This window comes from Culex pipiens, chromosome 3, assembly GCF_016801865.2.
Source record: "Culex pipiens pallens isolate TS chromosome 3, TS_CPP_V2, whole genome shotgun sequence".
Taxonomy (NCBI): Eukaryota; Metazoa; Arthropoda; class Insecta; order Diptera; family Culicidae; genus Culex; species Culex pipiens.
Genome location: NC_068939.1, coordinates 37576810 through 37717506, shown reverse-complemented (window position 1 = coordinate 37717506; position 140697 = coordinate 37576810). Strand labels below are relative to the sequence as shown.

General features: G+C 38.9%; 11 protein-coding genes, 1 long non-coding RNA gene, 1 other non-coding gene and 2 pseudogenes across 16 annotated transcripts; 7 read left to right on the top strand and 8 right to left on the bottom strand.

The window, feature by feature from the left end:
* Positions 1-23062: 23062 nt before the first annotated feature.
* LOC120415777 (signal recognition particle receptor subunit beta) lies at positions 23063-24517 on the bottom strand. Its single transcript, XM_039577399.2, has 4 exons — positions 24231-24517; positions 23815-24121; positions 23631-23756; positions 23063-23562 (listed from the first exon to the last, which is right to left on the bottom strand). Exons 1-4 carry the CDS (start codon positions 24352-24354, stop codon positions 23373-23375), a joined length of 747 nt encoding a protein of 248 aa, XP_039433333.1. The 5' UTR covers positions 24355-24517; the 3' UTR covers positions 23063-23372.
* A 3317-nt stretch (positions 24518-27834) lies between these two features.
* Positions 27835-29512, bottom strand: LOC120415805 (vacuolar fusion protein CCZ1 homolog). Its single transcript, XM_039577429.2, has 3 exons — positions 29354-29512; positions 29191-29288; positions 27835-29130 (listed from the first exon to the last, which is right to left on the bottom strand). The coding sequence occupies exons 1-3, from the start codon at positions 29435-29437 to the stop codon at positions 27990-27992; spliced, it is 1323 nt and encodes a 440-aa protein (XP_039433363.1). The 5' UTR covers positions 29438-29512; the 3' UTR covers positions 27835-27989.
* A 30683-nt stretch (positions 29513-60195) lies between these two features.
* On the top strand, positions 60196-65357 carry LOC120415776 (protein argonaute-2-like). The gene is made up of 7 exons (XM_039577398.2): positions 60196-60430; positions 60996-61053; positions 61115-61548; positions 63162-63249; positions 63309-64286; positions 64342-65105; positions 65167-65357. Exons 1-7 carry the CDS (start codon positions 60270-60272, stop codon positions 65258-65260), a joined length of 2577 nt encoding a protein of 858 aa, XP_039433332.1. The 5' UTR covers positions 60196-60269; the 3' UTR covers positions 65261-65357.
* A 2166-nt stretch (positions 65358-67523) lies between these two features.
* On the bottom strand, positions 67524-98233 carry LOC120415774 (spectrin alpha chain). 4 transcript variants are annotated; one of them, XM_039577390.2, is made up of 9 exons: positions 98096-98233; positions 79420-79540; positions 75328-79353; positions 75045-75086; positions 69928-71851; positions 69263-69866; positions 69110-69139; positions 68306-68906; positions 67524-68237 (listed from the first exon to the last, which is right to left on the bottom strand). In XM_039577390.2, exons 3-9 carry the CDS (start codon positions 79312-79314, stop codon positions 68109-68111), a joined length of 7317 nt encoding a protein of 2438 aa, XP_039433324.1. In that variant the 5' UTR covers positions 79315-79353; positions 79420-79540; positions 98096-98233; the 3' UTR covers positions 67524-68108. The 4 variants fall into 4 exon arrangements, with proteins under 4 accessions (XP_039433324.1, XP_039433325.1, XP_039433327.1 ...); XM_039577391.2 differs by lacking the exon at positions 69110-69139; XM_039577393.2 differs by lacking the exon at positions 75045-75086.
* LOC120415775 (protein sarah) lies at positions 82764-98235 on the bottom strand. The gene is made up of 2 exons (XM_039577395.2): positions 98096-98235; positions 82764-85607 (listed from the first exon to the last, which is right to left on the bottom strand). Exon 2 carries the CDS (start codon positions 85585-85587, stop codon positions 84781-84783), a length of 807 nt encoding a protein of 268 aa, XP_039433329.1. The 5' UTR covers positions 85588-85607; positions 98096-98235; the 3' UTR covers positions 82764-84780.
* A 7292-nt stretch (positions 98236-105527) lies between these two features.
* LOC120415797 (uncharacterized) lies at positions 105528-106417 on the bottom strand. Its single transcript, XM_052710490.1, has 2 exons — positions 106077-106417; positions 105528-106020 (listed from the first exon to the last, which is right to left on the bottom strand). Exons 1-2 carry the CDS (start codon positions 106329-106331, stop codon positions 105535-105537), a joined length of 741 nt encoding a protein of 246 aa, XP_052566450.1. The 5' UTR covers positions 106332-106417; the 3' UTR covers positions 105528-105534.
* A 6668-nt stretch (positions 106418-113085) lies between these two features.
* Positions 113086-113885, bottom strand: LOC120415801 (uncharacterized). The gene is made up of 2 exons (XR_005605266.2): positions 113571-113885; positions 113086-113497 (listed from the first exon to the last, which is right to left on the bottom strand). It is a non-coding gene; the product is annotated as an uncharacterized LOC120415801 (long non-coding RNA).
* Positions 113886-114661: 776 nt separating this feature from the next.
* Positions 114662-115539, top strand: LOC120415790 (ragulator complex protein LAMTOR4 homolog). The gene is made up of 2 exons (XM_039577419.2): positions 114662-115256; positions 115315-115539. Exons 1-2 carry the CDS (start codon positions 115108-115110, stop codon positions 115478-115480), a joined length of 315 nt encoding a protein of 104 aa, XP_039433353.1. The 5' UTR covers positions 114662-115107; the 3' UTR covers positions 115481-115539.
* On the bottom strand, positions 115530-118845 carry LOC120415789 (39S ribosomal protein L46, mitochondrial). The gene is made up of 2 exons (XM_039577418.2): positions 118560-118845; positions 115530-116199 (listed from the first exon to the last, which is right to left on the bottom strand). The coding sequence occupies exons 1-2, from the start codon at positions 118749-118751 to the stop codon at positions 115579-115581; spliced, it is 813 nt and encodes a 270-aa protein (XP_039433352.1). The 5' UTR covers positions 118752-118845; the 3' UTR covers positions 115530-115578.
* A 61-nt stretch (positions 118846-118906) lies between these two features.
* Positions 118907-121993, top strand: LOC120415788 (exocyst complex component 7). Its single transcript, XM_039577417.2, has 6 exons — positions 118907-119105; positions 119165-119330; positions 119387-119755; positions 119817-120039; positions 120510-121733; positions 121791-121993. Exons 1-6 carry the CDS (start codon positions 119058-119060, stop codon positions 121891-121893), a joined length of 2133 nt encoding a protein of 710 aa, XP_039433351.1. The 5' UTR covers positions 118907-119057; the 3' UTR covers positions 121894-121993.
* Positions 120377-120449, top strand: Trnam-cau (transfer RNA methionine (anticodon CAU)). Its single transcript has one exon. It is a non-coding gene; the product is annotated as a tRNA-Met (tRNA).
* A 3456-nt stretch (positions 121994-125449) lies between the features above and the next one.
* LOC120415802 (isovaleryl-CoA dehydrogenase, mitochondrial) lies at positions 125450-127301 on the bottom strand. Its single transcript, XM_039577427.2, has 3 exons — positions 126917-127301; positions 126761-126840; positions 125450-126698 (listed from the first exon to the last, which is right to left on the bottom strand). The coding sequence occupies exons 1-3, from the start codon at positions 127061-127063 to the stop codon at positions 125654-125656; spliced, it is 1272 nt and encodes a 423-aa protein (XP_039433361.1). The 5' UTR covers positions 127064-127301; the 3' UTR covers positions 125450-125653.
* A 4041-nt stretch (positions 127302-131342) lies between these two features.
* On the top strand, positions 131343-132778 carry LOC120415787 (uncharacterized). The gene is made up of 3 exons (XM_039577415.2): positions 131343-131621; positions 131691-132253; positions 132308-132778. Exons 1-3 carry the CDS (start codon positions 131462-131464, stop codon positions 132443-132445), a joined length of 861 nt encoding a protein of 286 aa, XP_039433349.1. The 5' UTR covers positions 131343-131461; the 3' UTR covers positions 132446-132778.
* Positions 132779-134991: 2213 nt separating this feature from the next.
* LOC128093353 (uridine-cytidine kinase-like) lies at positions 134992-136108 on the top strand (annotated as a pseudogene).
* On the top strand, positions 135641-136133 carry LOC120415794 (elongation factor 1-alpha-like; annotated as a pseudogene).
* Positions 136134-140697: the final 4564 nt, after the last annotated feature.

Genomic DNA, 140697 nt, shown 5'->3' with positions numbered 1-140697 from the left:
CTGCAGCGGGAAAGGACCAAGTCGTCATCATTGCCATGATGGCTGAGCTTCATGTTTGGCATGTTTTGGATTCGTTTTAACCCTGTCAGGACTTTTGTTCGTTCTGATTGTTCTGTTTGTTCTGTTTGTTCCGTTTGTTCTGTTTGTTTTGTTTGTTCTGTTTGTTCTGTTTGTTCTGTTTGTTCTGTTTGTTCTGTTTGTTCTGTTTGTTCTGTTTGTTCTGTTTGTTCTGTTTGTTCTGTTTGTTCTGTTTGTTCTGTTTGTTCTGTTTGTTCTGTTTGTTCTGTTTGTTCTGTTTGTTCTGTTTGTTCTGTTTGTTCTGTTTGTTCTGTTTGTTTTGTTTGTTCTGTTTGTTCTGTTTGTTCTGTTTGTTCTGTTTGTTCTGTTTGTTCTGTTTGTTCTGTTTGTTCTGTTGCTGAGTAGTCTTTTTAGGAAACCTAAGGGTTAACTAAGCCAACAAATTTCAGCCTTGGCGGTGACTGTAAAGTCAAATTCGTTTTTAATTTGAAAGTGCAACCATACCCAACAAGACCTCTTGTTCCCAGTCAAGTCGGGCCAAGTCGTGCGCTTTTTATGAGACAAATTGGCGTTGTCAAGAAATGCATCAATTAAAACTGGCTAACCACGTTTTGATGGCCCAGACGCAGACCCTTTCGGAAGGCCGCTCGAATCTTCCCCGGGGGCCTCACGGAACACATTAAAAAGAACCTCAGCTCATTTCGGCCTTAACGTTCAAGCTTTTGCGTAACGCACTAATGGTGACGACTCGCTGACTCATTAGTCCGGAAAGGAAAGTCTCCCCCCCCTTCTTGCGTACGGAGACATTAATCGAAGATGACTTCATTTCAACTCTTCCCGAAACCACCGACCCCGTCTTGTAATAAATTATCAATCTGTGTGGCAAAATGCAATTAGCTGGGAACTCGCTGTCAGCGAGCGCTCTTTTCTTTATTGGCCGCGTGCAATTTTCTGTGCGCATGTTGTTTCCTGTCAAACGATGGCTGGTTGGAACATTGGCTTTGGAGTTTGCGGGACGTAATTGAATATCTGGACGGATGGACCTGTTCCAACGGGGGAACCCACGCGCGCTTGAGCTTTTCGCGTTGGTCGTCGTCGTTGTTGGCAAACGTAAGTTATTACCGAAGCTCATCGCTCAGCTCAGCTCAACGATGGGTGTTGATTTTGGGTTTACGTGTGCATTATTTCAGGTTGTGCTGGTTTCGGAAATTGGTTTCGACGGAAATTTAAGTAAGGAAGATGTTTAACCAAGTGCAATAATCGAGACTGATGAATTTGAACGAGGGTTGGATCAGAACTACAATAAGCATTATATTACCTCAAGGATTTTTTTTTATTGAAGCCAATGCAATGTTTTTAATCGAAATGTTCATTGAATAAAAATTACGGAATTGACTTTAAACTGTTTAGAATACAATACTCAACTCTTTATTTTGTATTTTTAATCAAATTCGGCAATTACAGATAGTAGATTTACGCTACACTTAAGGAAAGAAATATTTTCATGAATAAATTGAAACTTTCTAAAAATTAACCGTTGCTCTGTTATAGGTTCGATCAAAAGTTTCCCAAATTCTTCAACTGGTCTTGAAAACGCTTCTTATGCATTGGTTTAGAAAAATCATGAAGTTTGACATGCATCTTGCCCTTTTTACTGGACCAAAGTGGCCAATTCTTCCCCCGGGGCACCTGGAACTGGTCACAGTAGGTCAGAATTGATTGCTTTACTCATTGGGCAGTAATAGGCTACTTTGTTGAAATCATGACGTTTGAAATGCAACAAGCCAAAATGACTGGACCTTCCTGGTTAATCCTCCACCGGGGTACCGGAACATGGTTCCTGTGGACAATTCTGTACTGTCTCATCTTGGTATCATTATAGGGGAAAGTGGGGCAAGTGTAACAAGCTAAGAAAATGTTATAACCCATTAAAAACGTTAAAAAAATCTGTCGGATTTTTTTATAATCATCTTATTCCATGTCTTGACTAAGACTTTGATAGAACAAGTTTTTAAAAAATCCTATTTTTTAAGATTTTAATTTTTATGAATTTTCGGTAAGTTCTACTCAACTAGTGGGGCAAGACGAACAACCCGTTGGGGTAAGAGGAACAATGCATGAAACAACATGTTAATTTGCTAACAATTGAACTGTTATCACTTAGATACATCATATTAGAATGTAAACGTTTCAAACGTTTGTTTCATTTTTAGATTAAATAATAAAATTTTACTAAAAAATTGATCGTTTTTACGAGAAAAAAATATTACTTAGATGATAAATTGTTTTAAACTATCGTTTATCAGTTTTTAGGTACTTTTATGTAAAAACGAACCCTAAGCCTTATTTTGTATTTTCCAAATATTATAAGAAAACAAAGGTTTTTGAAAAAAAAACTTCATTAAATCTTATGCTCCGTGGCGTTTACGTCGTTTTGGCGGTTATGTTTTAGTAGAATCAGCTGATTGCATTGCTAGCAACAATTCCTCATACTGGAAATAATCAAAATTATAAAAATTACGGCCGCACGAACGATTGTTCCTCTTGCCCCATATGGTCGTCTTGCCCCACCTTCCCCTATGTTTTATCTTGTTAAGAGCGAAAGTTTTTCGTTGATATTTGGCCACAGGTGTTTTTTTTAACTGTCAAAATCAATTTTCCGGTAAAAATCCAGCCATATCTCGGTTCCCCGTGGTCCACCCAAAATAAAACCCCCTCCAATCGATTTCCAGGACTTTTTTATATAAAAAAAATCATAACAGGACTTGGGGAAGCAGCCACATTCCGAGATGTAATCGCCTTTTCCCGATTTTATCTCACTGTGCAATCTTTTGACAGAAGCATAGTGTCTAAATGCTATGGCATCATTACTTTAAAATAAGCTTAAGTTTAAATATTTTAAATGAAACTTTACATATTTGTCGAAGTTTTAGGAAATTGTAATTTCAAGCAATTTATTCTCAAACCAAAAATCCATTGGCCAAAAATCATGACTGAGCATAACGGATAATTGGAGCCTAACATTTTAAATGGGCACATAAGTTGCCCCGACCCCTCTTCGATTTGCGTGAAACTTTTGTCCCTGATCACGAATCAGAGGTCCGTTTTTTTATATATCGTGACGGAGGGGCGGTTGACCCCTTTCATTTTTGAACATGCGAAAAAAGAAGTGTTTTTCAATAATTTGTGGCCCGAAACGGTAATTAGATAGAAATTTGGTGTAGTTCGGAAGTTCTAATTTTCGCAAATGTTAAATAGGTCAATAGCAAGCAATCTTTCGAGTTCAGCAATTAGGAATTATTTTAATTTATTCCTTTTTTTTAAAAATTGGTCCAACTGCAAACTGTTCAGAATTTGTGAATGATTTTTCTATTTCAATTTTTATCAGTAAAGCTTAGCAATCAGTAAAGATCAATTAAATTTTAGAATAACTCTTCTAAATATAATAATTTAAAAATATTCAAGGAAATTTCTGAACCCTAGTCTGAACCCCAAAAGACCTTGCTTGTCTTCATTAAACATTTTAGGCTTAGTGATTTTTCACGCTCAAAAAAGTCAAATTTCACGGGGACCTTAATTTCAAAACACAAAATTTCACGGAAATTTCGCGGAACGTGAAAAATATTAAAATAACTATGAAAATCTTATGTTAAACTTACAGAAACTACTTTTTATGCTTTATTATATATTATTTTTCAATAAACTAAAAAAACTTTACTTAATTTGAACGCGACACAAAAAAACTTTAACTAATTTCAAAATAAAATTCCACTTGGTTTATGGATGGGCTCTATATATATTTTGAAACCAAAATGTAGGGCATGTTGGCAAAAACAACTTTCACTGATTTGCTACTATGTTATCTATGTTCATTTTGTTGTATTTTATATCAAAGCCAAATTTACCAAAACAATCTAACTATTAAAATAACTTTTTTGCGACATTTTGCCCAGTAAAAATATTTTTAAGCTTTTCATGTCACTTTTCAAAAACTAAATTAAAAATCAATAGGCAAGCAAAATTTAATCTGTAAAGAAATCTTAAATTTTTTATTCATAGTCAGAACAGAAAACAAAAAAATAACTTCCACGGGAACCATCTACTCAATAATTATCAAATATGTATCGTGAAAATCAAACAGGACTCAGAAAAAATCTAAATGTTTAAAAAGGTTTCTTTAAAGATAAAAAAAACTAATTATTTAATCTTGAATAAACCAGGCTTTAATCTTTTGATTTCTTTTGAAGTTATACCTTTCAAATTTTAAGTTGAATAATAGTTTAATTGTTGTTACGGCGTTTCCTTAGAATAATTCTTTAACTATTATTTAGAGTATCAAGAAACAAATCTGAGCAATCTTTAAAAAAAAATATCACAATATACTTGTTTACTAAATTTTAACAAGTTTTGGTTGAAAAAGACAAAATTTATAAAAAAATAAATCCCTAGAATATTTTTTTCTTTGACAGATTTTTGTTAAAATCAGTTAAGTATTCGCAGCATTCATTTCTTAGTAATTGTTATATAAATTCAATGTTAATGTATGTTTTTCTAAAAATTCTTGAAATAATTCATGCTTTTGTATTGAAAACTAATAAAGTTTACTTAAAAAGTCTATATGGATGAAATATTTATTTTATTGTTATTATAAAGAATTGATTTGAGAAAATTGATAAATTTCACGGGATTTCACGGAAATCTTCAAATTTCGCGAATTTCACGCTGTCCGCGAAATCGTGAAAATTCACTAACCCTAATTATGACCCGTCCAGTGCATTTAAGTCAAGCATCATTCAAGCAACAACAACAAATCCAGTCAAGTTTAATCCGTCCAATTAATAAATAACGAAAAAAAAAACGCAACTGCAAAAACATTACACACATGCACTCATGGTACTGCACCGAAGCATGTTCCGTTCCCACGCCACGCGACACATGAATTTGTTCGTGTAAAGGAGGGTGCAGAGGAGGGTGGCAAGGTGGAGCAGATCGCGTCGTCGTCGCGTGGTGGCTGGCTGGCTGGCGGTCCTCGTCTGTCGATCGGTCGTGATCGTGATCATGCTTCTCTATTTTAGCACTGCGGCGGCGCGCGACGATCCAACGAGGTGTCTTCTTCTTGCTCTTGGGGCAGCTCGCTCCTCGTGGGATATGTTTCGTTTCTCAAGCAATTGGGTACTAAAGTCCTATGTCAATTTTTATGTACAACGGTAAAAAACACGATTAAAAACCATTTCTGATCACTTTTTTTCATTTTAATGCAAAATTTTTTTTTGACAAGACAACATTTTTTCGATGGATCAACTATGGTCCCCTTGGAACGAGTTGTCAAGTAGGAGCTTTTCTGTCAAGAAGGACCGCGAGGTTAATTTTTCAAAATTGATTTAAAAATCCATTTTAAACTCTTTGTGCTCGAACAAAGGGTCATTGTACTCAGAAAAATAAGCTTTATCGCTGTAAACAATAATATCAGCAATCTAAGCTTCATTTTAGGACCCAATTATGAAGCGTTTTTTATTCGTTTTCTGATGCTTTTTTGAGAGGATTTTGTCTTTTTGTTTGATTCACTCGTATGGTCGTAATTTAATTAAAGATCGCTTCCTACTTTTAAAGTGTTTATTGTAATTTGCCCGTTTATTGCAACTCAGGACAGGATAATACATCTAGGGTTCAGAATGGTCTTAAATCCTTGCTGGGATTTCTATCCAGTTAGCATAAGAAAGCAAATAGGCATTGAAATCATGAAAACAGAACAATATTGTTTGACAAATTTTACATCAGTTTAAAAAAGATAGCTCATTAAAAAAAACAAACTACACATTTTTTAAATTTTACTCGGATTGCTTGGTGGCAAACCGACAGCCACTCAGCTCCACCCAGTTGCATGTTCATGAACACCTGAGCCACATTTGTCCTTTCGTCCATCCATCCATCATCCGCCGCCGTAATAGCCAATTAGTAAAAACATCGAACTAATTTTAAAACAATTTCCCTCGTCGTCGTCGTCGTCGTTGTTGGATGCTGGCTGCTCCTTTCTGGTCCTTGTGTCCATGTCCTCGGCGGAAGATTAACGCGTTTCGGCCCTCCGACCGCAACACTTTTCGGGCTCCAGGAATGTCATTTTGCAGTGAGTGGTTTTATTGAGTTACGACTCGCTGCATGCTCTGCCAAGAAGTAGGTCTCCGGCGTGGTATAGAATTTGCCCTGCGAGCTTAATGTTCCTGGGCTTCTTCATTACCCGCCGCTTCGACCTGGAGGGCATCTCGTCAGCGCGGCCCACGAAGGACTCAGCTGCTGTTGGTACTGTTGGCCGTGACTTCACCACACTGTTCGGAGGGCGCACGGGTTAAGGCGTTCTTTTTTTTAATTCGATTGTCACTCTTCCTTGAAGTCGGGGATGGTCCGGAGTTACGATTAGTATGGATTGTTGAAGTCTGGATAGAGTATTTCTGCCACAATTTTTCAATAAATTTTCTTGTTTAAAAGACGGTTTTTAAACCATCTACGTAGTCGTTGTCCACTCCCCCCAAATAAACCCAATAATTGCCATCAGGCTCCCTCCCGTATGTAATTGCCCGGTGGAAGTGTACTTACAGCGGTGGCCCTCCCCGTTTTACCGCGGCGTGTGACATTTTTTTCCATCATGTCCCAAAGGTACAAATTAGTAAATTACGCGTCAGGCAATTTCGACGGTGGCAAATAATTATAATTATCCCGTTCAGATTGGGCGTTGCACCGGCACCACGCCAAATTGGGGTGATGTAGGTGGAAGGGGAGGACAATTTCCAGCCCTGAAGGATCAGGATTTGTCACCACCACCAGAATCGAGAGCGTGACTAACCAGCCTGGGCAAGCTGGCAGCTCTGGACCAGCTGGAATGCTTGGGGCTGTTAATTTTTTGTTCGAAAAGAACTCGCAATTTCATTTTTGATTGAGAGGACATTCCATTGTGGATGCTGGTTGAAAGGAGCTTTCCGAAGTTAATTAGGAGCATTCCTGGATATTTACCATGGACTGGACAAATTGGTGGAAAGAAATGCACAGTTTATGGCGCCAACCAGGTTGGTGGAAATTGTGTATTGCAAGGAATTTGCAGAAATTAAAGTCATAAGTTCAACCTAATTCAATTGTCTAGAACTAAAAACTAAAAACTAAAAACTAAAAACTAAAAACTAAAAACTAAAAACTAAAAACTAAAAACTAAAAACTAAAAACTAAAAACTAAAAACTAAAAACTAAAAACTAAAAACTAAAAACTAAAAACTAAAAACTAAAAACTAAAAACTAAAAACTAAAAACTAAAAACTAAAAACTAAAAACTAAAAACTAAAAACTAAAAACTAAAAACTAAAAACTAAAAACTAAAAACTAAAAACTAAAAACTAAAAACTAAAAACTAAAAACTAAAAACTAAAAACTAAAAACTAAAAACTAAAAACTAAAAACTAAAAACTAAAAACTAAAAACTAAAAACTAAAAACTAAAAACTAAAAAATCCTAAACGTTGAAAGCACCCAAACTTAAATCTATGTTTTTTTAGAAATTTGCTATTAATTTTATGAAATTGCTGATATTTTATTTGGAGAAAACATTCTACTAACTCTTTTCCACTCTCTCCTTCGGAAGTCTATAAATGTTTAAGTTTAATCGGGAAAGAGAAATTGATTTTTCCCAAATCTCGTGGGCTAGTTAGTGTTTGGAAAATCATTCACCATTGCACAGTGGTCCAGATCGCAAAATTAAGTAGCAAACGGATTTTCCGAAAAATTGAGAAGTTTTGGAGCTTTGGTGTCTTTAGAAGAGTTGTTGCAAATGAGCAATTCTCTATGACATCGGTCTTTTTTCTTCAATTTTATTTTTTGTATTTTTCAATCCGGCTGTAACTTTTAGGTGCCTTCGGTTTGCCCAAAAAAGCCATTTTATATAATTAGTTTGTCGATATAATTTTCCATATAAATTTGGCAGCTGTCGATACAAAAATGATATGTGTGTGTGTGTATGTGTATGTGTGTGTGTGTGTGTGTGTGTGTGTGTGTGTGTGCAACCAACCAAACGGGACCACGCGGTCGCTTCTTACAAATTGAGTTGTTTACATGTATTTTAGATTTTAAATCCTATACATGCAAATAACTCGCATAGGCATTTGGTAGGTGTTAGCTCTGCCGAGCTTCGGAGACCCATTTCTACGCAGGCTAGCCGTGCGCGAGGTACTTCAGCTTGAATCGACAGGCATCAATCAGATTCAAACGTTATTTAGCACTTCCGAGTCCTTGTCAAATGGACAAAGACCCAGAACGTATATAGTTTGTAGTAGTAGTATTCCTAATTCTACCAATCTAAAGGACGGGGAATCGAACCCCGGTTCGAGCGACTTTGATGTTTCGTTCATGTTTAAAGTTCCAAAAATTCATCTTTCCTGATCCCTCTCGTTTGAAGCAGATGGGAATCGAACCCAGAATCATTCGCTTACAAAGCGAACACCGTAACCAGTCAGTCACGGCTGCTCCATATTTTCAATTGGAAGTTTCTCACCCGAAAAGCAGCATCATCCGTCAAACCGGCAGCGATTACATTCACTATTTCGTCACGAATCCGGAGACTTCTCGAGCCTCCTGCATTTTGAGCCGCTCAGAAATCGAGCCGCCAATCTCAGCAAACGTTGCCTACTCCCGCCCCTTCACTCACTACTCAACTCTTTCAACATTTTCCTCAGCAATTTTCACAACTTTACAACAATAAAAACTTGGAAAATCCACCCATTTTCTCTTGAAGGCCACCTCCTGTATCGGCAGAAATTTCTGACCAAAATGGAACAAATGGCTCCAAAAAACTCCGTTCGGTTACCGAGATTCCTCCTCAAAGTGTCACTTCTTCACAACACCCAAATCACATGGAAACCTGCAAAAATAGGTCTGAATTCTTGTACCACTCAAAACACTAAACTACCGAAAGAACTTCTCACGGAACTGTCCCGCCGGAAAGTCTAAAAATCGCGAACCGTAAAACGTCACGATGAAAAATTCGAAACGAGGAGCAGCTGTCGATACAAAAAGGATATGTGAAAATTCAAAAATCTGATTTACAATGTTCAAATATGAAACATTCGTAAAATTTTACGATTTTTTTGAAAAAAATATTTTCAAAATTTGTAAACCAAGACTAACATTTTTAAAGGGCCTTCTATTGAATGCTTGGCCCTTCGGAAATGTTGATCTTGATTTAAAAAAAATGAAAACTTTTTTTTCGAAAAGATCGGTCAAAGATTTTTTGCACAACCTGGAAATTTCTGAAAAGTTGGCATATGATGTCCTCTAAAACATATCAAAAAATAAAAACAATAAAAATAGTGTTTTTTTTTTTTGCAAATCAAGTTTTAGTGGCAAAAACTTAAATAAAAAATCACCCAAATTTTTTTTTATCATGTATCATTTTTTCCAGTATAGTCCGTATCTATACCTACAACTTTGCTGAAGACACCAAATCGAACAAAAAAAGACCTTCAAAAGATACAGATTTTTCAATTTTCATACATCATTTTTGTATGGACAGCTGCCAAATTTGTATAAAAAATTATATGGACTAATGATGCAAAATGGCTTCTTTGGGCATACCAAAGGCACCAAAAAAGTTTCAGCCGGATTAAAAAATACAAAAAGAATCGAATGACCGAAATCTGAGAGAACTGCTTTAATGGAAAAGGCAACTTTTGGTTTGGTTCAAAACTAGAGTGGTTCACGATTAGGGTGATTATCAAAATCTAACTTTTCAGGAATATTTCAGGAGGATTTTTTTTTCGTTTTGTACAAAGTTGTTAGGCTTGTCAATTCATGCAACTTTGTCGAAGACACCAAAATTTTATCTTGTAATCTACGCCTTCTACGACCAAATTTATAGAAAGCATCTGAGCAAACCTTCAATAATCAGTTTTTTGAACGTGGCAATTCAGGGTTAAGTTTTAAAGAAAAGTTATGTTCGGGGCAATTTTAGAACTCTAAAAACGAACATTTTTCTCATTTGACATGTCAATTTGGACTTAAGGGTCAAACGTTACATCCATTTTAAGGTAAAAAAAAATGCAAATTTAAAACTTAAATATCTCGAAAAGGCGCAAGCCAAATTTTAAGCGCCAGGTTGCATTTGAAAGGGGAGATACAGCACTACAAACGATGAAAAAATCTCTGGAGTGTTTTTCTTCAAACTCGAGTTATCTGTTAATCTTAATATTCCTGAAAGTTAGATTTGCAAAATAACCCAAATCGTAAACCATCCTAATTTTCAACCAAATCAAAAGTTGCCCCTTTTCATTTGTAACAACTCTTCTGAAGACACCAAAGCTCCAAAACTTCACCATTTTTCTGAAAATCAATTTTCCACTTAATTTTGCGAAATGGACCACTGTGCAATGGAAAAGACCTCTCAACAAAAAATTCAGCTATCAACATGTCGGGATATAGCTCCTCTTGCCGATTTTGTACCCTTAAAGTACTTGAAAAAGTGCACCGTGGAACAATTTTGGGATTATTTTTTTTTTATTTATTTTATTTTTTAATAAAGCTGGTACAAATATTTTCAAATGTTTTTGTCACCCCCCCCCCCCCCCCCCCTTCTCAAAATTGGCCCGAAAAATCAGGGGGCAAAAAAAATATTTTTACAATAAACTTCAAAATTTCAATCAAAATTCAAGGGCAACCAGCTGAAATCAAATTAAAATACATTCTCCTGCGTTTAAAATCATTTTTAGAATGTTTGGGTTTATTTAAAAAATCTTAAGATTTTTTGAAAATTTTCAATGCAAAATCTTTTTTTTTTTCGATACAATTTTTGTTTTTGTCAGATCTTAGATTTTTTGAAAACTAATGATTGCAAAACAACTGAACTAATGATTGCAAAACAACTGAACTAGTGTAAAATGCATTTTAAAACACTTTTTTCATTTAAATGTGAAGATTATGGCTTGTTATTTAAATTTTTATATTTTTTTATTTTTTTGCCCCCCCCCCCTTGACCTCGGCCAGGGCCGAGGAACAAAAAAACTTTTTTAAATATTTGCATCGGCCTAATCAATCAATCAAATTCTCAAAAACAAATTTTACACTACAATTGGTTGGAAATTCAATGAATCATATTTGTACACTTAAAAGTAGACAATAATCAAAAAATCATTCCATTTTGGGACGATTTTATTAAAAGACCGGAAGTTAAAAAAACCGCGGCTGTTTTTTTGTGAGCCGCGGTTCGTTCTTTTTTTTTGCCCACCTCTACTTAACTGTGATATTGGACATAGAAAAAAAAACAATTATGGATTTCACAAATTTTATAACTTGTAATGAAAAATCTTTTGCAAAAGATTTAAAAATAAAGGTGTTACCGTAATCTGGGGCGAATCGGGACTACAGTCTGAATAGAGAAAGCAGTTTTTAGAGCACTTAAAGCTTTTAAATTTGGAAATGGATGTACACATTTTGTTAGTCTGAGTCTGTTCTAACCGAAACCAACCAGAAATATGAAAATATTGTACTCCAACATGGGTAAAACGGCTGTCCCAATTCGCCCCATGGGTCCCGATTGACCCCAGTTTACGGTACTGTAGAACTTTGATTGCAGCAAATTGAAATAATTCATAAATTCACTTGTGTGACATGCCAAAACTGTTTGTGATTTTTAATAATTTAAAAAATGAAAATTATTGTTTAAGAAAAAATAATCAAATTTATTTACCATACAAAACGATTCCAGAGAAAACATTTACCAGCAAAAATAACCTATTCGTTCCCAAAACCAGGAGAGCCCTAAATCGTCCCCTCGAGGCTCCACCATTCCAGGGAGGACCGAAAAGCGAAAGCTGGCGTGGCGCCCTGTTTGGTGCCCTTCCTGGAAGATTTCCGCCAAAAACGCTCGTCCGCCAGTAGATCTTGATTGAAATTCAAAATAGAAGCTTGGTGGTTTCGGAACTAAATTTAATTCCCCCCTCGAGGGGACGATGGTGGCGCTTAGTGTTGTCGTGTAGGTCATCATCTGCTTCCAAAATTCCACAACGTGTTTTAGGATTTTTTGGAGCATAAAGTCTACCGGCTAATGACTAACTAATGACTGACTAGATGGCTGATTTCGTGTTCTTTAAAATTTTTGCTTGAGGCATATTGGATCTTTTTTCGATGACCTTGCTTAAAATTTCGTAAAACTCATTCTTGATGCATGTTGGCGATGACGCAACCCCAGTGCTGCAGCTTCCACAGGATGTCGTTAATCTTGAAAAAAAAAGAAATTGATTCTCGACAACTTTTCGAAGGTTTCAAATCTCGCCAAAAGTGCACGGCTCGGGTGGATGAAAAATTTCTTAATCAACCGTTCGAAATCTATTGGTTTGCAAAAGTCGTAAATTGGCCCACAAGGCACACAAGTTTATGACACTTTTTGCTCCATATCTCAACACCGATGCCAAGCGAATCTTCTGCATTTCATATTATTTAGGGTAACTTGAGGTTATTATTGGTCTAACTTGTATGACATCTAAAAAAATTAAAAATCGAATCATTTTGACCAAGATTTTAGATAAATTTAGAAATGTATGTCCCTAATCCAGAAAAAGGAGTTCTTACCCTTCTAAAAACCGTGATTTTTCCCCTCAAACGCTGTCAAAATAAAAGAAATGCTACCATTTTCAATCCCCCGCAAAATCCTTCCTTTAAATGCAGCTGACCATCGCCTCCAGCAAAGTCTTGCTCCCAACTTTGCAGGAAATTTGAAATTCAATCACTAAAAAAACCTTTAAGCGAAACGAAGCGCACCGTGAGAAAATTCGTCATAAAGTTGCGCGCCGTCGTCAGAAGCCAGCCGCGGAGCTAATAAATTTCAGATTTGTCCCTGCGCCTTTTTGGAGAACCGACCAAGACGACGACGACGATTCGATGGAATATCGATTCGTTCTGTTTTGTGTTATTATTTTGCCGGGTGGAATGCATGTATAAATTTTCTCTTTGTTATTTTCAGCCCCAAAATAAGGTTATTTAAATATTTTTCTCCATGCTGCCTTACTGTAGAGGACAGCGACATCTGTGATAGAAAGCCATAATGAGCCTTAATGTAGGCAATGAATGGGTTCATACCCTGATTGTTGGCAATAGCTTAATAAAAGCATTTCATTTTTATCATTAATAATCGAATGCCTAAATCACAACTAAGATTAACAAAAGCTTACTAATCAACTAATCTACAGCCAAATTTCTACACCAAATTTTCACCTTCCCTAATACAAAAAAAAAGCTTTTATAGCATTTAATCTGCATTCCATAGCAAACGTGCGGACCGGAAGCGCCTCTCACTAGGAAATCATTCGTCAGATTTGTGTTTGTTTACGTATAAATCCACGTTTAGATGCCGTCGTATTTTTTACGACCAGTATTTAAACCTTGATATAAACAGGCGACAAATAATGACCGGTTTTGGATGGGCGCTGCCGTCCTTTTATTAAGGGACAGGTAGCCGGATGAGGGAAATTAAACTTTAAGACCGCTGGATTGATTTCAGCTGAATTGAAAATGAAATCAAAGCGAGTATATTTGTTTTCAATTGTCTAAACTTTTATATAACTGAAATTTAAAACCAAATTTAAATTTGGAAATGCAACTTCAACAGGCTATATTTGAATTTTATGATTTTTCTGATCGATTCGGTGTCTTCGCAAAGTTGTAGGTACCGTAAAACGGGGTGACTTTGATAGCCGGGGTGACTTTGATAGCCGGGGTGACTTTGATAGGTTTGAGATTTTCCGAAAAATGAAGAGTACAACTCAAATACGTACGGAATGGTATTGAATCATACTGACCGTGGTAGAGAAGTGTTGTACCTTAAGAAAAACTTTTCATAAAATTTTGAAAAATTGAAAAAGTTAGTTAACTATAAATAAGAAAATGTTGATGAAAAACATTATTTAAATCTACTCAAAGTGTCATGTTTTTCTCAACGAACATAATTTTGAATCGGAAAACGGAATGAATAAGTTTGTAAATAATAAATATTATGTGTTTTTGAAACATAAATAAATAAAAATCTCTTGTTTCATAGGCATTTTCAGTTGAACAAATTTCATATAAAATGTGAAAACTTTTGATTTTTGCTTCTAATTCAGTTTTAAATGCAATATTAATCGATAATTTTATAAACATATCAAGTTTTAACGAATTTCAGGCAAAATTCTGACTTTTGAACAATTTTACCTGAATTTTATATGTATTTTGTAGGAAAGTTTTTAAACTTGGTTAACTAAATATAAACATTGATTTTTTCCTAAAAAACTAAATTAGCCACCTTAGTAATGTTACATTTGACGTAAAAATAAAGTTTGAACATCTTAAATCTGATTTTAACAAGAAAAACTATGACTATCAAAGTCACCCCGGAATTCAAAATAAGAATTTTTAACCTAACTATTTTTAAAAACAGTATTGAAAAAACTTTTTTTTTTCAAAAATGGTATATGGACCATATGTGGGCTACCCTAGTACATGTTTTAAAAATAATAATCTCAAGACAAGCCTTACCAGTTGGAAAATTCGCAATTCGCAATTTTCAGTGTAAGAACGGGCCTTGACCGATCTTATGCACTAGGTTCCCGACGAACACGCACTGCCCTTACACCTACATCTCACCCTTGCTCTGAGTTAGTACGAGCAACACGCTAGAACACGCTTTGAGTGTTCGTGCCAGGCATGCACACTAGGATGTAACAAAAATGACTTTTTGGCGGGCATTCAGGGGTTTGTTCCGGTGGGCATACTGAGCCTAAATCCCAAATATGAGCTTGATTGGGCGTAACAGGAGCTGGCGCTCCGCCCTTCAATTTTAAATGGGATTTAACCCGTAAAAAAAGATTTTTTCAAAAATGTCACTTTTTGAGGCGTTTTGGCCACCAATGCGTTTACCAAAAACATCACTGGCGTGTAGGCCAGATCCTTGCGCATCTTTTGGTATATATAACATTGAAGTTTGGAGCATCCTGGAGTTCAGTACAGACCTTCAAAGTTTGGCATTTTTTCGAAAAATCGGTCCCAGCAAAATCAAATGGCGTCTCGGGCGTCGCGAGGTGCGACGCATATCTTTTTTGCCGGGGCCGATTTTTCGAAAAAATGCCAAACTTTGAAGGTCTGTACCGAGCTCCAGGATGCTCCAAACTTCAATGTTATATATACCAAAAGATGCGCAAGGATTTGGCCAACACGCCAGTGATGTTTTTGGTAAACGCATTGGTGGCCAAAATGCCTCAAAAAGTGACATTTTTGAAAAAATCTTTTTTTACGGGTTAAATCCCATTTAAAATTGAAGGGCGGAGCGCCAGCTCCTGTTACGTCCAATCAAGCTCATATTTGGGATTTAGGCTCAGTATGCCCACCGGAACAAACCCCTGAATGCCCGCCAAAAAGTCATTTTTGTTACATCCTAATGCACACCTTCTTTTCCGGTTACTAATCTAATCTAATCAGACCCTAGCGCAGCCAATCTTTCGAAGGGATCCTGGAGAGTGCCTTAGGTTAGATGACGCCTAGCACTCTTCTTGTCATTTATTAACATTTGTAGTGCACCATTGCATCGGAATGCATTGAAACATCACAAGCGTTAAAGTGGCCAGGCCTACTGCGTAAAGCCGTATCGCAGAGATGACTCGTAATTGGGTTGAGTTTGAGCACTGAGTGTTCGAACAACAACACAATTCTGAATCGACAGGGGAGGAAGAAGCGTGGGGACACACCACCATACGCTCCGAGATTTTTTGGTTGTATTCGTTGGGAGCACCATGCTAAGAAGGTTTGGTACTCCGGGACCCTCTGGGATGGGACATAGAGCTATCTAAGCCCGATCTCACACACACTAGCACACCATTTGTTTAGCTGGCTGGTACAAAATTTAACCTCACTTTTTTTTCGTGTACGTACACGCAATACATGCGCACGTAGATAACTCTATTGTATTTCCACGAATGCCCTGGACACTATTTGCCGTGGTTATAGCGCCACAACTCGCTCTCTGTAACAGTAGTCCTAATTCCAGTCCAAGCTTACCAAGTCGTCATGGCCTAGTGGTTAGCATTTTTGCTTACCAACCCAAAGGACGGGGGATCGAACCCCGCCTCAAGCGACTTTGATTTTTCGTTCATATTCATCATTTCAAATTCTGTGTACTGAACTTTCTCGTTGGGAGCAGATGGGAATCGAACCCAGAACCATTCGCTTACAAAGCGAACACCGTAACCAGTCAGCCACGGCCGCTCCTTACACACCTTCTTTTCCGGTTACGCATTTTAACTCGGCCGGGGGTGGTACATTACGTAGGGTTTGATGTAAGTATAAGCGCCTAATCATTTATAGTGTGCCTATCAATTTTCATTAAAGCAAAAACAGTTTTATTTTAGTTTGAATTCAAAAACTAATTGTTATTTTACTGTGTATTGTTTTCTCCTGAAATATTCCCTAATGTTAAGTCGTGTTTATCTGTTGATATTACTTATGTCGCGGTGTTTTGTTACAATTTTCAGGACCTAAGCATTTTATAAAAGATAGCAAATGTACAATAGTAGTATTTGTGTTATTCCTCCAATCATTCCATAAATTTAGTAAGGGCTCGAACCTCACTTGTTAGAAAACAATAGACAGTAAAGGAGAATATACTTTATAAAGAAGCAATAGTAAGAGGATCATAATTGTGTGTTAAAAAATAAAAAGAATAAGCTTGATGTAATAGATGTAGAAATAGGCAATAGTTAATAAATAGAGATAACAAACAAGCTTAGATTATTGTTATGATGAGCAAGATAAAAAATTATTCAAATGAATAAATAAAGAAGTAAATCAACAAAGAATAGGCAAATGATAATTAGACTTGGTATCACTAGTACATTAGGGGAAAAACACACATGAAAAAAAACACAGAAACCCCGTTGTGCGATGTTTCGGGTACATCCACAGCAGTTGACTCAACATACTGCGAATCAAAACAATACCGTCTATAATCACAAATTACTTCCTTTTCCCACATTGTCGCGCCCCTTTCTTTAAGCCGTCTCGACTCTGACCCGCGGTGGTCAAAGGTTTACGATCCGTTTCCACAGGCCACCAGCTAGGTCATCATGAAAACCAAGCCAACGTGGAGGTAAGAAAATAGGACACTCGCAAGGAACCAGAGCTATACTGTTCTGATCAAGATAATTCGGATGATCTAACAGAACTACGGATGTAGTTAGTTACGCTCCTTCCAAGATGTTCCTTACGTGGACGTCAATCGAAGAGCACACAACAAGGTCAGTGCCATTGCATGCTCTTAGGTATCAATCCTTGGCCTGCAAGCCTTACCAGTTGGAAAATATTCCAAAAATAAATTAAAATCCTATCAAAGTCACCCCGGTTTACGGTATTGATGAGGACTATTCAGAAAAAAAGTTTTTTGTTGATTTTTAAATTATCATATTTTTACAAGAAACCAATTTCCAAAAATTATATTTTTACGTTTGATTTTTTTTAATTCGTTGAAAATACATTGGAAAAAATTAAGTAAAAATTTCAAACATAATAGGGTAATTCTCTACCAACTCACACGAAATCGGGAAAAGTTGCCCCGACCCCTCTTCGATTTGCGTGAAACTTTGTCCTAAGGGGTAACTTTTGTCCCTGATCACGAATTCGAGGTCCGTTTTTTGATATCTCGTGACGGAGGGGCGGTACGACCCCTTCCATTTTTGAACATGCGAAAAAAGAGGTGTTTTTCAATAATTTGCAGCCTGAAACGGTGATGAGATAGAAATTTGGTGTCAAAGGGACTTTTATGTAAAATTAGACGCCCGATTTGATGGCGTACTCAGAATTCCGAAAAAACGTATTTTTCATCGAAAAAAACACTAAAAAAATTTTAAAAATTCTCCCATTTTCCGTTACTCGACTGTAAAAAATTTTGGAACATGTCATTTTATGGGAAATTTAATGTACTTTACGAATCTTTATTGTCCCAGAAGGGTCATTTTTTCATTTAGAACAAAATTTTTTATTTTAAAATTTCGTGTTTTTTCTAACTTTGCACGGTTGTTTTTTAGAGTGTAACAATGTTGTACAAAGTTGTAGAGCAGACAATTACAAAAATTTTGATATATAGACATAAGGGGTTTGCTTATAAACATCACAAGTTATCGCGATTTTACGAAAAAAAGTTTTGAAAAAGTTACTTTTTGCGTTTCTCTTTGTTTCGTCGTCCGTGTCTGTCGCGGGTGACCATGAACGGCCATGATCGATGACGACCAACTTTTTTAAAACTTTTTTTCGTAAAATCGTGATAACTTGTGATGTTTATAAGCAAACCCCTTATGTATATATATCAAAAATTTTGTAATTGTCTGCTCTACAACTTTGTAGAACATTGTTACACTCTAAAAAATAACCCTGCAAAGTTAGAAAAAACACGAAATTTTAAAATGAAAAATTTTGTTCTAAATGAAAAAATGACCCTTCTGGGACAATGTAGATTCGAAAAGTACATTAAATTTCCCATAAAATGACATGTTTCAAAATTTTTTACAGTCGAGTAACGGAAAATGGGAGAATTTTTAAAACTTTTTTAGTGTTTTTTTCGATGAAAAATACGTTTTTTCGGAATTCTGAGTACGCCATCAAATCGGGCGTCTAATTTTACATAAAAGTCCCTTTGACACCAAATTTCTATCTCATCACCGTTTCAGGCTGCAAATTATTGAAAAACACCTCTTTTTTCGCATGTTCAAAAATGGAAGGGGTCGTACCGCCCCTCCGTCACGAGATATCAAAAAACGGACCTCGGATTCGTGATCAGGGACAAAAGTTACCCCTTAGGACAAAGTTTCACGCAAATCGAAGAGGGGTCGGGGCAACTGCTGTGTGAGTTGGCGGAGAATTACCCAATAACTACAATTGTAAAAGTAGGTAAAATCAAATTTGCAACCGAAAAAGTAAGTTAAAGAAATTTTTAAAACCACCGTCTTGAGATATGGCCACCTAAAGTTTAATTTTATCTAAAAAGATACAGTATAACGATTTTTTAAACAGTGCTCATAAATGAAGGAGCTATAAGACTATAGCAGGCCTGCCCAACGTCCGGCCCATGAAGCCATTTTATCCGGCCCGCGACGGCTTTTCAAAATAGTTCTATGACCGGCCCTTAAAGCTGTTCATGAAGTATTAAATAAATAAAATTATTGTTTGAATTTAAAAAATAAGCTTGAGATCAAATTTTCACATATTAGAAGGACGTTCTTCATGTTTGAATTTAATTCTTGTAATTCTTATATTGATATTTTTTAAGTGAAAAATTGTGCAGGAAAACAAAATTATTAAAATTTATAAAAAGAGACTAAATGTTATTTCTTTCAGTTTTAACTGTGACTTCAAATAGTAGTTTTTTTTCAATTTTCCTTTTTTAGTAAGCAAAACTAATGTATAGTTTTTTTTAAAAAAAAAGCTTTAAAAATCAAATTATTCATACTGAAAATAGATTCCTGCAAATATTTTAAAAATGTTAAAAAATGTATCAAAAACTATAAAAAATTGCAACGATCATTGAAATTTGAATAATTTTTTTCTATAAAAAAAATATATCAAGCAAGGTGATTAATTGCAATCGTCAAAAACTGGGTGATGAATAGAGAGAATGCGTAACGTGATTTTCGAATGATCCCACTTTGTTTACATCTACAAAGTAGGAGGCTGTTCAAGCACAAGCATGACTTTTTTCTTACTGGAAAATGAGCTGTTTTATAATCAGTAGTATGTGTTTAATTTTTTCTAGTATTTGACATATTTTGCTGGAAAATTGTGTGTGTTTTCAAATATCGATCGGTTTGAAGAGGTTTTTCTTTTTTTGCGGGTGACGAAGAACTGCGGCGAGTGTGCCATTCTGAAATGTTGCAGATAAATTCCATGGTTGATTTTGGAATCCTGCAGTTCTTCCTGATTCAGCAAAAAAAAAACGCTAATTCTAGCGAAACTGATCCAACAAACAGAGAAGATTTTCAGTAAACCAGGTTTTCAAACGGAATCAAACAATAAAGACAACTTCTGGATGAATAAAACCGCATCGACTCCATAAACAACTTCCATTCATAATTATAAAAAATGACGATCTCGCCTGTAACTTTCTTAAGATTTCTTGACTTAAACTCCATGTCCTCAAAAGCCACACATTTTTCATTCTTGCAAAACAAAAACAAACAATTTTCAATGATCGATAGCAATACTCTCTACTTTTGGCGAACAGTAAATTGGTTCCACTTTGACAGTTCAAAATTGGGGCCGTTTTGCAAACCACTATTCAGCACCCAGGGTCCAACAAACCAAATTTCCAGTTTTTGTTTTTTGGGTGTTTTTGAAACCGCCTTGAGTCAGGGGCAAAAACTGAAAATTTGGTTTACTGGACCTTTTCAAAAAAAAACTCCAGAATTGTTAAGTTTTTAAGTTAAATTTTGAAACAAAGTCAATTCAATAAGAATTCTTCAATTGGAATCTATTACCAATGTTAAAATGTTAAAATGTTAAAATGTTAAAATGTTAAAATGTTAAAATGTTAAAATGTTAAAATGTTAAAATGTTAAAATGTTAAAATGTTAAAATGTTAAAATGTTAAAATGTTAAAATGTTAAAATGTTAAAATGTTAAAATGTTAAAATGTTAAAATGTTAAAATGTTAAAATGTTAAAACGTTAAAACGTTAAAATGTTAAAATGTTAAAATGTTAAAATGTTAAAATGTGACGATCTCGCCTTTAACTTTCTTAAGATTTCTTGACTTAAACTTCAGGTCCTCAAAACACATTTTTCATTCTTGCAAAAAAACAAAAACAAACAATTTTTAAAGATCGATAGCAATATTCTCTACTTTTGGCGAACAGTAAATTGGTTCCACTTTGACAGTTCAAAATTGGGGCCGTTTTGCAAACCACTATTCAGCACCCAGGGTCCAACAAACCAAATTTCCAGTTTTTGTTTTTTGGGTGTTTTTGAAACCGCCTTGAGTCAGGGGCAAAAACTGAAAATTTGGTTTACTGGACCTTTTCAAAAAAAAACTCCAGAATTGTTAAGTTTTTAAGTTAAATTTTGAAACAAAGTCAATTCAATAAGAATTCTTCAATTGGAATCTATTACCAATGTTAAAATGTTAAAATGTTAAAATGTTAAAATGTTAAAATGTTAAAATGTTAAAATGTTAAAATGTTAAAATGTTAAAATGTTAAAATGTTAAAATGTTAAAATGTTAAAATGTTAAAATGTTAAAATGTTAAAATGTTAAAATGTTAAAATGTTAAAATGTTAAAATGTTAAAATGTTAAAATGTTAAAATGTTAAAATGTTAAAATGTTAAAATGTTAAAACGTTAAAACGTTAAAATGTTAAAATGTTAAAATGTTAAAATGTTAAAATGTTAAAACGTTAAAATGTTAAAATGTTAAAATGTTAAAATGTTAAAATGTTAAAATGTTAAAATGTTAAAATGTTAAAATGTTAAAATGTTAAAATGTTAAAATGTTAAAATGTTAAAATGTTAAAATGTTAAAATGTTAAAATGTTAAAATGTTAAAATGTTAAAATGTTAAAATGTTAAAATGTTAAAATGTTAAAATGTTAAAATGTTAAAATGTTAAAATGTTAAAATGTTAAAATGTTAAAATGTTAAAATGTTAAAATGTTAAAATGTTAAAATGTTAAAATGTTAAAATGTTAAAATGTTAAAATGTTAAAATGTTAAAATGTTAAAATGTTAAAATGTTAAAATGTTAAAATGTTAAAATGTTAAAATGTTAAAATGTTAAAATGTTAAAATGTTAAAATGTTAAAATGTTAAAATGTTAAAATGTTAAAATGTTAAAATGTTAAAATGTTAAAACGTTAAAACGTTAAAATGTTAAAATGTTAAAATGTTAAAATGTTAAAATGTTAAAACGTTAAAATGTTAAAATGTTAAAATGTTAAAATGTTAAAATGTTAAAATGTTAAAATGTTAAAATGTTAAAATGTTAAAATGTTAAAATGTTAAAATGTTAAAATGTTAAAATGTTAAAATGTTAAAATGTTAAAATGTTAAAATGTTAAAATGTTAAAATGTTAAAATGTTAAAATGTTAAAATGTTAAAATGTTAAAATGTTAAAATGTTAAAATGTTAAAATGTTAAAATGTTAAAATGTTAAAATGTTAAAATGTTAAAATGTTATAATGTTAAAATGTTAAAATGTTAAAATGTTAAAATGTTATAATGTTATAATGTTAAAATGTTAAAATGTTAAAATGTTAAAATGTTATAATGTTATAATGTTAAAATGTTAAAATGTTAAAATGTTAAAATGTTAAAATGTTAAAATGTTAAAATGTTAAAATGTTAAAATGTTAAAATGTTAAAATGTTAAAATGTTAAAATGTTAAAATGTTAAAATGTTAAAATGTTAAAATGTTAAAATGTTAAAATGTTAAAATGTTAAAATGTTAAAATGTTAAAATGTTAAAATGTTAAAATGTTAAAATGTTAAAATGTTAAAATGTTAAAATGTTAAAATGTTAAAATGTTAAGATGTTAAAATGTTAAAATGTTAAAATGTTAAAATGTTAAAATGTTAAAATGTTAAAATGTTATAATGTTATAATGTTAAAATGTTAAAATGTTAAAATGTTAAAATGTTAAAATGTTAAAATGTTAAAATGTTAAAATGTTAAAATGTTAAAATGTTAAAATGTTAAAATGTTAAAATGTTAAAATGTTAAAATGTTAAAATGTTAAAATGTTAAATTGTTAAAATGTTAAAATGTTAAAATGTTAAAATGTTAAAATGTTAAATTGTTAAAATGTTAAAACCCCATTTGGATCAATCCCTCGAAGAGTCCTTTTAATAATTACGAGTAATCTACTTGCGCCTCCATCAAATTCCAAACTTTTCCTGTTTTGCAGTCTACATTTCGGCGTTTTAGTTCGTTAACGTGATCGAAATCAAACATTTTAGCAGGAACAATAAGAGAATCGAGGACAATGAAGATATTGATTGAAACACAACAGGTTTAAAATGAAATCGAAATGCATGATTTATTCTCAACTATAGATACTGTTGATAGTAGAACACACTGGATTCGGAATAAAAAACCATTGCACTGAGAAAAAAAGGTTGTCGATGTTGAATATCCTTAAACTCTAGAACCTCTCGCAGTAAATAAGAAACGATAAAGTAAAGAATTCCTTAACCTAATCACTACCGTCACACGTGGAAAAATAAGGAAAGAAAACCCTCCAAAAAAGTACTTCAACTTGACAAAACCAAAGAAAATGAGAGAAATCGAGTCTTGTGTTTCCTTTCTCCCCGAGCCACCGCCCTACAAGCTATCCAAAAATGCCACCACATCGTCGATTTGGGGCTCCTTGGCGGAGCACGCCACCAGCTGGACCTTCTGCGAGAGCTGACCAAACTCAAAGTCCTTGTCGGGCCGGCCAAGGTAGACGGCATCGGTGCTCTGCGGGTCGACCGACTCCAGCTGGCTCGTTCGCGTCTGGCGGACCAGGTTGCTGGAAATTAGAGGAGGGGCGCGATTAGTGTTTGGTAGAATGGCCACCTAAACACAGCGGTCACTTACATTTCCTTCTCCAGCAGACTCTTGATCACGCCGTCTCCCTTGGCCAGCGTTTCGTCCTGTTTGTTACAGAGGATCACCACGGGCAGGTTGGCGATGGCCTTATCCGCCAGGATGGTGTACAGGAAGCTACAAGAAAAAGAAACACAGTTAGTAAACATAATTTCCTTCAAACGGCAATCCCTACTCGGCCACATCGCGGATCTCCTTCTGCACGGTGACGCTGTCCACGACGAAGATCACCGCCTTGGTCAGGTTCTTGTACTGGTCGAAGAACTTTCCGCGCAGCCGCTCGTGGCCGGGAATGTCCACCAGCCGGAGCTCGCCGCTCGTGGTCTGCAGCACGCCCAGGTTCTCCTTGATCGAGGTGAAGCTTTCCTTCTCCTCGCCCAGAACCAGCTGCGAGAAGAGCAGCGTCTTGCCCGAGTCGCACAGTCCCGTTAGCAGCACGTCCGTCCGGGCGGACCGTTTTCTCTTCCAAACCCAGAGCAGCACTTGAAGAAAAAAACGAGAGGTGAGGTGAGAAGATGAAAATCGAAAGTGAAATCATAATATCGCACCCGTGGTAGGTAATTGCGCGAAAGTTACGATGTTGGTACTTACTGATTGTTACGAACACGACGATCACGGCCAGCCAGATGGGGGTCATGTCCAGCTCGCCCGCTGGGCCTGAGGCCACCGGAGGAACCGACGGCTTGCCGCCCGGGTTTCGGTTGATCTTTTCCATCCTGTGTGATTTGTGGGGAATTTCAGTACCGTAAATATTCGGCTCCAACGGCAGATGGTCCACACACACGTAACCCGCGAGGAAGATGTTCGGAGAAGATGCTGCAAAGTCGGCGAACCAGTTTTTGTGAGGGGAAAAAGTTTACACGTCCACACGGTGACAGCGCGGCTGACGTTCGGCTCGTCGTGTTTTGCGTCGAGGGGCGCGACGATGCCCGGGAGAGATTGAAGGCCAGCTGTCAATTGACGGAGGGTGTGGACAAACGAAATGGGGTCCTAAAAGCCAAAAACTAATTTTGTTAACCGAGAACAAACATATTTTTGAATCACTTAAAAGCTCAAAGGACCGCTTTATGCGAAAACTCGAAGTTTTTTAGTTTTAATGACACCTTTTTCAAAACAACGCTATACAATGTAACGTTGGCAAAATTTCTAGAATTCAAAAATTTTGAAATTTTACATATTTTAGATTTTTTAAAGATTTTTAATTTGTTAATTTTTTTATAATTTCTTGAATTTGATTTTCTTAAATTTCATGATTTTTTTTAAATTTCTGTAATTTCTTGAAATTCTAAAATTTCTTGGGTACAGTCATCCCTCAAATTCGGAACAGTTTACAGATCGACCCTTGGATCGACCACATTGGTGGAAAATCGGCTGGCTGTATAATTTTACGTTTTATATCAAGTTTTTAAAGAAAAACATTGACCCTTGAAATCCACAAATTCGGAACACTTTTTTCTTACGATGTAAACAAACTTTTTTTTTCTCTCCAGTACATATTTTTTACAAAAAAAATGACTTCACACTCTGAAACCAATAAAACTCATGCTTAGTAATGTTTTATGAATAGTCTGATAACTTTTTTTTATGAAAATATCAGTTAAATTCAGGTGTTCCAAAATTGTGGAAGGCACAATAACATTTCACAATCATGGAACAGGCAATTTGGAGGCAGTATTTTGCTGCTCTGGATGGAATAGTCTTGAAAGGCATTTTTTTTTTTGTTTAAAAAGTACTACTTTTACTAGTGAAATAGCAAGAGAATGTCCGAATAAAGGTCCTAAAAATAGTAGGGTCGACAGAAAAGTTGCATTTTGCATCCTATTGACAAATTACCACAAAAGTGTTCCGAATTGGTGGGTGTTCTTAAATTCCATGAATTAAAAAATAAATTCTCGATTTTCATGAATCTCCTAATTTCTTATTTTTTTGAAATACCTTAGAATTTCTTGAATTATTCTTTAAATTTCATGAATTAATTATTTCTTCTATAATTTCTTGAAATTCTTGAAATTCTAAAATTTCTTAAGTACAAGAATTTCTTATTTTTGTTTAATTTACTAAATTTCTTAAATTTCTTGATTATTTTTATTTGTTGAATTTCCAAAATTTTCCTAAATGTTGTAAATTTTCTTGAATTTTTAATATTTTCTAAATTTTCTTGAATTCCTTGAATAACTCGAACTACTTGAATTTCTTGAATTTCATGAATTTCTTAAATTTCTTGATTTTTTTTAAATTTTCTTGAATTTCTTGAAGTACCTGAATTTTCTTGAATTTATTCAATTTCTTGAATTACTTGAATTTATTGAATTTCTTTAGTTTCATAAATTATTTGAATTTCTTGATTTTTTTTAATTTCTTTAATTACTTAAATTTCCCATTTTTAATAATTTTAGAATTTCTTGAATTTCTTGAAATTTTTAAATTTCTTGTAAATGTTAAATTTCTTAAATTTCTTGAATTTCCTAAATTTCTTTAGTTTTCTAAATTTCCTAAATTTTCTTGAACTTTTTTTAATTTTCGTAATCTTTTTGAATTTCTTGAATCACTTGAATTTTCTTGAATTACTTGAATTTCTTAAATTTCTTGATTATTTAAAATTTCTCGAATGTCTTCATTTTCTTAAATTTTTTGAATTTCTTGAATTTCTTAAATTTCTTGAATTTCTTAAATTTCTTGAATTTCTTGAATTTCTTAAATTTTTTGAATTTCTTAAATTTTTTGATTGTTTCAAATTTCTTGAATGTCTTAAATTTCTTAAATTGCTTGAATTTCTTGAATTTTTAGATTTCTTGAATTTCTTGAATTTTTTAAACTTCTTAAATTTCTTGAATTTTTTAAAGTTCTTAAATTTTTTAAATTTCTTGAATTTCTTAAATTTCTTGAATTTCTTGAATTTCTTGTATCTGTTAAATTTCTTAAATTTCTTGAATTTCCTAAATATGTTTAGTTTTCAAAATTTTCTAAATTTTCTTGATTTTTTTTTAATTTTCGTAATTTTTTTGAATTTCTCGAATCACTTGAATTTTTGTTGAATTTCTTGAAATGCTTGAATTTTGTTGAATTTCTTGATTTTTTTTAATTTATTGAACTGTTTGAATTTCTTGATTATTTTTTTATTTCTTTAATTTCTTAAATTTCCTATTTTTAAAATTTCTTAAATTTCTTAAATTTCTTGAATTCCTTGAATTTCTTTAATTTCTGAAATTTCTTGAATTTCTTAAATTTCTTGAATTTCTTAAATTTATTGAATTTCTCAAATTTCTTGATTGTTTAAAATTTCTTGAATGTCTTCAATTTCTTAAATTGCTTGAATTTCTTAAAATACAATTGAAATAACAAGCCATAGTCTCAACATTTGAATGGAAAAAGTGTTTTGAAATGCATTTTACACTATAGTTCAGTTATTTTGCATTTAAATTAGATTTCGAAAAATGTAAGATTTAACGAAAACAAACATTTTAGCCAAAAAAAAACTTTTTGCGATACAGTCCAGACTCGTTTTTCCGAAGGTCTCCGAAAAATTTCCCTTGGGATAATCGAATCACAAAAAAAAAAAATTGTCCTATTTTTGATTGTCGGGTTTGTTGCTCCCTAAACTACTCTTAAGTGATTTAGAATTTTTAAATCCAAGATGGCGGCCAAAATGGCTGTTACAAAATACTAAAAAAAATGCAATTGGTAATTTTTAAGCCATTCAACTATTCTAATTTGACTAAAACGAAGTCGCAGAACTCAAACTTGATGTTAAAAATAAGAAAATTAAAAAAAATACGAGTTTCATACGGTAATTTTGGAGATACGGTGCTCTGAAGGAAAAAAGAAACCGAACTCCCATACAAATAGAAATTTTGCTTAGAACATCGATTGTTTTTTTTACTTTTTTGAAGAAACTTTTTGATCAGCCAGATCACTGTAGGTCTTTTCAGCTTAGTGAAACGTTTCAACAGGACCAAATTCAAAATTTCAGGCTCTAATTGTGTTTAATTTAGAGTTATGGTAATTTCGGTAAACAAAAGTCAAAGTACAATATTTTCGCTTTTGGTGGTCTCATAAACAGGAAAATACAAAAGAAATTTGAAATCCATGGACTCTGACGCATTTTTTAGTTTTCTGTGCAAAATTTCGTAAAAGTAACATCAATCAGAAAACCTTTTGACAATAAATCTTCGAAAATAACACAACCCTAATCTACTGACGTTGATATCGAATATAAATATTTTATTAGTATAGATCAATGCTAACATTTGGAAACAGAAATAGTCACAATATAGTCTCTGAAGCGCATTCAGACCAAAAAATAATAAATCTAAAATATTAAACACAGTTCTTTCAGCAAACTCCCATCCCTCAGAAAAACACCCCCTTCATGTTCTGGTCCAAAATCCTCTTCGTTTCCTCGCTCACGTCGATCAGCGTGGAGCTTTTGTTCAGCACCACAAACACGTGCCGCGCGTTGCAGCTCCGCTTCACGATCCAGAAATCGTCGTGCGTTTTGAGAATCGTTTCCTCCGCGGCGCCCCTCCGTTCGGGCCGACGACCGTCGTCCAGCAGGTCCACGATCAGGTTCATCACGTCGTTCGGGATGGTCGTCGCCGGCGGACTGTTTCGCTTTTGCACCCCGAGCCGGATCGAACCCCGGTAGTGCAGGTTTAGTTCGTTGAAGTAGATGAATTTCGGCGCGGTGGGATCCTCTTTGGCGGTGGGCGTTGCTTCCGGTAGTTGACCGAGGCTGACGCTAATGCTGCTCAGTTGGGGGTTTATTACGGCGTTGAGTTCGTCGTACAGGGCTTGTTCGTTTTCAACTTGGTCCAGGAAGAGGCAGAGGGTGACGTTTTGGACCTTTCGACAGACCATGAAGTTGTACACTTTGTCCTGGCCGGTGGCCTGTTCTTGAATGTAGACTTTTCGGGATTGTTCCTGGCCTGGGGAGGACGTCTGAAACATTGGACCGTTGAGGTATTCAATGATTGTGTACAAATCCGTCGGGTTGATTCCACTCCAAATGACCTGGTCGTCGTAAAGGAAAATGCACTGCTTTATCGGTTCAAAGGTGGCCTCAATCATGTTGATAAAGTTTTGAACCCTCAAAAATACCAGCTGGTTCAGTGGAAGGTACTGGACACTCCCAAACGCGTCCAAAACATCGCAATCCTTCAACTTCAAGAGCAAAATGTACTTTCCGTAAAACTCCTCCAGCTTCCCGATGAGGTTTGCCACGGCATCCAGATCCTCGCCCGGCTTCAAGTTGCTCTCAAACGTCCCCAGAAACAGCCGGAACATCTTGTAGGACTGCCGAAGAACCGCCTGGTAGATCGTATCGTGGATATCATCCCCATGGTACTCGTTGTAATCGCCCGTTTCGCGCGTTTTCCGCTCAAAGGGCACATTCAGCACCATAATCATCCAATAGCCCGGTTCCGGCTGGTAGTACAGCTGGCACGTCTTCTGAGTATGCATCGCCTGGACGCTCTCGTCGTTGGTGAATGTGCTGCAAAAAGAAATTTCCCCATCATCCTATAATCAAATTATAGGATATCCAAAAACAAACTTGCTAAACTTGACGATCGCCTCGCTGAGGCCAACATCCTTGATCTTGGAGTCAATATCCGTTTCCTGGGGGTGGTAAAACAGAATCTTCTTTTCCTCCTAAAAAAACAATCGCCAAAATTATCATTTTCAAATCATCACTAAATTATTTTCGGAAGACAAACCTCGCCCTCCTTCGGGCCGAAGCTCGAGTTGAAGATGTAGAAGCTGCGCAGCGAAAGGCCCGCCTTTATCACCGGAATGGACATTACTTTGTTTTCTAGTTTGAAACTACAAATTACTATGAAAATAAATATAAAATTTTGTATAATCTCTGCCTGCAAAACACAAATCAGCTGTTTTGTTTTTATCGATCTCAAGCGGAGCTCGAACGTATCCGTCAAATGACAGCTACCAAACACCTCCGTGAATCGAGCCCCCAGCCCCCTCCGATTTGACCGAAGCGCCCCTAGCGGAAAATTTTGGAACTACTGCTGTGTTAGGATGGTTCATAGAGCTTTATGACGTTTCGCGTACGCACACTAGTGCACCATTTGGTTTTGCTGGCTGACAAAATTTAACCTCACCTTTTTTTCGTGTACGTACACGCAATACATACGCACGTAGAATGCTCTATTGTGCTGAAACCAAAACGTCATTTGACGTTTGCTTTCTCATTTGGTTTACGTTGTGTGCAAAAACAACAAATACTAGAACATTTCCGACGAGTTTTTCTTCTTTGGCGGTAAAAGTTAGGCTGAATTGCCACAAATTCCGGAAAAAAAACCCGACGTGGATGCCGTAGGACACCTTCCGGTGGAAAAGCATTGCTTGGAGCGGAGCGATTTTTCTATTTCGTGTCCAGCTTTTCATCGAACCTGGTCCAGCTGGAGTATGGTAACTGTTATTCAAGGTTGAACGTCGAACGATTGCCGGAAATGTGCCGCAGTGGTAGGTTTGTCCAAGCTACAAAATTGATGCTGTTTCTTGCTCACGATGCTGAAGTTGTCCTCTGCTCTGCTTGGAGGCCGACAGAAAGGATTTTCAGTGGATTCTCTGCGGAGGATCTCTGCGTCGATTCTGGTGCCATGACCACACGGTAGCGGAACGAAGCCATTTAATCTCTAATGCGAAGAAGGAGGTTATTTTGATGAAACTTTACTTAAACTACAAAATTTACATGGACGAGTTCATTTCAACGAATTCGTTGCATCACAAAAAATCTCTGTTTTTGAATATGTTCGTTAACCCACGAAAATGACGTAAAACTTTTGCGCTACAGGTCCAGGAAGATTATTGTCCCGGAGAAAATTATGAGATTTTTGAAAATTCGTCAAAGTCTGGAAAAAGTTGTTCGGGGACCTAAAAAACACATTCACCAAAATTTGGCAGCTCGTTCAGGATGCTTTGAACTACGCCTGGCCCAAATATGAGCATCCTGGATAGGGTCTGGCATGAGTTATGGAACTTTGAGTGGAAATGATGAGATTTTTGAAAATTCGTCAAAGTCCCAGACGGTTTTTGGAAAAAGTTGTTCGGGGACCTAAAAAACACATTCACCAAAATTTGGCAGCTCGTTCAGGATGCTTTGAACTACGCCTGGCCCAAATTTGAGCATCCTGGATAGGGTCTGGCATGAGTTATGGGACTTTGAGTGGAAATGATGAGATTTTTGAAAATTCGTCAAAGTCCCAGACGGTTTTTGGAAAAAGTTGTTCGGGGACCTAAAAAACACATTCACCAAAATTTCACAGCTCATTCAGCATGCTTTGAACAAGGTCTGGCCAAAATATGAGCATCCTGGATAGGGTCTGGCATGAGTTATGGGACTTTGAGTGGAAATGATGAGATTTTTGAAAATTCGTCAAAGTCTCAGACGGTTTTTGGAAAAAGTTGTTCGGGGACCTAAAAAACACATTCACCAAAATTTGGCAGCTCGTTCAGGATGCTTTTAACTACGCCTGGCCCAAATTTGAGCATCCTGGATAGGGTCTGGCATGAGTTATGGGACTTTGAGTGGAAATGATGAGATTTTTGAAAATTCGTCAAAGTCCCAGACGGTTTTTGGAAAAAGTTGTTCGGGGACCTAAAAAACACATTCACCAAAATTTGACAGCTCATTCAGCATGCTTTGAACAAGGTCTGGCCAAAATATGAGCATCCTGGATAGGGTCTGGCATGAGTTATGGGACTTTGAGTGGAAATGATGAGATTTTTGAAAATTCGTCAAAGTCTCAGACGGTTTTTGGAAAAAGTTGTTCGGGGACCTAAAAAACACATTCACCAAAATTTGGCAGCTCATTCAGGATGCTTTGAACTAGGTCTGGCCAAAATATGAGCATCCTGGATAGGGTCTGGCATGAGTTATGGGACTTTGAGTGGAAATGATGAGATTTTTGAAAATTCGACAAAGTCCCAGATGGTTTTTGGAAAAAGTTGTTCGGGGACCTAAAAAACACATTCACCAAAATTTGGCAGCTCGTTCAGGATGCTTTGAACTACGCCTGGCCCAAATTTGAGCATCCTGGATAGGGTCTGGCATGAGTTATGGGACTTTGAGTGGAAATGATGAGATTTTTGAAAATTCGACAAAGTCCCAGACGGTTTTTGGAAAAAGTTGTTCGGGGACCTAAAAAACACATTCACCAAAATTTGGCAGCTCGTTCAGGATGCTTTTAACTACGCCTGGCCCAAATTTGAGCATCCTGGATAGGGTCTGGCATGAGTTATGGGACTTTGAGTGGAAATGATGAGATTTTTGAAAATTCGTCAAAGTCCCAGACGGTTTTTGGAAAAAGTTGTTCGGGGACCTAAAAAACACATTCATCAAAATTTGACAGCTCATTCAGCATGCTTTGAACAAGGTCTGGCCAAAATATGAGCATCCTGGATAGGGTCTGGCATGAGTTATGGGACTTTGAGTGGAAATGATGAGATTTTTGAAAATTCGTCAAAGTCCCAGACGGTTTTTGGAAAAAGTTGTTCGGGGACCTAAAAAACACATTCACCAAAATTTGGCAGCTCATTCAGGATGCTTTGAACTAGGTCTGGCCAAAATATGAGCATCCTGGATAGGGTCTGGCATGAGTTATGGGACTTTGAGTGGAAATGATGAGATTTTTGAAAATTCGACAAAGTCCCAGATGGTTTTTGGAAAAAGTTGTTCGGGGACCTAAAAAAACACATTCACCAAAATTTGGCAGCTCATTCAGGATGCTTTGAACTAAGTCTGGCCAAAATATGAGCATCCTGGATAGGGTCTGGCATGAGTTATGGGACTTTGAGTGGAAATGATGAGATTTTTGAAAATTCGACAAAGTCCCAGATGGTTTTTGGAAAAAGTTGTTCGGGGACCTAAAAAACACATTCACCAAAATTTGGCAGCTCATTCAGGATGCTTTGAACTAGGTCTGGCCAAAATATGAGCATCCTGGATAGGGTCTGGCATGAGTTATGGGACTTTGAGTGGAAATGATGAGATTTTTGAAAATTCGACAAAGTCCCAGATGGTTTTTGGAAAAAGTTGTTCGGGGACCTAAAAAACACAATCACCAAAATTTGGCAGCACATTCAGGATGCTTTGAACTATGTCTGACCCAAATATGAGCATCCTGGATAGGGTCTGGCATGAGTTATGGAACTTTGAGTGGAAATGATGAGATTTTGAAAATTCGTCAAAGTCCCAGACGGTTTTTGGAAAAAGTTGTTCGGGGACCTAAAAAACACATTCACCAAAATTTGGCAGCACATTCAGGATGCTTTGAACTATGTCTGACCCAAATATGAGCATCCTGGATAGGGTCTGGCATGAGTTATGGGACTTTGAGTGGAAATGATGAGATTTTTGAAAATTCGACAAAGTCCCAGATGGTTTTTGGAAAAAGTTGTTCGGGGACCTAAAAAACACATTCACCAAAATTTGGCAGCAAATTCAGGATGCTTTGAACTAGGTCTGGCCAAAATATGAGCATCCTGGATAGGGTCTGGCATGAGTTATGGGACCTTGAGTGGAAATGATGAGATTTTTGAAAATTCGACAAAGTCCCAGATGGTTTTTGGAAAAAGTTGTTCGGGGACCTAAAAACACATTCACCAAAATTTGGCAGCTCATTCAGGATGCTTTGAACTATGTCTGACCCAAATATGAGCATCCTGGATAGGGTCTGGCATGAGTTATGGGACTTTGAGTGGAAATGATGAGATTTTTGAAAATTCGACAAAGTCCCAGACGGTTTTTGGAAAAAGTTGTTCGGGGACCTAAAAAACACATTCACCAAAATTTGCCAGCTCGTTCAGGATGCTTTGAACTACGCCTGGCCCAAATATGAGCATCCTGGATAGGGTCTGGCATGAGTTATGGGACTTTGAGTGGAAATGATGAGATTTTTGAAAATTCGACAAAGTCCCAGATGGTTTTTGGAAAAAGTTGTTCGGGGACCTAAAAAACACATTCACCAAAATTTGGCAGCTCATTCAGGATGCTTTGAACTAGGTCTGGCCAAAATATGAGCATCCTGGATAGGGTCTGGCATGAGTTATGGGACTTTGAGTGGAAATGATGAGATTTTTGAAAATTCGACAAAGTCCCAGACGGTTTTTGGAAAAAGTTGTTCGGGGACCTAAAAAACACATTCACCAAAATTTGGCAGCTCATTCAGGATGCTTTGAACAAGGTCTGGCCAAAATATGAGCATCCTGGATAGGGTCTGGCATGAGTTATGGGACTTTGAGTGGAAATGATGAGATTTTTGAAAATTCGACAAAGTCCCAGACGGTTTTTGGAAAAAGTTGTTCGGGGACCTAAAAAACACATTCACCAAAATTTGGCAGCTCATTCAGGATGCTTTGAACTAGGTCTGGCCAAAATATGAGCATCCTGGATAGGGTCTGGCATGAGTTATGGGACTTTGAGTGGAAATGATGAGATTTTTGAAAATTCGACAAAGTCCCAGACGGTTTTTGGAAAAAGTTGTTCGGGGACCTAAAAAACACATTCACCAAAATTTGCCAGCTCGTTCAGGATGCTTTGAACTACGCCTGGCCCAAATATGAGCATCCTGGATAGGGTCTGGCATGAGTTATGGGACTTTGAGTGGAAATGATGAGATTTTTGAAAATTCGACAAAGTCCCAGATGGTTTTTGGAAAAAGTTGTTCGGGGACCTAAAAAACACATTCACCAAAATTTGGCAGCTCATTCAGGATGCTTTGAACTAGGTCTGGCCAAAATATGAGCATCCTGGATAGGGTCTGGCATGAGTTATGGGACTTTGAGTGGAAATGATGAGATTTTTGAAAATTCGACAAAGTCCCAGACGGTTTTTGGAAAAAGTTGTTCGGGGACCTAAAAAACACATTCACCAAAATTTGGCAGCTCATTCAGGATGCTTTGAACTAGGTCTGGCCAAAATATGAGCATCCTGGATAGGGTCTGGCATGAGTTATGGGACTTTGAGTGGAAATGATGAGATTTTTGAAAATTCGACAAAGTCCCAGATGGTTTTTGGAAAAAGTTGTTCGGGGACCTAAAAAACACATTCACCAAAATTTGGCAGCTCATTCAGGATGCTTTGAACTAGGTCTGGCCAAAATATGAGCATCCTGGATAGGGTCTGGCATGAGTTATGGGACTTTGAGTGGAAATGATGAGATTTTTGAAAATTCGACAAAGTCCCAGATGGTTTTTGGAAAAAGTTGTTCGGGGACCTAAAAAACACATTCACCAAAATTTGGCAGCACATTCAGGATGCTTTGAACTATGTCTGACCCAAATATGAGCATCCTGGATAGGGTCTGGCATGAGTTATGGAACTTTGAGTGGAAATGATGAGATTTTGAAAATTCGTCAAAGTCCCAGACGGTTTTTGGAAAAAGTTGTTCGGGGACCTAAAAAACACATTCACCAAAATTTGGCAGCACATTCAGGATGCTTTGAACTATGTCTGACCCAAATATGAGCATCCTGGATAGGGTCTGGCATGAGTTATGGGACTTTGAGTGGAAATGATGAGATTTTTGAAAATTCGACAAAGTCCCAGATGGTTTTTGGAAAAAGTTGTTCGGGGACCTAAAAAACACATTCACCAAAATTTGGCAGCAAATTCAGGATGCTTTGAACTAGGTCTGGCCAAAATATGAGCATCCTGGATAGGGTCTGGCATGAGTTATGGGACCTTGAGTGGAAATGATGAGATTTTTGAAAATTCGACAAAGTCCCAGATGGTTTTTGGAAAAAGTTGTTCGGGGACCTAAAAAACACATTCACCAAAATTTGGCAGCTCATTCAGGATGCTTTGAACTAGGTCTGGCCCAAATATGAGCATCCTGGATAGGGTCTGGCATGAGTTATGGGACCTTGAGTGGAAATGATGAGATTTTTGAAAATTCGACAAAGTCCCAGATGGTTTTTGGAAAAAGTTGTTCGGGGACCTAAAAAACACATTCACCAAAATTTGGCAGCTCATTCAGGATGCTTTGAACTAGGTCTGGCCAAAATATGAGCATCCTGGATAGGGTCTGGCATGAGTTATGGGACTTTGAGTGGAAATGATGAGATTTTTGAAAATTCGACAAAGTCCCAGACGGTTTTTGGAAAAAGTTGTTCGGGGACCTAAAAAACACATTCACCAAAATTTGCCAGCAAATTCAGGATGCTTTGAACTAGGTCTGGCCAAAATATGAGCATCCTGGATAGGGTCTGGCATGAGTTATGGGACCTTGAGTGGAAATGATGAGATTTTTGAAAATTCGACAAAGTCCCAGATGGTTTTTGGAAAAAGTTGTTCGGGGACCTAAAAAACACATTCACCAAAATTTGGCAGCTCATTCAGGATGCTTTGAACTAGGTCTGGCCAAAATATGAGCATCCTGGATAGGGTCTGGCATGAGTTATGGGACTTTGAGTGGAAATGATGAGATTTTTGAAAATTCGACAAAGTCCCAGATGGTTTTTGGAAAAAGTTGTTCGGGGACCTAAAAAACACATTCACCAAAATTTGGCAGCTCATTCAGGATGCTTTGAACTAGGTCTGGCCAAAATATGAGCATCCTGGATAGGGTCTGGCATGAGTTATGGGACTTTGAGTGGAAATGATGAGATTTTTGAAAATTCGACAAAGTCCCAGATGGTTTTTGGAAAAAGTTGTTCGGGGACCTAAAAAACACATTCACCAAAATTTGGCAGCTCATTCAGGATGCTTTGAACTAAGTCTGGCCAAAATATGAGCATCCTGGATAGGGTCTGGCATGAGTTATGGGACTTTGAGTGGAAATGATGAGATTTTTGAAAATTCGACAAAGTCCCAGATGGTTTTTGGAAAAAGTTGTTCGGGGACCTAAAAAACACATTCACCAAAATTTGGCAGCACATTCAGGATGCTTTGAACTATGTCTGACCCAAATATGAGCATCCTGGATAGGGTCTGGCATGAGTTATGGAACTTTGAGTGGAAATGATGAGATTTTGAAAATTCGTCAAAGTCCCAGACGGTTTTTGGAAAAAGTTGTTCGGGGACCTAAAAAACACATTCACCAAAATTTGGCAGCACATTCAGGATGCTTTGAACTATGTCTGACCCAAATATGAGCATCCTGGATAGGGTCTGGCATGAGTTATGGGACTTTGAGTGGAAATGATGAGATTTTTGAAAATTCGACAAAGTCCCAGATGGTTTTTGGAAAAAGTTGTTCGGGGACCTAAAAAACACATTCACCAAAATTTGGCAGCTCATTCAGGATGCTTTGAACTAGGTCTGGCCAAAATATGAGCATCCTGGATAGGGTCTGGCATGAGTTATGGGACTTTGAGTGGAAATGATGAGATTTTTGAAAATTCGACAAAGTCCCAGATGGTTTTTGGAAAAAGTTGTTCGGGGACCTAAAAAACACATTCACCAAAATTTGGCAGCTCATTCAGGATGCTTTGAACTAGGTCTGGCCAAAATATGAGCATCCTGGATAGGGTCTGGCATGAGTTATGGGACTTTGAGTGGAAATGATGAGATTTTTGAAAATTCGACAAAGTCCCAGACGGTTTTTGGAAAAAGTTGTTCGGGGACCTAAAAAACACATTCACCAAAATTTGGCAGCTCATTCAGGATGCTTTGAACTAGGTCTGGCCAAAATATGAGCATCCTGGATAGGGTCTGGCATGAGTTATGGGACTTTGAGTGGAAATGATGAGATTTTTGAAAATTCGACAAAGTCCCAGACGGTTTTTGGAAAAAGTTGTTCGGGGACCTAAAAAACACATTCACCAAAATTTGGCAGCTCATTCAGGATGCTTTGAACTAAGTCTGGCCAAAATATGAGCATCCTGGATAGGGTCTGGCATGAGTTATGGGACTTTGAGTGGAAATGATGAGATTTTTGAAAATTCGACAAAGTCCCAGATGGTTTTTGGAAAAAGTTGTTCGGGGACCTAAAAAACACATTCACCAAAATTTGGCAGCACATTCAGGATGCTTTGAACTATGTCTGACCCAAATATGAGCATCCTGGATAGGGTCTGGCATGAGTTATGGAACTTTGAGTGGAAATGATGAGATTTTGAAAATTCGTCAAAGTCCCAGACGGTTTTTGGAAAAAGTTGTTCGGGGACCTAAAAAACACATTCACCAAAATTTGGCAGCACATTCAGGATGCTTTGAACTATGTCTGACCCAAATATGAGCATCCTGGATAGGGTCTGGCATGAGTTATGGGACCTTGAGTGGAAATGATGAGATTTTTGAAAATTCGACAAAGTCCCAGATGGTTTTTGGAAAAAGTTGTTCGGGGACCTAAAAAACACATTCACCAAAATTTGGCAGCTCATTCAGGATGCTTTGAACTATGTCTGACCCAAATATGAGCATCCTGGATAGGGTCTGGCATGAGTTATGGGACTTTGAGTGGAAATGATGAGATTTTTGAAAATTCGACAAAGTCCCAGATGGTTTTTGGAAAAAGTTGTTCGGGGACCTAAAAAACACATTCACCAAAATTTGGCAGCTCATTCAGGATGCTTTGAACAAGGTCTGGCCAAAATATGAGCATCCTGGATAGGGTCTGGCATGAGTTATGGGACTTTGAGTGGAAATGATGAGATTTTTGAAAATTCGACAAAGTCCCAGATGGTTTTTGGAAAAAGTTGTTCGGGGACCTAAAAAACACATTCACCAAAATTTGCCAGCAAATTCAGGATGCGTTGAACTAGGTCTGGCCAAAATATGAGCATCCTGGATAGGGTCTGGCATGAGTTATGGGACCTTGAGTGGAAATGATGAGATTTTTGAAAATTCGACAAAGTCCCAGATGGTTTTTGGAAAAAGTTGTTCGGGGACCTAAAAAACACATTCACCAAAATTTGGCAGCTCATTCAGGATGCTTTGAACTATGTCTGACCCAAATATGAGCATCCTGGATAGGGTCTAGCATGAGTTATGGAACTATGAGTGGAAATGATGAGATTTTTGAAAATTCGACAAAGTCCCAGATGGTTTTTGGAAAAAGTTGTTCGGGGACCTAAAAAACACATTCACCAAAATTTGGCAGCTCATTCAGGATGCTTTGAACTATGTCTGACCCAAATATGAGCATCCTGGATAGGGTCTGGCATGAGTTATGGGACTTTGAGTGGAAATGATGAGATTTTTGAAAATTCGACAAAGTCCCAGATGGTTTTTGGAAAAAGTTGTTCGGGGACCTAAAAAACACATTCACCAAAATTTGGCAGCTCATTCAGGATGCTTTGAACTAAGTCTGGCCAAAATATGAGCATCCTGGATAGGGTCTGGCATGAGTTATGGGACTTTGAGTGGAAATGATGAGATTTTTGAAAATTCGACAAAGTCCCAGATGGTTTTTGGAAAAAGTTGTTCGGGGACCTAAAAAACACATTCACCAAAATTTGGCAGCTCATTCAGGATGCTTTGAACTATGTCTGACCCAAATATGAGCATCCTGGATAGGGTCTGGCATGAGTTATGGGACTTTGAGTGGAAATGATGAGATTTTTGAAAATTCGACAAAGTCCCAGATGGTTTTTGGAAAAAGTTGTTCGGGGACCTAAAAAACACATTCACCAAAATTTGGCAGCTCATTCAGGATGCTTTGAACTAAGTCTGGCCAAAATATGAGCATCCTGGATAGGGTCTGGCATGAGTTATGGGACTTTGAGTGGAAATGATGAGATTTTTGAAAATTCGACAAAGTCCCAGATGGTTTTTGGAAAAAGTTGTTCGGGGACCTAAAAAACACATTCACCAAAATTTGGCAACTCATTCAGGATGCTTTGAACTAGGTCTGGCCCAAATATGAGCATCCTGGATAGGGTCTGGCATGAGTTATGGGACTTTGAGTGGAAATGATGAGATTTTTGAAAATTCGACAAAGTCCCAGATGGTTTTTGGAAAAAGTTGTTCGGGGACCTAAAAAACACATTCACCAAAATTTGGCAGCTCATTCAGGATGCTTTGAACTAGGTCTGGCCCAAATATGAGCATCCTGGATAGGGTCTGGCATGAGTTATGGGACTTTGAGTGGAAATGATGAGATTTTTGAAAATTCGACAAAGTCCCAGATGGTTTTTGGAAAAAGTTGTTCGGGGACCTAAAAAACACATTCACCAAAATTTGGCAGCAAATTCAGGATGCTTTGAACTAGGTCTGGCCAAAATATGAGCATCCTGGATAGGGTCTGGCATGAGTTATGGGACCTTGAGTGGAAATGATGAGATTTTTGAAAATTCGACAAAGTCCCAGATTGTTTTTGGAAAAAGTTGTTCGGGGACCTAAAAAACACATTCACCAAAATTTGGCAGCTCATTCAGGATGCTTTGAACTAAGTCTGGCCAAAATAAGAGCATCCTGGATAGGGTCTGGCATGAGTTATGGGACTTTGAGTGGAAATGATGAGATTTTTGAAAATTCGACAAAGTCCCAGATGGTTTTTGGAAAAAGTTGTTCGGGGACCTAAAAAACACATTCACCAAAATTTGGCAGCTCATTCAGGATGCTTTGAACTAGGTCTGGCCAAAATATGAGCATCCTGGATAGGGTCTGGCATAAGTTATGGGACTTTGAGTGGAAATGATGAGATTTTTGAAAATTCGACAAAGTCCCAGATGGTTTTTGGAAAAAGTTGTTCGGGGACCTAAAAAACACATTCACCAAAATTTGGCAGCTCATTCAGGATGCTTTGAACTATGTCTGACCCAAATATGAGCATCCTGGATAGGGTCTGGCATGAGTTATGGGACTTTGAGTGGAAATGATGAGATTTTTGAAAATTCGACAAAGTCCCAGATGGTTTTTGGAAAAAGTTGTTCGGGGACCTAAAAAACACATTCACCAAAATTTGGCAGCTCATTCAGGATGCTTTGAACTAAGTCTGGCCAAAATATGAGCATCCTGGATAGGGTCTGGCATGAGTTATGGGACTTTGAGTGGAAATGATGAGATTTTTGAAAATTCGACAAAGTCCCAGATGGTTTTTGGAAAAAGTTGTTCGGGGACCTAAAAAACACATTCACCAAAATTTGGCAGCACATTCAGGATGCTTTGAACTATGTCTGACCCAAATATGAGCATCCTGGATAGGGTCTGGCATGAGTTATGGAACTTTGAGTGGAAATGATGAGATTTTTGAAAATTCGACAAAGTCCCAGATGGTTTTTGGAAAAAGTTGTTCGGGGACCTAAAAAACACATTCACCAAAATTTGGCAGCTCATTCAGGATGCTTTGAACTAAGTCTGGCCAAAATATGAGCATCCTGGATAGGGTCTGGCATGAGTTATGGGACTTTGAGTGGAAATGATGAGATTTTTGAAAATTCGACAAAGTCCCAGATGGTTTTTGGAAAAAGTTGTTCGGGGACCTAAAAAACACATTCACCAAAATTTGGCAGCACATTCAGGATGCTTTGAACTATGTCTGACCCAAATATGAGCATCCTGGATAGGGTCTGGCATGAGTTATGGGACTTTGAGTGGAAATGATGAGATTTTTGAAAATTCGACAAAGTCCCAGATGGTTTTTGGAAAAAGTTGTTCGGGGACCTAAAAAACACATTCACCAAAATTTGGCAGCTCATTCAGGATGCTTTGAACTAAGTCTGGCCAAAATATGAGCATCCTGGATAGGGTCTGGCATGAGTTATGGGACTTTGAGTGGAAATGATGAGATTTTGAAAATTCGTCAAAGTCCCAGACGGTTTTTGGAAAAAGTTGTTCGGGGACCTAAAAAACACATTCACCAAAATTTGGCAGCACATTCAGGATGCTTTGAACTATGTCTGACCCAAATATGAGCATCCTGGATAGGGTCTGGCATGAGTTATGGGACTTTGAGTGGAAATGATGAGATTTTTGAAAATTCGACAAAGTCCCAGATGGTTTTTGGAAAAAGTTGTTCGGGGACCTAAAAAACACATTCACCAAAATTTGGCAGCAAATTCAGGATGCTTTGAACTAGGTCTGGCCAAAATATGAGCATCCTGGATAGGGTCTGGCATGAGTTATGGGACCTTGAGTGGAAATGATGAGATTTTTGAAAATTCGACAAAGTCCCAGATTGTTTTTGGAAAAAGTTGTTCGGGGACCTAAAAAACACATTCACCAAAATTTGGCAGCTCATTCAGGATGCTTTGAACTAAGTCTGGCCAAAATATGAGCATCCTGGATAGGGTCTGGCATGAGTTATGGGACTTTGAGTGGAAATGATGAGATTTTTGAAAATTCGACAAAGTCCCAGATGGTTTTTGGAAAAAGTTGTTCGGGGACCTAAAAAACACATTCACCAAAATTTGGCAGCTCATTCAGGATGCTTTGAACTATGTCTGACCCAAATATGAGCATCCTGGATAGGGTCTGGCATGAGTTATGGGACTTTGAGTGGAAATGATGAGATTTTTGAAAATTCGACAAAGTCCCAGATGGTTTTTGGAAAAAGTTGTTCGGGGACCTAAAAAACACATTCACCAAAATTTGGCAGCAAATTCAGGATGCTTTGAACTAGGTCTGGCCAAAATATGAGCATCCTGGATAGGGTCTGGCATGAGTTATGGGACCTTGAGTGGAAATGATGAGATTTTTGAAAATTCGACAAAGTCCCAGATTGTTTTTGGAAAAAGTTGTTCGGGGACCTAAAAAACACATTCACCAAAATTTGGCAGCTCATTCAGGATGCTTTGAACTAAGTCTGGCCAAAATATGAGCATCCTGGATAGGGTCTGGCATGAGTTATGGGACTTTGAGTGGAAATGATGAGATTTTTGAAAATTCGACAAAGTCCCAGATGGTTTTTGGAAAAAGTTGTTCGGGGACCTAAAAAACACATTCACCAAAATTTGGCAGCTCATTCAGGATGCTTTGAACTAAGTCTGGCCAAAATATGAGCATCCTGGATAGGGTCTGGCATAAGTTATGGGACTTTGAGTGGAAATGATGAGATTTTTGAAAATTCGACAAAGTCCCAGATGGTTTTTGGAAAAAGTTGTTCGGGGACCTAAAAAACACATTCACCAAAATTTGGCAGCACATTCAGGATGCTTTGAACTATGTCTGACCCAAATATGAGCATCCTGGATAGGGTCTGGCATGAGTTATGGGACTTTGAGTGGAAATGATGAGATTTTTGAAAATTCGACAAAGTCCCAGATGGTTTTTGGAAAAAGTTGTTCGGGGACCTAAAAAACACATTCACCAAAATTTGGCAGCTCATTCAGGATGCTTTGAACTAAGTCTGGCCAAAATATGAGCATCCTGGATAGGGTCTGGCATGAGTTATGGGACTTTGAGTGGAAATGATGAGATTTTTGAAAATTCGACAAAGTCCCAGATGGTTTTTGGAAAAAGTTGTTCGGGGACCTAAAAAACACATTCACCAAAATTTGGCAGCACATTCAGGATGCTTTGAACTAAGTCTGGCCAAAATATGAGCATCCTGGATAGGGTCTGGCATGAGTTATGGGACTTTGAGTGGAAATGATGAGATTTTTGAAAATTCGACAAAGTCCCAGATGGTTTTTGGAAAAAGTTGTTCGGGGACCTAAAAAACACATTCACCAAAATTTGGCAGCACATTCAGGATGCTTTGAACTATGTCTGACCCAAATATGAGCATCCTGGATAGGGTCTGGCATGAGTTATGGGACTTTGAGTGGAAATGATGAGATTTTTGAAAATTCGACAAAGTCCCAGATGGTTTTTGGAAAAAGTTGTTCGGGGACCTAAAAAACACATTCACCAAAATTTGGCAGCTCATTCAGGATGCTTTGAACTAAGTCTGGCCAAAATATGAGCATCCTGGATAGGGTCTGGCATGAGTTATGGGACTTTGAGTGGAAATGATGAGATTTTGAAAATTCGTCAAAGTCCCAGACGGTTTTTGGAAAAAGTTGTTCGGGGACCTAAAAAACACATTCACCAAAATTTGGCAGCACATTCAGGATGCTTTGAACTATGTCTGACCCAAATATGAGCATCCTGGATAGGGTCTGGCATGAGTTATGGGACTTTGAGTGGAAATGATGAGATTTTTGAAAATTCGACAAAGTCCCAGATGGTTTTTGGAAAAAGTTGTTCGGGGACCTAAAAAACACATTCACCAAAATTTGGCAGCAAATTCAGGATGCTTTGAACTAGGTCTGGCCAAAATATGAGCATCCTGGATAGGGTCTGGCATGAGTTATGGGACCTTGAGTGGAAATGATGAGATTTTTGAAAATTCGACAAAGTCCCAGATTGTTTTTGGAAAAAGTTGTTCGGGGACCTAAAAAACACATTCACCAAAATTTGGCAGCTCATTCAGGATGCTTTGAACTAAGTCTGGCCAAAATATGAGCATCCTGGATAGGGTCTGGCATGAGTTATGGGACTTTGAGTGGAAATGATGAGATTTTTGAAAATTCGACAAAGTCCCAGATGGTTTTTGGAAAAAGTTGTTCGGGGACCTAAAAAACACATTCACCAAAATTTGGCAGCTCATTCAGGATGCTTTGAACAAGGTCTGGCCAAAATATGAGCATCCTGGATAGGGTCTGGCATGAGTTATGGGACTTTGAGTGGAAATGATGAGATTTTTGAAAATTCGACAAAGTCCCAGACGGTTTTTGGAAAAAGTTGTTCGGGGACCTAAAAAACACATTCACCAAAATTTGCCAGCTCGTTCAGGATGCTTTGAACTACGCCTGGCCCAAATATGAGCATCCTGGATAGGGTCTGGCATGAGTTATGGGACTTTGAGTGGAAATGATGAGATTTTTGAAAATTCGACAAAGTCCCAGATGGTTTTTGGAAAAAGTTGTTCGGGGACCTAAAAAACACATTCACCAAAATTTGGCAGCTCATTCAGGATGCTTTGAACTAGGTCTGGCCAAAATATGAGCATCCTGGATAGGGTCTGGCATGAGTTATGGGACTTTGAGTGGAAATGATGAGATTTTTGAAAATTCGACAAAGTCCCAGACGGTTTTTGGAAAAAGTTGTTCGGGGACCTAAAAAACACATTCACCAAAATTTGGCAGCTCATTCAGGATGCTTTGAACAAGGTCTGGCCAAAATATGAGCATCCTGGATAGGGTCTGGCATGAGTTATGGGACTTTGAGTGGAAATGATGAGATTTTTGAAAATTCGACAAAGTCCCAGACGGTTTTTGGAAAAAGTTGTTCGGGGACCTAAAAAACACATTCACCAAAATTTGGCAGCTCATTCAGGATGCTTTGAACTAGGTCTGGCCAAAATATGAGCATCCTGGATAGGGTCTGGCATGAGTTATGGGACTTTGAGTGGAAATGATGAGATTTTTGAAAATTCGACAAAGTCCCAGATGGTTTTTGGAAAAAGTTGTTCGGGGACCTAAAAAACACATTCACCAAAATTTGGCAGCTCATTCAGGATGCTTTGAACTAGGTCTGGCCAAAATATGAGCATCCTGGATAGGGTCTGGCATGAGTTATGGGACTTTGAGTGGAAATGATGAGATTTTTGAAAATTCGTCAAAGTCCCAGACGGTTTTTGGAAAAAGTTGTTCGGGGACCTAAAAAACACATTCACCAAAATTTGGCAGCACATTCAGGATGCTTTGAACTATGTCTGACCCAAATATGAGCATCCTGGATAGGGTCTGGCATGAGTTATGGGACTTTGAGTGGAAATGATGAGATTTTTGAAAATTCGACAAAGTCCCAGATGGTTTTTGGAAAAAGTTGTTCGGGGACCTAAAAAACACATTCACCAAAATTTGCCAGCAAATTCAGGATGCTTTGAACTAGGTCTGGCCAAAATATGAGCATCCTGGATAGGGTCTGGCATGAGTTATGGGACCTTGAGTGGAAATGATGAGATTTTTGAAAATTCGACAAAGTCCCAGATGGTTTTTGGAAAAAGTTGTTCGGGGACCTAAAAAACACATTCACCAAAATTTGGCAGCTCATTCAGGATGCTTTGAACTAGGTCTGGCCAAAATATGAGCATCCTGGATAGGGTCTGGCATGAGTTATGGGACTTTGAGTGGAAATGATGAGATTTTTGAAAATTCGACAAAGTCCCAGATGGTTTTTGGAAAAAGTTGTTCGGGGACCTAAAAAACACATTCACCAAAATTTGGCAGCACATTCAGGATGCTTTGAACTATGTCTGACCCAAATATGAGCATCCTGGATAGGGTCTGGCATGAGTTATGGAACTTTGAGTGGAAATGATGAGATTTTTGAAAATTCGACAAAGTCCCAGATGGTTTTTGGAAAAAGTTGTTCGGGGACCTAAAAAACACATTCACCAAAATTTGGCAGCTCATTCAGGATGCTTTGAACTAGGTCTGGCCAAAATATGAGCATCCTGGATAGGGTCTGGCATGAGTTATGGGAAAAAAAAACCATCTGGGACTTTGTCGAATTTTCAAAAATCTCATCATTTCAACTCAAAGTCCCATAACTCATGCCAGACCCTATCCAGGATGCTCATATTTGGGTCAGACATAGTTCGAAGCATCCTGAATGAGCTGCCAAATTTTGGTGAATGTGTTTTTTAGGTCCCCGAACAACTTTTTCCAAAAACCATCTGGGACTTTGTCGAATTTTCAAAAATCTCATCATTTCCACTCAAAGTCCCATAACTCATGCCAGACCCTATCCAGGATGCTCATATTTGGGTCAGACATAGTTCGAAGCATCCTGAATGAGCTGCCAAATTTTGGTGAATGTGTTTTTTAGGTCCCCGAACAACTTTTTCCAAAAACCATCTGGGACTTTGCCGAATTTTCAAAAATCTCATCATTTCCACTCAAAGTCCCATAACTCATGCCAGACCCTATCCAGGATGCTCATATTTGGGCCAGACCTTGTTCAAAGCATCCTGAATGAGCTGCCAAATTTTAGTGAATGTGTTGTTTAGGTCCCCGAACATTTTATTCCAAAAACCATCTGGGACTTTGTCGAATTTTCAAAAATCTCATCATTTCAACTCAAAGTCCCATAACTCATGCCAGACCCTATCCAGGATGCTCATATTTTGGCCAGACCTTGTTCAAAGCATCCTGAATGAGCTGCCAAATTTTGGTGAATGTGTTTTTTAGGTCCCCGAACAACTTTTTCCAAAAACCATCTGGGACTTTGTCGAATTTTCAAAAATCTCATCATTTCCACTCAAAGTCCCATAACTCATGCCAGACCCTATCCAGGATGCTCATATTTGGGTCAGACATAGTTCAAAGCATCCTGAATGTGCTGCCAAATTTTGGTGAATGTGTTTTTTAGGTCCCCGAACAACTTTTTCCAAAAACCGTCTGGGACTTTGACGAATTTTCAAAAATCTCATCATTTCCACTCAAAGTCCCATAACTCATGCCAGACCCTATCCAGGATGCTCATATTTTGGCCAGACCTAGTTCAAAGCATCCTGAATGAGCTGCCAAATTTTGGTGAATGTGTTTTTTAGGTCCCCGAACAACTTTTTCCAAAAACCATCTGGGACTTTGTCGAATTTTCAAAAATCTCATCATTTCCACTCAAAGTCCCATAACTCATGCCAGACCCTATCCAGGATGCTCATATTTTGGCCAGACCTAGTTCAAAGCATCCTGAATGAGCTGCCAAATTTTGGTGAATGTGTTTTTTAGGTCCCCGAACAACTTTTTCCAAAAACCGTCTGGGACTTTGTCGAATTTTCAAAAATCTCATCATTTCCACTCAAAGTCCCATAACTCATGCCAGACCCTATCCAGGATGCTCATATTTTGGCCAGACCTTGTTCAAAGCATCCTGAATGAGCTGCCAAATTTTGGTGAATGTGTTTTTTAGGTCCCCGAACAACTTTTTCCAAAAACCGTCTGGGACTTTGTCGAATTTTCAAAAATCTCATCATTTCCACTCAAAGTCCCATAACTCATGCCAGACCCTATCCAGGATGCTCATATTTTGGCCAGACCTAGTTCAAAGCATCCTGAATGAGCTGCCAAATTTTGGTGAATGTGTTTTTTAGGTCCCCGAACAACTTTTTCCAAAAACCATCTGGGACTTTGTCGAATTTTCAAAAATCTCATCATTTCCACTCAAAGTCCCATAACTCATGCCAGACCCTATCCAGGATGCTCATATTTGGGCCAGGCGTAGTTCAAAGCATCCTGAACGAGCTGGCAAATTTTGGTGAATGTGTTTTTTAGGTCCCCGAACAACTTTTTCCAAAAACCGTCTGGGACTTTGTCGAATTTTCAAAAATCTCATCATTTCCACTCAAAGTCCCATAACTCATGCCAGACCCTATCCAGGATGCTCATATTTTGGCCAGACCTTGTTCAAAGCATCCTGAATGAGCTGCCAAATTTTGGTGAATGTGTTTTTTAGGTCCCCGAACAACTTTTTCCAAAAACCATCTGGGACTTTGTCGAATTTTCAAAAATCTCATCATTTCCACTCAAAGTCCCATAACTCATGCCAGACCCTATCCAGGATGCTCATATTTGGGTCAGACATAGTTCGAAGCATCCTGAATGAGCTGCCAAATTTTGGTGAATGTGTTTTTTAGGTCCCCGAACAACTTTTTCCAAAAACCATCTGGGACTTTGTCGAATTTTCAAAAATCTCATCATTTCCACTCAAAGTCCCATAACTCATGCCAGACCCTATCCAGGATGCTCATATTTGGGTCAGACATAGTTCGAAGCATCCTGAATGAGCTGCCAAATTTTGGTGAATGTGTTTTTTAGGTCCCCGAACAACTTTTTCCAAAAACCATCTGGGACTTTGCCGAATTTTCAAAAATCTCATCATTTCCACTCAAAGTCCCATAACTCATGCCAGACCCTATCCAGGATGCTCATATTTGGGCCAGACCTTGTTCAAAGCATCCTGAATGAGCTGCCAAATTTTAGTGAATGTGTTGTTTAGGTCCCCGAACATTTTATTCCAAAAACCATCTGGGACTTTGTCGAATTTTCAAAAATCTCATCATTTCAACTCAAAGTCCCATAACTCATGCCAGACCCTATCCAGGATGCTCATATTTTGGCCAGACCTAGTTCAAAGCATCCTGAATGAGCTGCCAAATTTTGGTGAATGTGTTTTTTAGGTCCCCGAACAACTTTTTCCAAAAACCATCTGGGACTTTGTCGAATTTTCAAAAATCTCATCATTTCCACTCAAAGTCCCATAACTCATGCCAGACCCTATCCAGGATGCTCATATTTGTGTCAGACATAGTTCAAAGCATCCTGAATGTGCTGCCAAATTTTGGTGAATGTGTTTTTTAGGTCCCCGAACAACTTTTTCCAAAAACCGTCTGGGACTTTGACGAATTTTCAAAAATCTCATCATTTCCACTCAAAGTCCCATAACTCATGCCAGACCCTATCCAGGATGCTCATATTTTGGCCAGACTTAGTTCAAAGCATCCTGAATGAGCTGCCAAATTTTGGTGAATGTGTTTTTTAGGTCCCCGAACAACTTTTTCCAAAAACCATCTGGGACTTTGTCGAATTTTCAAAAATCTCATCATTTCCACTCAAAGTCCCATAACTCATGCCAGACCCTATCCAGGATGCTCATATTTTGGCCAGACCTAGTTCAAAGCATCCTGAATGAGCTGCCAAATTTTGGTGAATGTGTTTTTTAGGTCCCCGAACAACTTTTTCCAAAAACCGTCTGGGACTTTGTCGAATTTTCAAAAATCTCATCATTTCCACTCAAAGTCCCATAACTCATGCCAGACCCTATCCAGGATGCTCATATTTTGGCCAGACCTTGTTCAAAGCATCCTGAATGAGCTGCCAAATTTTGGTGAATGTGTTTTTTAGGTCCCCGAACAACTTTTTCCAAAAACCGTCTGGGACTTTGTCGAATTTTCAAAAATCTCATCATTTCCACTCAAAGTCCCATAACTCATGCCAGACCCTATCCAGGATGCTCATATTTTGGCCAGACCTAGTTCAAAGCATCCTGAATGAGCTGCCAAATTTTGGTGAATGTGTTTTTTAGGTCCCCGAACAACTTTTTCCAAAAACCATCTGGGACTTTGTCGAATTTTCAAAAATCTCATCATTTCCACTCAAAGTCCCATAACTCATGCCAGACCCTATCCAGGATGCTCATATTTGGGCCAGGCGTAGTTCAAAGCATCCTGAACGAGCTGGCAAATTTTGGTGAATGTGTTTTTTAGGTCCCCGAACAACTTTTTCCAAAAACCGTCTGGGACTTTGTCGAATTTTCAAAAATCTCATCATTTCCACTCAAAGTCCCATAACTCATGCCAGACCCTATCCAGGATGCTCATATTTTGGCCAGACCTTGTTCAAAGCATCCTGAATGAGCTGCCAAATTTTGGTGAATGTGTTTTTTAGGTCCCCGAACAACTTTTTCCAAAAACCATCTGGGACTTTGTCGAATTTTCAAAAATCTCATCATTTCCACTCAAAGTCCCATAACTCATGCCAGACCCTATCCAGGATGCTCATATTTTGGCCAGACTTAGTTCAAAGCATCCTGAATGAGCTGCCAAATTTTGGTGAATGTGTTTTTTAGGTCCCCGAACAACTTTTTCCAAAAACCATCTGGGACTTTGCCGAATTTTCAAAAATCTCATCATTTCCACTCAAAGTCCCATAACTCATGCCAGACCCTATCCAGGATGCTCATATTTGGGCCAGACCTTGTTCAAAGCATCCTGAATGAGCTGCCAAATTTTAGTGAATGTGTTGTTTAGGTCCCCGAACATTTTATTCCAAAAACCATCTGGGACTTTGTCGAATTTTCAAAAATCTCATCATTTCCACTCAAAGTCCCATAACTCATGCCAGACCCTATCCAGAATGCTCATATTTTGGCCAGACCTTGTTCAAAGCATCCTGAATGAGCTGCCAAATTTTGGTGAATGTGTTTTTTAGGTCCCCGAACAACTTTTTCCAAAAACCATCTGGGACTTTGTCGAATTTTCAAAAATCTCATCATTTCCACTCAAAGTCCCATAACTCATGCCAGACCCTATCCAGGATGCTCATATTTGGGTCAGACATATGGTACGTTCGTTTGATGGCTAGTTCGGCACTGAGTGCCGCACTCAGAGCTGTCAAAGTGTTTCTTTGAAGAAACTCGCGCTAGTTCCGCACGAGTTTCGCCGCCATCTTGGAACTGAAACTCTAGTGCCGCACTCGATATTTTTTCAGTTTCATGCGAGTTCCATGCACACTGAAAAAGAATGTTCGTTTGAACCAAAACTGGCACCGACGAGTGCGGCACTCAGTGCCACACTGGCTGTTCAAACGAACGTACCAATAGTTCGAAGCATCCTGAATGAGCTGCCAAATTTTGGTGAATGTGTTTTTTAGGTCCCCGAACAACTTTTTCCAAAAACCATCTGGGACTTTGCCGAATTTTCAAAAATCTCATCATTTCCACTCAAAGTCCCATAACTCATGCCAGACCCTATCCAGGATGCTCATATTTGGGTCAGACATAGTTCAAAGCATCCTGAATGAGCTGCCAAATTTTGGTGAATGTGTTTTTTAGGTCCCCGAACAACTTTTTCCAAAAACCATCTGGGACTTTGTCGAATTTTCAAAAATCTCATCATTTCCACTCAAAGTCCCATAACTCATGCCAGACCCTATCCAGGATGCTCATATTTTGGCCAGACCTAGTTCAAAGCATCCTGAATGAGCTGCCAAATTTTGGTGAATGTGTTTTTTAGGTCCCCGAACAACTTTTTCCAAAAACCATCTGGGACTTTGTCGAATTTTCAAAAATCTCATCATTTCCACTCAAAGTCCCATAACTCATGCCAGACCCTATCCAGGATGCTCATATTTGGGTCAGACATAGTTCAAAGCATCCTGAATGTGCTGCCAAATTTTGGTGAATGTGTTTTTTAGGTCCCCGAACAACTTTTTCCAAAAACCATCTGGGACTTTGTCGAATTTTCAAAAATCTCATCATTTCCACTCAAAGTCCCATAACTCATGCCAGACCCTATCCAGGATGCTCATATTTTGGCCAGACATAGTTCGAAGCATCCTGAATGAGCTGCCAAATTTTGGTGAATGTGTTTTTTAGGTCCCCGAACAACTTTTTCCAAAAACCATCTGGGACTTTGTCGAATTTTCAAAAATCTCATCATTTCCACTCAAAGTCCCATAACTCATGCCAGACCCTATCCAGGATGCTCATATTTTGGCCAGACCTAGTTCAAAGCATCCTGAATGAGCTGCCAAATTTTGGTGAATGTGTTTTTTAGGTCCCCGAACAACTTTTTCCAAAAACCATCTGGGACTTTGTCGAATTTTCAAAAATCTCATCATTTCCACTCAAAGTCCCATAACTCATGCCAGACCCTATCCAGGATGCTCATATTTGGGTCAGACATAGTTCAAAGCATCCTGAATGTGCTGCCAAATTTTGGTGAATGTGTTTTTTAGGTCCCCGAACAACTTTTTCCAAAAACCATCTGGGACTTTGTCGAATTTTCAAAAATCTCATCATTTCCACTCAAAGTCCCATAACTCATGCCAGACCCTATCCAGGATGCTCATATTTGGGCCAGACCTAGTTCAAAGCATCCTGAATGAGCTGCCAAATTTTGGTGAATGTGTTTTTTAGGTCCCCGAACAACTTTTTCCAAAAACCATCTGGGACTTTGTCGAATTTTCAAAAATCTCATCATTTCCACTCAAAGTCCCATAACTCATGCCAGACCCTATCCAGGATGCTCATATTTTGGCCAGACCTAGTTCAAAGCATCCTGAATGAGCTGCCAAATTTTGGTGAATGTGTTTTTTAGGTCCCCGAACAACTTTTTCCAAAAACCATCTGGGACTTTGTCGAATTTTCAAAAATCTCATCATTTCCACTCAAAGTCCCATAACTCATGCCAGACCCTATCCAGGATGCTCATATTTGGGTCAGACATAGTTCAAAGCATCCTGAATGTGCTGCCAAATTTTGGTGAATGTGTTTTTTAGGTCCCCGAACAACTTTTTCCAAAAACCATCTGGGACTTTGTCGAATTTTCAAAAATCTCATCATTTCCACTCAAAGTCCCATAACTCATGCCAGACCCTATCCAGGATGCTCATATTTTGGCCAGACATAGTTCGAAGCATCCTGAATGAGCTGCCAAATTTTGGTGAATGTGTTTTTTAGGTCCCCGAACAACTTTTTCCAAAAACCATCTGGGACTTTGTCGAATTTTCAAAAATCTCATCATTTCCACTCAAAGTCCCATAACTCATGCCAGACCCTATCCAGGATGCTCATATTTGGGTCAGACATAGTTCGAAGCATCCTGAATGAGCTGCCAAATTTTGGTGAATGTGTTTTTTAGGTCCCCGAACAACTTTTTCCAAAAACCATCTGGGACTTTGCCGAATTTTCAAAAATCTCATCATTTCCACTCAAAGTCCCATAACTCATGCCAGACCCTATCCAGGATGCTCATATTTGGGTCAGACATAGTTCGAAGCATCCTGAATGAGCTGCCAAATTTTGGTGAATGTGTTTTTTAGGTCCCCGAACAACTTTTTCCAAAAACCATCTGGGACTTTGTCGAATTTTCAAAAATCTCATCATTTCCACTCAAAGTCCCATAACTCATGCCAGACCCTATCCAGGATGCTCATATTTGGGTCAGACATAGTTCGAAGCATCCTGAATGAGCTGCCAAATTTTGGTGAATGTGTTTTTTAGGTCCCCGAACAACTTTTTCCAAAAACCATCTGGGACTTTGCCGAATTTTCAAAAATCTCATCATTTCCACTCAAAGTCCCATAACTCATGCCAGACCCTATCCAGGATGCTCATATTTGGGCCAGACCTTGTTCAAAGCATCCTGAATGAGCTGCCAAATTTTAGTGAATGTGTTGTTTAGGTCCCCGAACATTTTATTCCAAAAACCATCTGGGACTTTGTCGAATTTTCAAAAATCTCATCATTTCAACTCAAAGTCCCATAACTCATGCCAGACCCTATCCAGGATGCTCATATTTTGGCCAGACCTTGTTCAAAGCATCCTGAATGAGCTGCCAAATTTTGGTGAATGTGTTTTTTAGGTCCCCGAACAACTTTTTCCAAAAACCATCTGGGACTTTGTCGAATTTTCAAAAATCTCATCATTTCCACTCAAGGTCCCATAACTCATGCCAGACCCTATCCAGGATGCTCATATTTGGGCCAGACCTAGTTCAAAGCATCCTGAATGAGCTGCCAAATTTTAGTGAATGTGTTGTTTAGGTCCCCGAACATTTTTTTCCAAAAACCATCTGGGACTTTGTCGAATTTTCAAAAATCTCATCATTTCAACTCAAAGTCCCATAACTCATGCCAGACCCTATCCAGAATGCTCATATTTTGGCCAGACCTTGTTCAAAGCATCCTGAATGAGCTGCCAAATTTTGGTGAATGTGTTTTTTAGGTCCCCGAACAACTTTTTCCAAAAACCATCTGGGACTTTGTCGAATTTTCAAAAATCTCATCATTTCCACTCAAAGTCCCATAACTCATGCCAGACCCTATCCAGGATGCTCATATTTGGGTCAGACATAGTTCGAAGCATCCTGAATGAGCTGCCAAATTTTGGTGAATGTGTTTTTTAGGTCCCCGAACAACTTTTTCCAAAAACCATCTGGGACTTTGCCGAATTTTCAAAAATCTCATCATTTCCACTCAAAGTCCCATAACTCATGCCAGACCCTATCCAGGATGCTCATATTTGGGCCAGACCTAGTTCAAAGCATCCTGAATGAGCTGCCAAATTTTGGTGAATGTGTTTTTTAGGTCCCCGAACAACTTTTTCCAAAAACCATCTGGGACTTTGTCGAATTTTCAAAAATCTCATCATTTCCACTCAAAGTCCCATAACTCATGCCAGACCCTATCCAGGATGCTCATATTTTGGCCAGACCTAGTTCAAAGCATCCTGAATGAGCTGCCAAATTTTGGTGAATGTGTTTTTTAGGTCCCCGAACAACTTTTTCCAAAAACCATCTGGGACTTTGTCGAATTTTCAAAAATCTCATCATTTCCACTCAAAGTCCCATAACTCATGCCAGACCCTATCCAGGATGCTCATATTTGGGTCAGACATAGTTCAAAGCATCCTGAATGTGCTGCCAAATTTTGGTGAATGTGTTTTTTAGGTCCCCGAACAACTTTTTCCAAAAACCATCTGGGACTTTGTCGAATTTTCAAAAATCTCATCATTTCCACTCAAAGTCCCATAACTCATGCCAGACCCTATCCAGGATGCTCATATTTTGGCCAGACCTAGTTCAAAGCATCCTGAATGAGCTGCCAAATTTTGGTGAATGTGTTTTTTAGGTCCCCGAACAACTTTTTCCAAAAACCATCTGGGACTTTGTCGAATTTTCAAAAATCTCATCATTTCCACTCAAAGTCCCATAACTCATGCCAGACCCTATCCAGGATGCTCATATTTTGGCCAGACATAGTTCAAAGCATCCTGAACGAGCTGCCAAATTTTGGTGAATGTGTTTTTTAGGTCCCCGAACAACTTTTTCCAAAAACCATCTGGGACTTTGTCGAATTTTCAAAAATCTCATCATTTCCACTCAAAGTCCCATAACTCATGCCAGACCCTATCCAGGATGCTCATATTTGGGTCAGACATAGTTCAAAGCATCCTGAATGAGCTGCCAAATTTTGGTGAATGTGTTTTTTAGGTCCCCGAACAACTTTTTCCAAAAACCATCTGGGACTTTGTCGAATTTTCAAAAATCTCATCATTTCCACTCAAAGTCCCATAACTCATGCCAGACCCTATCCAGGATGCTCATATTTGGGCCAGGCGTAGTTCAAAGTATCCTGAACGAGCTGGCAAATTTTGGTGACTGTGTTTTTAGGTCCTTGAACAACTTTTTCCAGACTTTGACGAATTTTCAAAAATCTCATAATTTTCTCCGGGACAATAATCTTTCTGGACCTGTAGCGCAAAAGTTTTACGTCATTTTCGTGGGTTATCGAAGATATTCAAAAACAGAGATTTTTTGTGATGCAACGAATTCGTTGAAATGAACTCGTCCATGTAAATTTTGTAGTTTAAGTAAAGTTTCATCATAATAACCTCCATCTTCGCATTAGAGATTAAATGGCTTCGTTCCGCTACCGTGTGGTCATGGCACCAGAATCGACGCAGAGACCTCCGCAGAGAATCCACTGAAAATCGCTTCTGTCGGCCTCCAAGCAGAGCAGAGGACAACTTCAGCATCGTGAGCAAGAAATAGCATCAATTTTGTAGCTTGGACAAACCTACCACTGCGGCACATTTCCGGCAATCGTTCGACGTTCAACCTTGAATAACAGTTACCATACTCCAGCTGGACCAGGTTCGATGAAAAGCTGGACACGAAGTAGAAAAATCGCTCCGCTCCAAGCAATGCTTTTCCACCGGAAGGATTTTCCTCGGAAGTGTCCTACGGCATCCACGTTGGGTTTTTTTCCGGAATATGTGTCAATTCAGCCTAACTTTTACCGCCAAAGAAGAAAAACTCCAAAAAAACTCGTCGGAAATGCTCTAGTATTTGTTGTTTTTGCACACAACGTAAACCAAATGAGAAAGCAAACGTCAAATGACGTTTTGGTTTCAGCACAATGAACCACCCTAACACAGCAGTAGTTCCAAAATTTTCCGCTAGGGGCGCTTTGGTCAAATCGGAGGGGGCTGGGGGTTCGATTCACGGAGGTTACCAAACAGCTTCAATAGGGTCCTAAAGCCCTATGTAAATTTGATGGTTCGACGTGGATTGTTGTCAAACCATCGGGGTCCAAGCTGACAAATCTGCAACATGGAGCTAAATTTTCTGTGAAGTTTACCATGGCACTTCGAAAAATTTAACGCCATGTTGCAAACAAACACTCTCACTCGATTCTTGATTCTACACAAAAAAGAATGAGGTTAAATTTTGTACTAACCAGCAAAACAAAAGGTGTGCTTCTGTACGTGAGTGCGGGCCTAGATAACGCTACCGTTAGTTTAATTTTTTTTTAGCTTTTGTTGTACACTGAAAATACGCCACACGTTTTATTGAAGTGCCCAAACACATGAACGATTGAATAAAGCCACATCATAGATTTAATTGGTTTGTGTTTCCACATCAATCCAAACCACTATAGAGTTATCTAAACCCGCTCTAACGCACACTAGCACGCCATTTGTTTTGCTGGCTGGTACAAAATTTAACCTCAATCTTTTTCGTGTACGTACACGCAATACGTGCGCACGTAGATAACTCTATTAAATGCAAGTGTTTGAGCGATTGACTTTTCGGTATTTTTTGACATGTTATTGTCATTCGAGTGGCTCAAGCTTTTCAAGTGTTTTGCTCATGAATTTGTCTCACTACCTTGAACTATTCAAAGTTATGAAGAAAACACTTGAAATTGATCTTAAGATCTACCCAAAACAGGCACAATTCAAAGTCAACGTGATTTTCTACTTGAATTTAATATGTTTCACTGATTGATTTTAGCGTGACTTTTATCGAAGGCTAGAAGCGAGGCTAGAACCAGTAACACAAAAAACTCTCTCGTTTTCAACTGGCCAGCCGGCGCAGTGGTAGCGTGCACGACTAGCAAGCGAGAATATGTATACAGCTTGTACGTGCTATTATTTTTCAACATCATTTAAAATTCAAGTGTTTTGCTATTGACATAATTTCATGGAAAATCACCGTAGAGCAGTTCTCTAGGATTTCGGTCATTCGATTTTTTTTTTGTATTTTTTAATCCAACTGAAACTTTTTTGGTGCCTTCGGTATGCCCAAAGAAGCCATTTTGCATCATTAGTTTGTCCATATAATTTTCCATACAAATTTGGCAGCTGTCCATACAAAAATGATATATGAAAATTCAAAAATCAGTATCTTTTGAAGGAATTTTTTGATCGATTTGGTGTCTTCGGCAAAGTTGTAGGTATGGATACGGACTACACTGGAAAAAAATAATACACGGTAAAAAAAAATTGGTGATTTTTTTATTTAACTTTTAATCACTAAAACTTGATTTGCAAAAAAACACTATTTTCATATTTTTTTTTTTTTTTGATATGTTTTAGAGGACATAAAATGCCAACTTTTCAGAAATTTCCAGGTTGTGCAAAAAATCTTTGACCGAGTTATGAATTTTTTAATCAATACTATTTTTTTCAAAAAATCGAAATTTTGGTCGCAAAAATTTTTCAACTTTATTTTTCGATGTACAATTGAATTTGCAATCAAAAAGTACTTCAGTGAAATTTTGATAAAGTGCACCGTTTTCAAGTTATAGTCATTTTTATGTAACTTTTTTCAAAATAGTCGCAGTTTTTCATTTTTTTAAATTAGTGCACAAGTTTGCACACTTTTGAAAAAAAAATTTTTGAAAAGCTGAGAAAATTCTCTATATTTTGCTTCTTCGGACTTTGTTGATACGACCTTTAGTTGCTGAGATATTGCAATGCAAAGGTTTAAAAACAGGAAAATTGATGTTTTCTAAGTCTCACCCAAACAGCCCACCATTTTTCAATGTCGATATCTCAGCAACTAATCGTCCGATTTTCAATGTTAAAATATGAAACATTTGTGAAATTTTCCGATCTTTTCGAAAACAATATTTTCAAAATTTTCAAATCAAGACTAACATTTTAAAAGGGCGTAATATTGAATGTTTGGCCTTTTTGATTTTTTTTTGATTTTTGCTGCCAAATTTGTATGGAAAATTATATGGACAAACTAATGATGCAAAATGGCTTCTTTGGGCATACCGAAGGCACCAAAAAAGTTTCAGTCGGATTAAAAAATACAAAAATTAAAATTGAAGAAAAAAGACCGATTTTGTAGAGAATTGCTCCGTAATTTCAAGTGTTTTGCGATTGATATTTGAGTGCTCTGTACAGCAGGGCCAGATCATGTGCAAAACACTTCGATGCGCTGAGGGAGTTTTGGTCAGTGTAAAAAGAGACTGTTCGTCAATTGGGTCCTAAAATGAAGCTTAGATTGCTGATATTATTGTTCACAGCGATAAAGCTTATTTTTCTGAGTACAATGACCCTTTGTACGACCATAAAGAGCTTAAAATGGATTTTTAAATCAATTTTGAAAAATTAACCTCGCGGTCCTTCTTGACAGAAAAGCTCCTACTTGACAGGTCGTTCCAAGGGGACCATAGTTGATCCATCGAAAAAATGTTGTCTTGTCAAAAAAAAAATTTGCATTAAAATGAAAAAAAGTGATCAGAAATGGTTTTTAATCGTGTTTTTTACCGTTGTACATAAAAATTGGCATAGGGCTTTAGTACCCAATTGGGTACTAAAGCCCTATGTAAATTTTTATGTACAACGGTAAAAAACACACTTAAAACCGATTAAAACCTATTGCTGATAACTTTTTTTCATTTTAATGCCAAATTTTTTTTTGACAAGACAACATTTTTTCGATGGATCAACTATGGTCCCCTTGAAACGAACTGTCAAGTAGGACCTTTTCTGTCAAGTAGGACCTTTTCTGTCAAGAAGGACCGCGAGATAAATTTTTCAAAATTGATTTAAAAATCCATTTTTAACTCTTTGTGGTCGTGCAATGGGTCATTGTACTCAGAAAAATAAGCTTTATCGCTGTAAACAATAATATCAGCAATCTAAGCTTCATTTTAGGACCCAAACCAGCATCGAACGGCGCGCCCCACTTTCAGCAAATGCGCGCCGTCAAATCCAAAAAGTGTCCACGTGGTTTATGGATGGCCTCATAACGTGATTTGTTCATTTTTAATTCAAAATCTTTATCATCCCGGTACGGGCATCGAACTTACGACCTCTGGATTGGAAGTCAAGTACACCAATACATAGTCGAAAGCTCTGGTCAAGTTTCCAGTGAGCAGTTTGCTCTTTAACATTCCAACTCCCAAGCCCAATTCCCGACTTTTTCCCGACTTTCCCGACTTGAGTGGCCACCCTGCCTACTACACTCAACCCCCGATGGTTGGTCACTTTTTCGTTTGACACTTTTTTAGTTTGTACCCCGTTGGTTGATCAATGTCAAACTAAAAAGTGACGAACTGACACTTTTTACACGGGACACACACTTACTATCCAACCAATCATTTGGTAGTGTGTGTGTGAGCTGCGTGTAAAGAGGGTGTCAAATTAAAAAGTGACCTCGTTCGTTTGACAACAATTGGTGTCAATCCATCGGGGTTTGAGTGTACCTCAATTGTTTTTCAAATTCAGGTTAAAAAGATGCATTGGAACATCCTCAAACATGTGGAGCAAATATTCGAGAGATTTCGACAAAAAATAGAATATCCGGTTTTTAATGATGGACAATTGAGAACAGTATATAAAAAAACATTTAAAAAAAAATACAAAAAAGGTATATTGTTGATGTGAAAAGCTACATTACTGCTGATTAGTAATTGTTCAAATCCCTTTGCATGATGCAATTTTTCCATCGTTTGCTGCAATCAGATTGCAACACGGGGTGACTCATGCATTGCCCGCGAATTATTGCGTCTCAAAAACAAGTACGAACGAGTTTCACCCGTTTCACTTCAGTTTTCACAGATTGTATTGATAGTCTTATAGCAACCAGCAGCGTGAATAGTCGTAACTTCTTGCAATCTAAAATTTAGTTGGCTGAAAAAAAATCTTAGAAATGGAGTCCGCTAAACCGAAAGGAAACTATCGTGGCAAGAAGAAGCCCCAAAGCGGGGATCAGGATGTCCCCGAGGGCACATCCGGCCAAACTGCTGGACCGCCCCAAGGTCAACAGCAGAAGCAGCAAAAGTCCGGCCAAGGTGGGGGCGGCAAGTACAAGTGAGTTGGTTAAGCAACGTGTTGTAATTGTTAGATTTATTGTGGTTTCGGAAATAAATCGAATTTTCACGGCGACTTATCTGACACTACGCTTCGCAAACTTAGCAACTCTAATTCTGAGTGTAACAAGTTGTGTTGAACGCGACGATAAACGTCACTGAAAAAATATTTTGTCGCTCTGGCACCAAATCGAAACGAGCGATTTCCACTCTCGCCGCACTTTTTATCTCCGCCTTTTTCTGTCAAGCTTAATAGCATCAGCGCTTGCGTGATGCCGTTGGAGATTTTGGATGATGATGTTGACCATTTCTGCAGGTAAAAATAGTGCATATTTTATTTTGTTTTTCATTAAATAAACAAAAAAAAGTTGGTTCATACACCGACATAAATTTTCGTCAATCAAAACAATATGGAGGAATCACAACAAAGTTGGCTTACACACTGATCGAGTAATACCACATTGAGCTTGACAGAAAAAGGCGGAGAGAAAAAGTGCGGCGAGAGTGGAAATCGCTCGATTCGGTTTAGTGCCAGAGCGACAATATTAAATGAATACTATTCGCAGGCAAAAACAGCTTCTGAAGCAGCAACAGCAGCAAGATCTTCAACAGCAAACTGGCGAGGTAAGATATAACTTGTCGTATTGGCTAGAAAAAGACGATCAATCCCATTCTACGATCACAGGGCACACAAATATTGTTACCTACAACCAGCAACGCCCCGACCCCACCGTCCCAGCCCATCGAAAAGTCTCTGGCCAAAGTGAAGCTCGACCTTGTTCGTCCGAAGAACTACGGCGTGGCCGGCACCCCTGTCAAGCTCGAGGTCAACTATCTCGCGCTGAACTTGGACAAGCTACCCGCGAAGGCTTATCACTACGACGTGGACATTCAGCCGGCGGCGTCCCGAAAATGGCAACGGGCTTGCTTCAGCCGGTTCCGGGCCGAGGCCCTGCCGAACCGGTTGATTGCGTACGATGGCCACAAGAATGCGTACACGATGCAGCCGATGGACCAGATGGACAAGGTTGGGGTTGCGGTGTCGCTGGATAACCGCGAACGTCGGTTCACGGTGAGCGTGAAGCTTGCGAATGTGGTCGATCTGCGGAGTCTCAAGGGGTAAGTTTTATTGGTCACATTAGGGCTCTGAAAGGTATCACTCTAGAATGGCCGATGGTCGGCCTTGTTTGTTTTAGAAAAACATTAAAATCTTGGTTCAGAAAGCACAAGACAAGATTATTGCACTCGTTAGTAATTTCTCGACTAACGATCAAAGTTTCTCAGTCCAAATATTACGATCGTAATTTTTCGATAGTATAGATAGAGATCATTCAATCGTAAATTCTCGAGAAAATCTCGATATGACCGATTCTTCAGCTCCTTTTCAAAAAAATCCCAAGTTTTTTTCAGCGTTTTGGCTGTAGTGGCAAAATAAAAGAAGAAACCCCCCAATGTTATTACATATTTGGAAAGATAATTGATTTTTCTACAAAGAAATATCATGAAGAATGAACCATATAGTAGGGGCAGGGGGGGCAGAATGGACCGCCTAAGGGAAATGCACCAAAAACCATAGAAAAACATAAAAATTTATGAATCCAGTGTACATAGTAGGCTTATGCTTTGGAATGTTCCCTTCAATGTTGTATACTTGGTTGATGAAAATTTTTTACTTAAAACTATTTTTGAGCCACCTTAAAAAAAAAGTTTTTTCGACTAACTTTCCAGGGTGCGGGGCAGAATGGACCACCCTGCGGGGCAGAATGGGCCACCTTAGAAAACAAGCCATTTCTTCTAATACAACGTTGAAGGGTGATAAGAAATTACTTGAGGGACCTTTACATTATAGTTTCCATGAAATTTGATCACTTTTATAAAAATAGTAACCTGAAAAAACAAAGATTTTTGAAAATTACACTATATGTCGAAAAAAGACACTATTTTTACAACTAAGCGTCGAAACAACTAAAAAATCAACTTTTGTTGCATTAAACGTGATTTGTGAAGCTACCAGGAGTGAAATAATCCATTTAGCTCAAATTTTTTAACTTTTGATTGTTTTTATAAGGCAGGAAAAGGGTGGTCCATTCTGCCCCCAAGTGGATTTTAATTTAACACTTCCACCACCAAGCCTCTAAATGATTTTAAGGTTCCGTTGTTGTTTGTATACCTTGGTAGTAGTATCTAGTAACGTTATAAGCATTGAGCAAACTTTTTCAAACAATCCAACTTTTCAGAAAGCTTATTTAAGAACCTCGAAATAAACAACATTTGCGTGGTTTTGTCAATAAATTTACATTTTTGCTCATAATTCGAAAAATACAATGAATTCAAACGTCGTTTTCGGTATGGTGATGCTATTTGACGTCCTTTATAAGACCCTTGCCTTACAGTTGGTCTAAATCCATTCTAAAGCCCAAAACCAAGGGTGGCCCGTTCTGCCCCCATGGTCCATTCTGCCCCCCTGCCCCTACCTGTGCTTCCCCTGAAATAAAAATGTAGCGTGACGGGACAACATCGTAAAACTGGACTTTTAAAAAGCACGCTACAAAAATTTTTTTTTATGAATTTCTAAAACCTAAAAAAATTAAAATAATTCCGAAATTTCAAACTAAAAAAAACTCTATTTTTTTACCTCGATTTTTTTTAAATATAAAATTTATTAAACTTCAGATTTTTTTGAATGTGTTTAAAAAGGTCGAAGGTTTTTAATTTTATTTGATTATTAACAGTGGCAACGAGCACAATCAAGCGCCAGCGAAGCAATGCTTGGAAGTGGTCTTTGGTACAGCTTCCGACCGTGATCCGAGATTGATTAGGGTAAAACAATTGTATTTTGAGATGGGTCGTTTTTGTTTAACATTCACTATTTGTTATAGTTCAAGAGATCCTGCTACTTTGCGCCACTTAAGCGCATTGATGTCGGTCGAAACGGTCGAAACCACGAACTGTGGTACGGGCTGCACCAATCCTTAATCCTAGGCTCCAAACTGTTTCTGAACATTGACGTTGCCCATAAGGCCTTCCCCTCTGGGGTTCCTGTACTAGATGTTGTCGGAGACGCGGCTTATTTTACCCAGCAGGGTTACCGACTGCGATACCCCGAACTACCGGTCATGCACGTGGGTAGCACCGTGCGGAACATTATGCTGCCGATGGAGCTATGCCAGATTTTGCCGGGTCAAGCTCTGAACAAAAAACATCCGGACGAGTGCACGGCGCAGATCATCAAACTTGCTGCAACGGACGCCCCGACCAGGAAGCGAAAAATCATGGAACTCAGAGATCAAATCAGTTACAGCAACTGCCCAATCATCAAGGAGTTTGGTATTGGCGTTGGGAAAGATTTCGAAGTCATCGACGGAAGAATCATGGCACCACCGTTGATCGAATACAAGAATCGTAGAACTGTTCTGCCTGAGCATGGTCAATGGAGTGCAGACAACGAAGGTTTTATTACCTCCAACCAACGAGAACTACGCTGGATCATCTTGAACCTGGACAGTTATAAGACTCGTCAGAGTGATGTGGATTCATTTGGAAATAACGTGTTCAACGAGTCTCGCAAGAAGGGCATGCAGCTGGAGCCTTTCTCCATGCAAAACAACTATTACGAACCACGCAATACGCGTATGAACATGAAGCAGCTGGAAACCGAATTGGAAAATAGTTTGGGTTATTTTAAAAAGCAACAATTGGATTTCGTTATCGTGGTGATTCCCGGCATTGGTGACCATTACTCCAGGCTCAAGCAAAAGGCAGAATTAGTCGTAGGTGTACTAACATCATGCGTTAAAGGGAATACAGTGAAAAACACGCGTTCTCCCTTGACCGTGGTTAACAATATACTGCTGAAGGTAAGTTCACTTTACGTTCTACACTCCACTTCAACTGATTGAGTTGTATTCCCAGATCAACGGTAAAACCAACGGAACGAACCACGTGGTACAATCACCAGACCCAAAAATCCCACTTATCAAAAAGCGCATCATGTTCGTCGGAGCGGACGTAACCCACCCATCCCCAGAACAATCCACAATTCCCAGCGTAGTTGGTGTTGTCGCCTCGTTCGACCGGAACGGATTCCGCTACAAACCTCACTTCCAACTGCAGGACCCCAAAGAAGAAATGATCCACGGCCTCGAGGCCATCATGCAGACGATGTTGAACAACTACAAGAACAAAAACAACCAACAACTGCCCGAAATGATCCTCTACTACCGGGACGGTGTCTCCGACGGGCAATTTTCGCAGGTTCTCGACATTGAGCTCAACGCGATCAACAGGGCGGTCGCCGCAATGAACCCACCAAGCAAAATCAACGTAACATTTGTCGTTGTTCAAAAGCGCCACCACACGCGCTTCTTCCCCGGACCCAAATGTCCGAAAGAGGGCCAGAACCAGAACGTCCCGCCGGGCACCATCGTGGACAGGTACATTACCACGCCTAAACATTTCCAGTTTTTCCTGACCTCGCACCAGGCGGTCCAGGGTGTGGCGAAGCCCAGCAAGTACACCGTTCTGCACGACGATGAACAGTGGGATCCAGATCAGCTTCAAGCGATTACCTACGCGCTGTGCCACATGTACGCTCGGTGCAATCGATCCGTGTCGTACCCGGCGCCGACCTACTACGCACACTGGGTGGCAGCCCGAGGAAAGGTCTACATTCAGGGGTGAGTTTGATGTTTTTATTTTAGTTTGCATTGGTTTTTTTTAAAAACGATCAACTTTCAGTCGCACCCTCAATATGGCAGAACTTGACCGGGAGAATAGTTTGCTGCGTATAAGACCGGAAATCATCGGAGAGCGGTCAATGTTCTTTATTTAAATATTTTATTCACAAAATAACAGCGACTTTTTGAATGTAACAACAATGATAAATGTTTTATAAAATCACTATATAATATTCTTACAGTTTAGGCATATGTTCTCGTGTTTTTATTTTCAAGAGTATCACAATCCTTCTAATTGAGTCCTAAAATTAAGCTGCAATTTGTGATATTATTGTTTACTAAAAAATCTCAAAGAATACAATTCATGCTTTTTGATATAAGTCGTGGCCTGTATGTAAGTAAGTAAAGTATGTATTCCTGACAGTTTCAAAAAAATATATATATTTCAAAAAGAAACCTTCAAATTTATTGCCATTTTCAATAGATGAAATATTTAATGTTTAAAGGAAATTAAAACTGGAGTTTTTATGAAAAATCTTTTTCTTATACATTTTTACCATTTTTACCAAAATTTTATCTTGTAAACTTCAAACAAAGTTATTGCGCATTTTTGCTGAGATCCACTTGACGTTATAAAATTAAATTAATTTTCAATCAGAAATTTTGTAAGCATCACATTGTTAGCCATATTTTTTTTTTCAGTAGCAAATTTTATTGCATATTTTTATAAAGATCCATTTTAAGAAAAAAAAACATTACTAAATCCACCCTTAGGTGGTTGATGCCTTCCTCACATTTAGAGGGTAATGCTATCCAAAATAGATACAAAGGGTGGACCTTTCAGTGTTCTATCAATGAGCAATTCTCTACGAAATCGGTCTTTTTTCTTCAATTTTAATTTTTGTATTTTTTAATCCGACTGAAACTTTTTTGGTGCCTTCGGTATGCCCAAAGAAGCCATTTTGCATCATTAGTTTGTCCATATAATTTTCCATACAAATTTGGCAGCTGTCCATACAAAAATGATGTATGAAAATTCAAAAATCTGTATCTTTTGAAGGAATTTTTTGATCGATTTGGTGTCTTCGGCAAAGTTGTAGGTATGGATACGTACTACACTGGAAAAAAATAATACACGGTAAAAAAAATTTGGTGATTTTTTTATTTAACTTTTTATCACTAAAACTTGATTTACAAAAAAACACTATTTTTAATTTTTTTTATTTTTTGATATGTTTTAGAGGACATAAAATGCCAACTTTTCAGAAATTTCCAGGTTGTGCAAAAAATCATTGACCGAGTTATGAATTTTTTAATCAATACTGATTTTTTCAAAAAATCGAAATTTTGGTCGTAAAATTTTTCAACTTCATTTTTCGATGTAAAATCAAATTTGCAATCAAAAAGTACTTTAGTGAAATTTTGATAAAGTGCACCGTTTTCAAGTTATAGCCATATTTAAGTGACTTTTTTGAAAATAGTCGCAGTTTTTTATTTTTTAAAATTAGTGCACATGTTTGCCCAGTTTTGAAAAAAATATTTTTGAAAAGCTGAGAAAATTCTCTATATTTTGCTTATTCGGACTTTGTTGATACGACCTTTAGTTGCTGAGATATTGCAATGCAAAGGTTTAAAAACAGGAAAATTGATGTTTTCTAAGTTTCACCCAAACAACCCACCATTTTCTATCGTCAATATCTCAGCAACTAATGGTCCGATTTTCAATGTTAATATATGAAACAATTGTGAAATTTTCCGATCTTTTCGAAAAAAATATTTTCAAAATTTTCAAATCAAGACTAACATTTTAAAAGGGCGTAATATTGAATGTTTGGCCCTTTTGAAATGTTAATCTGGATTTGAAAATTTTGAAAATATTGTTTTCGAAAAGATCGGAAAATTTCATAAATGTTTCATATATTAACATTGAAAATCGGACCATTAGTTGCTGAGATATCGACATTAAAAATATGGTAGGCTGTTTGGGTGAGACTTAGAAAACATCAATTTTCATGTTTTTAAACCTTTGCATTGCAATATCTCAGCAAATAAAGGTCGTATCAACAAAGTCCGAAGAAGCAAAATATATAGAATTTTCTCAACTTTTCAAAAATATTTTTTTCAAAAGTGTGCAAACATGTGCACTAATTTAAAAAAAATAAAAACTGCGACTATTTTCAAAAAAGTCACCTTGCGACCCGGTTCTTGGGCGTTTTTTATATGGAGTTCCTTCCGATCTGCATATCAGCCTTTAGTAAAACAGAAAGGAATACGTGACCAAGAAAAGGTAGAGAACCGTTGTTGCAGAGCAATGTTAGGGTCATATTTGAGCTCAATGACTTGGACTACATTTGAAGATTATGGCATAATTTTTCTCTGGTTTTTTTAGTTTGAAGGAAAATAAAAAAGAACAAACAGTACTGTTGATTAAGCATTGTTACTTTATTTTCCGAATAAATAGGGGAAATGCATTATAAGGATGTTTAAATATTTGTGTGTTCTTTCATGTTCAGCTGCAACTACTGGCGGTGATGCGATTACACTTAGTTTGCTCATGCTCATCAATCTAAAAGCTTTGATTTTGTTTGATTACTTTCTAAATAGAATTTCAAATCGTTCCAAGAACGGATATTTTTATATCATTTTGTTTAAACATTTTATTCTAAATAGGTAAATACTTCGGTGTTGAAACGTCAAGTCGTTCGATATTTTGCTTCAAAATAAATCTATCAAAAAGTGCGATAACTTTTGCTTCTCTAATATTCAAGGCCAATTTCCTTGCCGTGCAGAAATTGATCAGAACATTTTCTTGTTTTTTTTTTCAAGATGCGGTCAAAAAAGCATTTTAAATTGATGCGCAGCGACGATAAATACTTGCATAGCTATAATTAGGAAGATAAATAACGGCATTCGTAGAAATCGCGGTTTCGATTGTTGGAGTTTAGCAGTTAAATGTAGGTTTTATTATTAATGCAAATGTCAAGAAATAAAACACATAGTTGTTTAGTTCTGGAACAGGGTTCGCGTAAACTCCACGTAGTCCAGGGCGCCCGTGACGGGGTGTCCCGTCTTGGGGTCGTTGAACGGTTTCATCCGCTGGACGCAGTAGTCCGCCATGTCCTTGGTGAGGTTCTGCCGGAAAGGAAAGAGAATGGGGTTAGAATTGTAAGTGCTTCCAGTGCGGGCAGGTTCTGTCTTACAGAGTAGAGTTCATCCTTGGTGACGTAGGGGCGGTCGGAGGCGGTGATGGCGCGGAACGCGTTCTCGATTTCCTCGTAGCTCTGGACGTTCTCCGTTTCCTTGGAAATCATGAAGGCGATGTACTCCTGCAGGGACACCTGGCCGTCGCGGTTCGGGTCGACCACGTTCAGGATCTCCTCGAACTCGGGGTCGGGCTGGCCCTCCTCCACCATGGGCAGATCGTAGCCGAGGGCGCGCAGGCAGGACTTGAACTCCTGGTGGTTGAGTTTGCCGCTCTTGTCCTTGTCAAAGTGCTTGAACATCATCGAGAACTCCTTGAGCGAGTCTTCCGAAACGCCAGACTGGTTGCGGGCCTGGATTTGCTGCTTGAGGTTGTGCTGCATGCGCATCGCCAGTTGGTCCAGCTGGTCCCACTGTTGGGCCAGCCCGACCGTGGAGTGTTCCGTGTAGCGATTGTCCAGGATGAGGTGCTCCTCGAGCGTTGCGCCGAGCTCTTCAATCTTCTTGAGGTCACCCCGGCGGGCGCGGATTTCGTTGGCCTTGTGGCAGAGGGCCTCGAACTGCTCCTCCAGCGTGCCGGAACCGTCCATGAGGGAAGTTCTGAGGAAAATGGAAATGATTAGACGCGTTGAAGCAACACCGTTTTCCAGCGATCAACACAGTTTTGTTAGCCCGAGTTTGCATTTGGCAGCCGTTATGCGAGATTAAAGGGTTTTGCGACGCGCACTCAGCGAATAATTACAACGTTTAGTGCGGCTGCAGCTACACTCAAGTTCAAAAGACAACTCCCACAACTCGTTTACCCGTTGATGTCCCATCCCAGAATGGCGTATCTTTACGTTCGACGACGATGATGAAGATGGAGATGGATGGAACCCCGAGGAGAAATATAAACGTAGTCACGTTAATTGCTGAAATTTAAACACTTTTCACACTAAACTAGCGTCCAGTCTTACCTCGTCTCGGTCAACCACTGGTGGAACAGGTTCGCGTGCTTGGCAAACTCCTTGCGCAGCTTGTCGTTCTCCTCCTGGCGGTGCACCTCCTTGGCCAGCTCGGCGTCGCGCTCCTCGATGATCTTCTGCAGGTTGCGCCAGGTGTCCTCCAGCGCCTCCATCGTGAACCACGTGTACGGATTGGGTCCCACGTTGAAGCTCTTAATCTTGCGGTCCAGATCGGCCAGCGCCTGGAAGTCGTACTGGGCGCTCGACAGCGACGCCTGGAACTGGGCGTGAGCCGCACGCAGGGCGGTAATTTCCTCGATCGAGTTGCAGCGCACCGGGTCGGTCAGATCCTCCTCGGCGTTCTCGAACCACGAGTTAAAGGCGGACGCCTTCTTGGCAAAGGTCAGGTAGAGGTCCTCGATCTGGCGGAACTGCTCCTGCATGCCGAGCAGACGGTACTTGCGGGCCTCCGAATCGGTACGCAGCTTCTGCCAGCGGGTCAGCACGTCCTCGTGGCGCTTCAGGATGGCCGCCGACTGGGCGTGGCTTGCGCTAATCAGCTGATCCTTCAGGGCCGTGATGTTGTGGATTCCTTCCTGCTCAAACGCGGAGAGACCTGGAACAAAGACAAAATGAGTAACAGTTTACTAACCTAAGGCTCATCAATCAAGACTCACCGGCATCGAATGTCTCCTGCTTGGTGAGCAGCGTCTGAACCGTGGACAGATCACGGCCGAACTCCTCCGACTTGACGTGGTTCTCCTTGTCGGCGATCCAGCTCTCGACGACGTCGGCCTTCCACATAAACTGCAGGTAGGCAAAGTTGTCGAGCAGGGCGTTCTTGCGGCGGGTGGCCAGCGCCTGCAGGTTCTCCAGCTTCTTGTCCAGCTGGGCGCACCGCTGCGAGATGCTCTCGCCGTGGTGGTTGTTGTTCGTGACCAGCGTTTGGCCGTTGTCGCGGATGTCCGAGCAGCGGTCCCGGTGGGCGGCAAAGTCCGTCTCGAAGGCGTCGTGCTTCTTCAGCAGACCCTGGACGGCGGCCATCGAATCGCCGTAGTCCTCAACCGACAGCAGCTGCTGCTTCTCGGTGATCCAGGCTTCCTCTTCTTCGACCTTGGCCAGGAACTGCTGGTAGATCAGGGATTCGTCCAACTTTTGGCCACGAGTGGCTGCAAGACCCTTCAGTTCAGCCCAGGCTTGGTTGAGGGCCTTCAGGCGCTGCTCAATCTCCGGAACGCCGAGGTTCGACACGTCCATCAGCTTCTCGCCAGCTTCCTGGACAGCCTGGATGGCCGGTTCGTGCGAGGCCAGTTCAGCCTCCAGACGCTTGTGCTTCTTCTTCAAGTTCTGCACGCCCGTCAAATCGCGACCATAGTCATCCGAACCGACGAGCAGTTTTTTCTCCTTGATCCAAGACTCTTCATCGGCAATATCGCGGAAGAACTGGTGCAGCGTGTTGGCTTCGTTCAGGCGAGCCTGGCGATGGGCGGCCAAGTTGCAGATGCGTTCGTAACGCTCGTTAATCGACTGACGCTTCTCCTGGATTCCGGCGCTATCAAACTGGCCACTCTCGACCAGCGAATCCGCTTGCGCGTTCATGTCCTTGATGCGATCTTCGTGCGCGTGAATGTCGGCCTCAACCAGCTGGTGCTTCTTCATCAGATTCTGCACCGAAGCCAGATCCTTGCCGGCATCTTCCGACGTCAGCAGACTCTCGACTTCACCCAGCCAAAAGTCCAGATCCTTAACCGCAGCAATGTACGTACGCTGCTTGTTGGCCTCCTTCAGCTTCAGCGACTTCTCCGTCGTCTTCTGAGTCAGATATTCCCACTGGTCGGCAATCTGAGTCAGTCGCTTCTGCACGGCGTCCTCAGATCCACTGCACTGGTTCTTGTCAATCAAGTTACTTCCCATAGCCAGCACGCTCTGGATCCTATCGGCATTCGCAGCGAGTTCCGCCTCGAACGCCTGGTGCTTCTGGTGCTTGGACTGAATGTTGGCCGGATCCTTGTAGCTCTCCTCCGTCGCCAGCTGCAACTTCTCCGCGATCCAGTTCTCAATCTCATCGGCATCGCGCGAGAACTGTTGCAGCGTCTGCTCATCGCCCAGCCGCGATCGCTTCTCGATCAGATCTTCCTTCAGGTGACGCCAGCGGTCCAACACCTCCGAACGCTTGTCATCGATCAGCTTTCCGGCGTAGTGCTCCTGCGCGATCAACTGATCCGCCAACACCTGCAGCGCTCCGATCTTCTCCTCATGCCCGTTGATCGCCTTGTCAAAGTCCTCGTGCTTCTTGATCAACGCCTCCACGTTATCGCCCTTCGAGTCAACCTCCTCCGCATTCAGGAACGCCTCCCGGGCGCTCATCCAGTTTTCGGCCTGCTCGCAATCGCGCAGGTACAGCTGCAGGTCCAGGTTCTGGTCCAGCTGCAGCCGACGGGCCGTCCATGCCTGCTCGAGCTCCTCCCGCGACTTGGACAGATTCTCGATCTTCTCCTGGATTTCAGGCGACGCGTAGTGGTTCGCCTGCAGCAGCTCGGCGCCGAACTGCTCGAACGCGGCAAACGTTCCGGCGCGGGCATCCACCTCGGTGCGGTGTTCCTATATTTGAGTTGATCGCGGTCACACACGAAGCGAAACGGAAACGAAGATTAGTGGTACGTTGGGGAACTGCGGCTGCTAGGAAGTACACCTCTAAGCTATATGATTGCAACGAAGATTTGCCTTTCATTAGAAAGCGATTCGTCGATGGCTTGACCTCATAGCGCATAGACAAACAGACGTCAATCGTTGAAATTTTTTAACAAAAATCCATCCATCAATCCATCACCAGAGCCTTCTGGTTGTGAAAATGTATTCCAGCAACTGTCAAACGCGCGTGTCAACGCGCTAAGGTGCATTTAAACGTGGTGATTAGTTATTGCATTCGATCGTAATTTCTCGATCTACCATCGACAAATTACGACCCGCGGTCGAGAAAATCTCCATATGGGTTCGAAGCTCGCATTCAAAACTTTATTCATTATTTTCAGAAATTTCAATTTTTTACAGATTTCAAAAATTTCATTAAATTCAATAATTAAAAAAACAAGATCTTGAAAAAAATTAAAAATTGCAAAGGTCCAAAATTTAAGTTTAAAAAAATTTCAAAAATTTAAAACTTTTGGAAATCTGAAGAAAAAAATCATTTTTTTGAATTCAAACTTTTTAAAAATTTAAAAAATTTCAAAAATATTTAAAAAATTAAAAATTTAGAAAAATTACATAAATATTTAGGCCGATGCAAATATTTTTCAAAGTTTATATCGCCCCTCCCACCCCCTCCCCCCCTTCAAAGTTTGCCTGAAAAATCAGGGGGCAAAAAAATAATTTTTCAAAAAACTTCAAAATTTTAATGAAAATTAAAGTTCAACCAACTGAAAACCAGTTAAAGTGCATTTTCCCGCGTTTATAATTATATTTAGCATGTTTGAACTCCTTTGAAAACATTTTAAATTTTCATGAAATACGTATGTACAGTCTCACAGAAAAAAAAAATGAGGAAAAAAAACATTCCGTCAATACCTTGATATTTTCAAAACTAATGATTGGAAAGAAACTGTACGCCTGTAAAAAGCATTTTAAAACACTTTTTTCATCCATATATTGAAACCTAGGCTTGTAATTTAAATTTTTATATTTTTATATTTTTTGCCAACCTCGAATTTGGTCAGAGCCGAGGGACATAAACTTTGAAAAATAAACTTCCTTAATTTTTCAAAAAATTTAAAATTAAAATTAAATAAAATTTATTTTTTATAAACATTTCAAACATTTTAAAAATTTCATAGGATTTAAAAATTTCAAAAGATTTAAAATTTATAGCAAAAAAAAAATTTGATCAGTCTATAAACATAGACCATGATTATTAGGCAAAAGTTTTATTTTTTTTAAATTTCAAAATTAAAAAAAAATAAAAATTACAAAAATTTAAAAACTACACAAATTCTAAGGATTAAAAATATCACAATTTTTTTTAATTACAAAAGTTATTTTTTTTAATTTTAAGAAAATTTAAACATTTTATTTTTTTTTAATTAAAAAAAAACATTTTTTTTAATTTGCAACAAATTTAAAAATTCTAAAAAATCAAAAATTTCCCAAATTTCAAAACTATCAAAAAAAATTATAATCCAAAACAAGTTTAATTTTTTTTTTCTGATTGTTAAAGTTTCCAAAAATTATACTTTTTTAATTCAAAAATTCAAAAATAAAAAAAATGTTTTTTTTAATTTCAAAAATTAAAGAAAACTTTTTTTTTAATTTCAAAAATTAAAAGAAAAGTTTTTTTTTAATTTTAAACATTTTAAAAATTTTAAATATTAAAAAAAATAAAATGTCATTTTTTTATAATTTTTTATAATTTCCAAAAACTTCACTTTTTATTAAAATTTATTTTGGTTTTCTTTTAAAATAATTTAAATTGTTTTTTTTTTCAATTTCTAAGAGTTAAAAAAGTGTTTTTTAGAGAAAATTTTACTCCATTCCTAAAAAAAAAAATTTGAATTTTTTCAAAATTTTTAAAATTAAGAAAAAAATATTTTTTTTTTTTAAATTTTGATGTTTTTTATGTTTTTTAAATTAGAAAAAAATGTAAAATTTTTAGAAATTTTATTTTTTTATCCTTAAGAAATTTTGGAGATTTTTGATTTTTTTTTATGTTTTTAAGATTTTTTGAAATATAAAAGACATGAATTTAGATTTTTTAAATTTTGTTATTTTTCACATTAAAAAAATATTGAACTCAGTTTTTTTAATATTCCGTTTACAGAAAAAAATAAAAAAAAAATGGTATTACAAATTACGATCGTGATTTCTCAACAGTAAAATTACGATAATTTGTCGATGTGAAATCGTAATTTGTCGATTGTAGATCGAGATTTTTCGATGGTAAGTCGTAATCTTACTATCGAAAAATCTCGATCGTGAGTCAAGAAATTACGATCGAATCCAATAATCACCACGAAAACCGCTGTGGTGAGTTTTTTTTATCTTTGAAATTGACCGTTGATGGATTTGAAAGAAATGTACGGCTGTTTGACTTGCGTCAGGAGATCATGACAGAGACGAGACAGTAAAAAACAAAACACATAACGGAATGGTGGGTTGGTTTTTTGGTTGGTGTGGTGAGAACATGATTTCCTAACGGGTTTCATGGACGACAAACGAAAACAACAAGAACAACACCACGCACACGTTTGAACACAATGAAGCGTGTAGTAAGCGAATGAACAAATCATATGATTTTATTAGAGAGAAAAGGTAAGAAGAAGCGATTTGGCGAAGATTATTTGGATGATTTTTTTTTGGATGTGTTTTTTTGTTGTTGTGTGTATTGCCTTGTAAGTGAACGAGTAAAGTTTCGCCGTAGCCCTGGTATGCCTTTGGTTAAGTCACTAAAACGCGCTAGGTTTGATTAAATTTAGCCAGCCAATTAAGTCTAAAATTTCTTACAAATTATACAAGAAAATAAACGTAACAAAATGTAATTTTGCAACGGAAGAGTATCGTTCGACGAGGTGCCAATCAATTGAACAAGTTACGGAAAGTGAACCACAAAACATAAAACGAATCGGATTAGAACAAAAACAGCGTATTTTTTGTTGCCTTTCTTGCAAACTTGCTCGAAAGTTAATTACAACCAAGAGTTAAAACAACAGATTAGATGGTGGGTAGTACAATAGATATAAATAGAGAAAGAGAGAGCGTTTTATTTTTGTTTGGTTGTGAGCTTAATCTTTACTCGGTCGTATACCTGCGGGATACCGTAACGAAAATCAATTTCAGCACGATGATTCTGAAGGAAGATTGAAATTTAGAATTTAGAATTGATGTTGGCTTCGAATAATTGGTTTTGTCTTATAGTAGAAGGGAGGGGTGTGTGTGTGTGATACTGAACGGAAACAGAACAGAAACTCATGGAGAACACACACACTGGAGTAACAATGGGAACACTGACAAAGTAAGAAAAACTTCAAGAAGACGTATCACAAATGGAAGATTGTGGAACATTTCCACGAAGCAACGAAACAACTCACCTGATGTCTCTCGATCAGCGCTTCCGCACCGGTGACGTCGTTTGCGAGCTCCTCCGACGTGACCAGGCCCATCATCGAGCTGATCCACGCCATCAGGTCGCGGTAATCGCTCAGGAAACGCTGCAGATCGTACGAGTCGAGCAGCTTCTCCTTGCGCTGCTGCGCCTTTCCGACGACCTGCTGCCACTCCTCGTTGATCTCCTTCTGCTTGGCGTACGTCTGTTCGGCCGTGTCCGGGTGGGACTGCATCAGCCGGTTGGCGGTTTCGTCCAGCTGACGGATCTTGTCGCGCAGGGCGGCCAAGTCACGCTCCAGCCCTTCGTGCTTGCGTTGAAGCGTCTGCACGCCACGCAGGTCCTTGCCGAGGTCGTCGTTCGTCAGAGCGTTGTCCTTCTCGGCGATCCAGTCCTTGGTTTCGTCAACGTCACGGTGGAACCGCTGGACCTCGTGCGCCGATCCGAGCTGGCTGGCACGCTCCTGGGTAATGTTCTGCAGCGTGGCCCACTCCTCGTTCAGGGTTTGAATTTGGGTCTTGATCTTCAGCGCAGCTTCGGTTTGACCGAGCGAAGTCAGCTGCACGGCGATCTCGTTCAACTTGGCCAGACGAACCTCGTTGGCCTTCAGATCGTCGTTAAAGTCGTCAAACTTCTTCTGCATCACTTCGACCTCCTCCAAGTCTTCACCGACATCCTTGATCTGGGCGTGGCTCTCCTTGTCCTTGATCCAAGCGGACAGATCGGCGGCCTCACGCACCAGAACGTACGCCTTGACGGTTTCGTTCAGCTTGTTCTGGCGTTCGCGAGCCAGCGCCAGCAGGTTGTCGTACTGGCTGTTGATCTGCGACTGACGCTTCGCAATCGAGTGTCCATCGACGAGATTTTGCTGGCTGGCACTTAGACCGGGGTCGATCTTCTTGATGTAAGCCGCCGGGACGAATCCTTGGCGATCGTTCACCTCAACCTTCCACCAGTCCTTGTTGTTGGAGTTCAACAAAGTCAGCACGTCACCCTTCTTCATGGAAACCTCACGCGGTGACTTTTCCGTGTAATCATACAGCGCCATGACGCACTCCTTGCCGGTAATGTCCACGACCGGAGTCTCCTGCTGACGGCAGTTCTTGGCTTGCTCTTGCAGCGCTTGAATGGTATTTCCGAACGCTTCCAAATCGGACACCAGAGCTTCGTGCTTCTTCAGCAGAGCCTCCGACGAGTCTTCGTCCTTGCCGTAGTCCTGGTTGGACACGAGCGGTTCCTTCTCGCGCATCCACGATTCCGCCTCGTTGGCATCGGCAAAGTATTGGTGCGCCTGCAGAGAGTCCTCCAGATCCTGCTTACGCTGGGTCGACTTCTCCTTCAGCGAGTTCCACTGGTCCTTGAGCGTGTCCAACCGCTGCTTGATGTCCTCCGTGGCGAAGGACTGTTCCGCAAGCATCTGCTCTCCGTTGGAAATCACTCCCATCGCACGGTTCTCGTGGTTGTTGATCTCAGCCAAGACGGCCTGATGCTTCTTGATCAAGTTCTGCACACCAATCAGGTCACGACCACGGTTGGTCGAAGCCGCCACCGGTTCCTTCTCGCGAATCCAAGCTGCCTCATCCTCCAGATCCCGGAACAGTTGCTGAACCTGCAGTGAATCCAGCATACGCTGCTTGCGCTCCGCCATCGGTGTGGCCAACGCTCCGTAACGCTTGGACAGAGCACTCTCCTTGTTACGGATGTTGTCCGCATCAAAGTGGCCACTCTCGACGAACTTGTTCGCGGCGACCTTGATTCCCTCGATACGATCCTGATGGGCCATCACGTCAGCCTCCAGCAGAGCGTGCTTCTTCTGCAGATTCTGCACGCTCGTCAGATCCTTGCCGTAATCTTCGGACATGAGCTGTCCCTCAACTTCGCTCAGCCACAGCTCAATATCTTCGACGGTACGGTTGAACTGCTGCTGCTGGGAAGCTTCCTGCAGCTTGCAGCCCTTCTTGTCCGAAGCTTGGACCAGCGATTCCCACAGCGTCACGATCTCCTGCATGCGCGAGTTGATCTGATCGGCGGCGTAATGGTTCTTCTCGATCAGGTTCTGCCCGTTGGTGGTGATGTCCTCGATGCGACTCTTGTTCGCGGTCAGCTCATGCTCGAAGTTGGTGTGCTTCTGGACCTTTCCGTTCAAGTTGGTCGGATCCAGATAGCTGTCGTCCGTGGCGAACTTGAGCTTCTCGCTGATCCAGCCCTTGGTCTCGTCGCAGTCACGTTCAAACTGCTGCAGACCACTCGAGTCTTCCAACAGCTGACGACGGATCGACGATTTCTCCATCAAAGCCGAACGGCGAGCCAACAGCATCGAACGACGCTGGGCCACATCATCGGCGGCGTAGTGCTGGCCATCGATGAGCTTAGTGGCGAACACGTCCAACGCCTTGATCTTCTCCTCCTGCGCGGCCAGACTCTTCTCAAAGTCCTCGTGCTTCTTGATGAGAGCCTCAACCGAGTCCAGCGAATCGCCCAGATCTTCGTTGGCGAGGAACGCCTCCTGCTTAGCCATCCAGGTGTCGGCCTGCTCGGTATCGCGGTAGAACAGCTGCAGATCCATGCACTGCTCGTACAAGATGCGACGATCCTCCCACAGCGACAGCAGCGAACTCTTGTCACTCTCGAGGGCGGCCAGCTTTTCCTGAACTTCAGCAGCGGCGTAATGTTCACGCTCCAGCAGTTGACGGCCGGCTTCGGTGGTCACCTTGAAGCTGTCTCCACGGGCGTCAATTTCGCCCTTGTGCTCCTGGTGGCGTTCCAGCAGGGCCTCGGCTCCGGCAACGTCCTTTGCGAGCTCGTCCGCCGAAATGATGGCCTTCATGCCGTTGATCCAGGACACCAGATCGCGGAAATCAGCCAGGAAGCGGTGCAGGAAGTACGATTCGTCCAACTTCTGCTTGCGCTCCTTGGCCTTGGCCGTCAGGGATTGCCAGTAGGCAGCGATTTCCGCCTGCTTCTCACGGATCTGATCGCTGTGATCAGCGTGGATGCTGCACAAACGACCGGCTTCCGCTCCCAGCGTGGCGACCTTGTCTTCCAGCGCGGCCAAATCACGCTCGACGCCCTCGTGCTTGCGCTGCAGAGCCTGCACGCTGGCCAAGTCACGGCCGTAATCGTCCGACGACAGAACGACGTCCTTCTCGGCAATCCACGCAACGGTTTCGTCCGCATCACGGTTGAAACGTTGGATCTCGTGCGCTCCAAACAGCTTCTCCTGGCGCAGAATGGCCAGCTGCTTCAGACGCTGCCAGGCTTCGTTCAGCTCCTCCTTCTTGCGCGTAATGGTGTCGCGTTCCGGATGTCCGTTGGACAGCAGCTTATCAGCGAGCTCGTTGACCTCCGTCACACGGTACTCCTGCGAGGCCATGTCCTTCTGGAACTCGTCAAACTTGCGCTGCAACACCTCGACGTGCTCGAGATCCTGGCCAAACTCGTCGGCCGTAACGAACGCCTCCTTGTCCTTGATCCAGAACATGACCTCCTCGCAGTGGCGCAAGAACTGCACCAACACCAGAGCCTGCTGCAGCTTCATGCCCTTTTCGGCCAGCCGCGACAGCAGCATCTCCCACAGACGGTGCAACTCATCCAGCCGACGCTGGATCGTCTCCGAAGCAAAGTGCTGCTGGTTAATCATCTCCTGGCCGGTGTTGTCCAACACGACGATCGCATTGCTATGGGCCGAAACTTCCGCCTCGAACGCCTGATGCTTCTGGATCTTGGCCTGCAGATTGGTCGGATCGCGGTAGCTCTCCTCCGACGCGGCCTGCAGCTTCTCGTGGATCCAGCTCTCCAGCTCGTCCGAGTCGCGCTTAAAGTACTGGAAGCGACGCGAGTCCTCCAGCTTCTCGCGCTTGTGGCGCGTCTCCACCTTGAACTCATTGTACCGGCTGAGCACCTGCTCACGGCGCTCCTGGATGTCCTCGGCACTCTCGAGGATCTTTACCTCCTTGGGGGTAAACTGCTCCATGATTTCTCGTCTTCTTGCCCTCTCGACAGTTAATCAAACCTGAAAAATTTGAAACACGATTTTACGCTGATGATCTCATCGTCCAATTAGCAGCACCAAACTTACCTTGTGCTGTGTGTGTACTTTTGTTATCTTTCGTCGTGGTTGTGTGCTATCAGCAAACTCCGCCTTTATCACGTGTGGTGTCGTTTTTCGAATTCTTTCGCTACGAAGTAACGCAACTTGCCTGTAATGAAATTCAATGTGGTCAGAAAAGGAAAATGGCAAATCACCCAACAAAGAGAGCCCAAAAGTGCTTTCTACTTTTCACCAATTTGTCTTCGTCGCCGGTGCGCTGCTGCTGAGGAATTCATTTGCTTTAGTGAGAGGAAAAATCGATAACGCGCAAAAACGAGGAGAGAGTTTTCGGACTAACAAAAACTGAACCTGCTTTAAATCTATATCAAACTTTATTGACAAGTACGGTATATATCATTCAATAATTTAATGCTTCTCTGCCCTATTCCGGCCTCATTCTCGTTATTCTGCACAAATCTATAATCGGTCACAATCTCCCTAATTTTAAGTAATCTTGTTTGTTTTCACTAGGATTTATACACTTAGTTCTCACTTTATTTTCCTCATATTACGATTCGACTTGTTCCGTGTGTGTGTGTTTGTTGTCTCCCTTTAACCATTCTACGTAAATTTAACGTTAGTAATCTGTTACGCACCCTAGTCAACTTTCGTCTACTCTCTACAAACGAGATTCACCTCCTCCTCCTCCTCCAATTGTTTTGTGGGGGTGGGTGTTTAAGTGTCACAACTACCGAGTTTTGCGGCTAAGGATAATCATCATTTTAGGTTGCAAGTTTCTTTTTTGTTCTCATATATATTTTGCATGAATGTGAAATTTTCTGCTTTTAAGTTTATAGGTCGTGGTTTGGTTTCGTGTTTGCTCTAAAATCAGATTTTTTTCCATTTTTGACTCTGCCGTTTGCACTTTTTAAACGAGTTCTACGAATGCTACCGAATTGTTACAACTTGTTGTCTGATAATTATTAAGGAGCTATTAGACTATGGCAAACAAACAAAAAACCGGCACCTTTTTTGTGTTAGACAGTTTTCCAAACTCGCAAACAAAGCCAAATGTATGCAGGCTGACGTTTCTGCAAACAAACAAAGCAGGAAAACTGCCGAACTGTCAAAAAGTTTGTTTGTTTGCGAGTTTTTGCCTTCCTCACCTCACTGAAGCAAGGCTATAAAATCACTCGAAAAATGAACTTCTTAAATTCAGAATCAAATTCTGAACAAATGTCTGTGGGTATGTGTGTAGACATGATTTTTTTCCACACGATTATCTCAGAACTGGCTAAACTGATTTTGGCCGGATCCGCCTTGTTCTGTTCGTTTTGGGGTCCCCTAAGACCCTATTAAATTTTATTCTGTTTAGTAAAGTATTTGAAAATTTATGCCAAGAAAAAGATTTTTGTAGATACAAAAAAGGGTGGTTTTTTGCATAACCTCAAAAGGCCGGGTCTTTTTGTTAACGTGTCGCGCCAGATGCGAAACGTCCGGTTGCCACATTGCTTCAAATGAGAGTCTGCATGTTTTCTGAAAAAGTCTGTATCAGGTATATATTTTTTTCATAAATTTATTTTCATTATTATTTTGTAAATGTGAGGAAGGCACCACCCACCTAATGGTTGATTAAGAAACGTTTTTTTCTTTGTTTGCCATTGTCTAATAGCTTCTTTAGTTGGTAAAAGTTTAAGGTAATGTTTGAGGTCATTTGGCAACAAATTATCTTAAAATAATTTTGGGCCTGTTTGTCACAAAAATAAACGTTAAAATTATTAGGTAGAAACTTTTAAAAATAAAGCATTGATAAAAACTTTTCAAAGTCCAATATCAGGATTATGCTATACAGTCCTGATTCAATAATTTAATCACAAGAAATGTTTTATTTTGGATTTTCTTATTTCTAAAAAAAATCTTATTCGAAGACTCCAATTTAGTCAAATACACATGGTTCTACCATAATATATTCTCAATAGTCCATTGTCGCCATATGAGCCGCAACTATTTGTTTCAAGATTTGTTTTTGGTGATTTAAATATTTGAAAAAAATTGAGAAAAGTTGACAACTTAAAAAAAATTCAAAAGCTTAAGTATTTTAAAATTAATGAAAATTCATTTATAAAGAAATCGGACTATTTTTTCAATTTACTTTTTTTGAATGTGAATACAGTACTTGTGCAGTAAATGGGCTCCTTCTCAGCTGGGAGCTCAATAAATTGGCAAAAGCAGACAAACGTCAAACAACAATAAACAAACCGTTATGATCGAGGGGTCAGTGGATGCAAAAAAAAACAATAATACAAAAAAATATTTTTTTTGTGTTTGTATCGCATTTTGAGACAGAATTGAAGAAATATTTCTGGAGTTTTTTTTTAGATTCTATAAGCTATTGTGTTTCATATGTTTATACTGCCGTTCTACGCATAATTGTCCCATGTTCAAAAAAGTGCAACTGAGAAAAACGCGTTTGAAATTTTTCGACTGATTTCTGCGTTTCTACGCATAATTGTCCCGTGTGTTCCTATTCGCCCTATGTGTCCCTAATCGCCCCAGTTAGCAGTTTATTACCCTTATTTGTGATTCTCTTGCTATACAACAGGTAAACAAGGCATAATGCTTAGTAAAACTAATGATTCCGTGTAAGAAAATACTTGGTGGGACAATTATGCGTAGAAGTTTAACGATGGGACAAACAGACTTGGTGTTGTTTTCAATGAGTTTCCGAACAAAGTACCAGATTTTATGTATTTTTCTTAAAGTACACATCAAACTAAACTTAAAAATGTCATAAAGTCAAAATCGTCCAAAACTGACATGGGACAATTATGCGTAGAACGGCAGTTATAGAACCCTTAAAAAACAGCTCTAGATTTCACGAGTTCTTTTGGAAGAGGTCCGATAAACGTATAAAACACAATAGCTTATAGGACCCTTTCAAAAAAAAGATTTAGGATTTTACAGTTTTACTACTTAAGATTTTCTTTTATTTTAGATTTAAAAATTAAACAAAATAAAATTTAAAGATTCTTAAAATTAAAAAAAATATTAAACAATTTTTTTTTGTTTGAATGTCAGAATTCAACAATTTAAATTTCTAGAATTTAAAAACCTAAATTTTCTTTTAGAATTTTCAAATTTAAAATAGAATTTAAACTAGCGATAATTTAGATTTTTGAAATACAGTCCAGACTCGATTATCCGAAGGCTTTGGCAAAATTTTACTTCGGATAATCGAATCATGAAAAAAAACAATTCTCGCTGTCTAATTTTTGAATGTTGAGCTTTAGTGTGACCCTTCAACTACTCTAAAGTGATTTAAAAATTTTAAATCGAAGACGGCCAAAATAACGAGGTTGAAATATTGAAAAAAAAAATGCTTTTTTTTATTGAATCAACCATTCAAATTTGTCTAAAATGATGTTACAGAACTCAAATTTGATGTTTAAAAAAAGAAAATAAAAATTACGATTTTTGTTGTTCGTGATTCGATTATCCGAAGTCCCATACAAACCTTCGGATAATCGAGTCTGGACTGTATGGATTTACCGATTTTTTTAATTTATGATTTATTTTAAATGTACTTAAACTTTACTTTCAAATTATGAAAATTAAAAAGAAAAGGTTTGAAGTTTTAGAAATGTAGAATTTTAAAATTTAAGATTTTTCCAAAAATTTTCAAATTAGAGATTTTTTAAACTTTGGAAATTTAAAATTCTAGCATGTTGACGTTCTAAACCTGTAGTACGCTAGTTTTTTATTTATTTTATAGTTTTAAATATTTATGAATTTCTTCAAATTCTAGAACAAAATTTCAAAACTTCTTTTTATGGGGTGTTAAAATTTTAGAATTCATTTATAGATTTTTAATTTTTTTTTTAAATTTTGGGAAATTTGCAAGTTTATTTTTGTTATTTAGAGGTTAAGAATCGTAATACTTTATAAATAATTTGTTTAAAGAATTATCGAATTAAAAAAATATATTTAGAACTCTTAAAAAAACAAAAGTATTTTTATAAATTTTGAACTTTCAGAATTTCAAGAATTTCAGAAATTTATGGTATTCAAAAATTCAAATCTTTTAAAACTTTAAAATTTTTGGGAATTTGGTGAGTTTAAAATTTTAGAAATTTACAATTTTTGGCAAGTTGATGGTTTAGATTCTCAGAATGTTAAAATTCGAGATTTATAAAATTTTAAAAACATTGAATTTCAAAAATCTAGAGCATTTTTTGAATAGGTTCTATGAACACATGAAAGACAATAGTTTAAAGGACTTTATAAAAAAGGACAAATGTTGAATGAAGGAGCCATTACATTACCGCAAACAAAAAAAACTCGCACTTTTTCGCGTTTGAAAGTTTGCCAAACTCGCAAACAAGGCAAAATGTATGCAGGCTGACGTTGGTACAAACAAATCTCGGCAAACAAATAAAGCAGTCAAACTGGCAAACTGTCAAAAAGTGCGAGTTTGTTTGTTTGCCGTAGTGTAATAGCTCCTTGAGACATTTTTGATTTTTTATCAGATGGGGAAGTATATACAGTAGTTGTTTGGTAACTGGGCGTTGTTTAACTGGGCTGCTTTTTAACTGGGCGTTCGATAACTGGGCCGTATCCCAGTTAAAATGCAGACAAACGTCAAAAAACCAAAACAAACCAAAATGACCGAGGGGTTAATGGCTGCAAAAATCATATTCAATAAATAAAAAAACTTTTTTTTTACTTTTGTTTAATTTCAAGTTACAATTCAAGAAATATGAAAAGTAAGCATTGTAAATAAATTTGAGTAACTTTTATTTTTATATTTCATCTGGAAAATATTATGCATCGGTGGTCCCCTCTTTATTTTTGGTTCAGCCCAGTTAACGAGCAACATTCGGTGACTGGGCTACGTTCTCAGCCCAGTTACCGAACAACTACGTAAAATCGGGTTCGGATTGCCCTCACCGTTTCAAGCCTTGGAACGCCCAATTTCGAGTAAATCAATAATTTGATTTTTTTTTTAAGTTTTGAAAAAAGAAAATAATTTTACAGATAATTAACAGTTTTGGATTTTCTGTTGAACTGACAAAAGATTTTATTTTTATTTTGATAAAATTTGCCATGTTGACGCAGAATTACCTTCTGAATATGACTAACTTAGATTTTACCAAATGACCTCAAACGAAGGACGAAGCACCCTAAATAAAAGGAAACACGACTGTTTGATGACTCGGACGCAAGAACGCAATTATCGATATTTACAAAATTTAAAGCTTTCACTTATGTACAATTCAAATTCGGTAATCCACACAAAACTGAGCCTCGCTCCTCGACAAACCACAACGAAACACAAAACTTTTCCTCCAATTCATCTAAAAAAAAGACACAACTTAAAATCATCGCCCTCCTCTCATAAGACGTTCCAGCTTAAGTCGAGTTCTTCCGCTCGGGGCACCGCGTCTGCACGATCCGTCCCCGCCGCGGGACAAAGTTCCCATCGTCGTCCTCCTCCTCGAAGCTGCTGCCGGCGGACGATTTGTTGCTCAGCTCGTCGTCCGCCGCCGCGGCCACCGTCACTTCCCCGCCGGTGTTGGCCGTGTGCAGCACAATGCCCGGATGTTCGTCGGACTGGGCGTGAATTTCGTGGATTTCGCCGGGGGTGAGGTTCGCGAGGGCCGCCAGCAGGTCGTGGTTGACGAGGGGTTCGTTCTCTTCGGCGGGTTCCCAGCCGGCCGGGGGGGACGCCGGCGGCGAGATGAGGAACTGTTTGGTGAGGGCGGGCGGTTTGAGGTTCGTGTTCGAGACCGGGGTGACGGGTTGGGCCAGGTAGCACGTGATGACGGACTTGCCAAAGGGGTACTGGTGGAGTTGGATGCGCGCGTTGGCGGCGGCCAGGGCCGAGTCGTAGTTGACGCGCAACCGGCGGAAGCTCTTGAGCCACTGGAAGGTGGCCTTGTCGGAGATGGTGCGGAACAGGTCCTCCATGCGGGACTTTAGCTCCTCGCTGGTGAACACCTCCGAGTGGATTTGGGTGACGATAATCGAGGTGGGCAGATCTTCGAGCAGGTCGTTCTCGTCGCCGCCGCCCAGATTGTGGTCCTCGTTGTCCGAGTCGGCGTACGCGGACGGCAGGGCCGGGTGTTCGTTCGACAGGCCGTCGCTTGCGTTTATGAACAGGTTTTCGTCTTCGGGCGTGCTCGCATCGAGGGGCTGCTGCTGCTGCTGGGTGGCCATTTCACGGCGGGACACTTTCTCTGTTATAGCGGTGGGTGGGTGAGTGTGTTTGAAGGGGGGTTGTTGTTTTTTTTTTGCGATTGGCCACGGTTCAAGGGTTCGTGTGTGTTAGGTTCACAGAGATAGAGAGAGAGAGAGAGAAGAGAGAAAGAGAGAGAGAAAGGATCCAGTCAGATTTACAAACTAATCACGGTCTGCAATACATTGGTGGAGGTTGTGGTGGTGATTTGGGGTTGGTGGAGGGTGAGGGCACTATTGTTCAGGAAAGTTGGTGTACAGGTGTGTAACACTACAAATCAACACAGAACCTAGCCCTTCTAAAATATGCACGTAACTCGATACGTTTTACGCAGGGTCTTGCTAGCAATCCAGTTAGTGCACTCAAACAATCACTCTAAACGGCGAGATTCAACAACTTCAACAAGGTTGTGCTTTCAACGCCGATGATACCGACGCGAATGGGGAAAAAATCAATAATTTTCAAACCCAGCAGCAGCAGCGGAGCAGAATCCTCAAAAATGGCCCTCCACCAGAGGTTACGAGTTGGTCCAATTATACAATTTTCCAGCTGAATTCTCTCTCTATCTCTCTTTTCTCTCACTTCTGCGACCTTTCAATGTAACGTCCCTTTTCGCGGCGAACCTTCCCGGGGGCGGGTGTCGTTATGATAATCGTCATCATCGCCATCGTCACTCCCTCAATAATAGTCCCATTTACCTAGTTGAGCATATTCTGGAACGAATCCAAAAGCTGTTAAGTCGAGGTCACCCCCCGAAAAAAAAAGAACGAACCCGCGATGACGTTATCATCTTCAATTGACAATGAAGCGGCAGGAAACGAGCTCGAAATTCTACTCGCAGTGTTCAGCTTGGATGCTGTGCGGTTCGTGATGACATAATCACGACGCTCGATTGTGCTAGTGTTGTTGACCATTCACTTGTTCGCATCGAGTTGAGTGGGGTGACTCACTGAAAAAAGGCAGCATTCAGAACGATGCTTCAATCGAAATATTCGTTGAATTAAAAAAAACGAGGTGGGGTCAACTGGGCAGATTACGCAACCTTCGAATTCGACCAGTGTGAACGGTGAATGAAAGATATCTTATCAGGTCTGGTATCCAATTTGGCGATAATTCAAACTCATTTTTTCCCCGGTGTCACTCTTTCACTTCCATGGTGGAGAAGTAGACCTCGTAATCGCATCAAACTCATCGTTACCCCTCAAGGTTTATTATTCAGAGTGTCGCACCACGAAAGTAAATAGACGGCTGAACACAACAGTCCAATGTACGCTGAACATATCAGGTTGCGGCGACAGTCGACACCATATACCTTCGTCATACCTCTACGTGAAATATGTGAAGTTATTTGTTCCCCGTTAGCGAGTTCCAGTTGCGAATGTGAAAATATGTTGCTTTTTACAGAATCATCATTTCTTACAGTCTACAACCCAACCCTGCCTCTAGGCGAGCTCAGATCTAAACATTCGCCAAAATTCATTTTAACCCTCTACTGCCCAAATTTTTTTTTCGAAGATTTTTATTTTTGCCGTGTTCAGGAGGTTATTTTGAGCAACTTTTGTTCTACGACAAACTTTACTTCTCTTGTTTTATGTTCTTCTTTGTTTATTTTTAGTATTTTAATTTGTATTTATCTTGTTTAGTTTATGTTTGTTTCTAGTAGTATTTGGCCTATTCTACCACCTGATATAATTACATTTTGCCTATCTATTTTTTTCACGTTTTTACAGTCACTTTTTTCAAATTTTTGCTTGTTTTTCACATTTTCTGCTACAGAATGGCACCATCACCATTTAAATTGTAAAAATACATTTCTTATTACCGTAAACTGGGGTGACTTTGATAGCCCGGGGTGACACTGATAGAAATTTGATTTGGCCACTAATTTTGATACATCCAATGGAACAGTCACATTTTTGCATATATGTTCGATAATGAGCTATCCCTTAAGGCTTACATACTCAAAATTCTCAAAAATGTTTAGATATTAATTTGACGGGCATTTGAAAAACCTATCAAAGTCACCCCGGGCTATCAAAGTCACCCCAGTTTACGGTACTGAAAAATTATTAACACAGGCAAAGTTGACCCCAGAAAAAATCACATTTTTTTAAACATTGGCAAAGTCACATAAAACAAGTCAAACTTCTAAATTTTCTAAAATTTCAAGAGTTCTTCTTTCCAATGCTTTTTAAAAATCAAAAATTGGTTGAAAATTTGATTTTTGGCGATTTTTTTAGATCGAAGCCCGTCTTAAGGCGGCGTTACGTTGTAGAGGGTTAAATCAATTTTTGATTTTCACAAAGCATTGCACAGTGGTCCAGATCGCAAAATTATGCGGAAAATTGATTTTCCAAAAAATGGTGAAGTTTTGGAGCTATGATAATATTAATATTAATGATAATTTTACATGGACACCCAAAATATGACCAAAAATCGATTTATTGACAATTTGGCAAAGTTCTGAGGTCAGATTCAGATTCAGCGGGCAAAATTACATGGAAATTCATATATTTGGACAATTTTCGAATTTTGTTAGGGTGGTCCCATATGATTTTCCCATGAAAATTAGACTTTTTCAAATGAAGATATCTCGAGTTTAAAGGCTAGTATGCAGATCGGAAGGAAAGGCGTCAAGAAACAGCTTTACGAACAGCAGAACGAAGGAGAGGAAGCGATTTCTAGGGGCTTTTCTTCACCCTCTCTGACTTACTTGCGTTGCCGCTGCTGCCCATTGGGGTCGTGCATAAACCACGTGGCCTTTTTTTTGGAGAATTTTTGACCCCCCCTCCCCCCTCATGGTTTTTCGTGGTTTCACGCCAACCCCCCCCCCCCCCCCTATATGGCCACGTGGCTTTTTCTTAAAAAATCTTAAAAAAAAACAAAATAAGTATAGATTTCAAAAATGTTTATCCACAAATGATGTACCGTAAGTGGTGGTGACTTTTGGTCAAAAAACGATATTACTGTTGTTATTTTAACACAATAAAAACATTTCAAATTATATCGAAATAAATAATGTTGGGGAATGCTCCTGAATTTACCAACATTTTCCCAGAATATGGCTAGTATAATCACACCGTTCATAAATGCCAATCGTTTTAAAATTAACTCAAACTCACCCTTTAGAGGGGGTGACATTGGGTCAAAAAGAAAACATTTTAATTTGTGTAGGTGCTGTAACACCATTGAAACCAATTTAATCATATATATAAAAAAACAGAAATTCACTTAAAAGTGTGAAAAAAGTATGGTATCACAAAGTTTAAGGTAAATAATAACAGTATAACAATTTATTGAAATGGTACAGAAAGTAAAAAATACTCTCAACAAAACAAGCAACTTAGTAAAACATATGTATTCAAAATTATGGAATTGCAGTGCAATTCCATAAAAAGCATCCAGAATAAATATGCTTTAAGAAATAAAGCTATTTTGATATATAAACAGCATTCATGATTTAATTTAAATGCGCTTTTAAATATTTTCTTAAAATCGAAATTAATTAAATAGAAAAGTTTTGTTTCAGGAAAAAAATATTTTCATTTTATTTTAAGGAAAATATCTAGTTATGAAAGCTCCTAGTTAATATTTATTTTATTCCAAACATTCATAAAAATCCAAACTAAAGCAACTTTTCTTTTTAATTAAGCATGATTGATTCCAATGATTCAGTGTGTCCAAAAAAGTCGAGCTGTTTATTTTTTTTCTCCATACAAGAATCAGAGACAGGGACAATCATTCAATATTACGACCTTTTGAAATGTTAGTCTTAATTTTATTTTTAAAAATATTGATTTCGAAAAGATCGGAAAATTTCACGAAAGTTTTATTTTTAAACATTGAAAATCGCACCATTAGTTGCTGAGATATCGACATAAGAAAATTATGGGTTGTTTGGGTAGTAAACATCCATTTTTCTGTTTTAAAATCTTTGCATGGCAATATCTCAGCAACAAAGCAACAAAGAATTTTCTCAGCATTTCAAAAATATTTTTTTTTCAAAATTGGGCAAACATGGGCACTAAATTTTTTAAATTAATAACTGCAACTATTTTTAAAAAAAGTTACCTAAAAATAGCTATAACTTGAAAACGGTGCACTTTATGAAAATTTCACTAATGTACTTTTAGATTGCAAATTCGATTTTACATCGAAAAATAAAATTGAAATTATGTTGCGGTCAATATTTCGATTTTTTTTTAATCAGTATTGACCGTTCTGGAAATTTCTGAAAAGTTGGCAAAATTTAAAAAAAATAAAAATAGTGTTTTTTTTTGCAAATCATGTTTTAGTGACAAAAAGTGAAATTAAAAATCAGCAAAGTAAATTACCATTTATCATTTTTTTCAGTGTAGTCCTTATCCATACTTACAACTTTGCCGAAGACACCAAATCGACCAAAAATTTCTTCAAAAGATACAGATTTTTTAATTTTCATTGCTGCCAAATTTGTATGGAAAACTATATGGACAAACTAATGATGCAAAATGGCTTGGGCACCAAAAAAGGTTTCAGACGGATTAAAAAAATCAAAAATTAAAATTTAAGAATAAAGACCGATTTTGTATAGAATTGCTCGAAAATCGATTTCGTGTCTTTGGAAAAGTTGTAGAAAACGCGCTATTCTTTTAGTCATGGACATCCAAATTGTTTAAGCCTTACTCTTACTTTAAATTGATTTTGCTATCGACTACGTGTTTTGATAAATTTAAAAAAGATTGAGCTAAAATTTGGAATTTATTTTACATTTTTTTTCAGTTGTTTAAATAAGCAATTATCTACGATTTAAGATTTTTGATCCAACTTTTGGTTGCTGAGATATTACTTCAAAATAAATACAAAAAAAATATTGAATAAGTTAATTTTTCAATCTTCTCAATATCTTTGAAATTATTAATACTGGGACGCACAACGCATGTCCAATATACAAGGATGCCAAAGCCTCCCTAAAACGTTGGAACGGTAACTTCAACTCACAGGTTTTCGGGCTTGTCTCCGCGGATTTTCGGGCGATTTTTTTTACTAGAGCAAACAAAAGTTGGAACGACGTTTTTGATCGCATAAATTACAGATTTGATCAAATCGAGTTCTGCAAAGTTTAAGGATCATCTAGACATCCTTATAATTCACTCAAAAAAAAATGTCCCGGTTGGTTGAGTTATGCCCGAGAACCAGCGAGTTGAAAATACCGTTCCATCTTTTTTAAGGAGTTTTATTTATGTTGATCTTTAACGGCATTGTATTGAAATTTATTTCACAAATTGATATCGGCATTTAAAAATTAAGTGACTCTTTAAACTAAAATTATTTTAATGTGTCTATATATTTGAGTGGTTTTATCTCAAATATGAAGTTGAGGGTATAGTATATTTTCTCAGCTTAAAGAAAAACTAATATTTTCAGGAAAGGGCACCTTTGGCCCCTATTTTTTTAATCTTTAAATTAATTGAGAAACAAAAACAATGTTTGCTTGAAGCTCGTTTTTTTTCTCTAAAAATCTAAAATGTTTGCCCATGTTTCTCTTTGGCTCAAGAGATGGTCCCTATTAACATAAAAAAAACTAAAAAAAATACCTACAACTTTGACGATGGATAGTAAACGTGTATTTTATGAAATGTTATTTAATATAACAATCCGAATTGTGTAACCCATGAAATAAGGAATATATTTTAGACCAAAATATTCATCAAATTTTTTGGTGAATCTTAAAGTATGTATCGTTCGTTTTTTCGTTACTGGTTATTTTTTAATGTTAGACGTTTCACTTGCAAATGAGGTAGTGAAACTGAAATTTTGCGCGATAATCCTGAAATTGGGGTTTTTAGTTTCTTTGTACTTAAAAAAATATTGCATGAGAGAGGAGATACAAGATATCTTGAGTTTGTTTTAAGTGCCAAAAGGAAATCTTTCGATTAAGATTCTTCAATCACTTATAGGACCAGCTACTATAATTAGTAGGCTTAGTGATTTTTCACGCTCAAAAATTGCAAATTTCACGGGGACCTCAATTTAAAAACACCAAATTTCACGCAAATTTCGCGGAACTTAAAAAATGTTAAAATAATTCTGTAAATCCTATGTTTAAATCACAGAAACATTTTTTATTCTTCAATAAACTAAAAAAAAACACTAAATTTGAATGCGACACACAAAAAATTCTCCCAATTTTAAAAAAAAAATTCTCTTGGTTTATGGATGGGCTCCATATATTTATTTTTTTTATATATATACGTAGGGCACGCGTAATCTCATTTACTGAACTGCTCTTTTAATATTCGTCTAATAATGCTAAAATGTTTTCGCAAATTTGCTTCTGTTATATCTTTTTACATTTTAATGAATTTCATATCAAAGCAAGATTTAACAATCTTGTCCAGTCAAAATGAGTAAAATAAATTGAATTTTCTGCGACATTCAGCCCATTAAACATATTTTTCAAGAGTTTTAGCTCACTTTTCAAAAACTAAATTAAAATCAATTTGCAAAAATAATATAATTTTTAACAAAATCGAAATTTTTATTCTAAGTGATTTCTCACTTTCTCACGCACACAAAAAAAGTAGTATTTTTTAACTTTCACGGGAATTATCCACCCAAATAAACAAATATCGTTAAAATTAAACAGGCCCAAAAAAATAATTGATGTGTTTTTAAAGTGTGATTCCAAAGATAAAAATACTCTTCATTTTATTTTGAATAAAACAAAGCTTGATTCTTTTAATTTCTTTCAAAACTATACCTTTCAAATAAAATAGCAGTAAAATTTTTAATACAGCGAATGAAAATATTACTAAATTTAGTTAGTTTCCAAAAAAAACATAAAAATCTGAACATTTCTTCAAATGGTTCATATCAACTTGACATACATATATATTCAAGCTTTTTAATTGAAAACTAATAAAATTTACTTAAATAGTCTTTTTGGATGAAATATTTATTAAGTTGTTATTTAAAAAAAATGATTTGAGAAAATTGATAAATTTCACGAATTTCACGCCGTCCACGAAATCGTCAAAAATCACTAACCCTATATTAGTAATTAAACCAGGGTATTCACTCGCTTAATTCTACAGTAGTTCATAAGATTATTTTTATTCCTTTCGAGTTTGATAAATTATTTTGAGAAAAATCGTTACATTTTCACACAAACATAAAATTTCACGGGATTTCGCGGAAAAAGCCAAATTTCGCGGATTTCACGCTGTCCGCGAAATCGTGAAATTTCACTAACCCTAGTAATTAGCTAAGATCTGATATCTTGAAAAAAAATTTTTTTCGCAGAGAATCATTTTTAGACACTTCATTTATAATACATATTTAGTTTTTTGCCTTGTTACAAAAATCTATTATTGTCAGCAATATTTATTTTTTAAGTTGTTCCAAAATAGAACTGTCGAAGACTACATCTACTTTCAATGCAAATTTGCAAGCACATTTTTAGCTACTTGATACCATCAACAAAAAAAATGAAATTGTGTTTGCATTTAAGTACGCATTTTTTAGGGTATATTAACTTTGGATACAGTCACTTTATTTTTTAACAGCTTTTAAACTTTTGCAAGACGTAGTTACATGAGTATTAAAAAGTGTACATTCAATAACAGGCTCAAAGTATTGATATTAATCTGCCGAAATATATAATTCAATATTGAATTGAAAATATTAAGACATTGAAATATAAGAAATAATTTTAAACACAATAATTGTATGGTTTTGAAGTGTAACAAAAAATGTATGCATAAAAGTAAATTCAAAGCGCGTATTTTTTTGTTTTTTTTTAAGATTTTTTTTAAAGGCCACGTGGTCAGCCGTCGACCCCCCCCCCCTCCCCCCCATGGCTTTTCATGGTTTTTTTTCGGTCGGATTTCGGACCCCCTCCCCCCCCCCTAAGGAGACCACGTGGTTTATGCACGACCCCATTCGATTTCTTGACCGGTTCCTTCCGAAGTGCTCTCTACTGTTATTGTTTTGTCTATTAAAACTATCGAAATCCTCGTTAAAATACCATTTCTTACCATTATTTCTTACAACCTCTTTATTCCATCAACTAGAACAAAAACACTGTATTGTACGCTTCGCCTTATTTCATTTAATATTTTATTATATTTCAGCTAATTATGAAGGTTATTTACTATATAAAGTTTCCTACATAAAATTATATTCATTTATCTGTATATTATTACATTAAACAAAACTTTCACAACAATAATGCAAAAATACTCTGGAGCGTTTGGTACGGTATGTCCACGCATCCCTCCTCCCCTGTAGATTCTGTGAAATGTGATCCGTTCACAGAATCCTCTCTGCGGTAAACACAACGCAGTAGGGCTGGCCGCTTTAACTTTTGTATTACATTTTCGGGTGTTCTCGGATGTACTACAATTATTAATATTGACAAGAAAAGTGCTTGGGGCGTGATCTAATCCCAACACAAGACTTTCCAGCATGCTTTCATCGGACTGGCTGCGTTTGTGTTAGATTAGATTAGATTGGCCGGTTCCTTCCGAAGTGCGTATACCGCTTAAAAAAAAACACCCCTGAGATTTTTTCAGCGTTTGTAGTGCTTTCAAATGCAACCTGGCGCTTTAAATTTGGCTTGCTCCTCTTCGAGATTTTGGGTTTTGAATTTGCATCTTTTTTACCTTAAAATTGCTGTAACTTTTGACCTTTAAGTCCAAATTTACTTGTCAAAAAATAAAAATGTTTGTTTTTTAGAGCCCTAAAAGTGCCTCCAATATCACCTTTCTCTAAAACTTAACCCTGAATTGCCACGTTCAAAAAACTGAATTTCGAAAGTTTGCCTGCTTTCTATAATTTTGGTCGTAGAAGGCGTAGATTACGAGATAAAATGTTGATGTCTTCGACAAAGTTGCTTGAATTGGCAAGCCCAACAACTTTCTAGAAGACGAAAAAGTTCCTCAAAAATATTCCTGAAAAGTTAGATTTTCAAAATTAAATTAATTGGTTCACGATTAACCACCCTAAATTTCAACCAAACCCAAAGGTGGCCCTTCCTATTTGCAACTACTCTTCTGAAGACATCAAAGCTCCAAAACTTCATCATTTTTCGGAAAATCCATTTTCCACTTAATTTTGCGATCTGGACTATGTCCAGATTTTTTTGAAACTTCAAAACAACTCGCTCCTAATTCCATCTAATTTGCTGATTTTCACTAATAATTGAATGTAAAAGTACAGACATGCCAACTTTACAGACACGATGGAATTAAATGCTGTTCCCATCATCACCACTCATTTCAGCAATTCTCTACCAAACCCGAAAATGGATTTCGTTTGTATTTTTTTCATTTGGCTCTTTGTGGGGGCCTTCTCCATACAATCTTGGCAACTGTCCATACAAAAATGGTACGTAAATATTTGAAAATCTGTAACCTCTGATGGAATTTTCTAATCAATTTGGTGTCTTCAGCAAAGTATTAGGTATTGATGAGGACTGTTCAGAAAAAAAATGGAACACGGAAAAAAACTTGCCGACTTTTTAATTAACTTGTATTTTAACAAAAGCTCAATTTTCCAACATCGGTATTTTTTGATTTTCCAGATTTTCAAAAATGTTTTAGGGGACCAAAATCCACAACTTTTGAGCCTCAGAGAAGTATAGTCAAAAATGTTGCCGCCACGTTATAAATTTTTGAAAAAAATTTTATTTTGAAAAAACACAATTTATTACAAAAAAAAAGTTTGACCTGATTTTTGTGTAAATTTGAATTTGCAATCAAAAACTTTACAGATTTTTTGATAAAGTGCCTCATTTTCAAGATATAGCCACCGAAAGTTTGATTTCAGTGAAATATTTGCAGATTTTCGATTTATTAAAATAATCACCATGAGTGACCATTTCTGAAAATATATTTTTTTAAACTTCAGAAAATCTGCTAACAAAAATGTCCAGGAGACATTGAAGATTGGATCTCTGGTTGCTGAGATACAGCGACTTAAGAAAAGGAAAATTTTAGTTTTCTAAGTCTCACCCAAACTCCATTTTCTAATGCCGATGTCTCAGCAACTAATAGACCGATTGTTAATGTTAAATAATGAATCATTCGTGAAATTTTCCGACCTTTTCGAAAACAATTTTTGAAGCAAAACTTACATTTCAATAGAGCCTAACATTCAATATTTCAATTTGAAAATTGTTGAAAGTTGCAATTTAGGCTTTGGTTTAAGGTTTAAACAATATCAAATGAGTTTTTGCTTCATAAAATTTGGATTGAGGTTCACCGAGTTGGATAAATACGAAGAGTGCTGAAAAAAATCAAGATTTGCAACGAGTTCCATACAACATTTTTTGCAATTCCGAAAAACACCCATTGCGTTAAATTTTAAGTCAAATTTTCATGTATTTTGTCGTTTAAATCAAAAAAATGTTGAAAAGTGTTACTTTTCGAAACAAGAGCTGAAAAGTTCAACTTTTCAGCACCCATTTCAGTACTGAAAAGTAGAACTTTTCAGCATTTGTTTTGAAAAGTGTTGCTATTCGATTCTGTTATTTTTGGTATATACAGAAAGGTAGGCTATTTCGTCGTTCAAGAATGACAGGGAAAGTAAGTAGGTTCACGACGGAATTGCAAAAAGAACATAGGGGGAGAGGGGGCAGAATGGCCCGCCTAAGTAAAATGCGCCAAAAACCATAGAAAAACATGAAAACTTATGAATTCAGTGTAGTAGGCTTATGCTTTGGGATGTTTCCTTCAATGTTACATACTTGGTTGATGAAATTTTTTAGCTTAAAACTGTTTTTGAGCCACTTTAAAAAAAAAAAGTTTTTTCGACTTTTTTTCCAGGGTGCGGGGCAGAATGGGTCACCCTGCGGGGCAGAATGGGCCACCTTAGAAAACAAGCCATTTTGTCTAATACAACGTTGAAGGGAGATAAGAAATGACTTAAGGTACCTTTCTAACATAGTTTCCATGAAGTTAGACCACTTTAATAAAAATAGTCACTTATCAAAACAAAATTTTTGAAAATAGTGTTAATATGTTGAAAAAGGACACTATTTTTACAAATAATCATCAAAACAACTAAAAAATCAACTAATTTTGCATTAAACGTGATTTGTGAAGCTACCAGGAGTGAAATAATCCATTTAATCCAAATTTCATAACTTTTGATTGTTTTTATAAGGCAGGATAAGGGTGGTCCATTCTGCCCCCAAGTGGATTTTAATTTAACACTTCCACCATCAAGTCTCTAAATGATTTCAAGGTTCCGTTGTTGTTTGTATACCTTGGTAGTAACATCTAGTATCGTTATAAGCATTGAGCAAACTTTTTCAAACAGTCCAACTTTTCAGAAAGCTTATTTAAAAACCTCGAAATAAACAACATTTGCGTGGTTTTTCTAATAAATTTACATTTTTGCTCATAATTCCAAGAATACAATGAATTCAAACGTCGTTTTCGGTATGGTGAAGTTATTTGACGTCCTTTATAAGACCCTTGCCTTACAATTGGTCTAAATCTATTCTAAAGCCCAAAACCAAGGGTGGCCCATTCTGCCCCCCTGGTCCATTCTGCCCCCCCTGCCCCTACATGTATTCAATGAAAATAAAAAGTTCAATTTTGACCGAAAAAAAACTCTGCTGTCAGTTTTGTCCTCTAGCGCAACTCAGCACAACTCTATCTTCACTCCAATTAGAAAGTCCGAAAACTTCACCGTCCATTCGATGCACACAACAGCACACATCCAATTCATTTCCTTCATTCCAATCCGACGAAAAAAAAATCATTCACCACTTCACTTGACTCTTCTTTTTGCCTCCTTCCATTCGTTACATTTCTCCAACCTTTATTTACTGTTACTCTTCTTTCCCCTCTCGACTAAACTGTTCCTCTCTTCGCTCTCTTTCTCTCTCGTGGGCCTTTAAAGTCATGTGTGTTGTTTCGCTCTCCCACAACTCCCTTCCCGAGCGCGATGCGGCATCATCACAAAAATGGAACTAAAAATAGACACAAACCGTAATTGATGACGTAATCGTGTGCCGACGACACTGCTGACAGAATGCAGATGCGCCCCAATTAAAAGTGAGGATCGATTCCAACAGGAAAAACTCAATTTCCAAAGCAACATTTTGCGCAATTTCGTGACTTTTCCTCGGGCGAACGAAATTTGTCAGCACTCTCTCCTTCTTTCCTCCGCCGACTCGGGGTGCCGCGATGAAGGTGATATTATCGATTTTTCTCACCAGATTGAAAAGCACTTTTTCACCCATAATTTATGAATTTTCAGCAGCAGCAGCGTACATTTTGCAACGACGACGACGACGGTATCATCGGCGGAAAAGCATTAAAGCCCACTTTCGTTTCGATTGCGTGGAATCCGGTCGGAAGTGACCCAGAAAAAAAGGTTGGGTGTGTCACCACCCAGCGGAAGAAAATTTTCTTCCAACCCAACGCCGAAATTCCATCTTTTCGGGCACTGAACTAGCGAACTCGGGGCAAGTGGCACATTGAGCGGGCTACTTACGGCTTGGGGATCACTTTTTCGCTGTTTTTGAACAGTTTTTCACTAGTTTTCCCAGGGTAATTTCACTTTTTCACACGGAGCACGAACTTTTCTCCACGAAGGCTGTCGACAAACTGTAATGGCTGCCGGGAGTAGTGCTGCCACCATGCGGATTGTGACATCTGTAGCAAGCCTTCTTAAACATCTGTACCGACTATCGCAGAAATCGAGATTTGCAAAGTGAGATGTGAGACGTCAAAGTAGTTCGATTTTTCAACTCCTTTTTACAAAATTTGGGTTTTCCAAGTTTAGGCTAGTATTGTGGATTTAGCTCGTAGCTGGATTTTCTGGCATCTTCTCACGGTCATTGGAAACGGTCGTGGATAGACCTAGGGGTTCCCAGTTGGAGTAAAAAAAATCAATTTATAGAAAAATTATGGATTAAAATTTTGCTTTTTCATCACTTCTCCAACATCAGGAATAATTGTTTGAACATTCTCGCATTTTTTTTATTCGGTCGGAAAAATATTATTTTTCTTGAAAAAACTTTCATTTTAATCACATGATCACCCCTAATTATGGCTCGATGCCGCCATCATGCGACCGCGTGCTCCGTTTGTTTGTCAACAAAGCTGCAGCTGGATAGTGAGACGAAGTGAGGGGGGAAGAGATTTTGACATTTTTATGCCCGCATCTGGCCCGCCGCCTATTTCGTCGGTCACTGAGCCGCCGGTCGTTTCTAGTGACCGAGTCCAGCTAGGAACTGATCGTACAATATGGAGATCGGAAGGAAAGGGGTCAAGAAACAGCTTTACGAACAGCAGAACAAAGGAGAGGGAGCGTTTTCTTGGGGCTTTTCTTCACCCTCTCTGGCTTGCTTTCGCTGCCGCTGCTGCCCATTTGAAATTTTTCTTGACCGATTCCTTCCGAAGTGCATACACCGCTTTTGACTGAATCGGCCTAAAAATTGATTGAGTACCATCATCTGGGGCGAATCGGGAAACATGAAGCGAATTTGGGATAACTGTATTAAGCGGTATACGCACTTCGGAAGGAATCGGTCAAGAAAAATTTCAAATGGGCAACAGCGGCAGAGTAAGCAAGCCAGAGAGGGTGAAGAAAAGCCCCAAGAAAACGCTCCCTCTTCTTTGTTCTGCTGTTCGTAAAGCTGTTTCTTGACCCCTTTCCTTCCGATCAGCGTATACTAGCCTTTAACCTAGAGCTAGACCTAGAGATCCTAAATCGAGAAATTAAAAGGGCAACATGGAGTTAAACTTTCTGTCAAGCTTCTGTAAAGTTTACCATGACTGTTGCGAAAGTTTAACCACTGACGAACTGACGTGCCACGCGCAAACCACTTTTGACCGCAGCTGTCTTCTTCTTGTTTGGCGTTTTTGCTTCTAGCGAACAATCTGTCAACCGATTTTTCTCTCTTCCCTCACTTCACTAGCTCTCTTCTCTCGCTTCGCGCCAATGTTTACATGCAATATATTGTTGAAGTCAGCATAAACTGACACACGCTTTCGCCGAAACGAACAGCGTGCTCTAAAATCGTTCTGAGCGCATACTTTTTTGAAACGACGCGGATTACAAGTTGAATCATAGTCGCAATATCGAAAATACGTTTGGAAGAGAGAATTAAGGTAAGAACAAGATTGTCCGTCAGGCCTGGACGCAAACGCAAAATTTTGCGCCTGTCATCATAGCCTGCCAGTCATCGACCATTGAACAAAGCAACCCCTGTAGATTGTTCGACTGACAGTTGATGGAAAAATCGAACTGGCACAGCGTTCTGCGTTCACCACTGCGTCGAACGGACAATCTTGTTCATAGCTTTAGTTCAGCTAACCTGAAGGTAGATGGAGCTGGTGTTCGCTGGAGAATTTGCGGTCAGAATTTCCTCACCAATATGTATGAGGTGGCACGTCAGTTCGTCAGTGGTTTAACTCCATGTTACCGGCTCACATCTCTCTTTTTAATTTCACGATTAACCTTTTTACTGCACAATATTTGGATTTTTTAATGGTTTCGGATAGAACAACAATCGAGAAATTAAAAGTGCAACATGGAGTTAAACTGTCTGTGAAGCTTCTGTGAAGTTTACCATGACAATCGAGATATTAAAAAGAGAGATGTGAGCCGGTAACATGGAGTTAAACTTTCGCAACTGTCATGGTAAACTTCACAGAAGCTTGACAGAAAATTTAACTCCATGTTGCACTTTTCATTTCTAGATTGCGAAAGTTTAACTCCATGTTACTGGCTCACAGCTCTCTTTTTTAAAATCTCGATAGTGCATCGATTTTCAAATTTCAAGCTTGCTCTAAAACATGCTGTCACTTTTCAGACTGTAGTCCCGATTTGCCCCAAATGACGGTACATACCCGATTTGAGTGGTAGTTTGACAGTTCACTTGATAAGAAATACCTTATAGAAAAACATTGTTCACTATCAATCACATCAGGTGCTACATTCGAATTTTGAACACGAATTGGGTCCTCAAATCATGTTTAGATTAAATAAATCCACAATCCAAACTCCATTTAAGGACCCAATTGGTTCGAGCAGACCACAAAAGACCTGGGGGCTTGCCTGGGGGTCGTTAATGTGGATGGTTTGGATGGTTTCTTTTTACAATCTTTCAAACTTTAGCCAGAATCGTTTTTTTAGCATAACTTTTGAAGTACTTTACTAAACGTTTTGATATTAACTAGGGTCTTATGGGACCCCAAGACAAATCGAATGAGACCAAAACGGTCCAAATCGGTTCAGCCAGTCCGGAGATAATCGAGTGCATATTTTTCGGTGCACGGACTCACATCCAGACACACGCACAGACATTTGTTCAGAATTTGATTCTGAGTCGATAGGTATACGTGAAGGTGGGTCTACGAGGTCGAATAAAGAAGTTCATTTTTCGAGTGATTTTAAAGCCTTTCCTCAGTAAGGTGAGGAAGGCAAAAAGTTTAAAAATTCTTGAACTCTGATACTTGGACCGGCGTTTTCAAGACATTTTGCGGGATATATCGAAGTATTTCGTCGTGAATCCCAGCAAATTTATTGAAATATTAAAGGTTCTATTTTCAGAAAAGTCGTAGAAAATCTATGGATTTATGTACATGTCAATACAATTTCTTATGAAAATGCCTTTAGAGGCTTTAAATTACTTGTTTAACCTCCAAATAAATGGTTCCGAATCAAATTTACCAGATTTCCAACTTTCAAGCTGTCAAAAGCTTGAAACCACGTGCTCGGAAATTGTCGAACATTGGTGTTGAAACGTTTGACAGTTTGACAACTGGTTTTGACTTGAGTTTTGACGGTTGAATGCTTTTAATTCGAATACGTTCGAATTAGCGAGCATTCGAAGTAGCGGTGTCATTAGAAGTAGCGAAATTAGAATTAACGAATCCGATCTGTAATTGTAAAATTTATCATTAAAAAACAGCAACAAATTGCCTGGTGGCATTGGCTGTGTCTATCATTCAAAATAGAATGAAATCCATAAATTTTGGAGAAATTCACTTTTTATTTAACGAAATTGGGCATATATCTGCTTATATTGAACCAAAGCTAATGCTTTTTTTAGGGAACTTATTGTTCTCTGCCTGCAATGTGATTGATTCGAAAATGTTTAAATGAAATACTCTTAGTTTAGCATTTATAAATGTTGCTACCATTGGAACTACCATGACAAATTGAACGCAAAAGAAAAAATATTCGGTCGTCTTGTTTCTTCAAGCTATGATCGGCATTATTTCAAAGAAAGCTACAAAAACTTGTTAATTTGGCTCAGAAACTTTCTATAGAAGATTAAATATTGACCAAATATGTAATCTGGAGACTTTCAATTCATATTCTTAAGAATTTTTATGGGTTTGTACATAAATTCATCAATATCCTGAACTGTTCTGAAAAAAAATCCTACATAAAATCGATAAAATCTTCGAAAATATTTCGAATCTTTCTCGGCATGTTTGGGTTGATTTCAAAGCTTTTGAAATTTTGAAAATTTTCGATGTATATAATCGCAAAATGTTTTTTTTTCGTTGAAATTTTTGTTTTCGTCAAATCTTACATTTTTTTATAACTTATGATTGCAAAACAACTGAACTAGTGTAAAATGAATTTTAAAACACTTTTTCCATGAAAATGTTGAAAGTATGGTTTGTTATTTCAATATTTATATTTTTTATTTTATTTGAAAAATTAAATCACCAATTTAAGCTTAATTTTGGGACCCAAAAAAATCAAACCATCCACATTAACGACCCCCAGGCAAGCCCCCAGGTCTTTTGTGGTCTGCTCGAACCAATTGGGTCCTTAAATGGAGTTTGGATTGTGGATTTATTTAATCTAAACATGATTTGAGGACCCAATTCGTGTTCAAAATTCGAATGTAGCACCTGATGCGATTGATAGTGAACAATGTTTTTCTATAAGGTATTTCTTATCAAGTGAACTGTCAAACTACCACTCAAATCGGGTATGTACCGTCATTTGGGGCAAATCGGGACTACAGTCTGAAAAGTGACAGCAAGTTTTAGAGCAAGCTTGAAATTTGAAAATCGATGCACTATCGAGATTTTAAAAAAGAGAGCTGTGAGCCAGTAACATGGAGTTAAACTTTCGCAATCTAGAAATGAAAAGTGCAACATGGAGTTAAATTTTCTGTCAAGCTTCTGTGAAGTTTACCATGACAGTTGCGAAAGTTTAACTCCATGTTACCGGCTCACATCTCTCTTTTTAATTTCACGATTAACCTTTTTACTGCACAATATTTGGATTTTTTAATGGTTTCGGATAGAACAACAATCGAGAAATTAAAAGTGCAACATGGAGTTAAACTGTCTGTGAAGCTTCTGTGAAGTTTACCATGACAATCGAGATATTAAAAAGAGAGATGTGAGCCGGTAACATGGAGTTAAACTTTCGCAACTGTCATGGTAAACTTCACAGAAGCTTGACAGAAAATTTAACTCCATGTTGCACTTTTCATTTCTAGATTGCGAAAGTTTAACTCCATGTTACTGGCTCACAGCTCTCTTTTTTAAAATCTCGATAGTGCATCGATTTTCAAATTTCAAGCTTGCTCTAAAACTTGCTGTCACTTTTCAGACTGTAGTCCCGATTTGCCCCAAATGACGGTACATACCCGATTTGAGTGGTAGTTTGACAGTTCACTTGATAAGAAATACCTTATAGAAAAACATTGTTCACTATCAATCGCATCAGGTGCTACATTCGAATTTTGAACACGAATTGGGTCCTCAAATCATGTTTAGATTAAATAAATCCACAATCCAAACTCCATTTAAGGACCCAATTGGTTCGAGCAGACCACAAAAGACCTGGGGGCTTGCCTGGGGGTCGTTAATGTGGATGGTTTGATTTTTTTGGGTCCCAAAATTAAGCTTAAATTGGTGATTTAATTTTTCAAATAAAATAAAAAATATGAATATTGAAATAACAAACCATACTTTCAACATTTTCATGGAAAAAGTGTTTTAAAATTCATTTTACACTAGTTCAGTTGTTTTGCAATCGAAAACGAAACTATTGGCACTACGCCCCCCGGGGCATGGCCTTCCTCTAACGTGGGATTTCTGCTCCAGCGCCTCTGACGAGACAGGAGAAACCGGGACCGACGTTTTACTTCACCATCCGATAGAAGCTCAGTGGATAAGGCGGGAATCGAACCCGCGTCTCATAGCATCATCGGGATCGGCAGCCGAAGCCGCTACCCCTGCGCCACGAGACCAATCATTTTGCAATCATAAGTTATAAAAAAACGTTACTTAATCCACCTTTAGGTGGTTGGTGCCTTCCTCTCATTTATAGAGTGATTCCAACCCCCCTAAAGTGTCCACATGGTTTATGGATCGCCCCTAACGTGTTCGCCGCACCAAAGAGGTCCTAATATAAATAAGTTATGAGTAAAAAAAAACAGACCACCTACAGACTTTTTGTCAAGATTGTACATACACCGCCGTTGGGAAAAAGATTGAGGTTATGTAAATTCAGAGCATTTTTTAAACTGCTTGTAATTTTAGATAGATAAGTCAGATCTTGAAAATTCTTAATCCACAAGAAAGGTAATTTCAGAACCTTTCTAAAATATATAATAGGGCAGGTTTTCATGCAAAAACCACAAATTTCAAATTGTGAAATTTATATGCAACAGTTTTTTAAGCATAATTTTTGATGTGCTTAACTAAATCTTATGAATTTCAATAGGGACTTATGGGACCCCAAGATGAATCGAATGAAGCCAATACAGTCAAAATCGGCTCAGTCAGTGACGAGATATTCCAGTGACATTGATTCGGTACACATGTCTACATACAAACACACCGACATTTGCTCTCTGAGTCGATATGTATAAACGGCGGTAGGTCTAGGAGGTCTAATTAAAAAGTTCATATTTTGAGTGATTTTATAGCCTATCCTCAGTAAAGTGAGGAAGGCAAAAAATTTTTGGTATGGATCGTGGACAAAGCCATACACTACCCCCCCCCCCCCCCCTGTGGTTTATGGATGGCCCCAAGTTATCAAATTTGTCCCCCTACTGCAACAATAGGATGACCAGATCGAGTTGGGTCTTCTTCAGGACCTCGAACTTACCAATGTAAACGCCGTGCAATGGGTACATGTCTATGTCCTTGACCATAGAGTCAAGCAGATGCTGGTAGAAAACCTTCGTTAGATGCGTCCATACCCGCCGGATATTTGACCAGCTTGAGGTCGTTGTAGGTAAGCTTGGCGTTGATGGCGGTCGCAGCAGCAGCCTTGACTGCTCCTCCGACACTTTCGCTTCTCGGCTTCCGCTTTTTGCGTTTGATTTCCGCTTCATTCTCCCGCGCCCTTGAACTTTTCCGCTTCGGCCGCCTCGTTGAGCTTCAGCAGCAGGGCACTCAGCGAGCGGTTTATGTTCCAGTTTCATCAGCTTGACGCCGTCGTAGATGTAGGGCTTGCTCACAAACAGTTTCTTCAGGAAACGTTTGGCGGACCTCAAGTCTTGCAAGTGCTCGATAATCAGTCCGGAATTTTTCACGGTCATCGGGTAGACCGGCAGGTTGCGGATGAATCCTGTGGCACCATACAACTTATTCGAGGGGACCATTTTCATGGAGCCGTCGTCTAGATCGAGGACTTTGACGGCGTCCAGGGCAAAAACTTCCGTTAATCTTCTTGTCCGCCAGAAAAGTCTGTATTGTCAAGAACCGCATCGCATCCAGATCGTCGGTCCACGGCACTTCCAACTTTTTGCTTCAGCAGCTCGTTCTTGCGCTCGTCCGTCAGTATCCACAGTACATTGGAAAACCTTCTCTGGATCGACCTGCTCCTTGGCCGCCGATTTGCCCGACTCGGTGTCCTTCTCGTCAGAGCCTTCTTCTTCCGGCTCTCCGGCCTCCTCATCTTCCTTCTGGCTGACCTTATGCTTCCACTCCTTAACCGGATCAATCTTCTGGTTGTCGTCGTGCTGGTACTCCAGCAGTGGATCTCCCAAAAAGTGGAAGATCAACCGGGTCAGCGCGGACATCATTGTGAACATCCGAAACGTTCAACCGTGTCAGTTCCATCGTGCGTGAGTTCAAGGCGAACGTTAGAGGGAAGTTGTACGAACTGGTCGTGTTGTCACAGAAACAACCCAACGGAATCTTAAGGTCAAGGTCCAAACACCTTACCCTCTCCCCAACGGATGCCTCAAACCGGTACAAACAGGTTATGTTACTCGTTCCACCCCTCCCATGCAGGAACACATTCCGTGGCAATTGAAACTCTCCCTTACGCTTCCGGAACACCCTTGAACAGAGCAGCGGAACATCCTCTCCCTTCTGCCCAAGGTACGGCTCACCGCCGAGCAACGTATCGGCAAACTCGTACTTGATGCCGAAGCTGGACGGAAACAGCGAAGTTCCCGTCATCGTGTGGAACTTGATTTTCTGCGAAGAATCCCCAATTAAGTCCGGATTAAAATCCCAACTTTGTAAGAACATACCAAATCACTCCCAGTGCTGACGTAGCTCTCCAGCGGTGTGCACGGCCGCATCCGGTGGTTGTTACGATCCAGCGAGACGTGGTCGCACAGCTTGGGTGCGTCGTTGGCGTAGAACTCGGCCACCATCCGGCGGCGCTCGTTACTTCGGGAAGATTTATCCCTCCGCCCGGAAGACTCTTTGATCACTTCGTTGTCCTTGCCGTGGCGCGATCCGTCCTTGCCTTTCCCACGGCCACCGGACGAGTACTTGGGCATCTTTTTCGAACCGTACTTGGGACTTTTTCGAACCGGATCACCGGCCAAACGCGTAACAAACCAAACGTAAACAAACTAAACTTTGTTTATTTTTGTTTGAAAAACACAGGGTAATACAAAAAAAAAATATGTTCAATGACAGACGATGATCGACCAATAGAACTGTGCCCTGCTACGTTTTTCTGTTTCATCCCAGTCGCGGCGTTCTGGTAGGATTCGGGCAAAGTGAATGATGAACCGTAATACCAGTACAGAGCGGATTCGTTGATTTGAATGGAAATGCATTCGAATTAGCGAATCCGAATTCGCCCTTTTAAAAGGGTATCGAAAATGTTCTGATTTTGACATACCCTTTTAAACGGGTAAGGCCGGGTGAACTTAAAAAAGGATAGAAAGTATCCTTTTTGAGGATTGAAAGTACCCTTTTGAGGGATACTTGTGATTTTGAGTGTACTTTTCGTTACCACAGACAACGTATAAGCTTCCCCAGACAATTCCCATAATTAAGTCGAGCGGTTTCGGCCGACTCATCGGCCAACGAGTCTGACGGAATCGGTTATTAAAACAACCGGTTCTTAACCAATTGGGTCTTAAAATTAGGCTTAGATTGCTGATATTATTGTTTACAGCGATAAAGCTTGTTTTTCTGACAACAATGAGTTTAAAATGGATTTTTAAATTATTTTGAAAAATAAACCTAGCGGTCCTTCTTGACAAAAAAGGTCCTACTTGACAGCTCTTTCCAAGGGAACCATAGTTGGTACATCGAAAAAATGTTGTCTTGACAACTTTTTTGCATTGAAATAAAAAAAGTGATCAGAAATGGTTTTTGAGCGAGTTTATAATCGTTGTACATCAACATTTACATAGGGCTTTAGGACTCTATTTAGTCTGTGAATAAAAAAAAATAGTCGAGTAGTACCTTATCTGTCAAGAAGGGCCACGAAGTGACCGCTAAGTAATTTTTTTAAATTGAAAAAAAAAACGTTTTTTTTACCGGGCTATCACTGGATCAATACTGTCTTGACAACACTGCCATGTTTGGTTGGGCGTAAAGGCAAATGCTCGTTTGGATACAAATGGCAAATCTCTTCTGATATTGCACCAATATGAAGCCAATATTGTAGTCCATACTGTACGCAGCCTAAGCGTATTACGTGAATATTATGCGCGTAAGATATTCACGCTGATATCATGCGATATTATATTATGCGCGTATGATACGCCGTATGCGATATACTCGAAGTGATTACAAATTAACATTTGTAGTGCGCCATTGGATCGAAATGCATTGAAACATCACAAGCGTTAAAGCGGCCAGGCCTACTGCGTAAAGTCGTATCGCAGATACATGATTCGTTTGAAGTGGGTTGAGTTTGAGCACGGAGTAAGAAGCGTGGGGACACACCACCATACGCTCCGAGATTTGGTTTTATTCGGTTGGAGCACCATGCTAAGAAGGTTTGGTACTCCGGGACCCTCTGGGATGGGGATGGGACATTGTATTTCCACGAATGCCCTGGACACTATTTGCCATGGTTATAGCGCCACAACTCGCTCTCTGTAACAGTATTCCTAATTCCAGTCCAAGTTCACCAAGTCGTCATGGCCTAGTGGTTAGCATTTTTGCTTACCAATCCAAAGGACGAGGGATCGAACCCCACCTTGAGCGACTTTGATTTTTCGTTCATATTCATAATTTCAAATTTCTATGTTCTTAACTTTTTCGTTGGGAGCAGATGGGAATCGAACCCAGAACCATTCGCTTACAAAGCGAACACCGTAACCAGTCAGCCACGGCCGCTCCCATACTCGACTAAAATCCATTACTGATCACTTTTTTTTTCATTTTAATGCAAAAAAAATAAATCGACAAGACAACATTTTTTCGATTGATCAATTATAGTCCCCTTGGAACGAGCTGTCAAGTAGGACCTTTTCTGTCAAGAAGGGTCGCGATTTTTTTTTTAAATTGATTAAAAAATCCATTTAAAATCCTTTGAGGTCGCGGCTTAATTTAAGGACACAATTGGGTCCTAAAATGAAGCTTAGATTGCTGATATTATTGTTTACAGTGATAAAGCTTATTTTTCTGAGTACAATGACCCTTTGTACGACCACAAAGAGTTTAAAATGGATTTTTAAATCAATTTTGAAAAATTATCCTCGCAGTCCTTCTTGACAGAAAAGCTCCTACTTGACAGCTCGTTCCAAGGGGACCATAGTTGATCCATCGAAAAAATGTTGTCTTGTGAATATTTTTTTTGCATTAAATTGAAAAAAAGTGATCAGAAATGGTTTTTAATAGTGTTTTTCACCGTTGTACATAAAAATTGACATAGGGTTTTAGTACCCTATTCACTTCGACCAGTCTCCCTGTTTACATACCAATTTTTCATTACTGAATTCAGTTAAATTTACTGAAATCTGCACTACTGAAATTTTCAGTAAATGAAAACTTGCTGAAATTTCAGCAAACTTTGACAGCTTCATACAAATTTTAACTGAAGTTCAGCGAAAAACTAACTGAAAATTTCAGTAGCGCAATTTTCAGTAAATATTAACTGAAAACGAACATCAGAATTTGCTGTGTAGGGTCTCGCTAGTCAAATTCACTTCGACCAGTCTTCCTATTTAGGATCTCTAATGTTGAATAATACCGCACAGCTCTATTCGTCGTTCATCGACTGTCATTTCATATTTATTTTTTTGGATCACCCTGTGAATTTGAATTTGAAAACCAAAACAGAATAAGAAAAAAAAATTTGTGAGGTTATGCAAATCCATTCGTTTTTTTAAGTGCTCGTAACTTTGGAAAGGTAAGTCAGATTCCAATTTCTTTTAATCCATCCGAAAGGTCTTTTTATATCATTTCTAAAAATATATAATTTTTCATGAAAAAACCACCCTTTTTTGCATCATTTTAAATATATATGAAACAGTATTTTTAACATAACTTTCAAAATACTTGATAAATCTTTATGATTTCAAATAGGAAGATGTGCGAAGCTAAGACGGATCTAATGAAACCTCTCCGGCCAAAATCGATTCATCCAGTGACGAGATATTCCAGTGACATTGATTCGGTACACATGTCTACATACAGCCAAACACACAGACATTTGCTCAGCTCGTGATTCTGAGTCGATATGTATAAATGACGGTAGGTCTAGGAGGTCTAATTGAAAAGTTCATATTTCGAGTGATTTTATAGCCTTTCCTCAGTAAAGTGAGGAAGGCAAAATGTAAGATTTGACGAAAACAAAAATTTCAACGAAAAAAAAACATTTTGCGATTATATACTGTTGGGACCATGAAAACAACAGCAGATCTGGGCTCACTGATCGCAGCTGGATCTGCCATCATGTAGATGCTTTAGACTCTGCTTCATTCGTCTATTGTCTCGCGACGTAATTGTATCGCGCAGCCGCACAGGCGGCATTATATATTTTGTACATTTTAGTTTGTTTGTCCGTAATAAATATATTTTAATCTGTGGCAAAACATGTATTTATTCGCGGTCCGACTAGAATGCAACTTTGGCGACGAGTCAGGAGCAAATTGATTGCACCACTTGCATCAATTTGGCACCCCGCGCGTGCTTCATTCAGAAGGGGGAAAAGGCATGCAGATCAAGGAACCGGACGATTGGCTGCCAGAAACAGTACCGCCTGCAGTCGGCAATGCATGCTCCGGGTCGCGTCACTGATGCATCTCACCTTCGCACGCGGGCACCTCAGCAGCAGAAAGTGACCCAAGTTCTGCTCAGCATCGACTCCCGAGGTCAGCGCATATCAGCCACACTTCATCATGTGCAACAAAGGGGAGTCTGCAACCACAATGGCCGTCAGGAATCAGCGCGGTTTTCACAACCGGCAATCACCTGCGCCATCTCTACACTCCATCATCAACGGGCAAGTCGGGTCTGCCGGAATTGCGCCACCAAGGAAGCAGTGTCAAAACCTGTTTCGGGCCAGGCATTCCGGAACCGTTTGCTGCCTCTAGGGAGTAGTAGAGCCACCGACAAGAACGCCTTCCGTTGGAGATGGACCACCATCAAGCATCTCGGCTGCAGCATCAGCGACAACGGACGTCACGGGTTCTTCGTCATCCAAAAACCGGACTGTAGCAGACGGCGCTAGGGATTAACCATTCAGCAACTGCCCGCGGCCATTGTCTGTACAGACTCCGGAGATCAACCACATCAATAGTGTGGTATCCAAGGCAGTTTTCATTAACGGAAAGCTGGCCTGTGGTTCGATCGTCCTTCATCTTCAAAGGGGGAGATGTTGGGACCATGAAAACAACAGCAGATCTGGGCTCACTGATCGCAGCTGGATCTGCCATCATGTAGATGCTTTAGACTCTGCTTCATTCGTCTATTGTCTCGCGACGTAATTGTATCGCGCAGCCGCACAGGCGGCATTATATATTTTGTACATTTTAGTTTGTTTGTCCGTAATAAATATATTTTAATCTGTGGCAAAACATGTATTTATTCGCGGTCCGACTAGAATGCAACATATACATCGAAAATTTTCAAAATTTCAAAAGCTTTGAAATCAACCCAAACATGCCGAGAAAGATTCGAAATATTTTCGAAGATTTTATCGATTTTATATAGGATTTTTTTTCAGAACAGTTCAGGATATTGATGAATTTATGTACAAACCCATAAAAATTCTTAAGAATATGAATTGAAAGTCTCCAGATTACATATTTGGTCAATATTTAATCTTCTATAGAAAGTTTCTGAGCCAAATTAACAAGTTTTTGTAGCTTTCTTTGAAATAATGCCGATCATAGCTTGAAGAAACAAGACGACCGAATATTTTTTCTTTTGCGTTCAATTTGTCATGGTAGTTCCAATGGTAGCAACATTTATAAATGCTAAACTAAGAGTATTTCATTTAAACATTTTCGAATCAATCACATTGCAGGCAGAGAACAATAAGTTCCCTAAAAAAAGCATTAGCTTTGGTTCAATATAAGCAGATATATGCCCAATTTCGTTAAATAAAAAGTGAATTCCTCCAAAATTTATGGATTTCATTCTATTTTGAATGATAGACACAGCCAATGCCACCAGGCAATTTGTTGCTGTTTTTTAATGATAAATTTTACAATTACAGATCGGATTCGTTAATTCTAATTTCGCTACTTCTAATGACACCGCTACTTCGAATGCTCGCTAATTCGAACGTATTCGAATTAAAAGCATTCAACCGTCAAAACTCAAGTCAAAACCAGTTGTCAAACTGTCAAACGTTTCAACACCAATGTTCGACAATTTCCGAGCACGTGGTTTCAAGCTTTTGACAGCTTGAAAGTTGGAAATCTGGTAAATTTGATTCGGAACCATTTATTTGGAGGTTAAACAAGTAATTTAAAGCCTCTAAAGGCATTTTCATAAGAAATTGTATTGACATGTACATAAATCCATAGATTTTCTACGACTTTTCTGAAAATAGAACCTTTAATATTTCAATAAATTTGCTGGGATTCACGACGAAATACTTCGATATATCCCGCAAAATGTCTTGAAAACGCCGGTCCAAGTATCAGAGTTCAAGAATTTTTAAACTTTTTGCCTTCCTCACCTTACTGAGGAAAGGCTTTAAAATCACTCGAAAAATGAACTTCTTTATTCGACCTCGTAGACCCACCTTCACGTATACCTATCGACTCAGAATCAAATTCTGAACAAATGTCTGTGCGTGTGTCTGGATGTGAGTCCGTGCACCGAAAAATATGCACTCGATTATCTCCGGACTGGCTGAACCGATTTGGACCGTTTTGGTCTCATTCGATTTGTCTTGGGGTCCCATAAGACCCTAGTTAATATCAAAACGTTTAGTAAAGTACTTCAAAAGTTATGCTAAAAAAACGATTCTGGCTAAAGTTTGAAAGATTGTAAAAAGGGTGGTTTTTGTAAGAAAACCCGTCTGATCATACATTTTTAGAAAGGTGAAAGACCTTTCTAATGAGCCCAAAACATTGAAGATCTGATAACCCTATCAAAAGTTATGAGCACTTAAGTGTCATTTGTACACATATCAGAGGCCGGATCTCAAATATTTTGATGAAAAAGTTGTCCGGATCTATCATGCGACCCGTCGTTGGATAGGTAATCAAAAGACCTTTCCAACAAGCCCAAAAGATTGAAGATCTGATAACCCTATCAAAAGTTATGAGCACTTAAGTGTCATTTGTACACATTTCAGAGGCCGGATCTCAAATATTTTGATGAAAAAGTTGTCCGGATCTATCATGCGACCCGTCGTTGGATAGGTAATCAAAAGACCTTTCCAACAACCCCAAAAGATTGAAGATCTGATAACCCTATCAAAAGTTATGAGCACTTAAGTGTCATTTGTACATATTTTAGAGGCCGGATCTCAAATATTTCGATGAAATTGTTGGCCGGGTCCATAATGCGACCCATCGTTAGTTGGATAATTGAAAGACCTTTCTAATGAGCCCAAAACATTGAAGATCTGATAACCCTAGCAAAAGTTATAAGCAAATAAGTGTTATTTATACACTATTTAGAGGCCGAATCTCAGATATTTCGATTAAAGTGATGTCCTGATTTAGCAAACGACCCGTCATTAGTTGGATAATTAAAAGACCTTCCAAATGCACCTAAAACATCGGAGAAATGATAACCCTATCAAATGTAATGAGCCGATAAGCCGATAAGAATTGAGAGTGAATTTAAAACAAGGTGCAGCCTTCCCCGACTTACTTTAGTTTTTTTTTCTCAGTATATTTTATTTCAGACACAGGATTCACTTTCTTTAATAATACAAATAAAAGCTGCTCAACAGAAATGGTTTCTTTATTCAGCTGTCTACTGCGTAATTGATTCGTTCCTCTACGAGAAGCACAACAATCCTGTTCCTCCTTTTACTCGACAAGCTTGGACAACATCTTCTGAATGTCCTCCTTCCGATTTCCTCAGCATCGACGATGTAATCTTTCTCGTACAGAAGTGCACCAACTGGCCCATCTTCGACCCAACCTCCCTCGGTTCCTCGCAGGCCAGCTTCTCCAGCGTCTTCAGCCAATCCAGTCTGGCTGACTGGCTACGGATGTTATTTGCGCCTCCTTGTCGGTTCATGGCTCGGCGATTGGTGGTGGTACTGCATGCAGTTGCCCTCGACCTGAAAGCCGTCCAGAAATATGCACACGGAATGAGCGAAAACCTTATTAGAGTCTGATTCGAGGTTTGCCTACCTGGCCAGTCAGATGTTCCGGCGACGGTAGATGTTGATGCAACGTGCTTCTTACTGCCACAGATCGCCATGTTCGAACAAAGCGGATCTACACTAACTGGTCTGTCACGTTCTAGATGGGAATCTGGTAGTTGTGCCAGTTGCTGAACCGCACGTTGTAGCCAAACTTTTCAGTCGCGGCCGATCGACGGCAGTTTTTCTGTAGTTGTTTACATAGGTGACACTCCCTGATGACAACCAATGACAGCAAAACAGTTTGGATCATATTTCAAATCTGTTCCATTTCCACCCGTTCCGTCAGGCACTTTGTGGATCGCATTTTTTACACTGAGTTAAAAAAGAACATTACTGGAGTTCGGGAGCGAATGACCCGTTAAAGTTCCCATAATAAAATCAACAACAACAACAACAACATTTCCAGAGCAACATTTGAAAGGGGCGGTACGACATTGCACTTACGGCCTTTCGTTCCATTTAAACGCGTGTAATGAAAGGCCGTAAGAGCAATGTCGTACCGCCCCTTTCAAATGTTGCTCCAGATTTCTGGAGTCCCAAATCCAAAATTTTGCGTTACCTAATAAAATAACGCTCCCTTATTTGTTTTCAGGAGAAAGATATCATTTTAAACAAAATCACTTCCATCGAGTTTTTGCTACAATCCTTTCTGTTTATACGTTCATTTGAGGGCTAGTTCCGCACTAAGTGCCGCACTCAAAGCTGTCAGAGTTTGTTTTTTGAAGAAACTCGCGCGAATGCCGCACGAGTTTTGCCACCATCTTGCCTTAACATCAGCCCTATTTTATTCAACTATCATTTTAGTTGGCCCCTATTTACAGTTATTTTAAGAGAACATCAACACTTAAAACAATTTAATTTTGTGATTAGAAAAAAAAATAGAATATCGTGAGGAAGGCACCAACCACCTAAAGGTGGATTAAGTTAACGTTTTTTCTGTGAAACACATTGTGAGCTGAGCAAAAACATGCATGAAATAAAATTTCCCCCTGCCTTATTTCTCGATTAGTGTCAAACCCCCGGGGTTTAAGTGCATCATACCGGCTTGCATCTCTATCAAGCTGTCAAACTGTTGTAGTGCTCCACGCTCAATCTCGATGCCGTTGCGGTTCTGTAATCCCTGCCCTTTGATTATCAAAACCAAAACAAATCAAATCAGCCCAGAAAAAGTGATATCATTTTCCAATCTCTGTTGCGGATCGATTCTGTCTAGACACTTCCGGCACGTCGCCTCCACATCCACATCTTCGTAGTGGCTTCCCCAAGCAGCAGCACCGGTCGCGATTCGTTTGATGAGTTCACTAAAATACTGGCTCCTGCTTGCGGTTCGCCTTTTTACGCACTTTTTCATTTGACAATTTAACCGGATCGGTCAGCTCAGCCTGCAAAGTGCCTCGTCCTCCTCCTCCGCTGGTTCCACGTCGACTAGCAATCGAAGCGTCGCGTTCGGTGAAGTTACGTCGGTTGCGGTTCCGGTTTGCGTGGTCGCAGGTGAGAGTGAACGATTTCAGCGGGTTGAAATCATGCTGGATCTGGATGGAAGACCCGTTCCGGACCAGATCGGTTATCTGGTCATGTCGGAGGATGGGGCCGTGTTGGCTTCTGGAGGGGAGTTGGAGAACGATGAGCGTAGTGCGAACATTATCAGCGGGTTGCTGTCGCTGACGGAGAGGTGAGATTTGGAAGGTTTTGAAATTGATGAGGAAATTATAATTTTCTTTTTATTTCAGCGTCGACCCGGAAGTGTTCAAGAAGCGCTCTTGCCAGAAGATTTCAATCGCGTACGAAGAGCACAGCTACACGATCTGTATGTCCAACAAGAGAATCTACGTCGTTAAACGGCGCAACACCCCGAACGGAATCGACGTCGACGGAGGCCGAGCGGTTCTGGCCTAAAATAAAAATCATGAAAATTTCGGAATAAATCGGCGTCTTCGCGTGTAAGTTAGTTTAAATGGTTTTGGTTTATTTTCAACTAAGCGAAAGAACAAGCTCTACAACAAAAACTGCGAAACGCTTCGATAGTACGGTTCCTGCAGCGTCTTCGCCAGCTCTCCCTGGTCAAGCCACTGAACTTTCACACTCCCTTCACCCACATTCGGACTGCCTTCCTTGAGCACGCACCGGAAGAAAAACACCTTCGCCCCAACGGCATCCCGCTTGGCCGTCGCCGGGTACTTGTACTTGTAAAACCCAACCGGAGCGTTCCCGTAGAACGTGACCTGCAGCGAATCTCCAACCGTCTCGCGAAGCACCCGTTCCGCGGTTTGCCGCAACGAAGTCTCCCCCGCACCGAGCTGCCCCTGCGGAAGCAAATAGTAACTCTTTCCCCCAAGCTTCTGTTCCGCCAGCAGCACCAACGTTTCCTCCAACTTTCGCTCCAGCGAGCACAGATCGCCCTTCCGGTCCGCTTCGGTCAGGCGGGGCGCCGGCTTGAACTTGCTCAGCTCGTCGTTGTACGCGTCCTCCAGATCTTGGGCGGTTTGCTTGAGCGCTTCCGAGTCCAGGTCGATTTTGCCCGCCTTGAGCAGCTCGGCTTGGCGCTTTTCCGTTTCCTTGCGCAGCTCGTGGTTCGATTTGAGGCTGTTTTCGAACTCGATCTGGTCCAGGATGGACTGAAAAAACGGGAGGAAGGTAAGTAGGTTTAGGTTTCAGATTCTAAAAGCCGTCAACTGGGTGAATAGGGACAACTGTTGAAATGCAGAGAGCAGTTTTTTTTATATAGGAATTTAAACTAGGAATGGAAGACATAATTTTGTAGCTCTGTAAACGTCAAGCCAAAAACAATATTTCGCTGTCCCAATTTGCCCTAGTTTACATTTTTTTTTACAGTTTGGAAGAATTTTAAAGTTTTTGTTTTTAAATTTTATTGAGTAATATTAATAAAATAAGTAATAATAAAATAATATTTCTTCCAACATTAATAAGTTTTTTAAAGAATAATATGTTAAAATTTTCTTAATTGCGAAACTAAATTTCAATTTTTCTTCATGGCTGATTAATTTATTTTTCTCTTAAAATATCATTTCCACAAATCCGTGGACGGAGATTACCAATATATGAAGATGTTATTGACACATTGTACACACCCTGTATTTTTTTTAATTTTGTTTAAATTTGTTAAAAATTAATAAAAAAAATCTTTAAATCTTAAATTCTTAAAATCTTAAATAAAATCTTAAGTTCTAAAATTTCTAAATTCTTAAATTCTTAAATCCTTAAATTCTTAAATTCTTAAATTCTTAAATTCTTAATTCTAAATTCTTAAATTCCTCAATTCTTAAATTCTTAAATTCTTAAATTCTTAAATTCTTAAATTCTTAAATTCTTAAATTCTTAAATTCTTAAATTCTTAAATTCTTAAATTCTTAAATTCTTAAATTCTTAAATTCTTAAATTCTTAAATTCTTAAATTCTTAAATTCTTAAATTCTTAAATTCTTAAATTCTTAAATTCTTAAATTCTCAAATTCTTAAATTCTTAAACTTAAATTCTTAAATTCTTGAATTCTTAAATTCTTAAATTCTTAAATTCTTAAATTCTTAAATTCAAAAAATTCTTAAATTCTTAAATTCTTAAATTCTTAAATTAAAAAAATGTCGTTATTTTTGCCACCATCAAGTAATTTTGGAGCAACTTTTGAGTCATAATTTAGGTTTAGAGACCCAATTAAAAAATATCGTGATTCTATTATTCGGAGTGAAATTTTGAATAGGTCCAATAAACCAAATTTTCAGTTTTTGCCTTGGTTTTTGCTTTTTGGGTTTTTTTTAATACCCCTGACTCAATGCGGTTTCAAAAACACCCAAAATGCAAAAACTTGAAATTTGGTTTGTTGGACCTTTTTTGAAAAAAAAAAACTCCAGATTTTCTTCGGATCCTTGGAATTCTGATTTTTTTTAAATTCTGAATTTGATTTTATCTATTTTTTTATTTTCAGATTTTTTAATAGTTTATTTTTTTAAAAGGTCCTATAAACTATTGTCTATCATATGTTTATAGGACCTACAGAAAAAAACTCTAGTATTACTTTTTTGGATTTCATTTGGATTTTGGATTTTTTAAATTGGATGTTTAAAAAATATATATTTTCCTAAATTTATATTTTATGTTTTTTTTTTAATTTGAAAATTGTAAAATTTCTGAAATTCTTAAATATTAAAACTGCCACCAATTAAAAAATATCTGAATTATTTTTTTTTAAATCTTTGATTTTCACATTTTTTTAGTTTTTAGGATTTTTGAATTTCAAAATTTTAATATTTATAAATTTCTCAATTTTCAATTCTTAGTTTTTTTTCGATATTTGATTTTTTTTGGATCTTTTGAATGTTTAAAAAAATATATTTTTCTAAATTGGGTCCTAAAATAAAGCTTAGATTGCTGATATTATTGTTTACAGCGATAAAGCTTATTTTTCTTGATCGACCACAAAGAGTTTAGAATGGATTTTTAAATCAATTTTGAAAAATTAACCTAGCGATCCTTCTTGACAGAAAAGGTCCTACTTGACAGCTCTTTCCAAGGGAACCATAGTTGATCTATCGAAAAAATGTTGCCTTGCCAATATTTTTTTTGCGTTAAAATAGAAAAAAGTGATCAGACGTGGTTTTAAATCGTGTTTTCTACCGTTGTACATAAAAATTTACATAGGGCTTTAGCCCAATTTCTGGGTCTTGGTTGGCTCTGCTGGCCTTTGCTTTTGTCCTCCGCCGCAACTCGGTGTCCAGCTGCTGGGGCGATCTTGCTTTGCTTCCGGTGCATACCAGAAACGACGGCTTTGTGTGAAGGCGAGTTATACTAACTGAAGGAAAACTAACTGGAGGAAAACTTACTGAAGAAAAACTAAATGGTTATTTTGGAATCTAAGAGGAACTGATAGATCGGATAGAGAACATCAAGGTCTAGTTGAGATAACGCGTCTCGCATCGGGATTTCTGGTGGTCTTCCTCGGGATGTTTAATGATGTTTTTACCTTAAACTTCGCCTCGATCGGTTCCATCGTTTTCGTGACCACGGGAAGCCGTTCCACGAGCACACCGGCAAGGAGGTCCCATTTTTCTTTCGACTTTCCCGCCACTGCTCCCGCTGCACCTTTGCTTGAAGCTTGCCGGCTCAGCAGAACGCTCCCCGACCGGAACAACACTCTGGACGCGAGAAAACTCATAATTTTCTGTAATTTGAGTAAAATTTGCGTGGAAATGCGAGAAATAAAAGTTACGCGATGGATTTCTTGTCGGGTTTGACGTTTGCGTCACGTTTGTTTTGATTCCGACGATTGACAGATGTTTTGTAAGAAGCCGACTGTTGTAAGGTTTCGCGCCCACTTCATTCATGATTTTGATTCCGAAGGTGGAGAAAGTGGGTGGTTTACGTTTTGTTGTGATCGCGACTTTTGACAGCTTGGAATTCGTCATCAAAATTGCTGATTGATTTTTCAAAACTCTAATCTTTACGTGAAAAGACGGTCAAAATGGGGACTTTGGAAAATACTTTACAAATTGAGACAAAATTAGAAAAGGTAAGGTTTTGTTTATGCAATCAATTTTTCAAATTTACGACTTTTGAATGATTTTTTAGGAGAAAACAAATCAAGCCCTTCTGAAGGACCGGATGGAAAAGTATTCCGAGCTGACGCAGTCCATGTCCAAAATTCTAAATTCCTTCGAGCAACGTCTGGGAAAGCTGGAGCAGACCATCCTGCCCGTGTACAATGTCACCAAGAATCTGCAGAAGCAGCAGCAAAGCAAGTTTGGTTTAATTTCTGCGTTCGGAATAATTAACGGTACTTTCTACTTCCAGACCTGGACTCCACCCTAAACTGCATGGAGCAGGTTCTATCGCACTATGATGCCTCCCAGGACGTTTGCAATCTGATCCATCAAGGACCGTCGGAGGGGAACATTTCCGGTTTCCTGGACGGGCTGAACAAGCTCAAGAAGGCCAAGGATTACTTCCTGAACAACAACCCGCAGAGCGTGGAGCTGGAGAACGTGACCAGCCTGTTCAACAACGGGTGCGAAACGCTGAACAACCATCTGAAGTCGCTTCTGAAGAAGCACAGCGTTCCGATGCGTCCGGTGGATCTGCTGGATTTGATTTACATCGAGGAGGACTCGTCGAACGAGGACTGCCCCTCGATTAAACAGCTGCCGACGAGCACCCGGGACGGTTCGTATGTGACCGTTGTGTTAAATGCCTTCTTGTTTTAACTGGGGAGCTTGTTTCGCAGAGTTGAACGTGATTGCGCAGTGGTTGGACAACAATCTGAGGCGGGAGTACGTGCAGATCTACGGGGACGAACGGTCGGAGGTGATTATGCGGTCGTTGCAAAACCTGAAGGACCACCAGAAGAGCGGCAGCTGGGGCAACGAACCGCTCAAGTCGGCGCGGTACTACGGGAGGGCGTCGGATGCGGGCGTGAAGAAGAGCACCTCTGCACGGTTGCAGCAAATGTGAGTATTTTTTTAGAATATTTAATCAAATTTTTCAAGCTTGTACACGAGAGTTTTTTAAAATCTTGAAAGTTCTATTTCGATAAGTTCCATGTCATTTTGTTTAAAAATTATGGAAAATTAAATTGAAAATCTGAAAATTAGCGAAGAAAAGCACAATCTAAAAATAGTCAAGATTTGCAACAATATTAGCTCAATACTTCGTCATGAACACGGAAAAAATAAATTAATTGGCAGCTAAAAGATCCAATTAGCTGAAGTAAAATTAAATCAGACCTTTTCAAATGTTGGTCGCCAAAGTTCACCCCAGCGCATTTAGCGTGACCTTCAGTCACAAGCCTCGATGGCGCAGTTGGCAGCGCGTAAGTCTCATAATCTTAAGGTCGTGAGTTCGAGCCTCACTCGGGGCAAAAGTTTTTTTTGTCGCTTTTCACACTCCATCGAGTCTAATTTTGCACTTTCTTTCGCAGCTTCGAGCGCAAAGCCAACAAAATGTTCATGAAGGCGTCTCAGACGCTTGGCCAATCGGCCGGCCTGGCCATGCGCAAAAACTCCTCCTTCGGGGACATCCTGGCGGCGGAAGAGTACGGCAGCGACAACGATCAGGAGTTGGAAAAGTACCTGGTGCTGCTGTTGGGACTTCAGAAGTTGCTCGTTTGGGAGCGCCAACTGCTCAACGATATCATTCCGAGTACGCGTCACAACGAAGTGTTCTCGCGACTCTCGCAAGCTTCGATCGAGATGGTGGTCAAAGACGCGGAAGCGATCACCGGCCGGGTGTTGAGAAGCATCAGTCGTAAGGAATGGTCCGCGGCGTTGGGCATCTTCTCCGCGCTGAAACACGTGCAGATCCTTCAGCCGGATATCGACAAAATCTGCGACTCAGCCCAGCGTCAACAACTGAGCGGAGTGCTGAGCAAACTCCAGCAAACCGGATCAAAAGCGCTCGAACAGTTCATCGACGGGGTCAAGAACGACGCCGGCGGTGGCGGCATGGTCAGCATGAGCTCGAGCACCATCAGCTACGGCGGAGGCTCCAACGTCCCGAAAGACGCCACCGTCTACGAACTCACCTCCAACACCATCTGGTTCCTCGAACAACTCCAAGAACACTGCGACACCATCGGCAGCATTCTCCAGCTCGAGCAAACCTACACCAACGATCTGGACCGCATCGCGTCCCACAAAACGGTCTCCGTCGAGCAGAAGAACAAAGCCCTGCTCGGAATCTACGTGCGCAAGGTGCTCGGCGAACTCAACTACACCATCGCCACCAAATCCGAACAGTACAACGACGTCGCCACCAAGCAACTCTTCAAGCTCAACAACACGCACTACATCCTCAAATCCCTCCAACGCTCCAACCAGATCGACATCGTTGCCCTCACCGAGCATGACTGCGAGAAACGCTACCAGCGAATGATCCAGGACCTCAAGAAAGCCTACCTCAGCTCCTGGTCCAAACTGCTCGCGAACATTGGTCCGCTCGAGGATCTCCCACGGCCGGTGAGTGGACGCGTTAAGGACAAGGAGCGCGCAATCATCAAGGAGCGCTTTTCGTCGTTCAACAAGGAGCTGGATGAGGTGGTGCGAACGCAGAGGGCCGTCTCCGTGCCGGATGTGCTGCTGAGGGAGGGGATCAAGCGGGACAATACGGAGCATATCGTTCCGCAGTACAATGCGTTCTTTGAGATGTAAGTGAGGTCAATTGATAAAAATAGTACAAAATTCAAAACCTATTTTTATTGCAGATATTCCGAGGTGCAGTTTAGCAAGAATCCGGAAAAGTACGTTAAATATCGACCAACGGATGTGACGGCAATGCTGAACAGCTTCTTTGATGATACAATTTAAGATGTTTACTGCTTCACTATATTCCAAGATATTTAAAGATATTAAGTTGTACGCCTAGCTAAGTTATCTGTATCAAGCACATAATAAACATTAAACGCATAAAACGAGTCATTTTTTCTCTTCTAAAGCTTTGGTTAACTTGAGATTTAACAGTTTCAATTAGTGACCAGATAAAAATTAAACTAGAGCAATTGTAGGTATGTATATCCGAAATTGGACGATCTTATAATCATATTTTTTTAAAGTTTTTCAAACTACATAGAAGTTTTCCAATCAAGTTTTTCAGGTAATAGTTTTGTTATTTTTTCATGTTTTAGGGCCGGTATAATGTTCAAAAGAAAGGGGGTCAAGAAACAGCTTCAAGAACGGCAGAACAAAAGAGAGGGAACGTTTTATTGGGGCTTTTCTTCACCCTTTCTGGCTTACTTTCGCTACCGCTGCTTCCCATTTGAAATTTTTCTTGACCGGTTTCTTCCGAAGTTAAGGTTTTTTGTTCAAGTGTTTGAAGTTTTAATAGCTTGAAATTTCTAATTTTTCAGGTTTTTCTATTTTTTCAAGTACTTAAAATTTTTAATTTTTTGATCAAAGTTTTGATATTTTCCAAGCTATATTTTTTAAATTTTTCGGATTTTAATGTTTTTTTTTTCTCTAGATTTTCACTTGTTCAAGCTTTTCAATTATTTTTCAGGTTTTCCAAGTTTTTAATTTTTTCAAGTTCAGAAGTTTTTCAAGCTTCAGTTTTCTTTAGATTTCGGATTTCCAGGTTTTTTATCAAGTGTTTTAGCTTACCTATTTAAAGTTTTCCAAGTTTTCTATTTATTTTTAGATTTTCAAGTTTATCGAGTTTTTCAAGTTAATTGAGTTTTTCATGCTTTATTTTTTCTAAATTTTATCAAGTTTTCAAGTTAAAAAAAATGTTTCATGTTTCAAAAGCAAGCTTTCAAATTTTACTGGTTTTTCAAGTTTTTCACGTTTTTCAAGTTCTTAAAGTTTTTATTTTTTTTTTTGTTCAAAGTTTTTAATTTTTATTTGTTCAAAGTTTTTAATTTTTATTTGTTCAAAGTTTTATTTTTTTGATTTTTCAGATTTTCATGTTTTTTTTATGGATTCTTAAGTTATTCAAGAGTTTTAAGTTGTTCTAACTGTTTTATTATTTTTTTCAAGTTTTCATTTTTTTTAATTTTTTCAGGTCTAGAAGTTTTTCAAGTTTTTTTTTTAATTTTTTTTCAGGTTTTTACTTTTTCCAAGTTTTTTAGTTTTTTTAGATTTTCAAATTAGTTAAGTTTTTAAGGTTTTGTTTAATGTTTTCCAGGTTTAATTCTTTCTTATGTGTATCAAGTTTTCAAGTTTAAAAAAAATCAAGTTTTTTGGTTATTAAAAGTTTTGTATTTTCAAGGTTTTTTGTTTTGAGTTTTTAGAGTTTTTCAAGCTTTAAAAAAGTTCCTTTTTTTAAGTTTTTCAGTTTTTGAAAAAAAATCAAGTTTAAAAGTTTTCCAAGTTTTTTTTTTATTTCAGGCTATAAATTTTATTTAAGTTTTTTCAGGTTATTGAAAGATTTTTAAGTTTTCAAGTTTTTTTTTTATTTTAATGTTATTCAAGTTTTTATGTATAGAAGTTTTCCAAGTTTTATTTTTTTTAAAGTTTTTCAGGTTTTCAAGTGTTTTTTTTTTAAATCGAATTTTTCAGGTGAGTAAGTTATGTAAATTTTCATGTTTTCAAGGTTTTTTGTTCAAGTGTTCTTAGTTTTAAAATTTTTCAATTTTTTCAAGACTATAAATTTTTCAAAGTTTTTGTATTCTTTGTTCTATATTTAGAAGTTTTCAATTTTTCAAGTTATCCAAGTGTTTTTAATTTTTTAAAGTTTTTTCATGTTTAATTGTTTTGCAAGTTTGATTCTTTTAAAAATATTTCAAGTTTTATTTTATTTTATTTTTTTTCTGGTTATTTCAAGTTTTTTAAGTTTTCAAGTTTTTGTTCAGATTTTCAAGTTATTCAAGTTTTTTAAGTTTTCACATTTTTGTAGGTTTTCAAGTTTTGAATTTTTTTTTCATGTTTAGAAGTTTTAATTTTCTTTAAATAATCATGTTTTCAAGATTTTTTTTTAAATTATAACTTTCCAGGTTTTCCAAGTTTTTGGGGTTTTCCAATTTTTTATTTTTTTTATTAAAAAAAACAAGTTTTTTAGGTTTCTAAAAGTTTTCACGTCTTCAAGATTTTTTTACGAGATTTTCAAGTGTCTTAAGTCATTGAAGTTTTTTAAGCCATTAAAATTTTTCAGGATCTCCAATTTTTAAAATTTGGTTGCTTTGGAGAATTCGAACGGTGCGCGTCGCGGTCAACACGCCGGATTTTCGTTGCCGTTTCCGTCTTTGTTTTCCCCCCGATTGTGTGTGTGTTTTTTGGTCCAGGCGGTTTCGCGTTTTCGCATTTTATTTGGTTTTATCTTTCCACAGCCGGCTGTCTAAGATTAAATGATTTATGCTAAACTCAACACCAAATAACCGGGAATAATCTCATCCGCATCCTCCGACTGTTTGCCTTGAGAATGCATAATACATCACATCATTAAACAAAATTTATTGATTATTGGGTCGCATCATCATCCTCTATGATGAATCCTGGCCATTACCCTTTCCCACTAACAAAATCCCAAGTAGAAGTAGTTTTCCGGCACACGTGGGGGTGTGGATATCGTATAGAACCCATCCTTTGTAGCAACCTGTGTTAACTAACATTCCCGTCCCAATCCCCCCGAGATCTACAAACTGACATGGCGGGCGCCGTTGGTGGCCAATGACTGTTACCTATTTTCTTCAGATCTAGTTTTAATGATCTTGGTGTTTTATCTTTTCAACGCATTCATACATGCTGTTGATAAGGGAAACACCATTAGATCGTTTAAGCGTATGGTCAGTTGTATTGATAGGATATTACGGTCCTGTTCAGCAACGGAGAAGGACAACCATGGGTGGTCTCTCATGCTCATGCTTATGCTCATGCTCATGCTCTCCAATTTTTAAAATTTATTTTAAGGATTTAAATTTTTTCAAGTTTAAAAAAAAGTTTTTTACGTTTTTAAAGTTTTCAAGTTTTTTTTAAGGTTTTCAAGTTTTTCGAGCTTTTGATTTTTTTAAAGTTTTCAAGTCTCAACTTTTTATATTTTTAAGCTTTTAAGATTTTCAAGTTTTTCACGTTGTTCAAGCTTTTCACGTATTTCTAGTATTTTGAGATTTTATTCATTTTTTTCAAGCTTCATGTTTTTAAGTTTTGGAGTTATGAAGTTTTCAAGTTTTAAGGATTTCCAGTTTTATTTTTAAAAGTTTTTATTTTTGTTCATTGTTGTCATTTAAAATTCGAGTTCAGCGGTCTTTTATCTGTAAAATTCGTGCCTTTTTTTATTGTTCTAATATGTTTTTAATATTCCACCGCCATTGTGGTCGCCATCTTTGATTAAATGTTTCCAAATCCAAATCCAAATGGATAATTTGAGCTCAATGAATATTGTACAAAGTTTAATTTATGGACAGTCATGGTAGGGCTTATAAAACTCAATACAAACATTTGAATTATTTTACTTTAATACCAAAAGGTCACCTTTATTCCTACAAAACAAAATAATCCAAAGAAGTTGCTTCTTTTACCATTTACATATACAAAAAAGTTACGTTAGAAAGGCACAATTCATAAATGCACATTAGTTCCGATTCCGCGTTGCGCGGATTTCTGAGTAATCACGATTCACTGGTCGACGACGATCCCCCTACTTGTACTCGCTGTTCAGCGCCCGCCCGATGATCATCCGTCTAATCTCGGACGTACCAGCACCAATTTCATACAGCTTAGCGTCGCGCATGATCCTTCCGGTTGGATAGTCGTTGATGTACCCGTTTCCACCGAGAATCTGGATCGCCTCCAGCGCAACCTGGGTCGCCTTCTCCGCGCAGTACAGGATCACACCGGCACAATCTTTGGGGTTGGCCTTGCCGAGGTCACAGGACCGGGCCACCGAGTAGAGATACGCCCGGCAGGCGTTCATCGTGGTGTACATGTCGGCCATTTTGCCTTGGAGCAGCTGGAACTCGCCGATGCGGGTGTTGAACTGCTTGCGGCTGTGGGCGTACTCGAAGGCAACGTCGCAAGCGGCTTGCATGAGACCGACGGGGCCGGCGGCCAGGACGAGACGCTCGTAGTCGAGACCGGACATGAGCACGTACACGCCCTTGTTGAGTTGGCCGAGGATGTTTTTGGCGGGGACTTTGGCGTCCTCGAAGATCAGTTCACAGGTTCCGCTGCCACGGATGCCCAGCTTGTCCAGTTTGGGGCCTTGTGTGAAGCCGGGCGTGTCCCGTTCAACGATGAAGGCCGTGATGCCGTGCTGAGGCTTGGCGCTCAGGTCGGTCTTGGCGTAGATGATGTACGTGTCCGCGTCTGGGCCGTTGGTGATCCAGAACTTGCTGCCGTTCAGCACGTAGTAATCGCCCTTCTTGTCGGCACGAGTCTTCATGGAAACGACATCGCTGCCGGAACCAGGCTCGGACATGGCCAGCGCACCGATGTGCTCACCGCTGATCAGCTTCGGCAGGTACGTGGTCTTCTGCTCTTCGGTTCCGTTACGGTGGATCTGATTCACGCACAGATTCGAGTGGGCACCGTAGGACAACGCGATCGAACCGCTGGCACGGGACAGTTCCTCGTTGATGATGCAGTGGTCCAGGTAGGATCCCCCGAGGCCACCGTACTCCGGCTTTACGGTCGGTCCCAACAGCCCCAGGTCACCCATCTTCTTCCAGAAGTTACGCAGGTCCCTACAAATTCATACATACATCAAGTTCAAGAACCGCTTCATCTCAAGGCCACCCGAACTCACTTGAACTCATTCTGCTTGTCGATCTCCTGAGCGAACGGCGCCAGCTCCTTCTGCGCAAAATTGAACACCGTCTGACGTAACTGGTTTTGCGGGGTTGGAAACGAAAGTGAAACTCTTGTTGCTTGAAACACGCTACCTCCTTCCAGCACTTCTTACCTGCTGCTGTTCCTCGGTCAGCCCGAAAATCGTCTCATCGATCGGGTAGTGGGACAGCGATCGCGCGCCGACTCCACCGATCAGCTTTGGCCGCAGCAGTCCCTTGGCCAGGAAGCGGGCCGCGGTCGTCAGGTTGCGAATCGACATCTCTGTTGTGCTGTTCTGGACTGTGGAGCTCTGGTTCACGCACACTCTGTTGGTCGTCAATCGGCGATCCCCGAGGGAGGGTTTGATTGATAAGCACACCGATAAAGTGCTGAACTGAAAAATAAGTCCGCGAGTTGGTGATAACTATACAGCTTGAAGGCAAAGTCCCTCGGAGGTCGGTCTACGCTTGAATAACAAGTTATGAATATATTTCGCAGTGTATCTACAAGACAGCGCAGTGTGCGTAGAACGTCCCACGACGACGACGACCACTCGGTCGTTACGTTGGCTCAGCCGGTTTGTGTTTGCGGACATCGGGTTCTGATGTAGTGGTTTCGCTTCGGTTCAGCGTTGTCTATATGACGATGATAACGGACTTAATTTTAGCACCATGTGCTTGTAGTGGAATTTCGGAGGCTTGGCGAAGATCGGTTGGACAAACTTGTTGACCATTAAATGGCATTTGACGCACAAATTTGGTCAAATTTTTACTTTATTTCTTTGCTTTTTTAGTCAAGTGAGAACAATATTTTTTCAACAAGACCTAATACAAATATTAAGAGCGGAATACGAGAACTGGCATTGGAAAAAAAAACAGTTCGATCTTATTAAATGATAATAAATAAGAAACCTTAACATCAATAATTTTTTTCAACATATTCGACTTATAAACACAATTTTTTTTCGATTTGCTTCTGTTTTTTGTATTTTATGGAATTTCATATCAATACAAGATTTATGTTTTGTCTAGCCAAAATGATTAAAATAATTAATGTCCTGCAAAATTTTGCCCGATAGAAATATTTTGGAAAGTTTGCATCTCCCATTAAAAAGACAAAAAAATAACGGTAAAAATAAAATAATCTGTGACCAATTCTTCAAAAAAAAAAAAAATTAAAAACTTCATAGATATTGTGCAAATTTTAAAATTCCACGAGAACCATCAAACCAAATCGTCAAGTATAATGAAATTTAACTCAGAAAAAACTGCAATGTTCTAAAAATATCTGATTAACAATATTTTTTTAATGGTAGTCTTATTTTCACAACATTTTTAGAGAATGCGTTTTATTGATTTTTATTTTCATAATTTAAGTATTCATAGCATTCATTTCTTTTTAAATATTGCAGCAAATCATATTGTTGTCCATACCACAATTTCAAAGTAATAAAATAAAAAGTTTATTCATGTTTAAGCATTGATTAGACAAATAAAGCTAAATTTCACGAGATTTCGCGGAAATCATCAAATTTCACGAATTTCACGCTGTCTACGAAATCGCGAAAATTCACTAACCCTACAAATTAGCCATCATTTTTGATTGTTGAAATCATCGAAATTATGGATTCTATTTTCAAAGTTACAGAAAACCACAACGTAGTGACATTTTATCATTCAGTCCAGACTCGATTATCCGAAGTTCGATAATGTTTGTATTTGACTTCGGATAATCGAAAAAAACATATTTTTTAATTTTCTCATTTTAAACATCAAATTCGAGTTCGGCGACCTTTTTTTAGTCAAATTTGAACAGTTGATTGCCTTTCACAAAAAAAAGATTTTTTAAATCTTTCTTCACCGCCATCTTGGATTTAAAAATTCTGAATAGTTTTTGAGTAGCTTAGGGGTACTAAGGGGTACTACTTACGAATCACGAAAATATTTTTTTCGTGATTCGACTATGCGAAGTGAATTTTTTGGGAGGCCTTCGAATAAACGAGCCTGGACTGAATTATAAAAATATCATTTTTGCAATTCCACTGTGAAACTGTCAACTTTTCCTGTCCTTCTGGAGAAACGAAACGGCCTACTTTTTCCTACCAAAAATAACTGAATGGAAAATTAATACCTTTCAATACCAGTGCTGAAAAGTTCTACTTTTCAGCACTGAAATGGGTGCTGAAAAGTTAAACTTTTCAACACTAGTACCAAAAAGTAACATTTTTCAATATTTTTTTGCTTTGAACGATGAATTTACTAAACACTTGAATATTTGACATAAAATTCCATTAAAGAAGCGTTTTTCGGAATTGCAAAAAATGTTGTAAGCAACTCGTTGCAAAACTTGATTTTTTCAGCACTCGTCGTATTTATCCAACTCGGTAAACCTCGTTGGATAAATGTACAACTCGTGCTGAAAAAATCTTCTTTTTGCAACTTGTTGCATAAACTACTATTTTGCAATTCCGTCGTGAAATTACTTACTTTTCCTGTCATTCTTGAACGACGAAATAGCCTACTTTTCTGTACAAAAAATAACAGAATCGAATAGCAACACTTTTCAAAATAAATGCTGAAAAGTTCTACTTTTCAGCACTGAAATGGGTGCTGAAAAGTTGAACTTTTCAGCACTTGTTTCGAAAAGTAACACTTTTCAACATTTTTTTGATTTAAACGATTTATTGACAAAATACATGAAAATTCGACTTAAAATTTCACTCAATGGGTGTTTTTAGAAATTGCAAAAAATGTTGTATGGAACTCGTTGCAAAACTTGATTTTTTCAGCACTCGTCGTATTTATCCAACTCGGTGAACCTTGTTGGATAAATGTACGACTCGTGCTGAAAAAATCCTCTTTTTGCAACTTGTTGCATAAACTACTATTTGATAGCCATTTTTAATCTGAAATCAATATGTATTTTTGACAGTTTCAAAAATATAATTTCAAGGATCAAGAGCCATTCCAAGAACAATTCGTCCGTCAAACACTATTGATCATAAGTTCGACCAGTAAAACATATGCAAAATGCTAAAGTATTATAATTTCAAAAGTTTATGCAATGAAAATTTTATTAACAAATTTATAGAACTCTTGGAATTTATTGGAAAAAAAACACTTTGTAGGTATAATCAAATCTTCGGGTAATCGAATAACGATTTTTTTTTTCGCTGTTTTGTTTTTGATTGTTAAGCTTGAGTATGACCCCAAACATGCTCTAAAGTGATGTAGAATTTTTTAAACCAAGATGGCGGCCAAAAGACGGGGTTGAAATACGGAAAAAATATATTTAGTATGATAAAGGGCAATCAACAACTCAAATTTATCTAAAATGGGGTCATAGAACTCGAATTTAATGTTTGAAACTGGCTCAAAACTGGCTGAACCGATTTGGACCGATTCATCTTGGTGTCCCATAAGTCCCTATTGAAAATTATGAAGTTTAGTAAAGTACTTCAAAAGTTATGATACAAAACCCATTTTGAAGAAAGTACGAGAGATCGTTAAAACGGTGGTTTTTGTTAGTCATGTTGTACATTTTTAGAATGACCTTTCCAACGAGCCCAAAACATTGAAGATCTGATAACTCTATCACAAGTTTTTAGCACTTAAGTGTTATTTATACACTTGTTTTTATGCCGAATCTCAGATATTTTCATCGGAACGTTGTCCGGATCTAGCATGCGACCAATAATTGGATAGGTAATCACAAGACCTTTCCAACGAGTGAAAAAATTCGAAGATCTGATAACCCTATCAAAAGTTATTAGCACTTAAGTGTTATTCATACACTTTTTTGAGGCCGGATCTCAGAAATTTTGATAAATAGATAAGCGGATCCATCAAGCGACCCATCATAAGATGTGTAATCAAAAGACCTTTCCGTTGAGCCTTAAAGATTGAAGATTTGATAACCATATAAAAAGTATATTAATGTGAGGAAGGCATGAACCACCTTAAGGTGGATAAAGTAACGTTTTTTTGTATTATCTTTTTCATGTCTTGTTATTTTTTTTGTCTTTAAACATATTATGGCATTGGTTGTAACGCTTGCTTAGGGCGTATCCTAGACCTTATTCCTTCCCAAAACCCTTCTTATTCCAAGCGAAACGTATTTGAGGATAACGTGGAGATTTTTCCTTATCCCCTTACAAAAGTGGAGCACGTCTCTGGGGTAATGGCGTTGAGAATCTGGTACAGATGGTATTGGTTCTATTCCTAGTTATCAATTCCTAGTCTGAACTTTTTTTTTGTATTTTTTCCGATTCAATTAACAAAAGTTCTATCATTAAAACTCCAATACACCGTAACCATTCACGAAAACGATCCTACCTCGCTTTTCCCAATGCTCATTCAAGCTTGCCACCATCACATTGATAGGCAAGTCTTGTTTATATTCGTTTCCTCTTTAACCCTCCACCAATAACTGTACATTCGCGCGACCCTCTCCAGCCTTCTAATGCTGACCAGGTGGTTGCTACGGCAGTTTTACACGCTCTCTCTCTGGCGATTGCGCGCGCTCTCTCTGGTTTATACTCCCAGCTCAGAGGTCAGCCCCTTTATGTGTCAGTGCCATAACAGAGTTTCATTCAGTAGCAGATACATAGGCGCGTAACTGTTGTAGTCATTCGGTCGCCCAATTCTTGTGGCGAGGTGAAATCTTTGTTTTTGATATCATGGTCGAAAAGCTGGACCATTTGATCATCAAAAGCGAACCGTTCTACGCCGTCGAGGACGCCGAGCTGCTGAACGGAATCACCGGCCAGGATGGTGACCTGAGGGGACTGTGCTTGAACCGGCTGGGGTTGTCCGAGGACACGGTGGCACTGCTGGAAGGTATTTTTTTTTTGGAAGGATTTTGCTTTTTTGGGGTGGACTTTAAGTTTTGATTTTTGGATTTTTTAGCTCAACAGATCGACGTTGAATGTCTGAAGAAGATGCGCTTCGAGGACGTGGACGTGCTGTTCGAGAATCGCCCACTGGGGCCAAAGGTTCACTTCCGGGAAGCGTTGATGCTGTGGCGAATCGAACTTGGCTTGCCCATGAGAAGTCTCCGAGTGATGGCGTTCAGGAAGCGTTCCGGTGAGCACGATGGCAACGGGTGCAATGGAACCGGTCCCAAGTGTTCCCGGGGTCAGTTCCACGGTCCGATAGACCAGCTGGGAGTTGTGACACCGGCCACGACGCCCGAGCTGGTCGTCAAACCAAACAAAGTGCCACCAAACATCGACTACAAGCAGTTCAGCTGGCCAATGACTACCGAAGTTCTGCGGGACATTCTAGCCAGCTGTAGCGTAGGTCGCATGATTCTACATTCCGCCGAGTTGGCCACCCTGGAAAAGTCCTTCCAGAGTCAGCTGACGGCCATCATGATAGATTACCACATGGCTCACGACACAAAAATCACCGCGATGCAGCTGGAGAACTATTCGCGGTGCATCACGATGCTGTTTCCACACGAGAACAAGGTAAACCAAAAAACCCATCCAAAAGAAAATCATTCAAACCTTCGTCATTTTTAGACAACCTACCACATTCCGCGCGGACCGACGCGCCGCAACCCGGGTGGATCGCTGTACTCGCGGTTCATCAACCAGAAGATTAGCAAGAAGGCACTCGCCATCGGCAGTGGCATGGCATCGTCGCCCTTTCTAACGTAGGAACGGTGTCCAACCTCCTCGCAAAGGGTGTAATGTAATATAGTCGTCGTAATAGTCAGTCAGCCGTCGTCGTCGTCGTCGTAATCGCTGTCGCCGTTGTTCACGAAAGCATATTTTGTTACTTACTGTGTAAGGTTAGTCAGGGGCGTGCATTACGTTTACTGGCAAGAGAGGCTCGAGTTTTTTGTGCAATGTGTGTTTGTGTGCTCAGTTTTTAAAACCATTTGTATTAGGTAGAGAAATAGATATATCAGGTTTTATGTTTCAACCCGGCGCAGCGCAGCAGTGTGAGTTTTATTAAAGAAAATATATTGTTTTAACGTGCATTTGAAATAGATTTTGTTTCACTGGTTGATGGAAAATTAGAGTAAAAGATTTGCACTAAATCTTCAATTCAAATAGGAAGAAGTCTTGGCTGAATGGTTTAGGACAAACAAACAAACTCGCAAACAAACTTTTTGACAGTTTGCCAGCTTTTTTTTGGTTTGCCTGAACTGCCGCTCTAATCGTGTCCGTCCCATATGCAAAAACACCAAGCCGAGAAAAACGCGTGTCAAAGTTGTCCCGCCCTTAAGGCTACGTGTTAAAATTTCACGAAAAAGTGGATTTTCTCCGGCTTTCTAGAACAAAGTACTACATTTTATTGGTTTTTCTGATAGTTTACAAGATTTTGAACCAAACTGCATCATTACCTCAAAATTGACGAAATTACATATGGGACGGACTAGCTTCGAGCGGCAGTGCATTTGTTTGCAGAAACGTCAGCCTGCATACATTGGCTTTGTTTGTTAGTTTGCCGCAAACAAGTTTGCGAGTTTGGCAAACTGTCAAACACGAAAAAGTGCGAGTTTGTTTGTTTGTCATAGTCTAATACCTCCTTTACGATAATGTTTACTTTGTATGTGAATGGTACTGGGTTAGGTTCCCACTCTGTCCCAGCGTGAAAGTTCTAATTCTGAAATGAATGAAAAACATGAGAGCTCGCGCACTTATGAACCTTCAATAATGGGATTTGAACTAAAGACCTTTGGGTTACGAATCAGTATGCCATTTCAATGTTTTTGTCGCTCTTTTTAAAATTTGTTTTCAACAAATAAGAATTCAACATAGGTAAAAGTGCATTCAATTAAAATTTTTTTTTCTATTTTTTGAAATTAAATATGTCTTTATTGAACTTTCTAATAATAATTACATTTCTTTTACATGCTAAGTGGTATGGCCTAATGCTCTTCGTCTTTGTTGTATTCTTCGTTTTATTATTAACTGATCAGATTTATTTTATTTACTTCAAATTGTTTTACATTATTGCATTGAATCGAATACATTTGGGTAAAAAAGAAAAAAAATCACTTTAACAACTAATCCTAACTTAAAACTGAAAAAAAAAAATCATTGAAGTATTCAAAATCATTACAACGAGTAAACTACGAACTGTATTTTAAGATGAATGCTCCAAGAGTTCTTACTTATACCGGCTCCGTGGCTTAATGGTTACGGCTTCTGCCTCACAAGCAGAAGGTTCAGGGATCAAATCCCGGTCGGTACCTTTGAAATTTGGAATCAAGAATTTGAACTTTGAATATGAACAAAAACAAACAGATTCGAACTCAATCCTTTGGATTGATGGTCTGGGACTCTAACCAGTCGGCCATCTAAAGGTTATAAAACATGTTGTATTCTTCTCATACACTCAACCCCCGGTGGTTGGTCACTTTTTCGTTTGACACTTTTTTAGTTTGTACCCCGTTGGTTGGTCAAAGTCAAACTAAAAAGTGACGAACTGTCACTTTTTATACGGCGCACACGCACACTATCAAAACAAACGTTTGATAGTGTGTGTGAACTCCGTGTAAAAGGGGTGTCAAACTAAAAAGTGACCCCGTTCGTTTGACAACAGTTGGTGTCAAACCACCGGGGTTTGAGCAAGGGGTAGGACAGAGAGTAACCGAGTGACTCAATTTCTCAAAATGACTCAATGTTACTCAAAGTTACTCAATTTTTCTCCTGAAATTTTGTATAGACTGGTTACGGAATTTTCGAATCGTAACTTTGACAGTTAGCTGTGTATACAAACAAAAAATGATGCTGAAGGTTAAAAAGGTAAGTCAACTACTTGAGTAAAGATTCCGGGGATTATTACAGGTGCGGACAATCTCGGATTACATCTAGTTATCCAGTGGGAGTAGATTCCCTGCGTAAAGGGCAAATGTCATCTTTCTCAGGTCCGCTGCACAACCAAATCGGTTCCCACGGCTAAACTTTTGCTCCTCAATGGACGTCTTCAGGAAGTTAATCTCTTTGTTCATTCAATTTTTCAGAAACACCCTGGAAGCAGCCCCTTCAGGTCGGACACAGACTACGGGAAACAACATGCTCAACTCCCGGATTTATCTCCGTGTCCATGTCGTCTTGACCGCTGACGTCGGAACGGTCTCTGCTACAGGTCATTCACCACCCCACCGGCCACGGATTTTTAGTGTGGGTGATATCGGGCTCCGTTGCAAAGTTGGAGGTTGAAGTTTGTCTGTGGTTGAAGGTCGTGGTCAATGTCAGAGGGTTCGGGAGAACCGAGAGAAGACTTCGCTTCTACGTGGACATGCCTTTCCCACGATACGATGCTGATCTAGCTGAAGCGGCTCATGCGCGACCTGAATTGGTTCAAAAGCAAAGAAGTGCCACCTCGAAAATGCAACGAACAACGACTGTTTTCGATCTACAAGGAGCATAGAAAGTAATTCGTGTTCATCGACAAAGTGGACGTCGAGACGGAGCTGCGGCCAAAATCGCTTGATAACCGCCATCGCGAATCAGGACATGATCCTGTAGCAGAAGGTGCAACGGTCCAGAAGACAAAGAACAAGGTCCGTCGAGTGGCGGGAGGAAACGCCAGCGGAAAGTCGACGGTCTGCAAACGGATCATGGAACAGCTGGGCCAGGCTGACATAAACCACACGCAGCGATAAGTAATCTCTTTCAGCCAGAACAGTTTTTACCGGGAGCTAACCTCCGCGGAGAATTCCGCGCCGAGAAGGGTCAGTTCAACTTTGACCATCCGGACGCGTTCAACGAGGAGTTGATGCTGAAAACTCTGCAGGACGTGCTCCAAGGCAAGAAGGTCGAGATCAACGAGTACAACTACCGCACATGAAGAATTTGGATGTGGTCGTAAAAGTAAGGACCTACAGAGGGCGCTGAACCGTAACTCGGGGCTGTAAGCTGCTTATCCCCGGAACGCTTAGAAAAACAATCTTCCGTTTGCATCTGCGCCTAAAGGACGTCAACAAAATCGGCGGTACGGGAACGGAAACCGGTGTGACCAAGCCCAGTTTCGCCCTGATCAACCTGACCACTGATGTCAAGTCCGTCAAAATGCACTAAGAAGCCCTGCCGGAGGCTGTGCCCGGAGACAACTCGAAGAATCACCGCCTAGGTCATCGTGCTGAACCACCCCGGTCAGATCTCCAACGGATACCCCGTGCTGGATTGCCACACCGCTCACATTGCTAGGGAGTTCAGCAAGATCACGGAGAACATCTTTCGTCGTTCCGGCAAGTCCACCGAGGATCATCTAAAGGCCATCAAGTCTGGTGATGACGCTATCGTCTTCCTGGTCCCACCCAAGCCTCCAGCAGTCGATTTCCGGTTTGTCCTGCCGGTACTTGCGAGAAATCAGTTTTTGCTACACTAAAACCCCGGTTTACGCTCAGGCGTTACGCTTTGTATTTCGTCGATTTCTCTGGAACGACGCAATATTTTTGCAAACTTTTTAAAGCGATTTATACATCTTGTGCAGATCTACAAATTGCTGTCAAAAGAATGTAAAAACATTACACTGTTTTCGAGAAATCAACCAAACAAAAAGCGTAACGCCTGCGCGTAAACGGGGGTTTTAGTGTATAAGATTCAAACAAAACCAATAAATAAAAGTGTTTATTTCTGCTTTTTGCTTAGTTTTTTAAATGCGGTTTAGATGCCTTTGGTTTGTTCTATGCGCAGAAAAAAAAGGTTGGGTAAACAGTCTTGAAAGGCGCCGATGCCCTCCGAGTCCTCCTCGTTCCGTGTCCACGCCTCTTCCAGGTACACCTTACAGCCGATGTCACGCAACGCCGACTTAACGTCGTGTGCAATCGAGGAATGATCGGTCAGGGCCTGGTTGAGCGCGTTCTCGGAGCCGTGGCTCAGGAATTTTACTGGCCGCGTGGATTTTCATAATTTGGACGATCGTTTCGGCGATACCGATTTCGAAGAGCGTTTTTTTTTGTCACGCAGCGGAACGTAATCACTACCATGTCCACCAGCACCCTACACACCTTCAGATCATCCTCCTCCGGATGAGGTCCTGCAGCTGCTCGGCGCGAAACACCCAAAACATAATATTTCGTGCCGATTCCGGCTTGCGTGAGATGCCGGATTTTTCTATGGATCTTGTCCTGCAAGTGGTAGGATCCATGACAGCCTTGGGTAGGATCGACGCCGTAAATAGCTGCCAGAAATAAAACCGGAACGGGATCTTTTTTCCGCTCCATGTTGTTAGGGCTTAGTTTTGTATCTGTCAAAATCAGTCGTCTCTCTCTGGTGCCAAATGTCAGTGTCAAAATTCGTTACGTCGTTTGGGAGGATTGAAAAACTTTGAGTGGCTCAATGTTACTCAAAATTATTCAAACTTTCTCAATATTACTCTCTGTCCTACCCCTTGGGTTTGAGTGTATTAAATATGCAATGATCCCTGATTTGCCTGAAGGGATTGGATGTCTTAAGATAGATCAAGGATCCGTCTTATGCTTGCTTCTATGTAAAGGCGGGGCCGGACAAATGGGTCGTTGGAAGCGGCGCGAGGGCTAAAAAAAACTAAACTATTGGCACTACGCCCCCCGGGGCATGGCCTTCCTCTAACGTGGGATTTCTGCTCCAGCGCCTCTGACGAGACAGGAGAAACCGGGACCGACGTTTTACTTCACCATCCGATAGAAGCTCAGTGGTGTGGCATCCTAAATATTAGTGTAGTTTAGGTAGACCGCTGGAAGCGTGTAGAGTTGTGAGTGTACACTCAAAATCAGAAGTACCCCGCAAAAAGGGTTCTATCTACCCTTTATCTGTCATCCCAAAGAAAAAAAACCCTTTTTGAGGGTTACTTCCACCCTTTTTTTAAGTTTACCCGTCGTCACCCTTTTGCAAAGGGTTACTACCGGTAAACTTGAAAAAAGGATGGAAGTAACCCTCAAAAAGGGTTTTTTTTCTTTGGGATGACAGATAAAGGGTAGATAGAACCCTTTTTGAAGGGTACTTCTGATTTTGAGTGTAGTAGTGCGCAGCTGAGAGGTGGTGAGTCAGTCAGTGTTGGACGAATAAAGATGGAGCATGTCTCCCGGTTGTGAAAGAAATAGTATTGTTTTGCTAGTCAATTAAATACGAGGATATCACATTGGCGATCCTGCCATGATGATGAATCGTGGTGTTTTAAAAATTTGAATATTTTTGTGGAAAATTTGAGAAAAGTGCGGCCGAATTCGGCGTGTTTATTTTGTTTTCGTGCGGGTCAGAAGAAAGCATCTGATGACGGGTGTTTTGACATCGAAGTGTTGAGTTCAGCGACCATCGGAGCTTGTTTTGGCGAAAAAGCGGATTAACTTGGTGAGCATGTTCCGGTTAAGTTTTCTTTTGTTTCGGCGTTGAACCAAGGGGATCCGTTAAGTGGTATATGTGTGTGTGAGCAGTGCTAATGCACTATGACGATTACCTCTGTGCGCCAGGGCTGGATCAAGGATATTCAGGAAATGTCATTAGGTCTACAGATGTTCCAACATTTAACAAGTTAACAACCCAATTTTGGGTAATTTCGTGAATGATGTTTTTTTAATGGAATGGAGAACTGCATTCAAGTGGAAAATATTAGAGCTTACCGATAAGAAACAAAATGAAAAAAAAAAAAACAACGAAATGTTCGAATGTGAAAAAGGAGTTGGACGTAAACAGAGTGATATTTGGAGAAGGGGAGCGGAGTCGGCAGTCTGCGTCCGTAGTATTTTATTTCAAGATTGGTCATCGAAACCGAAACTTTTTCGTTTTTGTTTTCAAAAATCATTTGCGCTTGTTTAAAAATCTATTTTTTTCAATTAAGGGCATATAAATATAGATAATTTTTTTTTGAATGTTGTTAATGAGTTAATGTTGTTTTGATTTTTCTTCGGACTGGTCACTCTGGGTTACTCTGTGGATCAACCGAATATTTTTTTTAAGTGTTATGGTTGTTTTTCATCACAGTCGGCTTGATTTTTTTTGTTTTTCCGTCAGAATAGGAAGTAGGTATCGGTTTCAGTCTTGACCTAAGAATTTTTGAGTCTATGCGTTATTCCAGGTGTAGGAGTTGTCCCTGTTAATGTTTTTCAAGCAGGGAGGAAACTGAAATGAGTGTCGTCAACAATTCCCGTGTTTGTTGTAATTTAAAATTAAACAACTTATCTGGTTTTTCTGAACAAATCGGCGTTTCAAATGGCAGAGCATTTTTGAGTGGTCCATCTATTAAAAAGCATTGAAAGGATCGATGAAAGTTGAACAACATTGTGAACATAAAATTATTAATGAAACAGCTTGTTTGGAAGGTAATATTCTGGATTAAATTATTGGTTGTTTTGGCTGTCACTCAAAATTGGATTGAACTGTACTTAAAGACTGAAACGGGGAAAAGACACATTCACACTAAAAGTTATTCTAAACGATTGAATTTTAGGTGATTCAGCAGGGTTTACTAATTTTATGAATTAATTAACAATTTTATAAAGGACTTGAAAACTGACAAATGAAACCTGAGTTTATTTATTCGTTTCAATTCATCTTGAGAGAATTAAAGATTTGAAACTGAGACTCTGTTGTGTTCTGTTTCTACAAGAGTTGCATTAAAAGACTAGAAATCCAATATTTGAAAGAGTAAAGAGTGTATTTATTCGTTTCCAAAAAATTTGAAAGAATTAATTATTTGAAACTGAGACAAGTTCACCAATATTTGAAAGAGTAAAGCTTGGCTCCTAAGATGTCATGGGAATCTATCGGGTATGGAAAAAGAAAAAAATCATAAACGGCTAAACTAAAAAAAAAAAAAACAAATCCAGAAAAGATGAGAAAAGTTGCGTCGGGTTTAGCCCAAGGCCAACTGCGCTAAAAAAAAAGTTCCAGAAAAGTTGAGTCGGTCTTAGCCCAAGGCCAACTGCGCGAAGAAAAAGTTGAGTCGGGTTTAGCCCAAGGCCAACTGCGCTAAAAAAAAAAGAGTTCCAGAAAAGTTGAGTCGGGTTTAGCCCAAGGCCAACTGCGCGAAGAAAAAGTTGAGTCGGGTTTAGCCCAAGGCCAACTGCGCAAAAAAAAAGTTGAGTCGGGTTTAGCCCAAGGCCAACTGCGCTAAAAAGAGTTCCAGAAAAGTTGAGTCGGGTTTAGCCCAAGGCCAACTGCGCGAAAAAAAAAGTTGAGTCGGGTTTAGCCCAAGGCCAACTGCGCTAAAAAGAGTTCCAGAAAAGTTGAGTCGGGTTTAGCCCAAGGCCAACTGCGCGAAGAAAAAGTTGATTCGGGTTTAACCCAAGGCCAACTGCGCTAAAAGAGTTCCAGAAAAGTTGAGTCGGGTTTAGCCCAAGGCCAACTGCGAAAAAATAAAGTTGAGTCGGGTTTAGCCCAAGGCCAACTGCGCTAAAAAAAAAAGTGTTCCAGAAAAGTTGAGTCGGGTTTAGCCCAAGGCCAACTGCGCGAAGAAAAAGTTGAGTCGGGTTTAGCCCAAGGCCAACTGCGCTAAAAAGAGTTCCAGAAAAGTTGAGTCGGGTTTAGCCCAAGGCCAACTGCGCGAAGAAAAAGTTGATTCGGGTTTAACCCAAGGCCAACTGCGCTAAAAGAGTTCCTGAAAAGTTGAGTCGGGTTTAGCCCAAGGCCAACTGCGCAAGTACAAGTTCAAGCATAGTTGAGTAAGGTAACTAAAAACCATAAAAAATTCAGCCAACAGTTACTGTAAAATTTATTGGCATCATATAACCAAGTACAAGCAAAAGAAAAATCAAAAATACTAATCGTTTATTATTTTCGACAAAACTGCCACCAGGTTGACCTAAGTCACAATGTCATGTCGACGCGTTGGCAACAACTGTTGCTAGAATAGAGAGAGAAAGAGCGATATGGAGGCAAATAAAGATATGGAAAAAGACAAAAGATGAAGAAAACAAACGTTCACATATAGTAGGAAATAAAGTTGAATATGTTCACGAATAGGAATGGACAAA

Excerpts from the sequence above, each read along its gene's own strand:
- LOC120415777 (XM_039577399.2), bottom strand. The coding sequence starts at position 24,354 with ATGGAAAAGATCAACCGAAACCCGGGCGGCAAGCCGTCGGTTCCTCCG. Across the intron at positions 24,122-24,230 it reads CGTCGTGTTCGTAACAATCA|TGCTGCTCTGGGTTTGGAAG; the intron begins GTAAGTACCAAC and ends TTTTTCTTCAAG. Across the intron at positions 23,563-23,630 it reads AGTCTGCTGGAGAAGGAAAT|CAACCTGGTCCGCCAGACGC; the intron begins GTAAGTGACCGC and ends TCTAATTTCCAG.
- LOC120415775 (XM_039577395.2), bottom strand. The coding sequence starts at position 85,587 with ATGGCCACCCAGCAGCAGCAGCAGCCCCTCGATGCGAGCACGCCCGAA.
- LOC120415774 (XM_039577390.2), bottom strand. The coding sequence starts at position 79,314 with ATGGAGCAGTTTACCCCCAAGGAGGTAAAGATCCTCGAGAGTGCCGAG. Across the intron at positions 69,867-69,927 it reads GCAGGAGACATTCGATGCCG|GTCTCTCCGCGTTTGAGCAG; the intron begins GTGAGTCTTGAT and ends TCTTTGTTCCAG. Across the intron at positions 69,140-69,262 it reads CAGTGGTTGACCGAGACGAG|ATACGCCATTCTGGGATGGG; the intron begins GTAAGACTGGAC and ends TCGAACGTAAAG.
- LOC120415797 (XM_052710490.1), bottom strand. The coding sequence starts at position 106,331 with ATGCCCAAGTACTCGTCCGGTGGCCGTGGGAAAGGCAAGGACGGATCG. Across the intron at positions 106,021-106,076 it reads TCAGCACTGGGAGTGATTTG|AAAATCAAGTTCCACACGAT; the intron begins GTATGTTCTTAC and ends GATTCTTCGCAG.
- LOC120415788 (XM_039577417.2), top strand. The coding sequence starts at position 119,058 with ATGGGGACTTTGGAAAATACTTTACAAATTGAGACAAAATTAGAAAAG. Across the intron at positions 119,106-119,164 it reads TTGAGACAAAATTAGAAAAG|GAGAAAACAAATCAAGCCCT; the intron begins GTAAGGTTTTGT and ends ATGATTTTTTAG. Across the intron at positions 119,331-119,386 it reads TCTGCAGAAGCAGCAGCAAA|ACCTGGACTCCACCCTAAAC; the intron begins GCAAGTTTGGTT and ends TTCTACTTCCAG.
- LOC120415802 (XM_039577427.2), bottom strand. The coding sequence starts at position 127,063 with ATGTCGATTCGCAACCTGACGACCGCGGCCCGCTTCCTGGCCAAGGGA. Across the intron at positions 126,841-126,916 it reads TGACCGAGGAACAGCAGCAG|TTACGTCAGACGGTGTTCAA; the intron begins GTAAGAAGTGCT and ends CCGCAAAACCAG. Across the intron at positions 126,699-126,760 it reads GACAAGCAGAATGAGTTCAA|GGACCTGCGTAACTTCTGGA; the intron begins GTGAGTTCGGGT and ends ATGAATTTGTAG.
- LOC120415790 (XM_039577419.2), top strand. The coding sequence starts at position 115,108 with ATGCTGGATCTGGATGGAAGACCCGTTCCGGACCAGATCGGTTATCTG. Across the intron at positions 115,257-115,314 it reads TTGCTGTCGCTGACGGAGAG|CGTCGACCCGGAAGTGTTCA; the intron begins GTGAGATTTGGA and ends TTTTTATTTCAG.
- LOC120415789 (XM_039577418.2), bottom strand. The coding sequence starts at position 118,751 with ATGAGTTTTCTCGCGTCCAGAGTGTTGTTCCGGTCGGGGAGCGTTCTG. Across the intron at positions 116,200-118,559 it reads CGATCGAGGCGAAGTTTAAG|TCCATCCTGGACCAGATCGA; the intron begins GTAAAAACATCA and ends CCGTTTTTTCAG.
- LOC120415787 (XM_039577415.2), top strand. The coding sequence starts at position 131,462 with ATGGTCGAAAAGCTGGACCATTTGATCATCAAAAGCGAACCGTTCTAC. Across the intron at positions 131,622-131,690 it reads CACGGTGGCACTGCTGGAAG|CTCAACAGATCGACGTTGAA; the intron begins GTATTTTTTTTT and ends TGGATTTTTTAG. Across the intron at positions 132,254-132,307 it reads TGTTTCCACACGAGAACAAG|ACAACCTACCACATTCCGCG; the intron begins GTAAACCAAAAA and ends CGTCATTTTTAG.
- LOC120415805 (XM_039577429.2), bottom strand. The coding sequence starts at position 29,437 with ATGTCCATTCCGGTGATAAAGGCGGGCCTTTCGCTGCGCAGCTTCTAC. Across the intron at positions 29,289-29,353 it reads TCGGCCCGAAGGAGGGCGAG|GAGGAAAAGAAGATTCTGTT; the intron begins GTTTGTCTTCCG and ends TTGTTTTTTTAG. Across the intron at positions 29,131-29,190 it reads GCGATCGTCAAGTTTAGCAA|CACATTCACCAACGACGAGA; the intron begins GTTTGTTTTTGG and ends TTCTTTTTGCAG.
- LOC120415776 (XM_039577398.2), top strand. The coding sequence starts at position 60,270 with ATGGAGTCCGCTAAACCGAAAGGAAACTATCGTGGCAAGAAGAAGCCC. Across the intron at positions 61,549-63,161 it reads GATCTGCGGAGTCTCAAGGG|TGGCAACGAGCACAATCAAG; the intron begins GTAAGTTTTATT and ends GATTATTAACAG. Across the intron at positions 63,250-63,308 it reads GTGATCCGAGATTGATTAGG|TTCAAGAGATCCTGCTACTT; the intron begins GTAAAACAATTG and ends TATTTGTTATAG.